Here is a 114,761-nt window from a genome sequence, read left to right on the forward strand (position 1 = left end):
CAAAAAGAATGAAATCTTGCCATTTGCAACTACGTGGATGGAACCAGAGGGTATTATGCTAAACGAAATTAGTCAGAGAAAGACAAATATCATATGACTTCACTCATATGAGGACTTTAAGAGACAAAACAGATGAACATAAGGGAAGGGAAACAAAAATAATATAAAAACAGGGAGGGGAACAAAACAGAAGAAACTCATAAATATGGAGACCAAACTGAGGGTTACGGGAGAGGTTGTGGGAGGGGGGATGGGCTAAAGGGGTAAGGGGCACTAAGGATCTACTATATGCTAGCTAATTTGGATGTAAATTAAAAAAAAATAAAAACAAAAGAAATCGTAATTTTCAGTCTTGAAGGAGAAAATTTAAAAAGAACAATATGGCATATATTTGTGGAGAAAGGGGTGTTCATGAGTGTTGTATCTGAATGAGTTACTGTAAGCAGTTCTTAGGCTCTTTGCTTTCTATAGGAGCCTTCTGTCAGTTTTCAGCCCTAGCTTGATGAACAGAGTAACTTCTTGTCCAAATCTCTGCCTCACTGAGTTTGGTGAATGTTTGTATCCCAAAGAGTTCCTATTGGTTGGATTAGGTTAAGGAGAGTACCATACTACTAAGGGGTACTTTCTTCATCTAGATGGCACAGAAAATGGAGGTAGAGTTTAACTTCAATCCAATTGCACCTAATTTGTAAATTCTTTGAAGAAAGGGCTTATGAGGGTGACAAATAGAATCTGACCAGAGAAAAATGTGCTCGTAAAGAGACACCAAAAGTAAGAGAGCATCCCTCAATCCATACTTACATACATTATTTTCTGGATAAATTGTAAACAGTAGTTCCAATGCTCACTTCATCTAAATGTGTGAGTTTTTGTTTTTTAAGTAGGCTCCACGCCCTGCATGGAACCCAACGTGGGACCTGAACTTACCACCCTTGGATCAAGACCCTGAGATCAAGAACCGAGCTGAGATCAAGCGCTGGACTCTTAACTGACTTAGCCACTTCAGGAGCCCCATCTAAACGTGTTTTGTTTTGTTTTTTAAATTGGGATTGCAACCAGGAGATCCACGTTGAGACATCAGGAATAGATACAGGCCAGATTATACTATAGTTGTAGGTGCACTGGACTGAGAGCTAGTGGATTTCACCCCTCGTCCTTCCATCCTCTGGGGCTCAAACTAATCTCTTGTCAAATATCTGGAGTTTACTAGGTGACGTCCACGATTCTTCAGCAAAAAAAAATTTTTTTTCTTTTGCTAACCACATTCTAAGTGTTGCTCCTTCCAACAAACAACTCTTCAGTATATTTAGCCTGGAGTTGAGCCGTGTGCACTGCACTTCAGTTTTCCCAGCCCTATCCTCCAGAAGCTCACAGGCTATCAGGGAGACACGAGTAATGCCCCTGAATCAGGAACAAAATGGTACAAGATCACAGATGATCAAATGTTTAAACGTACTCAAGGGCCTAAACATCTCGCCCAGCCCAAAACAGGACTGTAAAATGACAAATGAAGGGACACACAGGTCTCTAGGCCCGTCAACCACGCAGCGCGGAGCAGTGCCAGCACAGGGCGGCCGGGTCCAAGTCCCAGGACTAGGGGCCTGTGGGGCGCGGGTGCGCCGGGCAGAGGCGACTGCTCCCCAGCCGGGCCTTGCCCCGTAACTAGCAGCCACTTTAAGAAGGGGAGCCGCAGGCGACCCGGGTGGAGCTCACGTGACTCGGCTCTGTGCAATCGCTGGCGGAAGTGGTCCAGCTCCGGTGACCGGCACGGGGTCTCCAGGCGCCCCGCGGGGCGTGCAGGAGGGAGCCGCCCCGCCGGGCTGCCCCGCAGTGGGTCGCCAGGATGGTGCAGCTGTACAATCTGCACCCGTTCGGGTCGCAGCAGGTGGTGCCCTGCAAGTTGGAGCCGGAGCGGTTCTGCGGCGGCGGACGCGACGCGCTCTTCGTGGCGGCAGGCTGTAAGGTGGAGGCATTCGCAGTGGCGGGACAGGAGTTGTGCCAGCCGAGGTGCGCCTTTTCCACGCTGGGCAGGGTGCTGTGCCTGGCCTACAGCGAGGCCGGTGAGTAATGGCGAGGCCAAGGGGTGCCTGGACCCCAGCTTGGGGCCTCCTTCCTAGAGGACCGAGCGTCCTCGGCGGCACTCTGGGTGGGGAGAGGACTTCGTGCTTCCCGGAACTTGCCGGATGGTGTTGGGGGTCCGGCGGCTGATTGCTGAAGGTGCTCTGAGCTGCGCCGTAGTCCTGGCAACCGCAGGTGAGCGCCTGCTTCTAAGTGGGGGGTGGGGAGGGATTGCATCGCTGACTGCTCCTTATCTCGCATGCTCAGGAGAAAGGCCCGTGGTTGGGTGGCTGGGTTCCACTCAGCCGAGACACTTCAAAACAAACAGTAAAACTCCAAACACCCAAACTCAAAAGTATAGAAAATTTCAAACACATACCAAAGTAGGGAGAATAGTATCCTGCGCCCCAGTACTTCCAGCTTCAATAAATATGCCAACTCGTGGCCAGTCCTTTTACATCTATACCTTTATCGACTTCTTGTCGGTTTTTGAAAGCTCACATTATGTGCTGGGTTTTAAATCTATGTAAGTGGAACTCAGGCCATAGACCCCGCCCCCGACAAAATGGTGTAATAACACCCATTACCCTTTTCCCACCGAAATGTGAAGCAGCACCAAGAGATATATCAGGTACTGTGTGAGTATATTCTATTTTAGAAAAATTCAATATTTAAAAATAGGTAGTATTTAGATTACAGAAGGATTTATCATAGGATTCTTTTAACTGCCTAATAATCCACTTAAAGTTGGATTTCTGGTTTTCAAGAGTGGTGTAAATGTGTAAGTGGCAGTATTTATGGTGGAAAAGCCTATGGCTTAGGGGCTTACTAATAAAGTAGGGAGCATGAACTTGGAGGACTGGAGATCTCATTCTAATTCCTACTGTGTCTGCAACTGGTTGGGTGTGAGTTTATAGAAACTTTAGGGTCTCAGTCTCTGTTTAAAAAAAAAAAAAGTTGAATTACTAGATCAGTGATTTCCAGACATTGGGGTTTTGTGGATCAGTAAAAAACTATGGGGTATCATCCATAGTATGATGTATATGACTGGTCATTTTGTCAAGTAAAGATACATATTTTTATCTTTTATTTAAAATGAAAAGCCTGACTATTAATTGCAACCATAAGAGAAAAAACAGCCTCAAACATTGGATGTCTTTGCTTTATGAGCAACTTATTGTGCTGTTATTTTTGCTTTTTGACTAGCGAAGACAACAACAGAAGCCCCCACTGATCCACAGATATTTTTGAAAGCCACTCATTAGATCTGTGTGTTCTCTATCAGCAGAAGATTCTGATTTGGGTATTTCTACTGAAATCTTTCTTTTAATCATCTTTCAATATTGGTAGTTTTCCTCATCTGGCTCCCCTTTTAAGCATGGAGGTTCTCACCTTCAAGAGCTCTACTGAGTGGCAAACTCCCCAGTTTCAAGGTGTGGGGTGTGTGTGTGTGTGTGTGTGTGTGTGTGTGTGAGAGAGAGAGAGAGAGAGAGAGAGAGAGAGAAAGAGAAAAAGGGGCAGAGACAGAGACAGAGCAGACATATTTACATGATTTGACCTATTCTTCCAAATCGATGTTTATTCTAGAATTGAAAGCGGCAGACATTATGTAAACCTCCGGTCTTCTTGCCTGTCAGTAGTGGTGATTCTGGGGACCCTTGGATGTCACTACTTGTGCATCAGAATCACCTGGGGGAACTTGAAAAAGTGCTGATGCCTGGACCACAACCTCACAGAAACTGTCAGTTTTCGGGGGTGTGGCCCAGCACGGGGGTGGGTCCAATATTTAGCCAAGATTGAGAACCACCTAGAGCCATACTGGCTGCTGTAAGCAGCGAGTAGCATGGTAACCTGATTAATGAGGCCTTGAAAAACAAAGACGTTTTTATAATCCAGTTGGCTGTCCTAAAGAAAGTTCAGGAGTCATGTGGTATGTGCCTTAGCATGGGTCAGATAGCTCAAGGGTAACTTTCAGTCCTCAACTTGAAGATGACTGGGTACAACCCCTGGGTACAGCTTCTATTATTCTACACAAAGATGACCCCTCGCTATGCTGATATCCAGATAACTTGCCTTCCACTTTCCAGCTTTTTCCTTTTGGTTTCTTTCTTCCCATTCACAGTAATTTAGACATGGGAATTCCTGCTCTAAGTGCCTAGGGTCTTCCTCTGTAGCAAATCTCCCCCTGTCAAACACAGAATGAATTTTACATCAGCCATTTATATTTACTATAAGTGCTTTGCAGCTCTCTTACCCAAGTAGAAAACATTTTCATTTTTTAATCTCTAATTAGCGGGCTGCTCTTCTTCCTTTATAAAATTTGGGGGTGGTAGGGAGAATGTAGATAGAAATTTGAAGGACAGGGGCCCCTAACATCATTATCAGTAATGAAAACTTAACTGAGGCTTTGTGTGTGAACTGAGGAAGAGGAGATGTGAGGGGACTTATTGCTCTCAAAGGAGAAAGACCTGGTAGCCAGAGTTGAGTGTTGTGTGGGAGCTCTCATGCTGGACACTTGTTTCTGGGGTGTCTGAAGGTGGTTGGGCAGGGAGGACAAGACCACATGGCCCTCATTGCCTGTTCTTTAGCACAAGTGTATTAAACGAGTCTGTCTATTACATCCTTCCCAAGCCCTGTGGTCTTTTAACTTTTCTAAAGCCATAAAACATATTTTGATGCATTGTATATTATTTCTGCCTTCTGATGTCAATTTTGTCACAGGAGTGCTGCCTTTTCCTTAATCTTGTATTAGTGTTAACCAGGAAGTTTCTTATTTTTAAAAATCAGTGACTCTTAGCTTAAGAATAAATATGAGAGAGGCGCCTGGGTGGCTTAGTCGGTTAAGCGTCCGACTTCAGCTCAGGTCATGATCTCACGGTCTGTGGGCTCGAGCCACATGTTGGACTCAGTGCTGACAGCTCAGAGCCTGGAGCCTACTTCAGATTCTGCCTCCCTTTCTCTCGCCCCTCCCGGTTTCTGCACGCGCACGCACGCTCTCAAAAATAAACATTAAAAAAAGAATAAATATGAGAACATTTTTCTAATTTACTTAACGAAGACAGAAGCTGTTGTAAAATAAGTAGAATAAAGTCCTGACCATATAATGCTTAAAAAAGTTTATAAGTCAGAGAGGAAGACAAATCCAATATGATTTTTTATACGTAGAATCTAAAACTAGAAAGACAACAGAAGAAAAAACAAAGCTAATTGGTGGGGGCAGTGGGAGAAATAGGCGAACTGTTTCGTCTGTTTAAATAAATTAAATTGAAAAAGAGTTTAGTTTCTGTCTTTCATAAAGAGCTATTAACCTCCACAGACTCCTTTAGACTTGTATCTCTTTTTTAACATTTTGAGAAATAGTATTATTGGGGAATGAGCATCAGCTTTTGAGCTAACCAGATCCAGGTTTGAGTCCCAGTTCTATCATTTGTTGGCTGTGTTGCCTTAGGCAAGTTACCTAGTTTGTCTGAGTCCCAGATTCCTGATCTATAAAGTGGAGAATGAGATAGTTTCATGAAGGTTTGTTGTGAGGATTAACTGAGAGAACTCTAAATCCCTGATCATAATGTTCATCAGGTAAACACACTTAGCAAGTTCTAATTCATTATTATAAAACAAGTTATTAAGCTGAAAACAGTATGGGCACTATCTACAGTTTGGAGATTATATATAAGAGGTATATAGACTTTATCAGTGAAATAGGTGTATGTTTATAGATGCATGAATAAAACAATTTTATTTAACTAAACAAATATTCTTGGTTTTAAAATTCATTTACTAACTTGAATATGCAAAGCACAGGCAACAAAAGAATAAAGTAAATTGGATATCACCAAATTAAAACTTTCTTGCATCTATCAAAGACAGTAGGACACTAACAACAGATTGAAAAGGCAATCCACAGAATGGAAGAAAATACTTGCAAAGCATATATCTGACAAGGGATTAATATCCAGAATATATAAAGAACTCCTATAACTTAATGACAGCAACAAAAGCCAATTCAAAAATGGGCAAATAGGCATTTCTTCAGAGGCCAACGAGCGCATGAAAAGATGCTTACCATTATTATCACCAGGGAAGTGCAAATGAAACCCATAATGAGATACCACTTCACACCCATTAGGATGGCTGTTATTTAAAAAAAGAAAGAAAAGAGCAAGTGTTGATATGAATGTGGAGAAATTGGAACCCCTGTGCAATGCAGGAATGTAAAATGGTAGAGCTGCTGTGGAAAACAGTGTGGTGTTCCTCAAGAAATTAAATATAGGGTTACCATATGATCCAGCAATTTCACTTCTGGAAGTATAGAAACAAAGTAATTGAAAGCAGGGACTTGTCCAGATACTTGCACACCAATGTTCATAGCAGCGGTTTTTTTTTTTTTGAGAGCCAAGAAGTGGAAGCAACCCAATGTCCATCAACTGAGGAAAAGATGAACAAAATGTGGCATATGGCAGATCTATGCCTGCATGTTCATTGTAATATTATTTCTAATAGCCAAGACATGGAAACAACCTAAGTGTCCCTAAACAGATGAGGAAACATAAAATTGAATATTAATCAGCCTTAAAAGGGAAGGAAATTCTGATACATTTTACAACACAAATGAACCTTGAAGACATTATGGTAAGTGAAATGAGCCAGACACAAAAGGACAAATATTGTGCAATTCAGTTTACATGAGGTACCTGGAGTGAGCAAATTCATAGGGACAGAAGGTAGAATGGTCAGTGCCAGAGTCTGGGGCGGGGGGGCGGTGGGGAGGATGGGGAGTTATTGTTTTAGGGATAGTTTTGAGGAAGATGAAAAAGTTCTGGAGAAGGATGATGGTGATTGGTGCACAACAATGTGAATGTACTTAATACCACTGAATCGTACACCCAAAACTGGTTAAAATGGTAACGTTTACATTATGTATATTTTACCACAATAAAATAAAAAAATCACTTACTGAGGGGCTTCTGGGTGGCTCAGTCAGTTAAGCATCTGACTCTTGATTTCAGCTCAGGTCATGATCTCACGGTTTTTGGGATGGAGCCCCATGTCGGGCTCTGCACTGACAGCACAGAGCCTGCTTGAGATTCTCTCTCTCTCTCTCTCTCTCTCTCTCTCTCTCTCTCTCTTCTGCCCCTCCCCCACATTCTCTCTATCTTTCTGTCTCTCTCTGTCTGTCTCTCTCTGTCTATTTTCCTCTCAAAATAAACTTAAAAAAAATAAAAACAAAAATCATGTACTGAGGAAATTCTAGGAAGATGGAGGCTACAAGGCATCTTTGGACCCAACTCCATCCAAACTGCTTCTCTGGAATAGAGTGAGCAAATTTATGAAGCCTGCAGGGTACGTTTAGGTATTCTGCCAAGATACCCAGGGAATAAAAGGTGTAGGTTCCATTTTTGTGGTATCAGAGGAACTAGCATCAGGAGAAACCTTGCCCTTCTGGAAGGTTGGCTCATTTCGGACGAGGAGGGGACCTGGCCAGCCCAGTAAGTGTCTGCAGAAAGGGGCTGCTTGCTCACTGTGTGTCTATGGGAAGTCATTATGCTAACAACAGCGTTTCAGTTTCAGTTCATTAGAAAAGGACTTATTTACCAAATACTGTTAGTAAATAGTAGATTCTACATTTGGAAAAACCTTGATGTTTCTCCCCCTCAAAGTTCTAAAGATTAAAAATTTAAATTAAGAAGCTGCTAAACTAGAACATGTAAGAATATAACTACGTAATTTGGAGGACATAGGAGACTGTTTAAGCAAATTAGGAAACTCAGAGGCCAAGCAGGAAATGATACATATCTGACTACATACATATCTGACTATTTTTACTATGGTAAAAGATGCCATAAGTGAAGTCAAATGTCAAAGAATAGACTACCAAAAACAATTTGCTATTCATGAGCAACAAAAGATTAATATCACTTTTACCCGGAGAACTGGTATTTCTTAATAAGGAAAACAAATGAAACATCCTAATAAAGTAGATAACTTGCAGTAGAGAAATTATACATGGCTGATAAACATAGGAGAAGATGGCCAGCTTTAGAAATGGTCTGGAAAATATAACTTACAATAACCTTAAGAGTCCATGTTTCCCCATCACATTGAGTCAATACTAGTGAGGATATGGGGAAACAGGCATGTTCAAACGATGCTGCTGGCAACATGAATTCCTGTTATGTAATTGTGATAGAATCTGGCAATATCTTTTTTTTTTTTTTGAGTTGGGTTTTTTTTTTAAGTTTATTTATTTTGTGTGTCTGAGAGAGAGAGAGAGAGAGAGAGAGCACGTGCACACACAAGTGCGGGAGGGGCAGAGAGAGGGAGAGAGAGAATCCAAGCAGGCTCTGTGCAGTCAACACAGAGCCCAATACGGGTCTCAAACCCACGAACTCTGAGATCATGACCTGAGCCGAAATTGAGAGGCAGATGCTTAACTGACTGAGCCACCCAGATGCCCTGAATCTGGCAACATCTTAAAATTTAAAACGTACCTGCTCTTTGGCCCAATATTCTCACTTTTTGGAATTCATGCCATTGAAACAAACCCCTAGGAAATAAATATAGGTATAGGCCTATTTATTACAGCATGAAATAAAGTGGCAGAAAAACTGGAAAAACTTGAATGTGTATCAATAGGGCATTGTTAAATAAATTATGGCACATGTATACATCTAATATGCAGATAATTTTAATAAAAGGATGTTAGATACCCATGTATTGACCTGGAGGCCAAGATTTATTGGTAATTTTTAGAAGTAGTAGATTGTTAAATATATTCGGTGTGATTCCATTTTGGTGAAAAAAAAGAAAGACAAAACACTACTCTGTGATCTATGTGTATTTGAGAAAGCTGTGTGTGTTAACACTGGCTTCTCACAGATTGGACTGCAGGGGAGGGTTTATGCTTTTCATTTTGCATCTCTTTACCACTTTGATTTCTCACAACAGAGAATAACTACAAAATCATAATTCAAAAAATATAATAAAATCAACAGTTTAGGGAAAATCAATTGGATTTAAGTTTTATTCAATATGTTCAGCTTTATCCTATTTCTCAGAGTTGACATGAAAGTGTGACTTGTGAGAAGCGGAGTTCAACCTGCAGGAAACATTCAGAGCTAAGATAAGGAAAACTAAAATTTCTATGCAAGCAACATGAATCACTTAAGACATAATGGGGAGAGATTTATTTCAGAACCTAAATGCCTAATGTCAGTTAAAAATATACCTAAGATCCGGGGGGGCACCTAGGTGGCTCAGTTAGTTAAGCATCCGACTTTGGCTAAGGTCATGATCTCACAGTTCGTGAAATTGAGCCCCGGGTTGGGCTCTGTGCTGACAGCTCAGAGCCTGGAGCCTGCTTTGGATTCTATGCCTCCCTCTCTCTCTGATCCCCCCCCCCCCACTCGCGCTCTGTCTCTGTCTCTCAAAAATAAAACACTTAAAAACATGTTTTAAATGTATATATACGTATATATACGTACGTGTATATATACGTATATATATACGTACGTGTATATATACATGTGTATATATATGTGTATATACACACACACATATATATATATATATATATATATATATATATATATATACGTACACACACACACACACATATACCTAAGATCCTATTGATTAAGGTTTTGTTTGAGTCAACGTTTAATTCAACCATTCACATTAGAATTCACTAATAGTTCCTTTTCATGGCACAAGGTAAGTGGTTGTTTCTAATTACACATTCTAAGTGTAATCTTACTTTCTTCTCAGGAGACTATTTGGCAGCAATTGAAGAGAAAAACAAAGCTACGTTTCTACGTGCATATGTGAACTGGAGAAGTAAAAGGACTGAAAACTGTCGTGTGTGTATCCGAATGGTTGGACATAAAGTGGAGGCACCCTTCAGTGACACCTTCAGAGACCAGATGTCTATTATTGAAATGCCGCTTTCTGAGGCCCCCTTGTGCATTTCCTGTTGCCCGGTGAAAGGAGACCTTCTTGTTGGTTGCACAAATAAGTTAGTCTTATTTAGTCTGAAGTATCAGATCATTAGTGAAGAATTCTCAATATTAGACTTTGAACGGTCTTTAATTATACACATAGATAATATCGTTCCTGTTGAAATTTCATTTTGTGTTGGATATGTTGCTCTCATGTCAGACTTAGAAGTCTTAATCGTGAAACTGGAGTCAGACCCTAAAACTGGAGAGAGTGTTAACTACCAGCCACTTAAGATCAACAATCCAATGAGACAGACAGAAGGTAAATTAATTTAGCTTGCTTTCTTATTTTAGGTGTAGAGAAAACCCTTCTGGTAATATCTGAAGGGCTCTAGTATATATATATATATATATGTATATATATACATATATATATGTATATATATATATATATATACATATATATATATATATATATATATGTGTGTGTGTGTGTGTATACATACCACCAATATATATATATATGCCACCAAGCCACGTTATTTATAGATTCAGTTATTCCTAATACATGGGATTTTGGTTTATGATCTGGCTGCCCATATCTTCCTCCATAGCATGTCAGTGTGTTTCAGCATATACCTGTCAATAGAAATAATGGAAGAGCTGAGGAGGAGTTTCTAGCTCTAGGTCTCATACTTACAAGGTGAATGGCCTTGGGTTAGGAATACCATCTCTGAGCTTCAATTTCCTCATGTATAAGATTGGGATGATAATATCCTGTTGTACTTTATCAGTTGTGAGGAATACATGAAGAAATGTTAGGCTTCTCAAAACCATGGTGCCTTGTAAACATATGAGATGTCCATATGTATAAATAAAGTTACTGTATGTTTATTTAATTGATATGAGGATGTTGTGAAATTTAATTTTCACTCAAGTAGTACTTGGAGTTATTAAACTCTTTTCTTAAATTTTATTTTTTAAGGCATCAGTAATGAAACTTTGCAGCTTGACTCAGATGATTTTGTTATCTGTCAAAAGCCCATGGAACTTCTTGGTGAAAAAAGTAGCCAGTCTGGAGTATCTGTTACACTGGAGTCAACTGGATTAGATGATAAAACCATAAAATATTACCACGTTCAGCACCTGCTTTATAAGTATTAGAAAGCTTTTTATTCACCAGCATTTAATATGTATTTACGTGCTTAGAAGTACACGGAAATTAGATCTCTCCTTCTTTCTCTCTTTTTTTAAACTCACAGACGTTTTGCTCCTGATATTTCATCCCTTGTCTTATCTGATGACATCAAGTTGCACTCACTTCAGCTGCTACCCATTTACCAAACAGGTAAGTATGTCAGTGCAATGGTGTAATGAGGTGAAAAGGCTCTGGGCTGGGAGGAAAGACTGCTGCGGGTATTATGTTAGGTTCTTCTACTGAGTCTCCCTGGGACCTTACACAAGTTCTTTAGCAAATAATGCTAAGGAGTGCTCCTGTGAGCACTGAAAAGGGAAGTTGTATCTGCTAGGAGAAGCCATGGAGAAGACGTGACAGACAAAAGCCGTTTCTGGTTTTGAAATGATTACTTGGCCCAAAAAGGGAAATTGGAGCCTTTTTATAGCCGGGTTTTATTTATTTATTTATTAGCTGAGTTTTAGCTGGGTATTTGGCGGAGCTTCTTAGGATGGCTTTATGAACAAGGTGGAAAATGTGGACCGAATGGAAATTCATTCAGAGTAGTGGTTTTCAGCCTTGCTACACATGGGGTTTGCTTGGATGCTTTTAAGAATACTGATGCCCAGGCTCCACATGCTGGAGATTCTGACTTAATTGGTCAACTATGGCACCTGGGCATCAGTAGTTTTTAAAAGCTCCCTGGAACCTAATGGGGAGCCAAGACTGAGAATTGCCATTGGGTTTTGTGCTTAGTTCTGGCCTGCTTAGCATCTTTAGATCTTGCCTAGAGAACGAACGATATAAATATTATTCTGATTAAACGTGTTCATAACCTTCCTTTAGTTTTTTCTTTCTTTTAGTAAACATGTATTGATTACCTATTGTGTTGGGTATTGGGCTGAGTACTAGGGAACAGTAATGAACAGTACTAGGCAAAGTACTTGCACTCGTGGAGCTTATTGTCTTGGGAGTGGGGGGAAGCAGATGTTAACTGAATAATCACAAAAAGGAGTATACAGTTACACACTGAAATGAATGCTCTGTGGGAAAAGAACCCTGCCTTGAGAGCCTATAATAAAGATATTAATCTCATCTAGGGGTCAGGGAAGGCTTCCTGAGAAAGAGGATCTGAAGAATGAATCAAGGCTGATTTGGGGATAGGGTTGGTGCAGAGGAAGCAACAAAGGTGTTGTGGTAGAGGGAAAATCTTATATTTGAGGAACTGAGAGAAGCAAGGGAGGAGAGCAAGGGAGAGGGGGTTGTTAGACAAAGCTGGAGACCAGACAGGGCCCATAGCCTTGCTAGAGGGTCAACTTCTCCCTTTTCCTCTCTTTTCTTTGCAGTCGATTTAGCAAGAAGTTGGATTAATACCACAGAATTTCCCATAATCTGAATTTTGCTGATTGACTCCCCACAGTGTCATTTAACATGTTCCTGTATCTCCTATATTTCCTTGTGATTTGGTAGTTAGATATAAAACTATACTGTTCAGTATGGTAGCCGTTAGCCACCTGCTGCTGTTGGGCACTGAAATGTGACTATTCTAAATTGAGATATAGTGTTAGGTGTAAAATTCATGCCATATCTTGAAGACTTAGTACAGAAATATATATATATATATATATATATATAATATCTCATTGATTTTTTTGTTGACTACTCATTGAAATGGTAATATGGATATGATGGGTGAATACAATATATTATTAAAATTTTGCCTGTTTATTTTTACTTTTTAAAATGTGATTACTAGAAAACTTTAAATTACATATGTGGCTCATGTTATATTTCTTTTGACAATGCTGGTCTAGACCTAGTCTTGATTAGATGATGATGATGGTGATGTTTATGAAGATGATGATTGGGTAGCACAAGTCATGCTGACTTCTGTTGGAAGGTACCTGGTATCTGATTGACTCTTTTTGTGATGTTAATAGCACTGATAACTATTACCTAGATCTGTGGATTTATTAGGGGTTGCAAAATGGTGATATTTTAATTCTATCACTCCCTCTTCATTTCTTACTGGCATTCCCTAAACAACTCTTTGGTTATCCACTGATAGACTTTTTTACTTAGAAAAGTGAAGATATTGATTCCCTTTATTTACTGGTTTCGTGGTATTTCTCCCCCATTTTTTTCATGCAGGTTCTCCTACTTCTGATAGAAAAAAATTGTCTCAGGAAAAAGAATTGCTGAGTCTCTTTTGTTTTTTCTCATTACCTCATGTGGGCTATCTCTACATGGTTGTCAAATCTGTTGAATTAATGTCAGTTTACCAGTATCCTGAGAAGTCTCAGCAGGCAGTGCTCACGCCACAATTTTTGCATGTCATTACAAGGTATGTTACAGTGTTACTTGCTAGCCTTCGAGTCACTTACTCTTCTGTAAATTCCTGACATGCTTCCTAAATCTTTAAATGGGAATTGTGTGAAATTATATATAGTACTATAAATTAATGATGTGTCTCTGTCTTTTGATGGCCCACATCTACATTTTCAATGCCAAATATTTAGATTCTGGTTTTGCCTTTGTTTTATTTTCTTAGATTGGCTAGGGGTCTTTGTAAGGAAGTATACAGTTCTTTCTGAGGAAATATTTTCATAGAGAATTTCGATGAAAAGTCAGTGGAGCCAGTCAGGACATCTCTAGATTTCTTTTTAGATTTCCTATTTTTTTTTCTCTGCTGTCATATTCTTTCTGTATGAGTTGAGTTATCTCATAATGGCTTAGGACTGTGAAGGAGCTAGAAAGGCTACCTGATTCTACCCTCTGATTAGTACAAATGAGGAAATAATCCAGAGGTTGGGATGGACAAGGACATTTGGCTAATTGGTGGCAGATGCCTTTTGAGTTGCCTTACCCTAATATGATGGCATGTAACCTGGGTTCCTGAGCAGGATTTTTGTCTCATTTCTTTTAATTTCAGCAGTAACTGGTGCTTTTGGTTCTATTTCCTGTTTTTTGAGCTTAGATTATGTGCAAGCCACTGCATTGGGCCCTCTGGCCAAGCAACTGTGAATAAGGTACAGCATTTGCTTTCTAAAGCAATAGCATAAGAGAAGGCCAGAGACACATACATGGGGCACAAATACTAGGGGATTTGTGAAAAATATTTTAAGCCTTTGTGAAAGTGGTGTAGGTACTGGAAGGAGGGAAATTACTTCTGGCTGAGTCATACCGGAAGTTTTTTGTGTTTGAAGTGAGAGAAGCTAGTTGGAATTTGACAGATGTAGATTAGAAGAGAAAGGCATTATAGATAGTGGGAAGACTATAAACAAAGGCTACGGCTAGCTTTGCGGGAGCATCCACTAATTAATTGCATAGGACAGTGATTTTTAATTATTTTTTCAACTGAGTGGTAGTATCAGTAGCCACAGGAAGTATATTCTGACAGCATAGAACTCACCTGGAGATTCTGCTACTCACCCGTATTGTGGTTGCTGCCTTCTCCTCTCGTTGTCTGGTGTAAGGAGAAATGCTGTTGTGTGTTTCCTAAGTGAACATCCTGGAGGTAGCTAGTCTCCATTTCCAACGTGTTGTGCATAGTGATGTCCTTTAACTGTGAAGAAGCTGAAATGCAGAGAAGTGTTACAAATAATGCTTGAGAGAGAGCTCAGGGGTTTGAAAATTAAGGAAATTTTTTAGGGTTTTGATCAAGAAAGTGATATAGTAAGAGCATTGTTTTAGGAAAATTAGTGGTGGCTGTTATGGGGGATGGATTGAACATAGATGAATCAGCTATTGAAATGGTTCAGGCAGGATAATGAGGGGCTGTATTTGGGCAGGGCAGTAGCAGTGAGAGGACAAGGAAGAATGGATGGGAGAGGCCTTGGTAAGAGAATGACAAGACTTGGTGTCTGATGGGATGGTGGGAATGGAGAGCCATGGAAAACCCCGCCGGAGTCTGCTTTTATGAAAGAATGGAGGCTGGTGTAAGGTGGGGCAAAAGAGAAGCTTAATTTAGGCATTTGAGTTGGAGGCACTTAGGGAATATTAAGGGGAAATGTTAAGTAGGCTTTTGGACACAGGACCAAAGATTAGAAAAGAGAGGAAAATGTATGTTTTATTACCATCAAAACAGAGCTGATTATCAAAGCAGTCAGCATGGCCCCCAAGAGTGTGTAGAAGAGAAAAGTAGTTGGAAAACTAAACTCTGGTGAAGGTCATGCTTAGAAAGTGAGAGAAGGAATAGAAGGATCTTCAAGGATGCAAAAGAACCTAGGAAACAATACCATCTTAGAAACTAAAGAAAAACTAGAGGGAGAAAGAAGAAATAAAATATTAATTTCTGTCCCAAAAAATTGATACAAAAACACTATCATCTTTATCTGATTACGTAGATGTAAAGTCATACTTAACCAAACTGAGCCACCCAGATGCCCCTAAATTCACATTAGGTGCCCCTAAATAGGATCCCCACACCTATTTTTAAAATCCTATATTGTTGAACTCATTTTTACATACTGCTTTATCCAATAGGTATGTATTTTAGAAATATCTTGACCCATAAGTTTGTCTTGAAAAGTTTCTTGAAGACTGGTATATTTAAAAAAAAAAAGCAATAGAAATTTTTTTTTAAAAGAACCTAAGAACATGGGGTGCCTGGTAGCTCAGTCGGTTAAGCATCCAACTTTGGCTCAGGTCATGAACTTGCCATTGGTGAGTTCGAGCCTGATGTCGGGCTCTGTGCTGACAGCTCAGAGCATTGAGTTTGCTGCAGATTCTGTATCTACCTCTCTCTTCTGCTTCTTCCCAACTTGTGCTCTCTCTCTCTCTCTCTCTCTCTCTCTCTTCCACAAATAAATAAACATTTTAAAAAATTAAAAAAAAAGAAACTAAGAACAATAAAATCATGTAAAATGTCATCCTTATATAAAGGGGAAAGCCCCTCCCCCCCCATCCTACTCCTTAAAGTCAACCATGTCAACAACTGGTGTATATTCATCCAACTTTTAAAAAAAAAAAAACAGTACGTTTAGTACTATGATTTGTTTTTTATGGAAGTGGATCATATGATGTCCACCATGCAGCACCTTGCTGCTTCACTTAGGAGCATACCCTGGATGTCTTTCCATGCCAACACTCTTCAGTTCACTTCATTCTTCTCTTCTACTGCTGCTTAGTATTCCAGCAATAGCCAACAGCGGGATTACTGTAGGTGGAGGTGAGTCAGAGGACCAGCCTTTTTAATTTCTGGACCCTAACAGCCATTTATCTTTATGGTCATAGCTACTCTCACCTGTCATTCTGGCCCTACCACAGGTGCTTGTTTGCTTCTCACTGTCTCAAAGTCCTAATTCATTTTACTTCCTGGTGCTAACTCTCTATTCCTGATTTCTAAGTGGTGGTGCTACTGTTCCAGCTATTGTCATGACTCCAGAGTTCATGTCCTAGAACTTTGTGGAAATAGAGATGGCAGTGGCCTGAGGCTGTAGTAGAAGCCCCCCCCCACCCCCACCAAAACAGAGGGAGAGTGCCCTGATTGATGTACAGTCTCCCAACTGTGAAAATATCAGAAATGCCTTCCATATTGAAGAAGTATTTCTTCTATTAGAAGATCAATGCTAGGTTTGCTTTAGTGCTTTATTTTTTTATTTCAACACAGTTCATTTTTAATTCTCCTACTTTTTAATTTGTTTCTAAAAATTATTTCTGTGAACCCACTACAAGATGGGTTTTGTAGCAGGGCGCCTGGGTGGCTCAGTTGGTTAAGCATCCAACTTCAGCTCAGGTTATGATCTCGTGGTTCATGAGTTTGAGCCCCTTTTCGGGCTCTGTGCTGACAGCTCAGAGCCTGAAGCCTGCTTTGGATTCTGTGTCTCCCTCTCTCTCTGCCCCTTCCCCACTCATGCTCTGTCTGTCTCTCTCTCAAAAATAAATAATTTTTTTAAAAGGACTATAAAATAGGGGTTTTGTAGCAGTTTCTAAGTGAACTCTTAACGGTTTTTAATGTCAGTATTGGAGGGTTGACTTATTCACCAGTCACCAGGCATCTATTATGTGCTGACTGTGGGGTCCCTGGGTCGTTTTACTGTGCAGAAGCAGCCTGGGCTTGTGGAAAGAGCTAGAGGAGTGTGAGGAGTAGGGAGAACTGGGATCTAATTTGGCTCTGTCCTTCAGAGATGTCTTGGACCAGTCATGAACCTTCCGTGCCTTCATCTTTAAAACAACCTCCTGGAGTGATTAATTCCAAAGATTCCCTCAGAGAGTCTATGATTTTCAGTTCTACCATTGGATATGTATTTGCATAATCTAAGTGTGTTGTATAGCCCAATCCAGGCTCAATTTCTTCCTGAGATGAGTAGGATAGAGGTAGTAGTCAGGAAACTGGAGTTCTAATTTTGGCTTTGATAGTCATCTCTTTGTACCTTGGGCAGATCCTGAGGGCATGATTTTTTTCTGTAAAATGAGATATTGAGCCAGATCCATGGTTCTTAACTAGGAGCGCACAGCAGAGCCACACATGGAGCTTTGTAGATATGTACATGTTTAGATTCAGCTCTTAGAGATTATGATTTCTAGATGAGAGGTGGGAACCAGTTGTATATTTTTAAAAGCACCCAACGGTATTCTGAGGTTCTTAAGAAGTAGGTTAATAATCAACTTTGACGAACACTTGAGTCTTCCCTCACCCTCACTGTTGCTCTGTTCGCCTCTGTGATATCTTCCAAAGTACGGGCATGTTGGTTATTGGCCTCTGCTTTGCTCAGTGGTGTCTCTCCTCTTCCTTAGCAACAACCTGCAGTGTTTCACAGTGCGGTGCAGTGCGGCAGCAGCTCGTGAGGAAGACCCATACGTGGATACCACCCTGAAGGTTAGAATTGGTTTGTGACCACAGCAAAACCTGAAGGTCAAAAAGGAATATATAAATGTTTGCAGATTTGCTCTTGGGTCAAAGTCAGTGAACATCCAAGGTCTTAAGCTACTTTTGCACATCAAATAATAAGCATTTTGTGATTCATGGTTTAAATGGCAATTTTTGAGATTACTTTGAAAACATTTCCTCAGAATTTAGGTATAGCGCATAGTTTTTAAGGTTGGGTAAAGAACATGTATCATGTAACTTCAGAGGTAGTACTTCACAACTATGGTATACTACAATTTTATTCTTCTGTAATGGAAATATTGGTGGCAGTCATACATAGCTATTAACAGAACAGTACGGGAATCAGTGTGTTTCAGAACACAAATGCATGAAAATGACTTACTTACACTGTTATCAGATATGCCTATAATGTAATTATGTAGTCTTAATCTAAGAGTTAATAGATATGCTAGATCATTAACCTCATTTTTAGTGAGAAGTAATATGCTTAGTCTCTGAAAAGGTCTTTTTAGTGAGAAGTCATATGCTTAGTCTCTGAAAAGGTCTTGACTACAAAATAAATGTAGGCAGTTTTATGATAAAATTCTACATTTTCTGTTTTTGTTCCCCCAAGTTTATTGATTTATTTTGAGAGAGAGGGAGTGGGGGAGGAGCAGAGAGAGAGGGAGGGAGAGGATCTCAAGCAGGCTCCATGCTGTCAGCGCAGAGCCTGAGGTGGGGCTTGATCTTATGAACCGTGAGATCATGACCTGAGCCAAGATCAAGAGTCAGACGCTTAACCAACTGAGCCACCCAGGTGCCCCCAAATTCTATATTTTCTGACCTTGAATTTCTGTTGTCAGAAATATACTGATCATTTGTGTGATATCGTCACATTCTCTTTCACCTGAGGTATAAGGTACTTGAATGGCTATTTGTTATGAAGCTACATGCTTCAGGAAACCCCCAAATTATGATGGCTTATATTTCATAAGTCAGTTTATGTCTCTCTGGCACCTGGACCACCTTTTCCTGGAAAAATAAGTATTCAGTCATGATGGTTATGTTGACAAGCCAGCACTTTGTAGTGCTTAATGTGTCTGAGGTTCTCTACTCCTATCACTGTCTCCCAAATTCTGATTTGTGATAGCGTTTTATATGATCTGAGTTCTCAGTAACTCTTTCACGCCATGGCCTGCCTGTAGCTTTCTGCTGCTGACCAGGCATGCTACCTCCCTTCAGCCTCTTAAGAAACCAGAATCACAGCTTTCCCATGCCTTTCTGCCTGTGTTTAAGATACACACATAGCCTTTTTAATAGCATATTTTAGAAGTAAAGTTTATTTCCCTAGTAAAAATGGAAAGCCGACAGATTCTTTGTCCCATTCTACTTCTCCCCACACCTTGCTTTGCTTTTTTGTTTTCTGTTTTTCGAACTTCAGAAAGACATAGGCTTACATAGGTGGTGATGCTGGAGTGAGGGGTACATAATAGATTGAGGTAGGATCAATCTGCATTTGAAATTAAATCATGTTCCAGGTCTTCTCAGAGTCTCCTAAAACGATAGGGAAGGAACAAGGAAGAGAAGGAGGGAGATAAGAAGAGGGATGGGCGGGGGCGCCTGGATGGCTCAGTTGGTTAAGCATCCGACTCTTGATTTCGGCTCAGGTCATGATCTTACAGGTCCTGAGTTTGAGCCCAGCATCTGGCTCTGTGCTGACAGCACAGAACCTGCTTGGGATTCTCTCATTCCTTCTCTGTCTGCCCCTACCCCTCTCGACTTGCTTTCTCTTTCTCTTTCTCAAAATAAATAAATAAGTGATTTTAATAAAAAAAGAAGAGAAACAGGCAGCTAGCTGGTTGGGGATGTTGCCCTTGAGGCCAGAAGGTGGCAGAGGGAAGGACAGTGATTGTTGCACCCCATGGCTCCCCACTTCCTGCGACACTACCATTCTGAGATCATAGATACCATCCGAAAGAGCACACACTCTTGCTAACTCAGACTTAGGGATCTCTGGTGTCTGGGAAAGATTTCACAACCTCAGAATCTGGTCCCAAGTGTACATCTTAACCTCCCTTTCCTCTGAGATTCCTGCTCCTCAGCACTAGCTAAGGCCATCTTATCTATTCTTAGAAATGAAAAAAATAGATGGAGGTGTTTCCCGAATCACTTTGTACAAAAGGACAATGGAAATGAGCTCAGAATCAAAACAGTGTTAATGCAAGAGAGAGCACAGGTCTGGCAGCATCACTTTCTGAGCTCACAGAAGCAGCTCTTTTATTATCTCATCCATTCTACTTGAACTAATGTTCCCTTACAGTGACAGGAGCCTTGTGGCTCCTGGTCCAGGATTTCCTCCAGTTTACCTGACACACCAGCCTGTCATCCATTCCAGGCAATGTTCACACCTAAGGAGTTAACAGTCAGGGGCCATCTGAACATGCAAGCATTTCTCTTGTACACACCCATCCACTAAGAAACCATTTATGTTCTGTCTGTACTGTAGAATGACGTTTTATAGTGTCTGATTTTTCCTAGAAGCCACCTTTGGGCATTTCCCCAAATCAGCCCACTGTTAGTGGGGATTTCTCCAGGTGGCAGGTTACCAGCCCACAGCTGTACTCCTGGAGCCACACGGTAAGCCACACAGGAGTTTTCACAGCTATGAGGGGCTCAGGTACACCGCTGTCTGCCTTCACTCAGTCAGCAAATACTGAGTAGCTCTTTGACAGGTACATATGGAATAGGTAGTTGGTTACATAACTTTACACAGGGATAATCTCCTGCCCTGATAAGAATAGGAATTTGGATTTTTTTTTTTTTTTGGAGGGGTTGGTGAGGGGAACAGGATTTTATCAAATAAACAGACTGATTTTTGAAGATTAAAGTTGATGTAATACCTTTTATTCCTTGGTTAAAGTTGTGATTTTTTTTTCTTTACTAGGCTTGCCCACCTGTCAGTATGGATGTCTGTGCTTTAAGAATACAGCTTTTCATAGGCTTGAAAGCCATCTGTCACTTTAAAAACCATATCATACTTTTGACCAAGGCAGACCCTGAGGCCATTCCAGAGAGAAGAGAACCACCCAAGAGGCTCCTGTAAGCATCCCCTCACTTCCATACATTCCTGCCAAAGTTTCTGGAGTGAATTGTTACTGGTATATTTTGTGTCCTAGTTTATCTTTTTTTAAAATCAAAACTTTGAATGATTAGATGGTTTGTCTATGGTGTTTTTTTTTCCAGAGAAAGAAAAGAAGGTTCTAATGATTTCCATACTATCCTTTATAATTGACCTTGGAATTTTAGAAGAAAATGAATTATAAAATAGTTTTAATAAAAATCTATGGTATTTTAGATAAGTTAAAGAACATGCTTTCTGGTGTAATTAATAGAAAAGACAGAGTCTCGAATGCTAATCCAAGCTACAAGGCTCTTATTACTTTTTTCTTTGACCTTTTGGTGTTTACATTTTTATCCAAATATTATTTTCTGGTATTTAAATTCAAAAGAAATTAATAACATATCTCTTACCTTAAAACTCATTCATGATGTATAGGTATGTGCTGATCTACCTTAAAATTAAATTGCATTTTGATAACACTAATCTCTGGTTGACTCTTGGGTCTCCTGTTTTTACATTCTTTGGAATAGAATGTTTAATTCCAGACTAGTTATGTTTCTGTTCAACGTTATCTATTCTGTGAACTTAGCAGTAGGGATGAGGTTATTACTGTTATTTTTTGCATCTTCCCCTATGCATAATTTAATTAGGAAAGAAATTTGTCTGCAGGGAGAGAAGCAGATAGTGTACAGATGGTCCCAGACTTATGATAGTTTGACTTACAATTTTTCTGACTTTGTGATGGTATTGCATGCAATACCCATTCAGTAGAAGCTGTACTTCAAATTTTGATTTTTTGGATTTTTGATTTGGATTTTTTCTGCCTAGCAACATGTGGTGTGATATTCTTTCATGATGCTGGGCAGTGGCAGCAGTTACTCCCAGGCAGCCATGTGATCATGAGGGTGAACACCCAATACGCTTATATCCATTCTTACCCATATGACCATTCTGTTTTTCACTTTAAGTCCAGTATTCAATAAATTACATGATATATTCAACACTTCATTATAAAATACACTTTGTGTTAGATGATAGCTGTTAGATAGGTGTACTGAGCAAGTTTAAAATAGGCTAGGCTAAGCTATGCTGTTCAGGAGGTTAAGTGTATTTGACTTACGATATTTTCAAGTTATGTGGGTTTATTGAGATATAGCCTCATTGTAAGTCAAGGAAGAGCTGTATTTCCACCCAAATGCCAATTTTTGTTTTTAACCTAAGTTTTTGCTTTTTCGAATTTTTTCATGTGTGCTTTGTCCCACCAACAGGAGTAATCAGAGGTTGATTTGGGTAATGAGTCACTTAGAGTGTACACAGAATGGTCTGAGACTGACTGATTCTAAAAGCTTTCTGGCAAGAGGAAGAACAACTTGTAGTCTTGCACATTTGACATTTTTAAAATATTCCATCTTTAAATTATTTTTTTAATTCTGATTTATTTGGAAGTTGATTAGCTCAGAGGTTTACATTTTAAAAAGACTGTATACTAAAGAATAAAAATTAAAAAAAAAAAATAAAAAGACTGTATACTAAAGAAAATGCATCACATGGTGAAAGCAAGAGATAAGATAGTGTTTGAAGCAGACCCATGGTTATATGTGTCTCTGGCCTTTTCCTAGCAGCCCTGGGTATTTGGCCTATTGTTCTGTTGGAGCTTCTGCTTAGATTTGTGGCACAAGGCATGCTGGACTCATGAAGGCCATGTGCAGGAGAGGTACTGGTAGATTTTCATAGCCAAGTCTCTCTTCCTCTTGAGGGGTCTTGCCTATTCTTTAACCTTATTGCCCATTTAAGAGTTTTTGTGGAGTAAATTAGAAGCAATTGGCTTGTCAATACATGAGAGCTATAGAATATTAAATGCTGTAGGCCTGTGTAGCATTGTGAACTACATATAGAACTAATGTTCTATAAAAATCAACTGTACAGCTAATCACTGAAGAAAATAGTAAATGAAAATGGTTTCATAGTTATTTCATTTCAGGTATCTCATATTTACCATTTAAAATTGCCATTTATTAATACTGTGTCTTATCTTTCAATTCTTGTCCTTTGTTTTGCTTTCAGTTCTAGGAAAGGAACCAATGTTAAGTTTAAAACACCTCCTGTAGCTGAGGCTGGGTGGAATTTGTATATTGTGGATACGATCTCACCAGTACAACTGTACAAGGAAATGGTACTCCTTTCAGACTTCCAATTCTTACTTGTAGAAATTTAGAGTGGAATCCATGACCAGATACAGATTCTAATTATCACGCATTCAGAATGCCACAGCCAACCAGCTTTCAAGTTCTGTCTGACAGTAGAGTGTGTATCTTTCTTCACCTTCTCACTTTCATGGCTCCTGACATTTGAGGAGCAGTAGAAATTCCCTTTACTAAAATAAGACTTCCTTATGCATACCCACCCTCCTAAGAGGATCGATTAACCAGTATAAACATAAATAGCCTTTGACCTTTACTTTGAACCCTAGCAGAGGACCAGGAAATGGAGCTGAAAGATACCTTAGATCATTTATCCCTGTCTCACTCTTCTTTGAAATATTAGCAGATTGTCCTGGGGTCCTGCAGCATCTGCAGCATTGTCCTGTGGGTAGGAGCCCAGAGAGAGTATCTTATTCCTTTTTTTAAGAGTGACAGCTGCCTACTCATCCCGGGCAATGTTTTTAACTCTTTATTTTGAAACAATTTCAAACTTACAGAGAAGTTGCAAGGATAAGAATAGCAGAAATAACACCCTGTATATTCTCCACACGGATTCATCCATAGTCAACATTTTACCCCTTTGCTTCTCTCTCTCTTTTTTTATACTCTTGCACTTTCTAAACACACACACGCACACACACACACACGCACACACACGCACACACACTCCACCCCCCACCATCCATTGGAAGGTAGATTGCATGCGTCATAGCCTAATGCCCCTAAATACTTCATGGTATGTTTCCTAAGAATCAGGACATTTGTTTGTACCACCACAGTACAGTCATATGCTTTATTAAATTTAACGTGATACATATTCTAATTGTGTCAGTTTGACTCAGTAATGACCTCATAACATTTCCCTTCCTCAGTACAGAGTCCAGTCTATCAGGTAGTACGTTTAGTTGTCATGTCTCTTTAGCTTCCTTTAAGCCAGAATAATTTAATAGTCTTTGTTTTTTTATGGCATAGGTATTTTCGAAAATAAATTTTTGACCCTCTACCTTTAAAGTTTTTTTATTATTATTTCTTGATTAGATTCAGGCTATGTATTCTCATTCACATCCAGAATGAGTGGCAGGTAATGTATCTTTCTCAGGGTGTTACATCAGGAGGCACATGATATCCGTGCCCTTCCCTGGTGATGTTAATTTTGATTTTGCCTGATTTATCCCTGGCATTTTAATGCTGATAATTATATCAGCTTTGCCCTGTCCTTTTAATCTTGCTTAACTGAAAGTCTTAGACTTCATTTAGGTGATTTGCTTACTGGAGTCTGAAAATACTGATTGATTCAGATCAGCCAGCAATAATTTTAATCAGCCCACTGTGAGCTATAGAAATAGATGTAGAACCTAAATTTACCAACTGAAATTACAATAAAGGAAGTATACTCAGTCTGAACTGGAGAAAGATTTAAATCACAGAACTTAAAAAAAGTTAACTGTTTCACATATGTTTGTTGGCCTTATCAAACTGTGATCAAATCACTGCCAAGTTAACAGTTTTATTAGTATTACAATATTATTTGTACCTTCTCTAATGATTAGCACTGTTTAACAGAGGAGTATTTCCAGTCCTGTATGTATTAAACTGGCTCGTGGATTGTGAGGGAAAAGAACACTTCAGCTAGGCCCTATCAGAATGATAAATAACCATTCTTTAGCTTTTGGGATTTAATGTGTCCAAATATTAACTTTACTAACAAAATCTATAGGTATTCTTAAGAACCAGGAAACTTTTAGGTGTCTTTCTACAGTAACATCAGCCATTGCCGTTTTTTGTTTCAGGTAGACTACAGTAATACCTACAAGACTGCAAAGACCCAGAGCTGCATCCACCTTCTTAGTGAGGCTCATCTGTTAGTGAGGGCCGCCCTGATGGATGCCAGTCAGTTGGAACCTGGAGAAAAAGCAGAGCTTTTGGAAGCATTTAAGGAAAGCTGTGGGCACCTTGGAGACTGCTATAGCAGGTCAGTGATGCCTCTTGGAAACTTGTTAAAGAAGCCATCTTGAGCTTTGGGTGTACTTACTAGTTTTTCCATCTCTGGTACTTACCTGATGAATGGGAGAAGGCATGAAGAGAGGTCATTCATTTATTCATTTATTTCACAAGCATTTCTTGAGCATACTCTGTGCCAGATACTGTGCTAAGCTTAGGGTTCCAAGATGAACATAACTGTTTCCTGCCTTCAAGGAATTACAAATTGTTTTAAGTTTATTTATTTAAAAAAATAATAAAGAAAATAAAGTTTATTTTGAGAGAGAGAGAGAGAGAGAGAGAGAGAGAACAGCGTGTGTGGGGGAGAGGCAGAGAGAGAGGAAGAGAGAGAATCCCAAGCAGGCACAGAGCCCGATGCAGGGCTCAAACTCACGAACCATGAGTTCATGACCTGAGCCAAAATCAAGAGTTGGACACTTAACCCACTGAGCCACCTGGCACCCCTAGGAATTACAGTTTATTAGACGAACAGTGAATCTTGAGTTCACGAGTCTCCCTCTGCTTAATTTAGGAATTAAATTTCTTTCAGGCTTTCTGGGCACAGTCATGGCCATGAAAATCCCTCAGACAGCTGTTATTACTACTTTATTGCCTGTTAGCCTTCAGAGAGAGATACTGGTTGGTCTGTGACTTTAATCTTAGTAGTCAGTGCTTTTATGATTTCAGGAAGGGACTGGGATGAATAGCGGTTTTTATTTTTGAGAATTATCTTTATAGATGTTTTGTATATGATCATTTCAAAGGCTTACTTGATGCACGGAATGAGTATAAATTAACAAAATAGATGTTTCCTGTCTATCAACACCATTAGAGCCACACTATAAATATTAAAATTCACTTACTGAATTCTTTTTCTATTTTTATTATGAGCATGCAAAAGGAAACTATATTAATTAGAATGATTTTGTGGAATAAAGCTTAGGAACTTCTTCCAACTACTAATGGCAGTAGAAGAGTATTTTGAAATTTATGTCATCTGGAAAGCATTATCTGTTTTATTATCAAGTATGTTAGACGTCCAGGCTTAAAAATGACAGATTTGAGGGTTTTTTTGCTTCCTTCCCTTTTAGGCTTGACACCCAGTATTCCCACCTTGCCTTGCCGTACTATAAGATGTCTGGTTTGTCTATGGCTGAAGTTTTAACCCGAGCAGACTGGCCACTAGAGGATGGATCGCAGAAATATGAGAGGGGATTAATCTTTTACATTAATCATTCACTTGATGAAAACCTGGATGAAGAATTAAGTGAAGTGAATAGTTTTCTACTTAGTTATATCGAACATTCCTAACTTTTCATTTTAGCAATTTATTTTATGTTACACTGTTCAGAAGTCAAGTTCCAAATATTTTTCTTTGGTATTATATTCTTCTTTTCCTAAAAAGGTAACGAATGTGTCCTTGTCTTCATTAATAATCCTAGAATTATAGCTTGGAAAAGAGCTTATAATCACCTTCCCCTACTTTCTCATTACACAGGTGGGGGAATGTGATGCATTGTAGTTGAGCGACCTGCCCAGTGTGACAGGGGCGTGTCTTTAGAAGAATGACACAGGCCCAGGGACTCACCCTCCTTCTCATCTGCAGCCCTTTGCACAACCTACTTTCCCCACACTCCCACATGTCCGAAGCTTCACTTAGGAAATCCTGGCCCAGTAACCTGAAGACATTATTAAGGCTTATTATTATTTTTTAATTTTTTTCAATGTTATTTATTATTGAGTCAGAGGGAGACACAGCATGAGTTGGGAGGGGCGGAGAGAGAGGGAGACACAGAATTTGAAGCAGGCTCCAAGCTCTGAGCTGTCAGCACAGAGCCCAACACAGGGCTCGAACCCACGAACCGTGAGATCATGACCTGAGCCAAAGTTGGACACTTAACCGACTGAGCCACCCATGCAATCCCCATTAAGGCTTATTTTTAGCCCCTCACGAATTTTTAAAAAGAATTGAATACAGATATGCAAAGCTGGACATAATGATACTAAATGCTTTAAGGTTTTGAAATAAATGAAATTTTATCATATAAGTTACTTCATTAAGTATATTTTGTACTTAGCTGCAATCTTTTATAATGGACTTTTAAGCATAATGTAATCAAATATTTATTTTCTTCTTTTGACCTCTTGTTAAAATTTGAAATGCTAGCCACAACTTGGTACATATTTCCTTTTTAAAAAAAATTTTTTTAACGTTTATTTATTTTTGAGAGAGAGTGACAGAGCATGAGCAGGGGTGGGGCAGACAGAGAGGGAGACACAGAATCTGAAGCAGGCTCCAGGCTCTGAGCTGTCAGCACAGAGCCCAACGCGGGGCTCGAACACACAAACTGTGAGATCATGGCCTGAGCCGAAGCCGGATGCTTAACCAACTGAGCCACCCAGGCACCCCATCTTGGTACATATTTTCGTTGCTTTTTCTTCATTATAACTCAGCAAAGAGATCACTTCAGGTCATTTCAAGTCTCCCACGTTATCACCATGCACCTTGTCTTTTTTTTTAATCCAAACGTAATACTTATAATTTTATCTTATTTGGAATGTTTCTATCTTGGCTTTTTATCTCTGTTTTGTTTTGGGTTTTTTTGCTGATTTTTTTGTTCTCTATTGGTTAACTGACCTTTTATTTCTTATTCATGCTCACCAAAGGAGTTAGCAGCAAAAGTGGTTCAGATGTTCCATATGGCTGAGCCAAAACAACTGCCCCATATTCTCTGTAGTCCTTCTATGAAGAATATTAATCCAGTAACTGCCATGAACTATCTAAGCAAGCTGGATACTTCTGGGTTCTCGTCGATCTTAGTGACGTTGACTAAAGCAGCAATGGCTCTGAAAATGGGAGATCTTGACAGGCACAGAAATGAAATGAAAAGCCGCCCAGAGGTATGGTTCCCTGATACAGGACCTGGTAGTCCTGAGGTGTTTAACTTTCTTCTGGCTTCTGTCTAGTTCATTTTTTTCTCAGTCATAAAGGAAAATAGACTTAATGTTAGAAAAGAAGTGACCCAAAGTGGGAATGCTTGGGCTTTGGGTCTGGCAAATAAAAAAGAAATAAGAACAGTAAATGGTAGCAATGGGTACCCAAAGATCTTTCAACATTGTGTCAGCTATGTTCAAAGCACAGCACTTGGTACTAAAGAATATACAAACTCTGCCCCGAGCTAACAGTCTGATCTAGTGTGAGGGATATGGTATGTCCAGTGACACAGAACAGAGTGATGTGTATTCTAGTACAGCAAGTGGGATGTTATCCATAAGCCTTGGGAGTCTAGTAGTAGCCCATTGCATATGTTATCTTATTTAGTTCTTGCAACAATGCCCTAAGTTAGATGTTATTATTACACCTATTATACAGATGAGGGAACTAAGACAAAGAGAGGTTGAGTAAATTGTCCAAGATCACGTAGCTGGTGAGTGCTTGAGCCAGGATTTGAAGCAGGCAATATGGCTTCTGATCCTGTGCTCCTGTCCTGTCGTTGTGTTGCCTGTGGTCAGACGCGCACAGTATGACTTAATTTCCGAAACAAGAGAGCAGAAGTGCTTTTTCACTGCACAAATGACATGTTGTTTGTGATGATGAAGAGAGTGAGTCAACGTTGAGGTAACCTCTCTGCTTTGAAGAGTAGAGTTTTAGAAAGATGAATCTTCTTTCCATAATTTTGAAAAAACTTAAGGTATGTTATTTTTAAATTAGGTAGATAAATATACAGCTCTCTACAAAAATAGGATATCCTGATGGTGAATTAAATATTAATAACTTCTTTAAAGGTACTTAACAATGATGCTCTTCTTAGAGTGAGAACTTTGTAGTTAAAGAAAAAATTGAGACTGAAGTATTAATAGCTTAACCATGAACCTTGAATGTACTGGCAAATATTTTCAAGATGAATGCAGTGTACATTTTGATCCTAAATCTCTTGCTTATCTGAAGATGAAGTTGGTATGTGGCTTCATCCTGGAACCTCGGCTATTGATTCAACAGAGAAGGGGACAGATCATTCCAACTGAACTTGCAGTACAGTTGAAGGACACTCAGCCCGGACTGCTTGTGGCTTCAGTTCTGGGCTTACAGAAGAACAACAAAATTGGAATTGAAGAAGCAGATTCCTTCTTTAAGGTTTGTTGCTCTGAAAATGTAATGGCTCTGGATATAGCCTGGTAAAACTGGTGGCAGACGGGAAGCTGAATAAGAGACTGGGGTTCCCTTTGTTTATTGAAAAAACAGACTTACACATAACAAATTTATACGAGTACAGATTAAAAGAACGTATGTAGAAAAATTCCATTCATGCAACCTAGAATCGGTTTTCTGTTCAAATGTCTCAATCTACTCTGCCATCGCACTAATGCTAATGATAAATTATTAAATGCCTGGCCCACGTGATAGAGTGTTATTCAGACTAGCTGTAACTTATCAATACTATATTGATCTGGGATGTGGGGGCTTATCTCACTGTTTTCAAGGTGCTTTGTGGTAAGGATAAAGATACGATTCCTCAGCTCTTGATAGACCTCTGGGAAGCTCAGCTGGCGGCAGGTCTCCCAGATGTGGTTCTCCAGGAACTCTTTTTCAAGCTCACATCACAATACATCTGGAGATTATCCAAGATGCAGCCCCCTGACACCATACCATTGCGAACATCAGAGGATCTGGTGAGAGAATAATATGTTAAATTAAACTTGTACATTACACATTATAGTAGTATACCTTGTTATTTTTAATGGCTTAGAATCAAACCTAATTTATAGTACCAGATATCTTTTTTTAAGCAGGCATTAAAAATACCCTTAAAACTTGTCCATGAGTAACATTGCTTGCAGGGTTGTTGTTTTTTAATGTTTTTTGTTTTAATATTTATTTTTGAGAGCGGGGTGCAGGGGCAGAGAGAGAAGGAGACACAGAAACTGAAGCAAGCTCCAGGGTCTGAGCTGTCAGCACAGAGCCTAATGCAGGGCTTGAACTCACAAACCTTGAGATCATGACCTGAGCAAAAGTCGCTCAACCAACTGAGCTACCCAAGTGCCCCTAACATTGCTTACATTTTAAATAATTTTATATTATAAAGAATGCCCCCTACTGCTCCTATATTACTCACTTGCAGTGGTGCCTCAGTAGATAAAGCAGAGGGGAGGGCTTCCCCCCAAACACTTCTATACTCCCTGGGGGGATAGTTACAGAGCAGAACTTGAGAAAAGACACATCTGCAGACCTCCCTGACGGGAGAGGAACTACAGAAGGCTTGTAGGAGGGAGACCTGTACTGGAGTCATTTCCTGTCAGCTGTGCACTCAAGAGCTATACTGTAGGCCTTGCAGGAGCCCTAACTACTCTGCTTTACCACTTCCTGCCCCTCCCCTCCTCTTGTCCTTTTTGCCTCTCATGGATGCCATCGCTAATGTGGGTTCATTGGAAAAGTCACCAACTTCTTGAATAAGGGGGCTTTATGGGAATTGTCTTGAGAACTTACGGAAGAGCTTTTGCCTACCACAGAAAGTAGTAGAAATAAAAATTCCACTATTACTGTTAACTTTTTTTTGAGTAAAATTAGCTTAAAAGCAGTATTGCTTTTTTTTGCTAGAAAGTGTTTCTTAGGAATATTTTAAAATGTAAAATATAAGGAAATATTTAGTGCATTTTTTTTTTTCATTTTTGGTGCAGTTTTATTCAGTGAGAAGCAGCAAGGCTGAAGCTTTCCTAGGGGAATAAAATCTTTTAGGATAAGAGACTTTCATTCCCATTCCCAGGCAATTGTACACCTAATTCTGTGACGTGACAGAAGATTAGCAACTGCTTGCTCTTTGTGGAATGGATGAAGAGAATCTTGTTTTGTTCTATTTTGTTTATGATCGGTTTCTTTTACATTTTAGATAAATGCCTGTAGTCATTATGGCTTAATCTATCCATGGGTTAATGTCTTAATATCATCTGATTCCTTAGCGGATAAAAGTTATACAGAAGACCTTTCTAAATTACAGGTAAATAAAAATGCCTCTTTTTTTTTATTAATATGCAGATTACAACATAGTATCATATTTAAATTTGGTGAGACCTCGTGTGGGCTGTTAATCTAGAACATATACTTTTTGGGGGACAAAAATCCATCCTTAGGTATACTTGGGAGTGCTGGAGGACATTCCTGCCTCTGCCTGAGCCCACTGAGAGGAGGGCTCCTGAAGGCTGGTTTTGTTGCCTGTAAAGAATGAGAGTGAGGTCACCAGGTCACCTGACTGTCTTGCCTCATTTTCAGGGTGTGCTTGGAAATACTTTGTGAAAGGAAAGTATGGCAAATGTGTAGCGGTGTTTTTATTGATGGAATTCATTTTTTTGTATAGCGTTCATTCATATGTTTGGCTTCTAGCCCAAGCCTCCCACTACTATCTGTCTTACAGAAAGTAGGTTAAAGTGGCCAGTTTGGCTGCTGAAACGGAGTTTTATTTTAAAAAAAATTTTTTTTTAACGTTTATTTATTTTTGAGACAGAGAGAGACAGAGCATGAACGGGGGAGGGGCAGAGAGAGAGGGAGACACAGAATCGGAAACAGGCTCCAGGCTCTGAGCCATCAGCCCAGAGCCTGACGTGGGCTCGAACTCACGGACCGCGAGATCGTGACCTGAGCCAAAGTCGGGCGCTTAACCGACTGAGCCACCCAGGCGCCCCTGAAACGGAGTTTTAAAAAGATAAGTATGATCAGGAAATGTAGACCATCCTGCAGGAATTCTGACTGTGGCAGTGTTTTGACTGCAAATGAGAAATAAAGTCCACCTTTGCCTTGGTGGATCAAGCTGGGCTAGATGTGGATGTGATTTTATTTAATGTAGTTCAGTGGCCCAAGGACTGAACATAACCCCCACGTCTGCTTTGTTTGGTCTGCCCAATGTAGTGCCAACATATAAAAACTGAAATTTCAAATGAAGAGTTCTGAGTTTCAGTCTTTTCTCGGAAAGTTCAGCAGAGCCAGTAACCCTGGGCTTCACTGCCTCTGAGACCTGAGAGTTGGAGCCAACTAGTGGCTCCCCTCCATGGTCAGTGAATGTGTTGTCCTGTCTGCCTCAATTCTCATCTCCATGTCTTCCCGGTCCAGATACAGCATCTGGTGTCCATTTTCCTTATACCCAGCTGACTTCATGCATTTTCCTCACCTCTTTCGGCCTCTTTAAGCTTTTGAGTTTACAGCCCCTTATTTATACTGGGAACTGGCATGAGTGTGGTTACTGTCTATAGAAACCAAAATGTCAAGTTGGGGATTGGGTCAGGGATGGAAGCACAAGAGCCCATTATTGCTTAGACTCAGCCTCTGGACAGGCCTGTGTTATCTCCAGAGATGCAGTGCCTTACATTCATAAAAAATTGCCAGAGAAAAATCTTGTTGGTTCCTATCTCTAGTACCCTTATGTTACAGAGGCTCCTTAAGTGTTAGCCTCAGATATGCTCCTTGAACAAATATTCCTCAAGCAGGTACCATAAATGTGGTCTGTGGCAGTAGATAAGCCAGGCAGGGAGGGCCTTGCCCTCCCAGAATATATGTATTAATTGCGTATTTAAAATCACAATTGTAACAAGTGCTATTAAATCTCACCTGATAAAGCTTCAAGGCATATTTATAATCACTGCTTGAAAAAGTGTAATTGAGTGATCTTTTAAAATTTATCTTAAAGTATTTAAAAAGAATACATTCTTTCTGGGAATCTTTGCTGTTAAAGCATAGAAATGTAGTAAGCCTATACTCTTAAAAATCCTTTTCCTAATTATATCTCCTTCTAGATTATCTTGGTTATTCTTAGTCATTAAGAAAAAAATAACCATCCAGAAACAAAAAGATGTCATTTGTTTTCACCTAGAAGAATAGGAGGTTCAGAATCACCTGGAAAGCGTTTTCAGAATTGCATGATTTCTCTCTTCCCCACGTCCCCACCCTCACACACAGATTTGATAGGAGTTTCTGTCTCTTGTCCTCAATCACTGTAATAGTATATTTGTGGAAAACCTAAAATAAAAATACTCTACAAATCATCTACATGTCAAAAAGCCACTGTTTGGAATCACACAGTAACTAGTAAATGCCCTGCCTTTTGCCATAATTGTCACGGTCCCCTCCCCACTCCCCCACTTCCTTGCCAACCACCACTCCTTAGATTGTGTAGGGAGAGAAGACAGAGTCTGTGGGTTCCAGCCCTGCAGAGTTCGCTGCAGGTGAAGGATCTAGATCAGAGAAGGCAATAAATAGTACATGTGTCGGGTATGGAAAGGAATCCATTCCCAGTACGTAAAACAAGGAGCATTCTGCTAAGGAGCAGACAACATTAAGAGTATTTTAAAAAAGTAGTAGTAACCTTTAGAGCATTTTTGATTCAGTAATATATGTGTTGTCTGGTGTTTCTTATTTTTAAACTTCTTGATAAAACTAAGTAAAAGTTCATGCGTAATTAATTTTGTATCAAGCTTTGACTAGTTTCGTTTTAACCATGGTTTGGGTTACCCCTGCCTCGCTCCTTCTTACCCTGCCCATTATCCCAATGAATCAAAAGTTGAATATAGAAATAATCTGTGTTTTCTTTCATGTTGGGAGATCCTACAAGTGGCAGATTATCATGTTTGCTATCCTTTTGTCCAGAAATTATTCAGAGTAAGGTGATTATTAAACTTGCAGGAAGGAAAGAGACCAACCTTATATGCCTAGCCATTCCTTGGTAGATATTTGGAATAACATAATCGCGATGACTATAAACGAATAGTTCACATTCCATATCATCTTGTATGTCAGAGAAGACGCTGTAGTAAAAAAGGATACAGAAAGAAGAAAATCAAGATATTACCATCTCATCTTTATCCAGAAGAAAGGCAAAGAGGAGATTATTTTGGTGGTAGCATCAAAAATAGTATTTATAGTTTAAATGCTTAAAAAGTAAAATAATGGCAAAGTTCTGAATACTCAAATAGTACCTACTCTATGTCTATGAGCTTGTGGTAAATAGTATAGACACAAATTGTTAGGTTATTAACAATTTCTTTAGTTATCTTAAATGTTAAATTTTATTTTTGGCTATTACGTAGTGCATGTGTATTCTGGAAAATTTGGAAGATAGAGGAAAATGTGAAAAAATAAAAAGTGGGCTTTGTCATTCCATCAAGCTGATCTCTGTTTCAAATTTCAGTGCTCTTCCAAAGGCATTTCTGTATGTGCATGTACCTGTGTAGATTTTACAAAACTGATCATGCTCTGAATATAATTTTGTATTGACATTTTTTACTCATCATTCTGTTATGAGCATTTTCTCATTAATCAGCCTTTGGAAATAACTTTGATGGCTATATAATATTCCATCATATGGATGTACCATAATTTTCCTTTTCCTTATTTAACCTAGATTCTAGCTGCTCAATATTATAATAATTCTTGAAATGAACATCGTTGGACATAAATCTTTGATCACAGTGTTGATTATTTCCTTAGGATAGGCTCCTCAAACATTCGCATTAGTTTTAATTTGCAGTATATCCAAAGGAGCTAAAATCATGTTAGTTTAGATATGATTACTATTAAACAGACTTTCTATTTAAACTAGAGGTGTTCATGATTATTTAATACTTCAGGACATTTAGACTTATATTGTATGCATGAACTCCAAAACTGCATTCTTTATGTTTCCTTTTTTTTTTGGCAATAAGGCTTGGTCTTCTTTAAAAAAGAATTGTATTCTGTATGTTGTACTTTATCTTTTGGGTGCCTCATTCCATAACATTTCATTTTTCTGTTCATAGTCTCTTATATGTGGTCCTTCATTTGACATAGCTTCCATTATCCCATTCCTGGAGCCACTCTCAGAAGACACTATTGCTGGCCTCAGTGTCCATGTTCTGTGTCGTACACGTTTGAAAGAGTATGAACAGTGTATAGACACACTGTTAGAAAGATGCCCAGAGGCGATCATTCCATATGCTAATCACGAACTGAAAGAAGAGAATCGGGTATGCTTTTCAGCTTATGTCTTTGAGGCTTGATTAGTGATAATCAGATTTGATAATCTCGTTGCCTTATCTGCAAAATGGGGACAAATTATATAAGTCCAACCTCACAGGTCTGTGTGGGTCGGAGGAGCATATATGTTTAATATGTTATATGTTTTGAGTACTGTTAGAGGCTATTAAACTGTATGGTGATTGTATGTGATCACAGTAAAAATCTCTTGTTTGGAAATGAAGTAGGCTATTACCTGAAGATTTGGAAGACAGAAAATATTTTCTGGGCTATATGTGGTCTTTACCTTCAAAATTAGAAGAGTTTTAAACTTTAGTACTCCTGCCTTCCTTCCTCCTCCCCCCCCCCCTTTTTTTCCTCTTATTACCTAAGAGATGATAACAGGACACGTCTGTGTTTCTTCTCGAAAATAGCTAACGTGTACAACATACATATCATTAGATTTTCAAGTTACAAACCTGATTTATGTTATAGTTTATTTATTTAAAAAAATGTTTAATGTTTATTTATTTTGAGAGATACAGATAGAGAAAGAACAGGGGAGGGGAAGAGAGAGAGGGAGACAGGATCCCAAGCAAGCTCCACACTGTCAACACTGTCTGATGCGGGGCTCAAACCCCCAAACCATGAGATCATGACCTGAGCGGAAATCAAGAGTTGGACACTCAACTGACTAAGCCACCCAGGTGCCCATGTTATAGTTTAAACAGAAGACTGGCTGCTCATATAACTTCTGTTGTAACAAAGTTTGTCACCTTAACCAAAATTATGTGTTTTTGCCCTGTGCTTTCTTGCACCATCTTATTTTTGTTGGACATCTGAATGTAAAATGCATCAAACTTAAAATTTATTCATTTTTTTCTAAGATAGACTTTGTGGTGGAAAAAACTGCTGCCTGAACTTTGTCACAGAGTAAAATGTGGGGGAGAGAAAGGTCAACTTTACCTGTCATCATTAAAAGGTAAAATGATCGTTTATGCTTAATTATAAATTTAGTTGAATCTTAATTTTAATTTCTATAACTTGAAGCCTTGCTTTCTCTGTTCTTTTTTTTTCATGTGATTCTCAAATGAGGTGAAGAGTATCTTAGCAGAATCATCTTAAGAGCTTATATCAGCATGTATACGCTCCCCATCACATTTGATATTTACTTACAGCTATGGAGCTGATGCTTTTAAGTTAATCTTTTCAAACACTTAACATTGTGATAGTCACAGAAACTCACAATCTCAGTATTTTAAAAATTTGAATATCCATTAAGACAATTACATTTTTTATTAATGATCTGAGTACTTAATTTACTTCTTGTAGGAAATTAAGATTATTATTATTAATTATAATTGTAAGCAAGTATTGAGGAATAACAAGGTTCTCAAGGATTTAAAAATTGAATATCTATAAATCATGCAGTGTTTTACAGAATAGGTAGTTATTGTTTGAATTTTCATAGTTCATAGTCACTTATAAATCTTGATAGATATATGGTTATCAATTTTTCTAGTCTTATGTATTACACTAGATAATTGTTGGCCTGATGACAAAGGGTATGGTTATATTGACTTCAGTGTGCATAAAAGATTAGAAACTGACACTGGGTTCTACTCCTAAAACCAAGACTACACTGTATGTTAACTAACTTGAGAATAAAAAAGTAAAAAAAAAAAAAAAAAAATATATATATATATATGTAAATAATAAATCAAGAAAGAAAGAAGAAATTGACAGTGTGGGAATTGTAGTTTTCCAGCTGACACCATTGATTTTTAAAAGTGATCTTTAAAAATAAGTTATGATTTTTAAGTGTTAGGCAGAGCCTGTGGCCATTGGAGGGGGTTTTTCTGAAGAGGCCCATTTAAGTAAAGTTGTACGTTTATGACCGGGAAGATTTGGTGACTTTCATCCCACCTATCTTCCTGAGTGATTGTTGGTTTTTAGGAGGTGGACATGTCAGATATATGATTGCCTTGTCCCACTTGGGTAACATTTATCACATAACTTTGAGTAATGATTTGTGTTTATGGATCACTTTCCAGTGCAAGCTATCCCACATCTTCATACGTCGGCAGCATCATTATCTTAGTCAAAAGACTTCATCCTTTCTTGATTCGCATTACATACTCTCTACCCCTGACTTACCCATAATCATTCCTCCAAATGTTCCATTTTTCTATATAATGCATATTTCTATAATATATGTTAGTGTGTGTGTATGCATGTACATGTGTGGCTCATGGGACTAAGTGCTGTGTGTGATTTACCTTTAGTAGACTCTAATACCTCAAGAGCTGGTGTAGCATTTTATTCATTTTTCGTGTTGCACCCTCCTCACCAGCACTTTGCCTCTCCGTAGGAAACATTCTATACTTATTTGAAGGGAGACACCTGAATAACTTCAGGTCCATTGCCAAAGGAGGTCTTTTTGTCAGCAGCTGCAGTACGCTAGAAGAGACCAGGACTGGAGTCTGGAGACCGGAACTGAGTTCCAGATCTGCTACTTACTGAGTGACCTGAAGCAAGCCAATTGTCTAGTATCTCGAGACTAGTGAGAAGCTCAGGACTGACTCTAGAATAAGTGTTAGGCAAAACCGTAAGATGTTAACTTTGGAGATGGAGGTCAGGAATCTATACAATATGTTTAAGAGCTTGTATTTCTTCTCTCTCTAATGCAGCATTTCTCAACCTTGGCACTATTTACATTTGGACCGATAATTCTCTGGTGTATGTGTAGGTGTCCCCTATGCATTTTAGGATGTTTGGCAGCATCCGTGGCACTAAATACCAGTAGCTCTGCCCCAGTTATGATAAACAAAAATGTCTCCAGACATTTCCAAATGTCTGAGGGCGGGGGCGCAAAAATCATACTGGGTGAGAACCATTGCACTAATGCAGAGCCGTTGAAACCGGGATTAGTGATTGATTGGCTTGTTTTCAGGAAATGTTTGTTACTGTTTTTTGGTAATGAACTGTGCTTATTAAAAATTTTACTACTGGGGGCACCTGGGTGGCTCAGTCGGTTGGGCAGCCGACTTCGGCTCAGGTCATGATCTCGCGGTCCGTGAGTTCAAGCCCCGCGTCGGGCTCTGTGCTGACAGCTCAGAGCCTGGAGCCTGTTTCAGATTCTGTGTTTCCCTCTCTCTGACCCTCCCCTGTTCATGCTCTGTCTCAACCTGTCTCAAAAAAAAAAAAATTTTACTACTGTTTAAATTATAAAATTGAAGATGAAAAAGTCATTTAAAGTCTCATCAGCCAGAAGTAACTATCTTCTGCATCTGATAATATTTTCTAGACACACCGGAGGACTTAAAGTACTCTACAGATTTAAGATATTGACCTTATTCTTGGAATTATAACCCGTATCAGCCCCTCATTGGTTGGCAGAAGTGGAGAATTGGGCAGTGGCAATTTTTATTGGCTTTATAACATCTAGACTCGCCCCCAACTCAGTTTTTTAAACCTAGGATACTACTCCACATTTAAGCTAAATAAACCGGTTTGATAGGAAGGTGTTGATAAGTCATGTTTTTCATATGCATTTTGCAAACTAGTAGTCATTGTTTATAAAGTTTCTACTAACATCTTAGATACACATCATTGTATTTTAATTCTCAAAGGACTCTAGAAGCTAGCAGATGATACCACTCAGTAAGTTAATTAAGGGACTTTCCTAAAGTCACAGACAGTAGGTGGAAGAGTCTGATCCCTTCCAAAGGCCGTCTGATTCCAGAGCTTGTGATCTTTCCCATCCATCACTGCTGATCCATTCATTAACTTTTTAGCAACATTGGCATGTGTAAAGGGAATGATTTAGGTAAGGGATGTTGTGTAAGGGATGATTTAAGTTGCTGAATATTAGAGAGATGACTTTAGATGGATGCACATACATCTGAGCAGGAGATTTTATATTTCAGTCACTTTGCAAATAGTGTCATTGGAGGGCAGGTGAGGATGACAGGGAATGGCATTGGTGTTTATTGCTAACACTGTTCTTAAGTGTTACCCCCTTCTCTTCCCAGCAGAGGGCAGCATGTATCACGAAGGAGAATTATAAACTTGCATAGTTCTATTTACAAAAATGTTTACTAAATCCCTTCATAATTAAAGATGTACTCTAGAGCAAATTATTTTACAGTTTGGAAAAAAATAGTCAAAGACAGATTTGTGCTTATTAAAACATGAAAATCTCATAATAGAGAGCAACTGATTTAGGAATATGACATCCAACAATTAATAGTATTTCCTGTCCTAGCACTCTTTGTAAGTTAGCTGCAATATAGCCCTAACATTAAAGACAATATTCAAATGATTGTATTTTCTTTAGAGGCTAATACAAGTATACTGAAAAATAATGTAATAATCCAGCAATGAAATAGTAAATCAAAATAACATGGAACTAACATAACAAACTTGAGAGCATTCTAGAAAGAATGAAGAAGTTGTTAAAACCATAAGTAGTCTGTGGATTTAAAAAACTGATTTTGTTTTCCCTTTGTAGTTATAACATTTTGTTACCTGAACTAGCTTCTAACTGGCTGAGTGATAAGAAAATCGGATGAAAGATAGACTTTCAGTTCTAACTCAGGTATTCTGTCCTCTACCAACAGAAACGTTGTCAGTTGTTGCTGTGGAACTAGAACTAAGGGATTTCTTGAATGTCCTCCCAGAAGATGGCACTGCAGCATTTTTCTTGCCGTATCTTCTTTATTGCAGTCGAAAGAAATCATTGACTTGAAGGTATCATTGAAAAAGTACCATAATGCCATAGGAGACTGACTTTTTGAAAAATTGAATGTCAGGTAAAAATGTAAATAAAGGATTTTCATATTGAACATGGACATTTATTGCAGATGCTTTCAGGCTGCTTACCTTACCAGGTAGTAGTATTTCCTTAATTTATGACCTGAATCCATTTAATTGTCCAGAATGTAAAAGCTACAAGACTTCAGAATTTCCTCGAAGAAAGCATATGTTTTTAAAGCTGGAGACTGACTTTTATTACAAGGAACAGCAAATCAGTGTTGTTGGAGACATGACAATCTTTTTCATCCCAGAAACACAAAGAAACATTTTGTAGGTATGTTTGAAAGCATGTCACTCCCAGGTGGTCCAGAATTTAATCTTGATTTTTCCAGATTTCTTTATTAGGTCACTTCATTTTTTTGTTTTGTTTTGAATAATTTTTGTTGAGAAAGATGTTAATATTTTCCCACAGTAAAAGATTTCAAACTTTACTTTTTTGTTACTTTTTAAAACTCATGCTGTGGTTTCTCTTTGAATCAAATGAAGTAGAAATTTACGAAGCTAACTTTCTTATTGTCTGGGTATTAACATATTTTGTTGAATGCATGTTTTTCAGCCAAAGCCTTGTTTCTATTTTTTGTTGACGTGTACTTTTGCTCTTTTGGCTAAAGTGTATGTGAAAATAAAGAAATATATCATTGTATTCACAACTGTGTCTACTTTTTAAATCTCTTATTAAACAATTTAGAGTCCAAGTTCAGCTTATTGATAGCGTGCTTTGACTTTAGTTAAGGCTAGAAAAATGCTACTCACCCAGCATCTGCCACAACTCTGTATTGAAACTTTTCTCCTGATGTCAGTGTTCATCTTTACCAGGATTTAGTTTATAGAATTGTTTCTCAGTTCTGCCTTTCTCCTATTCCACATTACTATCCTTTTGACCATCTCTTCAAGGGTTCACAAAATCCAAATAGATTGGCATTATTTTTATTTTTTGTCTTGTTTCATTTTTAAATTTTAAAAATTTTGAGCTGTTTATTTTTATTTTTAAAATATACTTTTTAAAATATTTAATTTTGAGAGAGAGAGAGAGCACAAGCAGGGATGGGGGGAGAGAGAGAGAGAGGAAGACACAAAATCCAAAGCAGGCTCCATGCTCCATGCTTTCAGCACAGAGCCCAATGCAGGGCTTGAACTCATGAACCATGGGATCATAACCTGAGCTGAAGCCAGACACTTAACCGACTGAGTCACCCAGGCACCCCTAAAATTTAATTTTTTATTTTACTTTCTCTACACCTATGCCCTCATGTCCACGGATTCATTAGGAATGATGTCAGCATCATATTAGAGGGATTGATGGAAAGCCAATGGTTGGAAACATTTCAATGAATCTTAACAGTGATCCTTTGAGAACCATCAAGGATAACATTTGGACATAGATTTTGGGGGGTGGGGGTGAGGAAAACAGTTTTGTAAAGTTCTTCTGATGGTTGTATGAAGGGCCTATGTAAATCAGTTATAAGTGTATTAGAGTTAGTCGGATGTCTGTTGATCTTTTCATATGAAATGCAGGAAAGTGTGTTTTCAGTCTTTTTTTAAATGCTCATAGCCATTCCAAAGTAAACTTTTTCTTCAGCACTTTCACGTACATAGTTATGAATCATTGGTTTTTTTTTCTTTTCTTTTTTTTTTTTTTCACTTATCACCAATTTATTTCTTTCAGCCAGACTTGGTCTCTATAGGAAGAGAAATTTTAAGACCATTATTAAAAACAGTATAGTAGTCCCCCCTTATCCATGGCTCCAGTGATCCATGGTCAGCTGCAGTCCAGAAGCAGGTGTTCCTCAGAAGGTAATAGCTTAACACTATGTCACAATGCCTACGTCACTTCACCTCATCACAAGAACAAGAAGGATCAGTAAAGTATGTTTTGTGTTTGTGTGTGTGTGTGTGTGTGTGTGTGTGTGAGAGAGAGAGAGAGAGAGAGAGAGACCACATTCATATAACATTACAGTATATTAGAACCATTCTATTTTATTATTGTTGTTGTTAATCTCTTACTCTGCCTAATTTATAAATTAGACTTTATCATAGGTATGTATGTATAGGAAAAAAATAATATATACAGAGTATAGTACTATCTGTCATTTCAGATGTCCCCTGGGAGGATGGATAAGGGTCGGGGAACTATTGTATTTATCATATGGTTTAAATGTATTCTAATTTTTTGATGTTAGTTATTTTGTTTAATTCTTGATTCATTTCTATTTTTCCATTTTTTAATATTTTTAAAAACACATGTCTCATTTTAGTACTGCTTTAAAGAAAAATGTCTCCTCCCTGCAAGATCTTCATTAATCATAAAGGGAAAAATAACAACTTTACAATAATGAAACCTGGCAGACATCTCCTTAATCAAATGCTCAACGTTAACATAATCACTAAGAGAAAAAAATCAACATCAGGTGCGTCTTGACATGTGTCCTGAGAAAAACAGTATCACTTCTGTGAGAATCCTGCCCCCCAAAAAATGCATAACCTGAATCTAATCATGAGGAAACATTAGACAAACCCAAATTGAAGGATGTTCTGCAAAGTCACTGCCCTGTATCCTTTAAAAATGTCAAAGTTGTAAAAGACATACTGCTTCAGACTAAGAAGACATGCCAGCTGAACACAATGTATGACTGGGAGTTTCTTTTTCTGTGAAGAACGTGATGAGAATAATTTGTGAAATTTGAAAAGGGTCTGTAGCATTGAATCATTTTTAACTTCCTCATTTTGAGAAGTGTATTGTGTTTATATATAATAACCTTGTTTTTAAGGAAATAGATGTATGTATGTTTACTATTGTGTGTGTGTTAGGGTGGGGGGGCAGGTAGAATGGGGAAGCAAAAGCACAGGTGGCTGTGTAAAATGTTAACATTTGGGGAATTTCGGTGAAGGGTACATGGGAATTTTTTGTATTGCTCTTGCAGCTTTTCTCTAAATCTGACATTATGGCCAAAAAAAGTTTTAAAAAGTTCCTTTTCATTGAACAGATTCAGATATTTTTACCAAGCAGAATATTGGATTTGGGTACTTAGTAGAAATACAGAATATATAATCCCTGCCTGTAAGTAACTAAAAGCTAAGCAAGCTTTTTTTCCCCCACAGACTCCTCCAGAAGGTTATCTTATTGTCATAGAAATGTCACAGTCTAAAAAAAAAGTACCTTTTATATTTGTCAGAGGAGATCTTGGTTATGCTTCTTGTGGTAGGGGAAATGAAGCACTATATTAAGTGTAATGGGATAGCCACAATTCTTTTCTAGTGTTTTTTTTTTTTTCCTTGTGGAGGAAATTGCCTGTCTCCCAGCGCATAATATTGGAACGTTTTACTCTAACTTCATGTGCTCTCTTTTCTGTGTCAGGTAAGCAGAAGAATTTCCAAGATTCAGAATTCATGTAGACTTGTCCAGAGCTTTATCAAACTTTTATTTAAAGATAATTCAGACTGGTAAACGTGGCTCTCCATTTTTTTGTTTAGAGTTCAAAGTATCGTTTTTGTTCATTACTGCTTCTTCCAGGCCACGCAATACCTTATCTTTTTGTAAAAGCCTGTTTCCTTCATCTTTTCCCCACTGTGTGTTCTCTCTTCACATTTGCTCTTTGTTCTACAGTTTTCCCTATGGCTTTTAAAACAGTCTCCCCTTTCTTAAGCAAGCAATCATCTCCCTCTCCTTCCAGGCTATTTCTACAGGAGGACTTTCCAGTGCCTGGGTGTGGGGTTAGCCTGTAGCAACATCCTCTGCACATCAGGCATTTGCACACACAAATTTCCAGAATGCCTGCCTCAGTGTCCCCTCACTCTTGGGGGTGTTTTTCTCTGAGCAGGACCATGCTTTTGTGTGCTGGTTTGCATGTGTGCTGATATTCTCCAAACACTACTTATAAAGTTTTCTTTCTCATCTTTGACTCTTCACCTTCTTCAGTAGGTGGCGTCAATCCCAGTGGTTTATTTGCCTGTTCCCCTCTTTGGTGTTGTGATGCTCTCAGTACCACTCTTTGTAATAAAGGGTTTTAATAGAATAGTTTCTCATGTTATGACGTGTTTGTGTAAAACCCAGGAGCAGAAATTAAAACTTGTCATTTGCACTAATCGTTGATCTTTCAGTGACTTTTAGCTTTTAAGAAATTTATTTCTATATTTTCTTCCATCTATATGTCCCCTTCTATGCCCATTTGGAAGAGGAAACACAAGGAGGTGTTTTCTCTACATCATTTCTCCCCATTGGATTTGCCATTGCCAATTCTAATAGTTCTGAACCCAGAAGACCCAAGAAACACAAAGCCTGCAGCCACACAGTGGGAATTTCACTCTATAGAACACATTTTGTGAATATCCACTAAAGGGCTGTTCATTTTCTTGTGCTTCCTGTGCTTATGTGTATGCACATAGGAGGGAGTATTATTGCTGGGGTGGGAAAAACAGGGAATTTAGATTCAATTTTTTTTCCCTGGATCTTTGCTATGGTCTAAATGTTTGTGTCCCCCCCCCCCCCCCAAATTCCTATGTTGAAAACCGAATGCCCATGGTGACAGTATTACCTGGTAGGGCCTTTGGGAAGTGATTAGGCTGTGAGGGTGGAACCCTCATGAATGAGATTAGTGCCCTTATCAAAGAGGTCCCAAAGAGCTAGTTAATCTCTTCCACCATGTAAAGATATAATAAGAAGTCTGCAACCCAGAAAAGGACTCTCATCCAACCATGCTGTCACCCTGATCTCAGATTAACAGCGTCCAGAATCGTGAAAATAAATATACACTGTTTATAAACTACCTAGTCTGGTATTTTGTTATAGCAGCCTGAATGGACTAAGACAATCTCGACAAACAATAATCAGTAATGCTTCTCTTCACCCTAGAAGTGCAGAAAGGCATCATTTCTGCCTGATTGACTATTTGAAATTATATTGATGGGGCGGAGGGGCAGGAGGGGGTAGCTTTCTTGTGTACCAGGTACTACCTAGAAAAAGAAGTTAAATGTTTTCTATTAAGAAAGGAATTAAATTTAAACGTGTCTTTTGTAAGTCACAGTTAGTGTTTTGGCAAATAATATGACCACTCCCTTATATCAGTTTTAGGAATAATTACCCTGCCTCACATTGGTGTCAGTTTGTGTTAGCTCAGAGACTACTGGTGCTATGATCAGTACTTGCCGACAGAAGATAAGCAGTATCCCATAGCATTTAGCAGTAAAAAAAAGAAAAAATTTAAAAAAAAATTCCTGTTTGGAGGTAGAGGAGGATGAAATCAGGGCAGCAAATTCAAAAATGCTTCCTGTTGGGGGAAGTATTTAGGCAAAGTAATGCATCTTAATTATACTGGTGATATATGACTTCTTCAATTACTAACTCAATATTCACCTTCATTTGGTAGAACCGTGTAAGTAGTTTCCATTCCAGCATGAATGTGGTCAGTCACATGGCAGTGGAGTAACCAGATTCCAGGTGTTTGTGGAAACATTTCTAGAGTTTGGAAGGTCCCAGGGAAAATGTCGAAGACATCAGACCTATAGATGCCCCTGTGCTTAATTAGAAAAATGACAAATATTATATAATGTTTATTATATGTGAGAGTTCATTCAAGTGATCTTCCATGGACCATTTCAAGGATATTAGAAAAATGGATGAATCCATAAAAAAAAAAAAAAAAAAGAATGAGACCCTGTGCATTTGACCCTGTGCATTTCTATGTCTAATACAAACAGTGAGATATGTGGTCTTTGTACTCCTGCTAAATGCCTGGGGGGATGGTCCATTTGGTGGGTGTGAAGGGAAAATGTGATGAGAGTGAACTCATCCATTAGGACCACCTGGCATCTCTTACACTTCAACTCTGGTTTGCCTTTTTATCAGAGCACTTGAGTGACAAAAGGGAATTTAGCTCTGGCCTTACTTCAGTCCTAATCTCACATTTGCTGGACCTATTCTAGATTAGCTGGTCTGTGAAACTTTATGACAAGGAGGGTAATGCAGGGAGCAAAAAAAAAGGAGGCCAGTGGAGAAGCCAGAACCAGGGGAAGTTCAGGTAGAGTCTAGATTAGACACAGATACTTGGAGGGTATTTCTGTAGGGACAGAATTGAAAGTCCAATAGGAATATATCATCTATGTAAACCAAAGTACATATAACAAAATGGCCTTTTCTGCAATGGGCTTTGTGGTAGCTTCTGACTTTTCTACATTAACTCAAAAGTAAGAAAAAGGAGCTATTGACTCCTGCTGAAATCAGCGCCAGGTGAGAAGTAGAAGTAGCATTGAGACCTAGGGACCTAATCATTTGCATGACACCAAAATGATCTTCTCGTTTACTTCAGGCCATTTAGGATTCAGAAATTAGAATAAGTAAAGGTTACAATAAAGTCTTGTCTCCACTTTCTGATTCATCATTATATGAACATTCCTAACCTCTCTGCCAACAATTCTATTTGAATGCCTTGCCCAGGAATATGTGAGCAGAACTCCATGAAAACCCACTAAAAACTGTAAATCCAAGGAGAAGCCCAATGTGTCACAAAGGGTGGTAACAGCAATTGAAATTGCTGTGTGCCACACTCCTTGAAAATAATTTAGTTGTCTCCTGAAACCTCTAACTTTTCATTAGTCTTCCTGAGGATATATTTTCTTTATTTGTATTCAAACATTTTCCAAAAGAGCAAGAATAAAGACCGTGGATCACTCCTACCTTGTATTCAAAGCTGTGGCCGTGAAAATGTACAGAATGCAAGTCTATTTCATTGCCCATTCCCATCAGATACCAATTGACTTCATCTCCCACATGCATTGTGAGGCCTTGTAGGTTCCCGAACATTCTTCCATTAATAGCTGAGGAAAGCACATGACTTTTTTTACCTTTCAGGATTTTTTATTTAAAACATTTTTTTTAAGTTTATTTATTTATTTTGAAAGAGAGAATATGAGTGGGGGAAGTGCAGAGAGAGAGGGGAACTGGGGACCTGAAATGGGCTCAGTGTGCACAGCAGAAAGCACGATGCAGCGCTTGAACTCATGGACCACGAGATCATGACCTGAGCCAAAGTCAGATGTTTAACCGACTGAGCCACGCAGGTGCCCCTACCTTTTGGGATATTTTAAATCAACAGTTATTTCACTGAAAATATGATTACTAGGTTAATGTATGGGATCTTTTTGAGGTAATGGGAATTACTTCACTACAGATGGGGAAATGAATACTTAAAGGTCAGTAATGTCGCACTGCTCTTCTAGTCACTTAGTGCCAAAAGCCTTTATCCTAATTGTGAATTTAAAAGGGAATGACACTTTGGAATTGGGAGAGAAGTTAATAGATGGTTTTGCAGAGAGTCCCCTTTTTGCTTTGAACAGAATTCTACCTCACAGAGTGAGGCAGAATTGGTTTATTATAAAATGAAACAAATGATTGGGACACCTGGGCGGCTCAGTCAGTTAGGGGTCCGACTTTGGATTAGGTCATGATCTCACGGTCCCTAAGTTGGAGCCCCGCGTCCGGCTCTGGGCTGACAGCGCAGAGCCTGGAGCCTGCTTCGGATTCTGTGTCTCCCCCTCTCTCTGCCGCTCCCCCATTCATGTTCTGTCTCTGTCTCAAAAATAAATAAACGTTAAAAAATTTTTTTTATAAATAAAAAAAATAAAATGAAACAAATGAATAGTCTCCAAACTAATTTTATTTGAAAGAAAAAAAGGGAAAAATGGGGTTTAAAACAATGTATCATACCGTGCATCTTATTGCTTTCTATGAATTCCTCATCATCTTTGTTTACTTTCTCAGGGTGCTCAGAGTATGTTTTGATGTTGTCATCTATATACCAGGATTCATTTTCATCAAAAACAAAAAACAGAAGAGAAAATTCCAGTTTCGTTATAGGATTGAATATTTTCATGTAATGTGTCCGACAAACAATCAGTGGGCCAATTAATCCACTATAAAGATCCTGCAAACAAGCAAAAACTTCAGTCATCTTTGTGATGTAGGTCAGCATTTCAGAGAACTGGGACCTCAGGAATTTAGAAGGACTGATTTAAGTAGTAGACGTGGACTAATGTGGTGCTGTCAGGCCAGTCACTTCCCACTTGTAGTTAAACTGGATGAATGGTGAGTAGTAGGCAGGTCGGATGGGTGATGCTGAAGTAACAGAAATGTGTGCAGAGGCCAAATATTGGCTCAGCTAATGAGCAGTATGTACGTATGTGGCAATTTAAAAGAACCCCAAATAAACAGTGCTTGTCTGCCTATTCCATCTGGCAAGCACCGTGCCAGTATTTAAATAACCAGAGATAATCAAACAAAGCCCCTGCCGTCCAGGAGCTCAGTCAGTAGGGAAAATAGAGGGTAGAAGAAATGGATCACTTGTTGTGATGGAGGTACATGAAGTGCTAATGAACATGGAGGAAGAAGACCATGATTGACTTTAGTCTATGGGAAGTTTGATTTGCCTGGGTGTCAGGAATGGCCTGTGAGGTCTGGAAGGGCCTTTGAGCTGTATCGTGTTCAGGAATTTTAGATTTTATCTCAAGGGTCATAGGTAGCCATTGAACATTGAACATGGAATGGCAATATATTTGCATTTTAGGCCAGTCATCCTAGTGGTGGAGTGAAGGAAGGATTGAAGGAGGAAGAGGCTGGAGCCTGGGAGACCACTGCAGTAGTCAAACGAATGACAAGGACATGATCTATGGAGACAGAAGGAATAGACTGAACTACATGTAGGTGGGTGAATCACCTGGGTGAGCCAGGTGGAAGAATCAGACACTTCCTGCCCAACATTCTAGCTTGAACAAATGAGTAGATTTGTAACTCATGGTAATACTTATTGCAACAGGAAACACAAGAAGAGGTGGAGAAGAATCTCAATTCCGTTTTAGAGTTGCTGTGTTTCCAGTGCCTGCGGGACATGCTGGTAACGTTCAGTAGGCTGGTGTATGGGCAGGTCTGGAACTCAGGAGAGAGATTTGGACTCGAGATTTAATTCTACGAAAGAATCTTGGAACAAGTTCTGTTTTGCAGTTGTTGAGCGGTTTGTTGGCTTTGAAATATTTAATCACATAGCCTTAATTGTGCTGGAATGACTCCTGAGATCAACATTTTTATTACCAGGCAGTAATAGAGCTCTGAAATCACGTACCTCAGTTCTTTGAGCTTAATGTGTTCTTATATCAGAAGGAAAATAAAATACTGTATTGATTAGTATTTGATTCTGCATTACCCATAACCAGCAGTCATAGTGTTGATACAGCTATAACTGTATCCTTAAAAAGAAACAACCCAAAAAATGAAACCAAAGTAAATTGTAGAGAGCAGCTTACTTACTTTCCTGGGACTTTAAGATGGAATTGGGTCATAGGAAAACTGTAATCTCATCTTCCTTCAACTGTGTGTCTATTTGGGGGATTTGTACAAAACACAGAGGATCTAAATTTTACCTTAACTTGATCCACCGTTGAATAGTAAGCCCATGGAATACAAGCAGAATCCTCTGTTCCAGCTCCAGATCTTTCTGGGATTTTCCATATGTACGTGTGAGTTTCACCTAAATTAATCAAATGTTAATGTATCTGGTTTTTTTGGCTATATATATATATATATATATATATATATATATACACACACACACACACACACACACACACTAAGTCTTGAGAACGAGTGACCTAGAAACTGGAAATGTCAAGGTAAGTAGTTTTAAAAAGCAATGGCACTCAATTATTTTCAGGAATTTAGTTTAAAGACAAACTGTAAGACATAGACTTACATAGACTTACTGACATGACTTTTAGACTTTCTTTGTCAATTATGAATTAACTAGCCATGACACACATGTACTGCCAAGCCAGGAGGTGGCAATACCAATATCACAATTTGGGGGAACTTTGGAACAGATCTTTTTTTAGCTTGAACTATGTTTCTGTAAAACACCGTTTTCAACTCTCAAGTGATCTCCCGCAGTGTAAGACCCTTCCCCAAGACGTCTCTGTGTTTGTATCTGGACTGCCCTGAGTAATTCCCTTGGCTTCACCCTGGCCTTCCTTTTCTCCTTTTTCACTATCATCCCTAGCAATTCCACAGTTTCTGGTGAGGAGCCATTAGATTTCGTGACCTCGTCTCTGGTCTGTCTCATTCTGTCGTACAATACGCTGCTCTGTCACGTCTCTGTCACATACAGGACACCACCACACCTTGGACCTTGACACTTTGGAGATAGCCAGTTACTCTACCCTTCCTGTTGCCAAGACCTTTACCTTCTTCCATTTGCACTGGGCTCTTTTCCAGCCTGATGTCAGCTTCTAGTCACCTCAGGGATTGCTGTCTCACTGCTCACCAGACCCTGACTTTCAGCTGTGGCCACCCACTGTCCACTCCATTTATACAGACCTCACCATTACATATTCATGCTGGCAGACTTTAGTTAGCCAGAGTCTGACAAGCCTTTTCTAGGGAATCAAGCGGGACAGGAGGGATGGTCTCAAGGGATGCAGTAGACTCTTTCCGTCTTCCTCAAGTCCCGCATCCTACCTGCCCCTACCTCCTCACCCTTTTTCTAAGCAGAACATTTCACTGACAATATGGCATACATTCACCACCTGAACATATTGTCTCTTCATCTATGCTCTTATTCTCATAAGCCCCAAAATAATATTTCCTCCTCTTCTCCATTCCCCAACCTGCTCTGCCACTCATGGTAGATGCCCAAAACCTTGGTACAGTCCTTGATTCCTCCTTCCCTAACCTGCCCTAATGCCCAATCTTTCAGCAGGGGCTGTTAGCACCACCTTTAAAATAGAGCCGAATATGACAATTCACCACTTCAGCTGCTTCCACCCTGGTCCAAGCCTTATTATTATTATTATTTTTTTAACCCAGATTATGGCAATAGCCCTCTAATTGCTCCTTGATTCCGCCCTTTTCCTCTGTAGTCACTTACCTACACTTCAGCCACAAGAGGCCTTTACAAAGTGTTCATCAGATCATCATTCTCTGACTCAAATCTTCACATGGTTAATAGTATAAAATCTAAGGTCCTAACCTTGGCCTCTGAGGTTCCCCTTCTTCCTACTGCATCTGGCCCCTGCCTTCCCTGGATCTCATCATGTCACATTCTGTCCCCCCGTTTGCTCTGCTCTGGCCTCTGGCCTCCTTGCTGTTTCTCAGACAAACCAAGCCCTTTACCATCTCACAACCTGGGGTGCTCTTCCCCTATAAGTAAGTCCCTGTGGCTCATTACTTACCATTTAGGTATCTTCACCACTGGCGCTTCCTCAAAGAGGGGACTTCCTGACCACCCTACCTAAAATAGCACCCTTGTTACTCTCTCTCATCCGCTGTAATCTTTAGCACTTTTCACAGCTTGGTATTATGTATACATTTTATTGTTTATTTCTTTTGGAAGAATGTGACACTCACAGGGAAGGGCTTTTTATCTCCATTCCCCTAAACTGACCTGAGCAACTTCATAGAGTAATTTATTTTTTCTCACTCATTTTTTTTCTCACTCATTTGACATATTTGGGAACTGTTAGATTACTAAGAAATGGCACTTTCCAAGAAAGCCAACTTTACAACTAATAGAAGAAAAATATACTTTTTCATTAAAGTAAAAACACACATGTATTTCATCTGTTCTGGCTTTTACACTGTGTTAAAGTTATTGAGTTCCTAGTACATGCCAGATATGGGGCTAGAACTGAAGGCTTTAAAATGTCACATGGCAGTCTCTGCCCTTAGGATCCTGCCTTCAGATACAAGGCATGGAAGCATTCAACCACACACAAGTGTAGTAAATGCTGTCTTGGTGTGGAGGGATCATTTCTGCTGACTCAGCCTTGAGTATTTGTAGATGCCCAGTATCCTCAGATCTTTTCCTCACATTTCTCCTGTGGATCTTTCTCTTCTTCTCTCCTTCCCTCCCTCCTTCCTCCCTCTCTCCCTTCTTTCACTCCTCCCCTCCTCTCTTCCCTCCCCTCATCTCCCCTCCCCTCTCATGTGCATGGAGACATACACACAGATACGCATCTCTGTATACTCTCTTAACCACCTCCTTCACTTTCTCAAGACACTCATTTGGAAGGAATACCTCTCTGATAACAGTCATTTGTGGAAAGCCTGTAAGGTCTACTAAAATGCATGAAATGCAACACCCCCCCCCCCCCCCCCCAATGAGTACCTGGTAAAGTTGGAGTAACTATAGAATTCTCTGTTTTCACCCCATGGGCATGTATTGAGTAAGGCCTTGTGGCCATGTTTTTAAAGATAATTACAACTTCTTCTCCAACATTTGCATGAAGTTGTGGACCTGGAAAGAGCAAAAAAGAAGAGTGGTTTATATGCTTGTCAGATTGGAGGTTCTAACTCGGTAATAGAAGCAAAGACCAGGTAGCTTTCTTAGCATGAAGGCCAGAGTCTGTGTCCCCCACCCCCTCCATTGTGGCTTCATACTTTACTGTTAGGTTTATATCTGGCCTCAGAGGATTCAGAATAAAAACACTAGTAATGATTGCCGCTACAGATGGAAACCAGGGATGCATCTCTCATCAAGAGTGCTACTGGAGGTTTTGGCCTGAAAGTCCCCTGCAGGACAGTGGCCTAACCCTGGTGAGCCAGCTGTGACCCTACCCTGGCCAGAAGTCATTGTGCAGCACTTGCTCTCATTTCTCAGCAGTTGGGCTTCCAGAACTTCCTGAGTGTGAATTGATGGCAGTACTGCATTTAGAAGGGTGAGTGGGTCTACCCCTCCAATTTCCACCCCCTCTCTAGCCAATCTTAGCTTGTCTGCTGCTTAGAGAATTTCTGTGACCCAGCAACAATGCCATTCCCCTTGGGTGTCTTATTCCAGGGGCTAAGGGTAATCAAATCCCAGGGTACTCTGTTAGTATGGACATAGAGTGGGGTTGGGAGTGATGTCCCCTGCCCTTGATGATTTTCAAGAAACTTCCCAAGAGCAGTGTTGGTCAAACTCTTCGACATTCTCTTTTAAAATGGTTCCTGAGGGGCGCCTGGGTGGCTCAGTCTGTTAAGCGTCTGACTTCAGCTCAGGTCATGATCTCATGGTTCGTGGGTTCAAGCCCCACATTGAGCTCTGTGCTGACAGCTTGGATCCTGGCACCTGCTTTGGATTCTGCATCTCCCTCTCTCTCTGTTCCTCCCCTGCTCTCACTCTGTCTCTTTCTCAAAAATATATAAAGATTTTTAAAAAATTTAAAATGGTTCCTGAAAAATGGAAGGCAACTTTTCCCATGCCTTGTGCACAGTAACACTTTTTCCTATATTTCCTGGTCTACATCTACATTTCTTTTTCTTGGCATTACTCACATGGCAATTTTAAAGCAAATAGCGATGACTTGGGAGTGGGATGAGGGGTGGAATAAGAGGGAGAAATTTTCTTTTCTCAATGTCTAATAATAAATTGTTCATGAGAGAAACAAGCAATATTTTTATTATGCCATATTCTTTAGTGCGTATAGGCTCCTTGTTTTTATTGCATAAATTTTACTTTCATTTGAATACCTTTGATCTATGAACTGGGAAATTAAACCCAGGGACATGTATTTTAATGTACATAGCACCACATCGTTACCCCACCCCTGATGATTAGAGTACCTAGAATTCCCAGGTGTTCTTCGTTAGCCTTTCTTTCCACTGGAACTCTGAACGTGCTGTCGGTGTATTGCCGATACACAACTTTCTTGTACTTCGAGCCTATGTAAAATTCTTCCTTATCTAAAAATGCATTTGAAACACTTAAACAAAACACACACACATCTGAGGTTAGTATCTGTCTTAATGAAAGTGGAAGTTGAGTTTTAAATCTTGAATATAGTTTTTATTTAAGTAATTATGCTAATTTTTAATATCACTCTCACATTCCAGCAATAAAGAATAATTTAGAAATACATAGGGGTGCACTATAAAGGAGAACTACAGACAAATTTCCCTGATGAACATGGATGCAAAAATCCTCAACAAGTTACTAGCCAACCAGATCCAACGCTACATTAAAAAAACTTATTCACCATGACCAAATAGGATTTATACCTGGGATTCAGGGCTGGTTCAATATCCATAAAACAATCAACGTGATACATCAGATCAATAAAAGAAAGCACAAGAACCACGTGATCCTCTCAATAGATGCAGAGAAAGCATTTGACAAAATACAGCATCCTTTCTTGATAAAAACCCTCAAGAAAGTAGGGATAGAAGGGTCATACCTTGAGATCATAAAAGCCATATATGAATGACCCAACACTAATATCTCCTTAATGGGGAAAAACTGAGAGCTTTCCCCCTAAGGTCAGGAACAAGACAGGGATGTCCACTCTCGCCACTGTTATTCAACATAGTATTGTAAGTCTTAGTCTCAGCAGTCAGACAACACATAGGAATAAAAGGCATCTAAATCATCCAGGAGGAAGTCAAACATTCATTCTTCGCAGATAACATGATACTATATACGGAAAACCCAAAAGATTCCACCAAAAAACTGCTAGAACTGATCCATGAATTCAGCAAAGTCACAGGATATAAAATCAATGCACAGCAATCAGTTGCATTCCTGTATACCAATAATGAAGCAACAGAAAGAGAAATCAAGGAATCAATCCCATTTATAATTGCGCCAACAAACATAAAATACCTAGGAATAAACATAAGTGGAGAAGTGAAAAATCTATACACTGTAAACTATAGAAAGCTTATGAAAGAAATTTAAGAAGACACACAAAAAAAGAAAGATAATCCATGCTCCTGGATTGGAAGAACAAATATTGTTAAAATGTCAATACTCCCCAAAGCAATCTACATATTCAATGCAATCCCTATCAAAGTAACACCAGCATTCTTCACAGAGCTAGAACAAACAATCTTAAAATTTGTATGGAACCAGAAAAGAACCTGAATAGCCAAAGCAATCCTGAAAAAGAAAACCAAAGTGGAGAAATCACACTCCTGTCTTCAAGATGTATTACAAAGCTGTAATCAAGACAGTATGGTACTGGCACAAAAACAGACACTCAGATCAATGGAACAGAATAGAGAACCCAGAAATGGACCCACAAACATATGGCCAACTAATCTTTGACAAAGCAGGAAGGGATATCCAATGGAATAAAGACAATCTCTTTAGCAAATGGACAGTGACATGCAGAAAAATAAACCTGGACCACTTTCTTACACCAGACACAAAAATAAACTCAAAATGGATGAAAGACCTAAATGTAAGATAGGAAGCCATCAAATTCCTAGAGGAGAAAGCAGGCAAAAACTTCTTTGACCTTGGCTGCAGCAACTTCTTACTCAACATGTCTCCAGAGGCAAGGGAAGCCAAAGCAAAAATGCACTATTGGGACCTCATCAAAATAAAAACTTCTGCACAGCAAAGGAAACAATCAGAAAAACTAAAAGGTAACCGACGGAATAGGAGAAGATATGTGCAAATGACATATCAGAAAACAGGATAGTATCCAAAAATCTATAAACTTCTCAAACTCAACACCCAAAAAAAATAATCCAGCGAAGAAATGGGCAAAAGACAGGAATAGACACTTCTCCAAAAAAGACATACAGATGGCTACCAGACCCATGAGAAAATGTTCAACATCACTTTTCATCAGGGAAATACAAATCAAAACCACAATGACATATCACCTCACACCTGTCAGAATGGCTAACATTAACAACTCAGGCAACAACAGATGTTGGCAAGGATGCAGAGAAAGAGGATCTCTTTTTCCCTGCTGGTGGGAATGAAAACTGGGGCAGCTACTCTGGAAAACAGTATGGATGTCCCTCAAACAATTAAAAATAGAACTACCCTGCAACCAAGCAATTGCACTACTAGGTAATTTACCCAAGGGATACAGGTATGCTGTTCTGAAGGGGCACATGCACCCCAATGTTTATAGCAGCACTATTAACAATAGCCAAAGTATGGAAAGAGCCCAAATGCCATCGATGGATGAATGGATAAAGAGGAGGTGGTATGCATATACAATGGAGTATTACTCAGTGATCAAAAAGAATGAAATCTTGCCATTTGCAACCACGTGGATGGTAACTGGAGGGTATTATGCTAAGTGAAATTAGTCAGAGAAAGACAAATATCATATGAATTCACTCATATGAGGAATTTAAGATACCAAACAGATAAACATAAGGGAAGGGAAGCAATATATATAATATAAAAAGAGGGAGGGGGAAAAACATAAGAGACTCTTAAATATAGAGAACAGAGGGTTGCTGGAGGGGTTGTGGGAGGAGGGATGGCCTAAATGGGTAAGGGGCATTAAGGAAGACACTTGTTGGAATCAGCACTGGGTGTTATACATAGGGGTTGAATCACTGGAATCTACTCCTGAAATCATTGTTGCACTAACTTAGATGTAAATTAAAAAATAAAAGATTAATTAAAAAAACTGGAATGTACTCCTGAAATCATTGTTGCACTATATGCTAACTAACTTAGATGTAAATTAAAAACATAAAAGATTAATTAATTTAAAAAAAAGAAATAGATAGGGGTGGCAAAAAGGGAGTGGAGCCATCTGAGTGCTGGCCTTGAGTCTTCCATTAGATAATGACCTCCAGCTAGTTATTGCCGGTTGCAGCCTCAGTTTCCTCATCCCTAAAATGAGGTATGAGATGAGATGATATCTAAGGTGTCTCTACAGTTCTAAAATTCTGCACCCGTATTTCATCAGTGAAGTGTTCTCTCATTACTTTTGTCTGGTTTATAAGAACTGAAGTGGCCCAGTGTTCCCAGCCACTCCCTTTATCTAACGTTTTCATTGACTCTTCATGGCTCCTTCAGCCTTTTGACTATTTCACCATCACTTGAAGTAACCTTTTACTACTTTACACTGCAGTCAAACTAACCAGCTAACCTTTGCTTAGCTATAGGCTACCAGTCATTTTGTACACCCCAGATCTGAACACATGCCCGTCCCCATCTCTCAAATCCTTTCCAGGAAAGGTTAGTACATGGCGTATGAGGTGATAGAGGGAAAAGTGGTTAGAAAAGTCTAAAAGAAGTGTCAGGTGATACTGTTTTAAATGTAGTTTCTGAAGCTCTAATAATGATCATTTACTTACATTTATTCACAATGAACATACTTTTTACATCCATCATGTACATGTTATTGGCGGTTTTGAACCATATTTTCCCTATAAATTCTTGGAGGACAGAGATCATGTCTACTATACTGCCCTCAAGAATTTAAAATATTCTTAAAATAGTTTTAAGAATGTAAAATAACTGGGGCACCTAGGTGGTTCAGTCAGTTAAGCATCTGACTTCGGCTTAGGTCATAATCTCCATGGTTTGTGAGTTCGAGCCCACATTGGGCTCCGTGCTCCAGCTCAGAGCCTGGAGCCTGCTTCGGATTCTGTCTCATTCTCTCTCTGCCCCCTCCCCCCACTTATGCTCTGACTCTCAAAAATAAATGAATGTAAAAAAAATCTTTTAAAGAATGTAAAATAACTGATTACTAGAGTGATAAGGAAATCTTTGAAGGAAAGATAAGATACGCAGCAAATGGCTGATAAGGAAAATAACATTTTAGCTTTGAATTTAGGCATTGATTTTTGTTTAAGTTTAAAAGTCAATAGCAAGATATGGGCACATGAATATAAAAAGACAATCCAACAGAAAAGAAAGTGAGATGAATGACTATAAAGAATCAAATAAGGTGGAGATTTTCCTGTGATAAAATTGCAAGAACAGAAATTAATGAGGAAAGGATCAGGGGAAGCATTTTGTTACTGCTCTGTTGTTATTTAATGCAACTATTTGTTTTTCTACAATTGAGTGTAATTCTTAATTCTCTGAAAGAGAAAACTAAAAAAAAGAAAAACTTAGGAATCAAAATCTGGAGAATTACTTTTGTTCTTGTAAGTGATGCAGCTCCTTTTCCCACTCCCTGCTTGGGGAATAATCCCACTCCACCTCCACTGCCGCGATGTAGTAGGTCCGCCGTCCCTGGGAGGACCATGGTTGCTCAGCCTGTTGCCTGCATGTGTTCACAGTGTATTTTTGCTTCATGCCTCCTGTATAGTGATCGGTTGTTAAGCACTCAACGTCAAATGTCCCTGAAATGGTATATAAGAGAGCATGTCACTCCTTTGTTCAGCACCTCTATGGCTCCTCAGCTCACCCAGAATCAACGCCAAAGTCCTCAATGTGGCCTCAGTTAGATGATCACATCACCTACCACTCACTCTGCTCTAGTCACAGAGGCCTCTTTGCTATTCTCAGAAGAAGTCAAGTATGTGCCTGCCTCAGGGCCTTTGTACTTGTACAAAGTGTACTTTGTACACTCCTCCCCCAATTATCCACATAGTCCATGTTCTCAATTCATTCAAGCTTCCCTTTAATCGTCAGAAAATGTTTACTCACCTTCCCCCATCAGTCAGCCCCTTTTTCTGCCCTATTTGCTCAAACCACTTAGTTTTATATACATATGTGTGTATATATATGTGTGTGTGTGTATGTATATGTGTGTGTGTATACATGTGTGTGTGTATACACACACACACATACACACACATATTAAATCGCTTGTTGTCTGTCTCCCTGCATTAGAATTTCCACTTCACAAGGACACTTTTACATCTTTTCTTCACTGTTGTATTTATACTTGTCTAATGAATAAAGAAAGAGGTGACATTGGACTTGTCTTATGTTATAATGGCATATAATGAACCAAATAAAGCCTGAAGCAAGTTAGTGTGTTTCACATTTTGGTTAAAGTGCTTTCTTTTTGTTTTTGTTTGTTTTGCTCATTCATAACCAGACCTGCAGGTATCTCTGAATTCGCATGGCTATAGTTCTAGTAGAGGACACTCAACTGCAAACAACCAACAAGCCAACACGACATGTAGGCTACAAAGAGATGACAAAAAGTTTAACTGCAGAGCTGTTATGGAAGTCATTCCCTTTTTAGTCTGATTTTTCAGCCATCTTTAAAAGGATCATAACTTAAAAAAAGACATCTCGAGGATTCTACTGTGTGGAAGTGGGAGAAACCACAATCTACTCTTCATTTGTCACACCCCCACCCTCAACAAGCAGGAAATGGACCTGTCTGGCCCATACTTAGCTAATAGTGGCCCAGACATACTCTTCAAGGGAAGGAAGGGAACTTGGGAGGCTTAGAGAAGGAATGAGTTCATCACCCAACATAGGGTTGAAAACCAAAATGACTGACATGAATCGATTCCATAGAGACTTGTCTTGACTTTAAAGAAATTCACCTTGAGCATCAGGCTTCATGAAGAGTGTAAGACTTGTTTGAGGGAAGAGGTTTCCTGTGTCTCTTCTTTCTCCTTTTGACAGATATGTGTTTCCTGTAAAGTAAATCCCGTGTACATCAGCCTCATTTCCAGCGCTGAATAAGTACCACACGACTGACTTTTCTTTGCACATACTGAGACCAGGCTGATTCCCATACATGAATCCATTCATAGCTGTAAAATTTGGGAAATAATATTTGGAAAGTGGTTTATCTGATGTCCCACTACATGGTGATCTCCCAGATTTTCCAGAGCCAACTCTGTTTATTTAATTTTTGAAAGACCCATTCATGCCTGCCCACCTCTTTATGTGTCTGGAGTGTCTCTGAGACTTCTTGTTAGATGCAGCACTCCCTGAGTAGTCCCTGGCTGGAAGGAGAAGAGCTGAACACAGAGTCCTTGAAGTTTTGCACTGCTCTTCCCCACTAACTACTTCTTAGTCCTCTCAAGAGTCATATGTGTGAGCTCTCAAATGTATGAATAATTACAGCCGTTCCTGGGCACGGTAGACTGAGAATGTGGTTGCTGCTCTAGGATGGAAAAGTCCCTGATTCATCTTGAATAACAGGGGAGAGTAAATGCAGGAGGTTTTCTCTCACTGCTATTACTAATAGATGATACTCTCAACTCCTCCAAAATGTAAAATTGCAAACTCAAAAGGAATATCTTAATGAGTATAGATAGTACTGACTCAAAAAAAAAAAAAAATCACCAGTATCAGTTTGTAACGCAACTTTACATTTGTTTCTTCTGACTACAGTGATTTTCACATGTAGTCCGTTAGCAGTGTGGGCATTCTGAATAATTAACTCACTATCTAAACCTCTAGAATTACACTGGGAGCTAAAAAGAAAATGTGATGCTAGGTTTCAATTAAATAAAAATTTATGGAGGTTGCCCTGAGCATTAAAAAGATGGTTTTAACAATTTTGAAAAACTCCCAGGGAATTCTAATTTATAGTCATTGGTAAGAATCATTAAAGTTCATTTTCAAGAGAGGTTGTATCTTTCTTCATATTGAATAATAAAATGAGGCTGTCATTATGAAGCCACAGATGAGAAAAGCATCTAATCCAGTAGTTCTCAAGTTTAAGCAAATATCATAATGATGGAGAGGGTTTGTTAAATAGGTTGCTGGCCCCACCCATAAAGTTTCTGTCAGTAGGTAGGAGTTGGGGCCCAAGAATTTGCATTTCTAACACGTCCGTGGGTGATGCTGAAGCTGCTGATCCAAGGGCTACATTTTAAGAACCATGCATCTAATTGATATATTTTGCAGGTTTCATTATTCTAAATTAAGCAAAATGAGGAATAACTGATAACTTAAATATCAATATTACCCTCAGAGTTGTATATAATCATTTATTTAAAATTAACCAATGGGCAAAGCTATTAGCATTTTGGTTTAATTAAAAGCACTACATGGGCAGTACTGAAATAACTTAATATTGATGGATGATGTATACTTACAGTGCATCTTATTAGATTCCTGAAAGTCTTCATCTTCCTTATCTACCAGGTGAGGTGAAGTTGTAAACATTCTAATATTATCATCTAGGAGTAAACTTTCATTCTCATCAAACACTGTGGGAAATAAATAGAACTCCTTGTCTACACCTTTCTGTAAATTGAAACAAGAACAAGGAAGTGAAAATAGGATAAGCGAAGCAGAGAGACTTGCATGTACACAATACTATTTCTACACAAATTCACCCAAGGAAGGATAAGAAGTTCCCATTCTTCTTTGTAGATGGGGCTCATGAAAGACTCCAGCTGACCACCAGAATTTTCATCAGCATCTATGCAGATTTTTGGTTCAACATGATCTAAGCCTCTCTCGGCGCATAAGAGTTCTGACTCTTCCTGCCCATACCAGGTAAACACACCAAAAACAATTATTAAAATAGGGGGAATATGAGCCTGTGCCAGAAATTAGGGAAGTGCCATCCGCATACATGAGAACTTGAAGAATTTCTGTAAGGCAGAGCAGGGGAAGCAGGTAGAGGGAGGAACCGTCTGAAGTGAAGAAACAGAGTGCCAAATGAGCTGGAACAGGAATTCAATCTCAGTCATCTGGACAAACATTCTCACTTCCTTTCACCTTGTCCCTGGTGAAAAATAAGCAAGCAGAAATGCTATCTGGTCTATGAAATGTTCCAATAGTTAAGAAGAAGGTAATTAGTCTAAGAAATCAAAGCATACAAGCCCCTGAAAACAGGATACTCCCTCAAAGAAGAGAAACTTTAGAGATTATTACATGTCTCTTTTCTGAGATAGTTTTTTTTTTCCAGATAAAAAACATGATTATAAAAATTTTAAAATCCAACTAAAGCAGAGACCTGAAGGTTAGATCCTACAGAAAACTGAATCAATGATGGAGATAATGTTAAGAAAGCTCCCATGAATCAGAACAAAAAGATTCAAAGGTATACACAGTAATGATTTCAGAAAGAGAGACATTATAAAGGGGAAAAACATAATGATAATAAACAATAGTAGAAATGTTTACCACCATAAAAAGAAAAGACTAGAATATTCAGATTCAAAATCTTCACTGAAAACAAGGCAAAAGCAGTTATAGAGATCTATGCTTTAAAATATTCTGGCAAAATTTTTGAATTTCAGGCATAGACAATTTCTACAGTAATTCATTTTAAAAGTGTTATCACAAACACTGGACGTCTCTAGTACAATAAATGTCAGAAGAAGATGGAGTAGCATTTATATTTTTGAGGGAAAAAGATTATGATATGAAAGTTCTATATTTGGCAAAGAACAACAAAAATACATTCTTGAGTCTTGGTTGAGCAACCAATCCTTGATTTTGCATAGGATTATGATCCCAGGGTCCTGGGATCTAGCTCTGCTTTGGGCTCCATGCTGAGCATGGAGTCTGCTTGAGATTTCTCTCTCTCTCTCTCTCTCTCTCTCTCTGTGTCTCCCCTGCTCTTTCTTACTAAAACAAAATTTAAAAAAATATTAAAAACACATTCTCAGATATGTAGGGATTCCAGATGAGGACTTCTATGATCACTTGAATTCTGATCTACAGAAAAAACTTCAGGGGCACCTGAGGGGCTTAGTTGGTTAGGTGTCTGACTTCAGCTCAGGTCATGATCTCATGGTTCATGTGCTGACAGCTAAGAGCCTGGAGCCTGCTTCAGATTCTGTGTCTCCCTCTGTCTCTGCCCCTTTCCTGCTTGTGCTTTCTCTCTCTCTGTCTCTCAAAAATAAATAAACATTAAAAAAAGAAAAAGAAAAAGAAAAAACTTCAGTGAGAAGTTTACAGGTCATGTTTTCTGGTCATGATGAAACAAAACTAAAAAATACTAATAAAAGGACAAAAAGTTAACAAAATTAAAAAGATGATATTTGATCCAAATTACTCTTAGATAAAAGAGGAAGAAAAAATGAATTACTAAATATTTAGTAAGCAATGTCCATGAGAACAAGGCATAATGTATGGAATATAAATAAATACGCAAACTGAAAGTCTGAAATGCTTTTTAAGTAAAACCAAATAAAAATAAATGTTTATGAATATCTGAAAATTTTAGAGAAATAAAATGGGGAAAGAAAATAGGAATTAATAAAGGCAAACGCAGAACTGTTTAATAAATTAGAGCACAAATTAAAATGGTTAAACCTAAAAATGTATTCTTTGAAAAGACTAATAAAACACACAAACCTCTGGCAAGTCTAATAAAAAAATTGGGAGACAACCCAAATATACCACATTAGTAATGAGAAAGGACTATAACCATATATATGGGGGAAGGAAAAAAGATCATTACGTACAATAAATGTGATAAGTTGATTTAGAACAAGGTAACTGAATGGACCAATATCCGTGGGTCAAATAAAAATGTGATTAAAACATAAACAAACAAAAAAACAAAAAAGAAAATCCTAACTACTTCTTTTTAAAAGCCACATACTCGAAAAAATTTTACAGGAAATTTCTTTCAAATCTAAGGATCAGGTAATTCCTATTTATTTAAACAGTTGCAAAATACTAAAAACATGGAAATATTCCCAATTTATTTAATTAAGATAGTATAAACATGATATAATAACTAAAAAAGCAAACAAAATGCAAAATATTGTCACTTATCATTTAGGAGAGAAATTGAAAATAAATTACTACCAATTTACTACAGAAATATACTGAAAAAAAATTTAAAAACCACAGTGCTCAATAATGTTTCTCCCAAGAAATGCAAGACTGGTTCAATATTAGGAAATCTTTAATGTAGTTGGTCAGGCTTATAGGTCAAAGGAGAAAAGATACATAATAATTTCAAAGAAATCTAAAAAAAATTTTAATAAAATTTGATATTTTGACCCTAGCTATTCCCTCTGCTTTCCCTCAGATCCTTGCAAGTCTATCTCCTTGAAATTTAGATCTCCTACCTCAAATATTACATCCACCTTATCTAAACTCAGATTCCTGTTCACTATCACATTACCCTAAATAGAAATTCCATGTTCATGGATAGGAAGACTCAACACTGCCAAGTTGCCAGTTCTTCCCAATTTGATCTATAGAGTCAATGCAATTCCAATAAAAATACCAAAAAATTATTTGTAGGTATCAACAAAGTGATTCTAAAGTTTATATGGAGAGGCAAAAGACCCAAAATAGCCAACACAATATTGAAGAATAAGACTGAAAGACTGACATTGTCCAACTTCAAAAATGTCTACAATACTATAGCAATCAAGACAGTGTGGCACTGGGGCACCTGGGTGGTTCAGTTGGTTAAGTGTCTAACTCTTGATTTTGGCTCAGGTCATGATCTCATGGTTCATGAGATCAAGCCTCAAATCAAGCCCCATGTTGAGCCTCACTTTATGCTATGCACTGACAGTGTAGATCTTGCTTGGGATTTCTCTCTCCTTCTCTCTCTTCCCCTCCCTGGCTTGCATATGCGCTCTCTCTCTCTCTCTCTCTCCCAAAACAAATAAATAAACATTTAAAAAAAAGACAGTGTGGCAATTGGCAAAAGAATAGAACAATAAATCAGACTAGAAGTAAACTCACAGTCAACTGATCTTTGACAAAAGAGCAAAGGCAATACAAACAAAGATAGTCTTTGGAACAAATGGTGATATAACAACTGGACATCTACATGCTACAAAATAAACTGAGACACAGATCTTATGCTCTTCACAAAAATGAACTCAAAATGGATCACAGACCTAAATATAAAAGGCAAAATCATAAAGCTCCTAGACAATAGCATGAGAGAAAATCTAGATGACCTTGGTTGTAACTTTTTAGATACAACACCAAAGGCACAATCTATAAAAGAAATAATTGATAAACTGGACTTCATTAAAATTATAATTTATGCTCTATAGAAGATAATTTCAATAAAATCAAGAAAACAAGCCACAGACTGGGAGATAATATTTGCAAAAGACACATCTGATAAAGAACTGTTATGAAAAATATCAAGGAACTTTTAAAACTTCAACATTAAGAAAACAAACAACCCAATTAACCAATAGGCAAAACACCTTAACAGACACCTCACCAAAGAAGATACACAGATGGAAAATAAGCATATGAAAAGATGCTCTACTTCACATATCATTAAGGAAATGCAAATTAAAACAACAATGGGGTATCACCACACACCTATCAGAATGACCAAAATCTGGAACATTGGCAACACCAAATACTGGCAAATATGTGAAACAACAGGAACTTCCATTCATTTCCACCAGGAATACAAAATGGGATAGCCATTTTGGAAGACATTTTGTGATCTCTTATAAAACTAAATACACTTTTACCATATGATCCAGCAACTAGGCTCTTTGATATTTACCCAAAGGGGCTGAAAACTTATGTCTACACAAAAACCTGCAAGTGAGTGTTTATGGCATCTTTGTGCAAAATTGCCAAAACTTGGAAGTAACCAAGATGTTCTTCAGTAGGTGAGTGGATAAATAATCTGTGGTACATCCACACAGTGGAATATTATTTAGCACTAAAAAGAAATGAGCTATTAAGCCATGAAAAGACTTGGAAGAAACTAAAATGTCTTTTACCAAGTGAAAGAGGTCAATCTGAAAAACCATATACTGTATGATTCCAACTAAATAACATTCTGGAAAAAGGTAAAACTATAAAGACATTAAAAAGAACAGTGGTTACCAGGGGTTGGGATTGGCATTAAGGGATAAATAGGTAGAACACATGGTTTTTAGGGCAGTGAAAATAGTCTACATGATATCATAATGGTGGATACTTGTCATTATCCATTTGTCTACACTCATGGAATGTAAACACCAAGAGTGAACCCTAAAGTAAACTATGGACTTTGGATGATAACAATGTGTCAGTGTAGGTTCATCAATTGTAACACATGCACCGCTCTGTTGGAAATGTTGGTATTGGAGGAGGGTGTGGGGGATGGGTAGGGAATATGTGGGAAATCTCTGCACTATTATTACTTTTTATTTTATTTTATTTTATTTTATTTTATTTTATTTTATTTGAGAGAGAGAGAGAGAGAGTGTGTGTGTGTGTGTGTGTGTGTGTGAGCAGGGAAGAGAGGCAGAGGGAGAGAGAGAGAAAATCTTAAGTAGGCTGGGATCACGACCTGTGCCAAAATCAAGAGTAAGACCCTCAACTGACTGAGCCAACAAGATGCCCTTCTGTACTTTATTTTTAATTTTGCTATTAACCTTAAAGTGTTCTAAAAATTGATTTTAAAAGCAAGATGGCAGAATAGCATGAATGTTCTTTTTGCGTCTCTCACCCCTGAAATGTAGCCAGATCAATACTAAACCATCCTGCACACCTAGAAAACTGATTTGAGGATTAACACAACAATCTGCACAACCAGAACCACAGAACTCAGCAGGTATGCAGTGCAGAGAGGTGAACTGGGGGAGAAAGAAGCTGCAGAGGGCAGGGAGCTGTTTTTGCTTGCAGAGAAAGGACAGATGGGGGGAGAATACAAGAAAAGCACCCCCCCTCCAAAAGCAGCTTGAGAGAAAGTGGAAATGTGAAAACATCTTCAGGGACTGAACTAAAAAGGGAGAAAGGAGATAGCAGAGGGTTTAAATTCCATTAAGACTATACACAAGGGGAGCACAGAGTCTGAACCTCTGAAGCTTGATACCTGGTGGATCTCTGGTGGGAAGGGCAAATCTCCAGAAGCAGAGAGTGAGGTCTTTGGGGTCCTCAGGCCACATGGGGGGGTGGGGGGAGAGGGTGGTTCCGTTGCTGGGAGGACATTTGGTAGAGACTGTGTGACCTCCTCACAGGCAAAGGGCTCAGAGGACCCCTGAGAACAACCACATTCACTGGTGTTGGAACAAGGATGTTAAGGGGGAAGCATGGCACCAGATATGTGTTATGATTTTCCATAATATCTGAAATACTGCTGCTACAAGATCGCAGAAACGTTTTCTGGGGTGGGCTGGTACCTAGCCACATGCAGTCTAGGCATCAGCAGCAGCAGCAGCAGCAGCAGCAGCAAGGTCTTGGGAACATTCCTGGGTGTGGGCAGGCATCCAGCCACTGCTCAGTGAGACCCTCCCCCAGAGGGTCTGAGTGGGTCAAAGCCACAGTCCCTCAGAAGTGAGGGGTTGGAAAAGACAGCCCCAAATGATATAAAACTTAGGAGGGAGTTGCTGCCTGGCAGCATAACGACTTGGTCACAAATAAGTGTAGAAGCAGGGAGTAGATGGAAGAAGCAGAAGACAAAGGAGGGGTGCTTGACTGCAAGTCAGTGAGAGCACAGAGTTCTGATACTAGAGACTGGGTACATGGGTGACACCATTTTCACTGCTCCTGCGCATGTGTATACACGCCTACACTAACCACAACAATCCACCCCAGTAGGCTAAGCAGCGCCATCTAGTGGAAAATGGAGCCATTACACTAAACCCCGCCCAACTGGGCCAACAGCTCTTTTGACAAACACAAGTCTCTCCACCTGCTTAGAGTATAAAGTGTTTCCTGGCTTGACTTCTATGTTCCCATAGAATGTAATTTACATCCCCCAGATGTAATTTCAATTGTATTTCATTCTGCTCACTGGTCCTTTTATTCAATAATTTTTTTCTTTTTCTTTTCTTTTCTTTTCTTATTCTTGAATACAGAAGGAAAAATTTTTTTATTTTCCATTGTTATTAAAATTTGTTTCAATTTTTTTCTACTATATTTTTTACTTTTTGTAAATTTTTAAAATTCAATTTACTTTCAACATTTCATTTTATTCTATTTTGTTGTATTCATTTTTCAAATTTTCAAATGTTTTCCTTTTTTTCTTCTTTCCTTTTTTCCCTCTAATCTATCAAGCTTCTTTCAACAACCAGATCAAAACACACATAGGATGTAGCATAATTTATTTGATTTGTGTTGTTTTTAATTTTTAATTTTAGTATGTTTAACTTTATTAATTTATTTTCTTCCTTCAAAAAGAGGAAATGAAGGAATTCACCCCAAAATAAACAACAGGAAGAAATGACAGCCAGGGACTTAACCAACACAGATACAAGAAAGATGTCTGAACCAGAATTTAGAATCATGATAATAAGAATACTAGCTGGGGTTGAAAATAGATTAGAGTCCCTTTCTGCAGAGATAAAAGAAGTAAAAGCTAGTCAGGATGAAATAAAAAATGCTATAACTGACCTGCAATCTCAAATGGATGCTACAGTGGCAAGAATTGATGAAGCAGGGCAGGGAATCAGTGATACAGGGGACAAACTTATGGAGAATAATGAGGCAGAAAAAAAGATGGAGACTAAGGCAAAAGAGCACAAAATAATAATTAGAGAACTCAGTGACTCATTAAAAAGAAATAACATCAGAATCAGAGGGGTACCAGAAGATGAAGAGAGACAAAAAGGGGTAGAAATTTCATGTGAGCAAATCATAGCAGAAAACTTTCCTAACCTGGGGAAAGACAAAGACATCAAAATCCAGGAAGCACAGAGGACTTCCCTAAGATACAACAAAAACGACCATCAGCAGGCATATCATAGTCACATTCACAAAAGACTCAGGCATGGAAAGAATGATGAAAGTAGCAAGGGAAAAAAAGTCCTTAACCTACAAGGGAAGGCAGATCAGGTTTGCAGCAGGACTATCCACAGAAACTTGGCAGGGCAGAAAGGAACGGTAGAATATATTCAATGTACTGAACCAGAAAAATATGCAGCCAAGAATTCTTTCTCCAGAAAGGCTGTCATTCCAAATAGGAGGAGAGATTAAAAGTTTCCCAGACAAATAAAACTTAAAGGAGTTCATGACCACTAAACTAGCCCTGCAAGAAATTATAAGGGGGACTCTCTGAGGGGACAAAAGACAAAACAAAACAAAAACAAAACAAAACAACCCCCCCCAAAAAAACCCCAAAAAAGCCTGAAGAGACCAAAAGCAACAAAGACTACAAAGGACCAGAGAACACCACCAGAAACTCCAACTCTACAAGAAACATAATGGCAATAAATTCATATCTTCAGTACTCACTCTAAATGTCAATGATCTAAATGCTCCAGTCAAAAGACATAGGGTAACAGAATGGACAAGAAAACAAGATCCATCTATATGCTGTTTACAAGAGACCCATTTTAGACCTAAAGTCACCTTCATATTGAAAATAAGGGGATGGAAAACCATCTATCATGCTAATGGTCGACAAAAGAAAGCTGGAGTAGCCATATTTTATCAGACAATCTAGACTTTAAAATAAAGACTGTAACAAGAGATGAAGAAGGGCATTATATCATAGTTAAGGGGTCTATCCACCAAGAAGACCTAACAATTGTAAACATTTATGCTCCAAATGTGGCACACCCAAATACATACATCAATTAATCACAAACATGAAGAAACTCACTGATAATAATACCATAATAGTAGAAGACTTCAACATCCCATGTACAACACTGAACAGACCATCTAAACAGAAAATCAACAAGGAAACAATGGCTTTGAATGACACACTGGACCAGATGGACTGAACAGATATATTCGGAACATTTCATCCTAAAGCAGCAGAATACACATTCTTCTCCAGTGCACATGGAACATTCTCCAGAATAGATCACATACTGGGACACAAATCAGCCTTCAACAGGTACAAAAAGATCAAGATCATACTGTGCATATTTTCAGACCACAATGCTATGAAACTCGAAATCAACCACAAGAAAAAATTTGGAAAGGTAACAAATAGTTGGAGACTAAGGAACATCCTACTAAAAAATGAATGGGCTAACCAAGAAGTTAATGAGGAACTAAAAAGTACATGGAAGCCAATGAAAATGATAACACCACAGCCCAAACCTCTGAGGTGCAGCAAAGGCGGTCATAAGAGGGAAGTATTTAGCAACCCAGGGCTTCCTAAAGAAGGAAGAAAGGTCTCAGATATACAACCTAACCTTACACCTTAAAGAGCTGGAAAAAGAACAGAAAATAAAGCCCTAAACAAGAAGAAGGCAAGAAATAATAAAGATTAGAGCCGAAATCAATGCCATTGAAACCAAAAATACAGAACAGATCAATGAAATCAGGAGCTGGTTATTTGAAAGAATTAACAAAATTGACAAACTCCTACCCAGTTTGATCAAAAAGAAAAAGGAAAGGACCCAAATAAATAAAATCAAGAATGAGAGAGGAGAGATCACAACCAACACTGTAGAAATACATACAATAATAACAGAATATTATGAGCAATTATATGCCAATAAAATGGGCAATCTGGAATAAATGAACAAATTCCTAGAAACATATAAACTTCCAAAACTGAAACAGGAAAAAATAGAAAATTTGAACAAACCCATAACCAGGAAAGAAATTTAATTAGTAATCAAAAATCTCACAAAAAACAAGAGTCCAGGGCCAGATGGCTTTCCAGGGGAATTCCAGCAAGCATTTATTTTTTTATTTATTTATTTAAAAAAAATTTTTTTTAACATTTATTTATTTTTGAGACAGAGAGAGACAGAGCATGAGCAGGGGAGGAGCAGAGAGAGAGGGAGACACAGAATCTGAAACAGGCTCCAGGCTCTGAGCGGTCAGCACAGAGCCCGACGCGGGGCTAGAACTCACAGACCGCGAGATCATGACCTGAGCCGAAGTCGGACGCTTAACCGACCGAGCCACCCAGGCGCCCCTCCAGCAAGCATTTAAAGAAGACTTAACACCTATTCTTTTGAAGCTGTTCCAAAAAACAGAAATGGAAGGAAAACTTCCAAAGTCTTTCTATGAAGCCAGCATTACCTTGATTGCAAAACCAGACAAAGACCCCACTAAAAAGGAGAACTACATGTCACAAAAACAGACACTCAGATCAATGGAACAGCATAGAGAACCCAGAAAAGGATCCACAAACATATGGCTAACTAATCTTTGACAAAGCAGGAAAGAATATCTAATGGAATAAAGACAGTCTCTTTAGCAAATGGTGTTGGGAAAACTGGACAACGACATGCAGAAAAATAAACCTGGACCACTTTCTTACACCAGACACAAAAATAAACTCAAAATAGATGAAAGACCTAAAGGTAAGACAGGAAGCCATCAAAATCCTCAAAGAGAAAGCAAGCAAACACCTCTCTGATCTTAGCTGCAGCCACTTCTTACTCAGCATGTCTCCAGAGGCAAGGGAAACAAAAGCAAAATGAACTACTGGGACCTCATCAAAATAAAAAGTTTCTGCACAGCAAAGGAAACAATCAGCAAAACTAAAAGGCAACCGACGGAATGGGAGAAGATATGTGCAAATGACATATCAGAAAACAGGTTAGTATCTAAAATCTGTAAAGAACTTCTCAAACTCAACACCCAAAAACAAATAATCCAGTGAAGAAATGGGCAAAAGATATGAATAGACACTTCTCCCAAGAAGATATCCAGATGGCTACCAGACCCATGAAAAAATGTTCAACATCACTCTTCATCAGGGAAATACAAATCAAAACCACACTATCACCTCACACCTAATGTCAGAACGGCTAACATTAACAGCTCAGGCAACAACAGATGTTGGTGAGGATGCAGAGAAAGAGGATCTCTTTTGCCCTGCTGGTGGGAATGAAAACTGGGGCAGCCACTCTGGAAAACAGTATGGATGTTCCTCAAAAAATTAAAACTAGAACTACCCTACGACCCAGCAATTGCACTACTAGGTATTTAACTAAGGGATACAGGTATGCTGTTTTGAAAGGGCACATGCACCCCAATGTTTATGGCAGCACTATCAACAATAGCTAAAGTATGGAAAGAACCCAAATGTCCATCAATGTATATGTATGTATATGTATATATATGTGTGTGTATAGATAGATAGATAGATAGATACAGTGGAGTATTACTCGGCAATGAAAAAGAATGAAATCTTGCCATTTGCAACTATGTGGATAGAACTAGAGGGTATTATGCTAAGCAAAATTAGTCAGAGAAAAACAAATATCATATGACTTCACTCATATGAGGACTTTAAGACACAGAACAGATGAACACAAGGGAAGGCAAGCAAAAATAATATAAAAACATGGAGGGGGACAAAACATAAAAGACTCTTAAATACAGAGAACAGAGCATTACTGGAAGGGTTGTGGAAGGTGGGATAGGCTAAATGGGTAAGGGAAATTAAGGAATCTAGTCCTGAAATCATTGTTGCACTATATGCTAACTAACTTGGATGTAAATTACACAATAAATAAATTTTAAAAAAAGAAAAAAATGTTCTAAAAGATCAAGCTGACAAAAGAATAATGGAAAACAAATGGTTTCCATTATGGTTTATTAACCATAAGGTAAAAACCATAAAGCTAAAACCATAAAGCTAAAAAATAAGAGGAAAGGGAATAGATGAGAGGGGAGAAAGGATAGGCTAGACTTTGTTGAATATGCATCTTTTTGTAGATCTGATGTTGGAACCAGGTGAATATGTTACATAATTATAAAATAATACTGTGATTATTATTCCTAAAAGACAATTCCTAAAAGAAATAGAAGTAAAATAAATTAAATAAACCTGTTTATCTGGTGGGTGGCAAAACTATGCAGAGAAGAACTATTTCAAGCAACTTTAACTCTGTCATTTGACTGAACATTTCCAGTGGGATCTATTCGAAGGACAAAAAAGGGCAGCATATAAATCTTAAATTGTTTTCAGTAATTATATTGTTGGTTCTGGTATTGTAACTGTGATTCTGAGGCTGTGGTAGGTATATTGTGCGAAGAATTGAGTGAATATTTATCTTGGTATCATTGAGAACTAAGATTTTTCGGTGCAGCTAAAGGGAGATACACATGTAAGATTAATAAGGTTAAGTGAAAAAAAAAAAACACACACAAAAAGAATCTTTAGACCTGAATTTGAATAAAAAGTATTAGTATAAACTCATGATGAATTTTATCTTAAACTTTCCCCCCAGTTCTGCCCATTGAAAAGGCCTTTAGAAACAATGATTAGGCCAATGGAAATTAGCACCCATAAGTGTTCAGATTATGGTTCAAAAAATAATTTCTTACCCAAAGAACTTAGGGCTTTTTGGGAGAAATGGCTGATCACAGGTCTGGCTCAGAAAATGTGCAATATGAACCTTAAATAGCCTTTTATGCTAGAAATCAAGGAAGCTGCAAAGACTATGAAGTTCATGTAAAAATCAAGGAGTCAACCTGAACAAATCCCCTCAGGGGCAAAAAATAGGATACTTTGGGCATCAGTAGGGATAATGGCAATGAATTCAAACACACCAAATATACTTAAATATGTGAGTTCACAATAGTACTCAAAAAGAAAAGAGGGGCACCTGGGGTGGCTCAGTCGTTTAAGTGTCTGACTTCAGCTCAGGTCATGATGTCGTGGTTCATGAGTTCTAGCCCTGCATCAGGCTCTATGCTGACCACTCAGGCCTGGAGCCTGCTTCAGATTCTGTGTCTACCTCTCTCTGTGCCCCTCCCCTGCTCATGCTCGCTCACTCTCTCTCTCTCTCTCTCTCTCTCTCTCAAATAAATAAGCATCAAAAACATTTTTAAAAAAAAAAAAAGAAAAGGAATTATGAAGACTCTTTGAAGTATGCTAGTGGAGAACTATTACTTTGAAAACTTGTAAATAAAGGGAAAGAATCAAACATTGGTCATTCCTTGCTTATATGATATGAACCTCAGGCTAACCAAACAATCCATTAAGGGAAGTTCCCACTTATGGAGGTATACCGGCTAATAAATAAAGAAGAATGATGGGTGGGTGGCACCCACCATAGAATAGTAAAATAGAATTTTACTATTGCGCAACCCCTGTTGGCTTATGAATCTAGGAAATGGTTGTCAGTGGCTGACAATATTCCCAACTGAGAGACAATTATATATTATATACCCCCTGATGGAAGTACACAGTACCACACTTGAAGTTGTATTGAAAAAAAAAATCTAACCTGAATCTGATCAAGCCTGTTGACCTAGCCACTGATTTATAGGAAATTGAGAGAAAGAGAAACAAACATGCTACAGGAATGCAATCAGTAAAATCTAGGCATGAGAAACTGCCATAAGATAAATACCCTTGCAACAGAAAAAATGCAAGGAAATAATCTTGAGAAACATAACAACTGATTGCAATGTGCGTAATTATTTGGGTACTGATTCAGACAACAAAATTGAAATAATTAAGAGGCACCTGGGGAAATATGAATACATTGATTGGAAATTTGATAAAATTTGATAAAAAATTGATAATACTAAGAGATTATTACGATGATGTTTTTAAGGTATGACAATTATATTGAAGGCATTTTTAAGAGGGTACTTATCTTTTAAAGGTTCATAGTAAAATAGTTGAGAGATAGAAATATACCTCCATCATATTTTTATTTCCTGGTCAAATGGCCATTTCCTTCTTTCTAAAAAATGTTTTAAGCAATATTTTCTTCAGTGAATGTTGAGTGACCTGTTACCATTTTTTAAATTTGTGTGTTGAAGTCTAAATATATCATAAAAGACCTTGGATTCCAAAGAAAGTTTGTTTCCAGCTCTTCTTGAAATAATCACGTTAGCCAGAGAAACTGCGCATAGTACAGCTCTCATGAGCCTGAGAAAAATTTAAACTGAACATCATATGTAAAATCCTTACTGCCTCAAAACTCAGAATTTTCCCTTTAATAATGATAGTTCAAAGGGATTGGGAAATCATTTTTATTTTCCCTGATTGGACTTACCTGTCTCCCATTTTCATGTAAACTTCCTTTCCTGCATATTTTCATTGGCCCAATAAGCCCAGTGAATATATCTTTAGTGGGATCCACAGCAGAGTAATACATCTTAGATAGACAGACAGGGTCTTTGTAAGTGGGTCCCACTTCTTTGGGCACAGTCCATTCATAGGTAAATGTTTGTTGAGGTGCCACATGGGAGGCTGAAGGAGGCACACCTGTGAGAAGTGTCAAAATGGAGAGGTTAAATATGCTTTCTAATGTGGCCATTTGAGCCACAAAGTAGACTGGGTTTAGACTAAGACAACCCACTTCTCAGTTCCTTATTATGAATTAGAATGAAATCCTCCTTGAATGGAGTCCCACTTGTGCTCCTGTGCCAGGTCACGGATGGGTGTGATTTCCTTCAGGAAGCCTCCTCTTAACCAGTCTGCGATTGGTGCCTCTATGGTCTGAATGTTTGTGTCCTCCCAGAATTCACATATTGCAACCCTAACACCCATGTGATAGTGTTAGAAGGTGGTACCTTTGGAGGGTGATCAAGGTAATCCTAAATGGGATTAGTGCCCTTATAATAGAGATCCCACATAGCTCCCTGATCCCTGCCACCTTGTGAAAATACAATGAGAAGTCTGAGATCCAGAAAAGGGTCTTCATCCAACCATGCTGGCTCCCTGATCTTGGATTTTCAGCATCCCGAAATGTGAAAGATAAATTTCTGTTGTTTATAAGCCATTCAGTCTGTGGTATTTAGTTATAGCAGCCTGAAGAGACTAGGAGAGCCCCTGAGAATGTCCCCAGCACATTTAATGTTAGATTGTGTGTATTTCCCTGCCCCCAACCCAGCACCCAAAGGAACTTAACCTTCCTGAAAGGCAAGCATTGTCTCTATATTTCTATTGGCTAGAACAACACCTGAAAATAGGAGGTAATCCATACATTTTCTATTGAATGATACTGAACTGAAAATAATTTCAGAACTGAAAGGAAACTGCAGATGATCCGGTTCAAATCTCCTGATTGTATACTTGGGGAAAGTGAGGCCAGAAAGACTTAATAACTTGCCCACAGTCATACTGCAAGTGGTGACAAAGGCACTAGTCTTCTTCAGCCAGCCCTGACATATACAAATACCAAAATATGTGCATAAAATGGAATAGTTTGTGTTATTAAAATGATATCAACATGCTTATGATGCTAAAGAAACAAGTTCAGTACAAAATTACAATGATAAGTATATTTATATAACTGTGATCTCAACCACATTTAAAATATATAGGTACCCAGATAAAAGAGTAGAGGAACTATACAAGAATATAATACGGTTGTCTGTAGAACTATAGATAATATTGTTGGCTACACCTTTTTATATTTTTCAAATATTCAAGTATTCATCTAATCTTATAATTGCAAGAACATTTTCAAATTTAAAAATCACCCAAGGAGTACTCCAGAAATGTATAACTGATGTAATCCTAATTAGTTACTAACAGCACTGTTAAAAATCATCCAATTAAGACAGAACAAAATTCCATACGCCAATTGGAAATGGAAGGAGACGAGGTTAACTTGCTTCCTGCCATGATGCCTAAAAATGATATATGAGCAGTTTCCTTGGAAGATCCTGCCTTCAGTTTTTGCAGGACAGTTTTCCCTGGTGACCAGCACAGTGGGTTATTAAATATTATTTGGTTACAGAATGTTGTACTCACTTCCACTTGAAGGGTTGTGATGTGAGGCATAGTAGGAGCCCTCGTTGTCCTTACTGACTCTCACCCCAATGGCCTCAATACTGAGGGGATATGTTCCTTTGTTATGGAAAGTGACTCTGATGGTGTCTCCCACCTCTGCCCAAATGACAGGACCTAGGGACAAAGAGAACATTATTACCCTCCCTTGGTATATAACATACAGAGTACATAAGACAGTTGTTCTTTGGCTTATCCTCTGGCAGAAACCACTGGAAGCAACATTTTATTTGTGGGAAATGGAAAACCTAGTTTTTTAAAACTCCATTGTCAATTTGACATGGCGAGGCTCAAAAGAGATGAGAAGGGCTTTTTGATTCGACTTTAGGTTAAGAAAATTTATTATTGTTTTTATCCAAGTCAGTTCACCGGCTTTATACATCTACAAGAAACTATTCAGTGTGTAGATACTCTTTTCATCTTCGTCTTCGGTTGGCCAGATGGGTGACATTTGTCCCAAGAGTCAGGGGTGTTCTATAAACCTTGATCACCCTAAGAGGGTAAGTTAAATTGTCTTGGATGTGAAGAGTAACACTTTTGTGGATTTTTCTTCACCAAAATTAATATTATTACCAAATATAGAATAAAAACATAGATACATAGTGCATATTTTATGTAATATATAAGATGATATTGAGAGCTTCCCATGTGCTTTTCTGAGTTTTTATGTGTATTAACTCCTTTAATCTTTACAACACTTTTATGAGGTAAGGACTGTTATCATTATTATTGTTTCCATTTTACAGAAAGAAGGCAGAGCAAGCTGAGTACTTTCAAAGGTCACATGGTTAATAGGTGAGGCGTGAGGATAGTCTGAATCTAGACTTTGTGTGCTCACCCATTATATTCTGCCTGAAAGCCTGAGCAAGAACAGGTCTCTGGGCTGTGGACAAGGCTCTATGACAGAGGCAGCCTCTTTCATTAATAGCCTGGATTTTATTTCTAAGGAAGTGTACCTTCAGCTAAGAACAGAGGCTAACAGCTTTGTTGTCAATTTAAACCAAGTCATAAATACACAATTCTCCTTACCTCTTGAAGAAAAAAAAATCATTATTTGAAGCTAGCATACTTTTTAATGATGAAGATTTACTATTGGTAATTTACATTGGAAAATTAATTAGCTGCTACATTTAATAGTTGAATGACCTTCCACAACTCTAGTTTATACATAGAAATCATACTGCAGTTCTTGAAGCTTCTATTCTTTCTGAGGTTGGGTAGCCCAGGAGAAGAGTATAATAGTCATCGATACTCTGCATGGACTCACCCAGGATGCCAAGATGTTCCTCTTCAGGGCCCCTCTTCTTTTGATTTGTGAAGGAGGCATCTGTGTACTCACGATAAACCAGTTTTTTATAAGATCCTCCAATTCTTGTAGGACCTTGTTCAAAAAATACCTCTGAAGCACTGCCAAGAGAAAAAGGGTTGAACAGTGGAGTTGAAAACAAAACAGAAAGCAGGCATTCATATAGGATACTAACTGAAGAGAAAAATGATGACCAGTGCTCAGAGGTAATTATTATTCATTATTTATCAAATATCTAAAAAGAAGCAGATGGTACTAGGCACTTCACAGAAGGACGTTCAACTAAAGAGTGGAGAATCATGGTGTAGAGGTTTCACTTTTTCAAGTGAAGTGAAACAATTTTAAGATGGCTCGCATCAACCCCTGATAGTTGTTAGCTATTCTACGATAGTATCTTTTTAACAAATTATAAAAGGTTTAAAAATACAATAGCTAGTTTATTGCATATGAGCACCTGCCAGGTACTTAGGAGCTTTCATTTATTATTTGAAACTCCCATAATAAGGCGGCAAAGTTGGCATTATTCTCCCCAGTTTACAAATGGAGAAATTATATCTCAGAGAGGTGTTTGACTTGCCAAAGTCATCCCATTCATCTCTTCTTCCATTTAATAAATGTAGAGGACACATGCTTTTGGCCAGGAACCTTGGTATGTGCTGATGGTGTAACCATAAGTAAGCTGGACCCATCCCTGTCCACATGGACTTGACAGAGAAGACAGACTGTGAGCCAATCAATGTAATAACATTGATATTAATATCAATATTATTAATTGCATGTACAATTAACATGCAATAAGCACAGGGTGTTATGCAGCAGTTTTCCTGGGGTTGGGGGAAGTGGTAGGAAGAGGCTCCAAAGGCTTTCCAAAGAAAATGATTTTTAAAAACTATCTAGAAGAGAAGTAGAGTTAAAAAGATGAAGTATAGGGGCACCTGGGTGGCTCAGTCTGTTAAGCAACTGACTTGGCTCAGGTCAGGATCTCGCAGTTCAGTTCGAGCCCTGCTGTGCTGACAGCTCAGAGCCTGGAGCCTGCTTCAGATTCTGTGTCTCCCTCTCTCTCTGCGCCCCCCTTCTCTCTCTCTCTTTCTCAAAAATAATAAATAAACATTTGAAAAAAAGATGAAGTATAGGTGGTGGGGGGAGAATGAGGTGGGTGTTTACAAAGAGGAAATAGCCTATGGGAAGACTCAGAGGAAAGAGTGAATATGTCATGTTTTACAAAATATGGCAGGAGCACAGTGTGCAGGGCAGGGCAAAAGAGAGAGAATGGGAGAGAAGAGAGAGAATGAGGCTTGGAAAGATGGGGGGTGGACAGCAGGACCTTGCTAAAATTTCAGTACTCCATCCCAGAGCAGTGGGAAAGCTTTGAAATATGTAAACATTTAGGATTAGTGTTTTAAAAGGATCCCTCAGGTGAGGAAAAAATAGACACTTTTTGGAGATGTTTAGGATATAGTGAGATAGTACTTGATGAGGAGAGAAGGAGGGAGTGGGAAGTGTGGAGTCAATGACGGTACTCAGGTTTGGGGCTTCACTGATGGATGGATAATGATAGTATTCACAGAGAGGAGGAAATTCAGGTATATGGAGAAAACAATGGTTCAGATGTGGACATGCTGATTTGGAGGAACCTCATCTAAGCAGGGTGTTTTTAAGCAATTAAAAATGCAAATCTGCAATTTACAAGAGCCTTCTGGGCTGGTGATACAGCTTTGGAGTCATTGCCTCTGGATGTCAGTGTAGATTGGGACTTAAATTTCTGCTTCAGGAATCAGAGACCTGGGTAGAGCCAGGCCCAGCTATTGACCTGTCATGCATCATTGAGTAAGTTACTTAACCTTTCCAAGTAGATAGGTGGCAAAGAAGGCATCTCTTAGGAGGTGATATTTGAGCAGAGACTTGAAACAGGGATGTGGCATAATTTCATCAACACTTTTAAAAGATCACTTTGGGTGCTTTATGGTTAATGGACAGTAGGAAAGGAAGACTGAGCAGGGAAGAATGGCTGGGAGGCTGTGGAACTCACTAGACATATACAGGAGTAGCTGCTGTACCCCAGGGGACGCTATTAAGAAAGTGAAAAGAAAACCTAATGAATGGGAGAAAACATTTGCAAACAATGTATCTGATAAGAGATTAATATCCAGAATATATAAAGAAGTCATATACTTTAACAACCACCACCACCAACAAAAACAAAGAACCCAACTCAACAAGAGGAAAAGGACTTGAACAGACTTCTCCAAACACCAACAAGAACATGAAAAGATACTCAACATCACTAGTCATCAGGACAATGCAAATCAAAATCACAATAAGATAGAGCTCCACACCCAAGAAGATGTCTATTATTTTACAAATGGAAAATAAATATTGGTAAGTAGGTAGAGAAATTGGAACCCTTGCACATTACTGGTAAGAATGTAAAATGGAACAGCCACTGTGGAAAACAGTACGGCTCTTCCTCAAAAAATTAAAAATAGGATTGTCATAGGATTGAGCAATTCCATTCCTAAGTATGTACACAAAACAACTGAAAGCAGGGATGTAAACAATACTTGTACTTTCAACATTAATAGTTGCATTATTCACAATAGCCAAAAAGTAGAAGCAACCCAAATGTTCATCAACAGATTGATGGATAAATAAAATGTGGTATATGCATACAGTGGAATATTATTCAGTCTTAAAGAGGAATGAGATTCTCATAGATGTTACAACATGGATGAGCCTTAAAAACATGCTAAGTGGAATAAGCCAGACAAAAAGGGACAAATATTGTTATTCCACTTGTAGTAAGTGCCTAGAAGAGGCAAATTCATGGAGACAGAAAGTAGAAGTTATCAGGGATTAGAGAGCTACTGTTTAATGGATACAGACTTTCTATTTAGAACAATGAGAGTTCTGGAAACAGATAGTGTTGATTGTACAACCTTGTGAATGTACTTAATGCTGCTGGATTGCACAATGTTGTGTTTTCATGAAGGAAAAGTAAATAAATTAATTAGTCTAATTATGTTCAGTATTTTCTGAGGATTTTGTCGACTATCTGATAACTTTTTTATATCCATTTTTTCGTGGACTCAAAAGTCATATTTCTCAAACTTGGACTCATACCAAACACCTTAGTAAATATTTAGCAGTCTATTTACTCAGTTTCAGGTACCAATTAAAATGTTAATTGCTGAATCAGTTTTTTATGCTTTCTTCCTTCCTTCCTTTCTTTCTTTTCTTTCTTTTCTTAGGGAGGCATACTTTGAAATAATAGCCCTTCTTCTGAATTACCTTCCAGGTGCTGTTAAATTTTCTTGGGTGAAGGTGTCTATTCCAGAGGGTGCGTAGTTCCAGATGATTTCCTCAGCAGCGATGTAGTAATGCCTGACATTTTTCCCAAGGATACTGTCCTCTGGTGAAGGCTTGTTACAGTCTTGTACCTGGAAAAAGGCCTGCAGACCAGCTGAAAATCACATGGAAGGAGACATTGGTTAATGGAGCCAATGTTTCTCCCTCCTATTGCCTTGTAAACACCGCTGATGAAATGACAGATGGAAACTGAAGAAATAGACAGCTAGAAACAATATAAAAATGATAGTAAACAGTTGTAAATAAATTACTGATGGAAAATCTGAGCAGTAAAACTTCTCCTTATGGCACAGAGAAGAGATATTAAGCACTAGTATTTTTCAAAAAATATTGTACCAATCTTTGTGGGGTTTCACTTGGGATGTCTTTCGATGAGAAAAAAAAAGGACACATTAAAAGACAAGTAATAAAGAGAGACTTTGCCATATTTTAAGGGACGGGGTGGAGTGGAGGAGGAGGAATAGAATGAGCATATATTATTACTGTTCTTGGACAAAACAAAATGGTTATGTACCTGCTGTGCTGGGTCTTCGGAGACCAAGGTGACATTTAATAGTGAGATTATATTTGAAGGTCAGAGTAACATGCCAAAAGACCCAGATTAAAGCTAGTTTCTTCAGGAGATCAATATTACAAACTAGTATTTTTCAAGAACAAGGAATGTTCTTATGTTGAAGAGATGAAGGAGGTATTTAGCAAGTTGAACCAAGGAGTAGCTGGACTCAAAGAACAAAGTTGGTTGTGTTTGATAAAACCAAATTAAAACAAACAAACAAACTACTTTTCAGCACAGTATATAAATCTTCTGGTGTTTACAATATTGTGTATTTTACAAAGTGAAGAAGTTGTATATACTTCTCAGTGTGTACCTATACTTTTAGGACAAAAGAGTAATTCAGGGCCAGTTATGCTTTTTCTCAAATTAATATATTTTCATATTTCATTACTTTGTAAAATTCTAGTCTTTCAGTTTTTTTTTATTATATTATGATGCATACCATCATAGGAATAAAATTAAGTTACCAGTTCAAAGCTCAGATTATTCTAAAGATATTTAACTTTTAGATTCTTTTTTAAAAAATTTTATTTACTTTTAGATTCTGATTCCCAGTTATCACCCCATTAGTAGTGTAACAGATACATGACTCTTTTTTTGGCCGAAAGCTCATTTCAGATAAAGATGCCTTACCTTTCAGGTGGTTTAGATTCTGACAGCTAAGCATCCATTCTCCAGGACTCTGGGCCACCATAAAAGCTTCAAAGAGGGTAGCAGGAAAGAGATTGACTGTATCAATACGGTAGTCCTTATTAGTCAACACTTGGCCGTGGAAGAAAGCTGAGTGCACATCAATTTCATTACCCATGCCAAAAAGATACCATTTTACTTTGTCTTCTGCACACATGGAGAGTCCTGGGAGACTTCCAAAAGTATATCCATTCACAGCTGTAAGTCAAGATTGTGATTAAAAACATTGGTGCCTGGGATGGTAATAGTCATCTCTTTAGAAATAGATATCAATTTGGACTGGAAAATACCTGGCACATGTACTGCTATTCCTTCCTCCGTACCTACATCAGACATTGCTAATCAATCATAGCACTCTTATTTTGGACCTGAATTCAGTCTCAGAATTTTTGTCAACACATTAGCAGATGAACACAACAATGAAGATGAAACCTATTTTTTCTCTGTTATAAGCTATACACATTAGCTGTGTATTAGTATGTATATATGGGTATTTGTAAATATAATGAATGCATATATATGTGCATATATACAAAATGTACACACATAGAGTAAATTTTAGAAAGACTGAATGTTATTTCATAATCAATCACATATCATGTTGATAGTGGTAATATTAATTTCGATTTTTTCTTTTTGCATGTTAGGACTTTGCTGATTCTCTACAGTGAACATGAATTCCTTGTGTCATAAGAACACAAGGAAAGCTTTTTTTTTTTTTTTTTTTTTTTTAGAGATTATAAGTCAAAATTGGAAGAGATGTGACGGCAAAAAGAAGAAATCCAGGGGAAGGATAGTAAGGACCAGTACAGGAGCCACAAAGACCTAAAAATTCGAAGGCAGAATGGCCCAAGACCCTTTAAAGAAACCTAGGGGGACTTTAATACTCCACTTACAACAGTGGATAGATCATCCAGACACAGCATCAATAAAGAAACAAGGGCTCTGGATGATACATTGGATCAGATGGACTTGACAGATATATTTAGAACTCTGCATCCCAAAGCAAAAGAATATACTTTCTTCTCAAGTGCACATGGAACATTCTCCAAGATAGATCACATACTGGGTCACAAAACAGCCCTTCATAAGTATACAAGAATTGAGATCATACCATGCACACTTTCAGACCACAATGCTATGAAGCTTGAAATCAACCACAGGAAAAAGTCTGGAAAACCTCCAAAAGCATGGAGGTTAAAGAACATCCTACTAAAGAATGAGTGGGTCAACCAGGCAATTAGAGAAGAAATTTAAAAAATATATGGAAACAAATGAAAATGAAAATACAACAACCCAAATGCTTTGGGATGCAGCAAAGACAGTCCTGAGAGGAAAATACATTGCAATCCAGGCCTATCTCAAGAAACAAGAAAAATCTCAAATACAAAATCTAACAGCACACCTAAAGGAAATAGAAGCAGAGCAGCAAAGACACCCCAAACCCAGCAGAATAAGAGAAATAATAAATATCAGAGCAGAAACAAACAATATAGAATCTAAAAAAACAGTAGAGAAGCTCAATGAAGCCAAGAGTTGGTTTTTCGAAAAAATAAACAAAATTGATAAACCTCTAGCCAGGCTTCTCAAAAAGAGAAGGGGGAGGACCCAAATAGATAAAATCATGAATGAAAATGGAATTATTACAGCCAATCCCTCAGAAATACAAGCAATTACCAGGGAATGCTATGAAAAATTATATGCCAAAATGTTGGGAAGATGGCGGTGTAGGAGGATGCTAGGCTCACGGCGTCCTGCGGATCACTTAGATTCCACCCACACCTGCCTAAATAACCCAGAAAACTGCCAGAAGACTAGTAGAATGGATTTTCCAGAGCCAAGCATAGATGAGAGGCCCACGGAAGAGAGTAGGAAAGGTGGAGAGGCGGTGTGTGCTACACAGACTGCTGGGAGGGAGCCGGGGTGGAGGGGCAGCCCGCCGGCAAAGCAGAGCCCCCGAGTCTTGCTTGCAAAAGCAGAGGGGCCAGACGGAGTGTGTTCTGACAGCAAGCGGGACTTAACATCTGGAAGGTTATAAGTTAACAGCTCTGCTCAGAGAGCGGGAGGGCTGGAGGACAACAGGAGGGTGAGTTGTTGAGCCCCGGACGACAGAGCTCAGCTTGGCGGGGAACAAAGGCGCTCACCAGTGCCATCTCCCTCGCCCATCCCCCAGCCAAAATCCCAAAGGGAACCAGTTCCTGTCAGGGAACTTGCTTGCACCGCGCAAACACCCAACGCTGTGCTTCTGTGGATCCATCCCTCCGAAAGGTCTGACTCTCTCCTGGTGCCGCAGGGCCCCTCCCGAAGCAGATCACCAAAGGAAAAGCTAGCTGAGCCTACGCCTCCCGCCCCTGTGCATGCTGCCAATTCACACCAGCTAATACGCCAAATCCCCAGCACCACAAGCCTAGCTGTGTGCAAGCAGCCCAGACAGGGGCCACGCCACCCCACAGTGAATCCCGCCCTTAGGAGAGGGGAAGAGAAGGTACACACCAGTCTGACCATGGCCCCAGCAATGGGCTGGGGGCAGACATCAGGTCTGACTGCGGCCCCGCCCACCAATGCAAGTTATTCAAGACAGCACAGGGGAAGTGCCTTGCAGTTCCCCACCACTCCAGGGACTATCCAAAATGACAAAATGGAAGAATTCCCCTCAAAAGAAACTCCAGGAAATAGCGACAGCTAACAAACTGATCAAAAATGATTTAAACAATATAACAGAAAGTGAATTTAAAATAATAGTCATAAAATTAACTGCTGGGCTTGAAAACAGTATAGAGGACAGCAGAGAATCTATTGCTACAGAAATCAAGGGACTAAGGAACAGCCAGGAGGAGATAAAAAATGCTATTAAAGAGTTGCAAAATAAAATGGAGACTAGCACAGCTTGGATTGAAGAGGCAGAGGAGAGAATAGGTGAACTAGAAGATAAAATTATGGAAAAAGAAGAAGCTGAGAAAAAGAGAGACAAAAAAATCCAGGTGTATGAGGGGAAAATTAGAGAACTAAGTGATGCACTAAAGAGAAATAATCTACGTATAATTGGTATTCCAGAGGAGGAAGAGAGAGGGAAAGGTGCTGAAGGTGTACTTGAAGAAATCATAGCTGAGAACTTTCCTGATCTGGGGAAGGAAAAAGGCATTGAAATCCAAGAGGCACATTGAACTCCCTTCAGACGTAACTTGAATCGATCTTCTGCACGACATATCATAGTGAAACTGGCAAAATACAACGATAAAGAGAAAATTCTGAAAGCAGCTAGGGATAAATGTGCTCTAACATATAAAGGGAGACTGATAAGACTCGTGACGGATCTCACTACTGAAACTTGGCAGGCCAGAAAGGAATGGCAGGAAGTCTTCAATGTAATGAACAGAAAAAAATATGCAGCCAAGAATCCTTTATCCAGCAAATCTGTCATTTAGAATAGAAGGAGAGATAAAGGTCTTCCCAAACGAAAACTGAAGGAATTCATCACCACTAAACCAGCCCTACAAGAGATCCTAAGGGGGATCATGTGAGACAAAGTACTAGAGACATCGCTACAAGCATGAAACCTACATACATCACAATGACTCTAAACCCGTATCTTTCTATAATAACACTGAATGTAAATGGACTAAATGCGCCAACCAAAAGACATAGGGTATCAGAATGGATAAAAAAAACAAGACCCATCTATTTGCTGTCTATAAGAGACTCATTTTAGACCTGAGGACACTTTCAGATTGAAAGTGAGGGGATGGAGAACTATCTATCATGCTACTGGAAGTCAAAAGAAAGCTGGAGTAGCCATACTTCTATCAGACAAACTAGACTTTAAATTAAAGGCTGTAACAAGAGATGAAGAAGGGCATTATATAATCATTACAGGGTCTATCCTCCAAGAAGAACTAACAATTATAAATGTCTATCACTGAATACAGGAGCCCCCAAATATATAAAACAATTACTCACAAACATAAGCAACCTTATTGACAAAAATGTGGTAATTGCAGGGGACTTTAATACTCCACTAACAGCAATGGATAGATCATCTAGACACATGGTCAATAAAGAAACAAGGACCCTGAATGATTATTGGATCAGATGGACTTGACAGATATATTTACAACTCTGAATCCCAAAGCAACAGAATATATTATTGGATCAGATGGACTTGACAGATATATTTACAACTCTGCATCCCAAAGCAAAAGAATATACTTTCTTCTCGAGTACACATGGAACATTCTCCAAGATAGATCACATACTGGGTCACAAAACAGCCCTTCATAAGTATACAAGAATTGAGATCATACCATGCACACTTTCAGACCACAATGCTATGAAGCTTGAAATCAACCACAGGAAAAAGTCTGGAAAACCTCCAAAAGCATGGAGGTTAAAGAACACCCTACTAAAGAAGAGTGGGTCAACCAGACAATTAGAGAAGAAATTTAAAAATATATGGAAACAAATGAACATGAAAATACAACAATCCAAACGCTTTGGGACGCAGCGAAGGCAGTCCTGAGAGGAAAATACATTGCAATCCAGGCCTATCTCAAGAAACAAGAAAAATCTCAAATACAAAATCTAACAGTACACCTAAAGGAAATAGAAGCAGAACAGCAAAGACACCCCAAACCCAGCAGAATAAGAGAAATAATAAATATCAGAGCAGAAACAAACAATATAGAATCTAAAAAGCTGTAGAGCAGATCAATGAAACCAAGAGTTGGTTTTTTGAAAAAATAAACAAAATTGATAAACCTCTAGCCAGGCTTCTCAAAAAGAAAAGGGAGATGACCCAAACAGATAAAATCATGAATGAAAATGGAATTATTACAACCAATCCCTCAGAAATACAAGCAATTGTCAGGGAATAACATTAAATATTATATGCCAACAAACTGGACAACCTGGAAGAAATGGACAAATTCCTAAGCACCCACACACTTCCAAAACTCAAACAGGAAGAAATAGAAAATTTGAACAGACCCATAACCAGCGAAGAAATTGAATCAGTTATCAAAAATCTCCCAACAAATAAGAGTCCAGGACCAGATGGTTTCCCAGGGGAATTCTACCAGACATTTAAAGCAGAGATAATACCTATCCTTCTCCAGCTGTTCCAAAAATAGAAAGAGAAGGAAAACTTCCAGACTCATTCTATGAAGCCAGAATTACTTTGATTCCCAAACCAGACAGAGACCCAGCAGAAAAAGAGAACTACAGACCAATATCCCTGATGAACATGGATGCAAAAATTCTCAATAAGATACTAGCAAATTGAATTCAACAGCATATAAAAAGAATTATTCACCATGATCTAGTGGAATTCATTCCTGGGCTGCTGGGCTGGTTTAATATTCACAAATCCATCAATGTGATACATCACATTAATAAAAGAAAAGATAAGAACCATATGATCCTGTCAATCGATGCAGAAAAAGCATTTGACAAAATTCAGAATTCTTTCTTAATAAAGACCCTTGAGAAAGTCGGGATAGAAGGAACATACTTAAACATCATAAAAGCCATTTATGAAAAGCCCACAGCTAATATCATCCTCAATGGGGAAAAACTGAGAGCTTTCCCCCTGAGATCAGGAACACGACAGGGATGTCCACTCTCACCACTGTTGTTTAACATAGTGTTGGAAGTGCTAGCATCAGCAATCAGACAAAAAAAGGAAATCAAAGGCATCAAAATTGGCAAAGATGAAGTCAAGCTTTCACTTTTTGCATGATATTCCATGTAGATGACATGGAAAACCCGATAGACTCCACCAAAAGTCTGCTAGAACTGATACATGAATTCAGCAAAGTCGCAGGATATAAAATCAATGTGCAGAAATCAGTTGCATTCTTATACACGAATAACAGAGCAACAGAAAGATAAAGAAACTGATCCCATTCACAATTGCACCAAGAAGCATAAAATACCTAGCAATAAACCTAACCAAAGATGTAAAAGATCTGTATGCTGAAAACTATAGAAAGCTTATGAAGGAAACTGAAGAAGATACAAAGAAATGGAACAATATTCCATGCTCATGGGTTGGAAGAATAAATATTGTTGAAATGTCAATACTACCCAAAGCTATCTACACATTCAATGTAATCCCAATCAAAATTGCACCAGCATTTTTCTTGAAGCTAGAACAAGCAATCCTAAAATTCATATGGAACCACAAAAGGCCCCGAATAGCCAAAGTAATTTTGAAGAAGAAGACCAAAGCAGGAGGCATCACAATCCCAGACTTTAGCCTCTACTACAAAGCTGTAATCATCAAGACAGCATGGTATTGGCACAAAAACAGACACATAGACCAATGGAATAGAGACTCCAGAATTGGACCCACAAAAGTATGGCCAACTAGTCTTTGACAAAGCAGGAAAGAATATCCAATGGAAAAAAGACAGTCTCTTTAACAAATGGTGCTGGGAGAACTGGACAGCAACATGCAGAAGACCATTCACCATTCACAAAAATAAACTCAAAATGGATAAAGGACCTGAATGTGAGACAGAAAACCATCAAATCTAGAGGAAAAAGCAGGAAAAAACCTCTCTGACATCAGCCACAGCAATTTCTTACTTGACACATCCCCAAAGGCAAGGGAATTAAAAGCAAAAGTGAACTATTGGTACCTCATGAAGATAAAAAGCTTCTGCACAGCAAAGGAAACAATCAACAAAACTAAAAGGCAACCAACGGAATGGGAAAAGATATTTGCAAATGACATATTGGACAAAGGGTTAGTATCCAAAATCTATGAACAACTCACCAAACTCCATACCCAAAAAAACAAATAATCCAGTGAAGAAATGGACAGAAGACATGAATAGACACTTCTCTAAAGAAGACATCCAGATGGCCAACAGGCACATGAAAAGATGCTCAATGTCACTCCTCATCAGGGAAATACAAACCAAAACCACACTGAGATACCACCTCACGCCGGTCAGAGTGGCTAAAATGAACAATTCAGGAGACTATAGATGCTGGAGAGGATGTGGAAAAACGGGAACCCTCTTGCACTGTTGGTGGGAATGTAGACTGGTGCAGCCACTCTGGAAAACAGTGTGGAGGTTCCTCAAAAAATTAAGAATAGATCTACCCTATGACCCAACAATAGCACTTCTAGGAATTTACCCACGGGATACAGGAGTGCTGATGCATAGGACCACTTGTACCCCAATGTTTATAGCAGCACTCTCAACAATAGCCAAATTCTGGAAAGAGCCTAAATGTCCACCAACTGATGAATGGATAAAGAAATTGTGGTTTGTATATACAATGGAATACTACATGGCAATGAGAAAGAATTAAATATGGCCTTTTGTAGCAACGTGGATGGAACTGGAGAGTGTGATGCTAAGTGAAATAAGCCATACAGAGAAAGACAGATACCATATCTTTTCACTCTTATGTTGATACTGACAAACTTAACAGAAGACCATGGGGGAGGGGAAGGGGGAAAAAAAGTTACAGAGAGGGAAGGAAGCAAACCATCAGAGACTCTTAAAAACTGAGAATAAACTGAGGGTTGATGGGGGGTAGGAGGGAGGGGAAAGTGTGTGATGGGCATTGAGGAGGGCACCTGTTGGGATGAGTGCTGGGTGTTGTATGGAAACCAATTTGACAATAAATTTCATATAAAAAAATAAAAATAAAATAAAGAAACCTAGGATCACTATTCAAACTGGGTGGTCCTAGAGATAAGACAGAAATTGGTTCTGGGAAGCACCATGAATGTATGTGATACAACAGAGGTACAACCGGACCTATCCAGACTAGACCTTGAGTATCTTTTTCTAACATCTATTTTGTTAGTGCATAACAAAGGCAGGATTGAAGTATAGAAAGAGAACCTTCCAGCCGGAAATAAAAGTTGGGGGGAAAAATCTGTACTTTGTTAATTAGTTTGTCTTTCTGCTTTGGTAGTTATTTTTGTATTCTCAGTTTCTGAGTAAAGGTAATTTTGAAGAAGCTGAATACAAACAAACAAAAAGCCATACTTATTGGTCTAGTTGGTGTTAAGAGATTTAATTTCTTATGCAAATTCTGAGTGATAGACAACCTTACTAAGCTCATTATTTTGAGTCTGAGAATTAAGGAGGAGCCTAGGCAGTAAAGAAAGCATTTCTAGAAGAAATAAAGTGAATTAAAAGATAGAAAAAAAATGATGCAGAGGGACAATGTATATATAAAAGAAATACCTTTTAGAACTGTAGTTTGAGCTATTTTAAGTGTAGTTCAATGCTTTATGATATAAAGATAATTTTCAGCATTTAGTTTAATAATTGTAGGCGGCCTCAAATAAATTTTAGAATGAGTTTGGAGAATAAACAAACATATAAATAAATATAACATAGGTATACATTAAACCAAAATTGATGATGTTTTCTCCTTATTAGTTTGGGAACAATTTGGTGTATCCAGTTTTACCTGGCACAGAGTTTTGATTTGATCTGTTTAGCTAAATATGAAGTTGCAGGTTTAATATGCTTTCTTATCAGGGCCAGAGATTAGAAACACACTACTTATTCATGTGAAGGAATAGATCTAGCAGACTTAATGGATCAAGAAAAATAAGATTAAGTTAACACGCTTTCTGTAATCTTACAATACATCCTGTTACTCTCTTGGAAATCTTCGTTATCTTCCTCAACTTTCTCTGGTTCAGAGCAGTAGGTTTTAATGTTGTCATATAGGTACCAGCTGAGATTTTCATCCACCACAGAAAACATCAGCACAAATTCTTGGTCAATATTTTTTTCTTTTTCTTGATCCAGAGAATCTGAAGTGAAAATTACTATTTTAGTAGAAGTTACTCTTTACATGTATTTTTAGCAGGTGATTTATAGCTTTAAAATTTTACTTTTCTAATACACCCCCAATCTGGATTTGTCACTTGTTTTACAGATGGAAACACCAGGAAACTTTATGTTCAGTATCCTGAGCTTGCAGATACTCATTTATCTGGGTGCCCATTGACCACGTAACTATTCAATGCTTTTTTGGCAAATGAGAAGGTTGGAATTCAAAGTTGTGTGTATATCTTCTGGTGCATACATCCACAAACTAAGACAATAAGTCTTTGAAGGTAACTCATTATTGTTCAAGTGAGAATTAGCTTTCAAGCTCTTTTTTTTTTTTTTTTTTTTTTAAGTAGGCTTCATGCCTAGTGTGGAGCCCAATGTGTGGCTTGAACTCATGACTGTGAGATCAAGACCTGAGCTGATGCTTAACTGACTGAGACACTCAGATGCCCCTGGATTTCAAGCTCTTGAGCTGCATTGTCTTTTTCATGATGTTGGAAATAGTTACTGTGATATTATATTTACCAACGCAATGCAGATAACTACAGATCTAGCACCATGGAGTGCCACTAAGGGAGCCACTTCTGGTAAAGTCACACATCTCTTCAACACCACTGTTGGAAACTGGATACAGCAAACCTATCTTCCAGGAGAGCATGTTTCTTGCAGCGTGGTAATGGGTGTGAATACTTGTTCCATTTATTTCTTCTTCTTCTCCTGCCCTGTTCTTTTCCCCTTTTTAATCTAGATTTACTCCTTCTCAACCTTACCTACTCAGTCATAACACAGAAGATTTGACTTCTATGTTAAAAAACAAACTCCTCTGTCTCTTGCCTGTTGGTCATACACTGTGAGCAACAATGAAAAAATTTACCTTTTTTACAGAATATTAAAGGTCCGATGAGTCCTGAGGCGATATCTTTTGGAGCATCAATGTGGGAATGGTAAATCCTGGTCACACAATTGCTATCTTCCTCACCAGGACTTTGCTCTTGGGTGGCGTTCATTACATATGTGTACTGCTCACCAGGATGCACTTTGTCATCTGCTTTGTGAAAATCTGTGGTGTTATCAGGATAGATGGCCCCTAAAAAGCAATACGCAGTGAAGTTACAAAGTGAATGTATTTGAACTTAAAAGAGAGAATAGATGATCCATTAATTTATTTGGCAAACGTGTATTCAACTTGTAGTATGTGCCCCTTTGGGAGTGTAGTGATGTCCTATTTGAACACACAAGTGTGACAGGCTAATGACTAGGGGGTCTGGAAGCTTCACCAAAAATTTGGTTGTTATTTTTTAACTTACTGAATACTTACTGAATCTTAAGGGAGTAGTAATAGAGCATAGTGACTTCTGGTTTGCAGTGTAAAGAACCACTTTTGCTCTGGGGTCATGGTATGGAAGTATGAACAAAATGGCTACTCTCTCTTATCATTTGAGACATCTTATAGGATGCCAAATTTCCGCCCATCAACTAACTATGGATTTTTAAAAATTCTGTACTTTTACTTTTGGAAATTTCCAAAAATACGTAAAAGTTGAGGAAATAATATGATGAACTTTCATTTACCCATCAACCAAGCTTTAATAATGATAAACCCAAAACCAATCCTGTTTCATCTACACCCCCACCCACTCTTAACCCCATCACCATCAAATTAATTGTAAAGCAAATCCCAGGCATCATATCATTTCACTAATAAATACTTGAATATATACCTCTAAAGGATAAGAACTGTTTTTTTCCTTTAGCATGAAGACAATATAACTACCATGCCTTAAAAATGATTAATACCCTACTATGCCATGAATTTGTAAAAAAGAAATAAGATAGCAGTCAGCCTCTAAGCTATGAATGTAACTATTTGTTTCAGAAAAACAAATAAAAATATATGGTCAAAACATTCACCTTCTAAAGCAAAGCCTCTGTAAAAAAGAAAACTAATAATTTTAAAGCTCTAATTTTATCTTAATTTCCAAACTTAATCCTTATAATTTCAATTAACATGGTCTCCGCATTTTTGCTTATGATAATGCCTGACATTCATTGAGCTATTACCATGTATATCATTGTCCCTATTTTATATATGAGGAAACTGAAGCACAGAGAATTTAAGTAACTTAGCTGAGATCATTATTCAGCCAGTGAAAGACAAGGCTGCACTTGAAGCTTTGTCTATTACTTTCAAAGTCCTCGCTCTTATCCATAACAAAACCCCACCTCTTTTTATCATTATCATCAACAAGTACTAAAAATGATATCACAGACACCAAAGCTATTCTTTGTTCTTCCTGTACCATCTTTAAGGTTTCTAAGTCCTACATTCAAATGACCTTTCCGTTAATTGTATCTCAGATGCCACTCGGGTCATCCAGCCATGTGTACCATTTGACTGATGCAAGAGGCTACTCAGACTGCCTTAGGTAGGACAGAGTTAATCCAGAGTTAGGATGCTACGTGACAATGACCACAGTATGGTCACATGTAGGAACTTTAGAGTTAAGACAACCCCTATCTTGAGTCCTGTTTCTTCCCTCTGGATGTTTGCCTTTTCTAGGCCTTCATGCACATTGCCTAGTCCTCTCATTCTCTTTGGCTGGCGAGTTGCCAGGCACTGGTAGGGAAGTCCCAGCTCTCGCTGCCTCTCACTGTATAGTCTACCCAAGAGTTCTTTCACACAAGCAAGTGCAACCAAGGGAAACACAGCATAGTAACACACTTACACATCTTCTCCAGGAGGGGAGGCCATAATCTTAGATGTTTAAAAAAAAAAAAAAAAAAAAAAAAAAGTGCTCCTACTGAAAATTACGAGGAAATTCCAGCTAGAATATGAGCTGAACTTACCCTCATGTTCCTTATGGTAAGTTACTCCATGTGGATGGAAAGTGTAGGGCCTAGAGGCAAAGTTTTTTAGGTGAACATAAACTTGATCTCCAGTTTCAGCTTTGATAACAGGGCCTAAAAACCCCAGCCAGACAGGTTTTTCTATAATTGTGCTAAAAGTTCTGTCTGTGTACTGAACATAAAGGGCCTTCTTATACAACCTTCCAATTCTATCTGGGCCATTTTGAAGATAGATATCTGAATGTTCCCTGCAAAAGAAAAGAAGACAACTCTATCAGAAGCCATCATTTCTGGGGATAACATTATAACATCTCATGTAATTAAAGAGAAATTAATGACCACATCACATCAAATGTTTGCCTGTTATTGTAGGGGTGCTTCCAAAAATGAAGAGGTGAGCTGGCACTTACCCTCCTATTTTAAGTAAGTGAGGCGTCCCGCATCAGGTGTGATAGCAGCAAATCATGTGTGAAGCCACCATTAATATATGGTGTATCTCACCAGACTATTTTTCTACAGGATTTTTATGTTACAATACAGAAACATTATGAAGTCGAATACAAAGTGAAAGTAAAATGTTAGAGTAAAGCAGTTAAGACCTTACCTACCTATTACTCTTTCAGCTACCGGAAGAAAATGAGTTTATAAGCAGTGAGTCCTGATATTTGAGACTTCAGAGTGTGTATATATTTTGTTTTCCTAAATACATAAAATTAATGATGCTATACTAATCCTACATTTTTTATTTCCTTTAGCAGCACTAAATCAAGATCGGAATTGATGTGTGCAGTGTATGTGGGTTTTAAAATTACCTTTGGCTGCAAATTACCCTTATGTTCTTTTAATCCCTTGCTACCGAAAATGTTTGACTAGTGAATGTTTATATTCTGCTTTGTGGCTGATTAGTAGTTGCTCGAAACTTTTCTAAAAATGTTAGCAAAGTAAATTGTAGTGCGGGGCGGGGGTGGGTGGAAAAAGGAAGAAAAGAAAAGGGAAGAAAGAAAGTGGGTTTGGTGATCACACTTTTAAAGTGATTCTTAGGCTGTCCTTAACAAAAGGCTCTAAGTAGCTCATTGGGATCTGTTGGTGAGTAACACCATCTACCCATTTAGGAGGACTCACCGAAAACCTGGACTTTGGCAAGCCCCTCCACAAATGGGATCTCCTCCGATAGAATAAAAAATGCTAACACTCAGGCTGATGATCTGGGGGTTGTGCTTCTTCGTGTGAGTGTGTGTGCTGCGGACTTTCACCTCAGGGATCTTTGATGCCTCACCATTTCTTCTTAACTCCTGTGGAGCCGGCTGATCTGACTGAAGAATAAACTTTGTGTCCTCAGCTGTAAGCTCCTCGGAAAGAGTGAGAAATACTTCTCCTTCTTTTCTTCAAGATGAGAGGAGGGCTTGTCTGGAAGCTCTGGACTTCCCTTGCTGCAAAGTTTAAAGGCCCAGTTTTTCAAAACTCTAGAGCTGTAGCTCCTAAGTTTTGATGCGCGTAGGAATCTACTGAGCCCCTTGAGGAAATGCAAGCTCCTGAGCCCCAGCCCCATTTATTCTGATTGCTTGCCTCTGGGGCAGGGCCCAGACATTCATAGTTTCTAACAAACACACAGCTGTGTTCTATTGCAGGCAGGCCGCTCTGGGCTCATGGGTAACCTGAGTGGGAGGCTCCGAAGTGAAGGAAAAGAGAGCTGCCTAATCCCAAAGGCAGTGGGATTTCTTGGGACTGTGAGACAGAAGGGTGGCAGGATCTGTTTCCAGGCCATACCCTGGTGGCGGCCAGACCTCTGTTGGTATAGTTGCATGAGGACATCTGATTAAGCCTGAGTGCCGGAGGCAGTGGTGGTCCTGGAGGCTGAGTTTGAGTGGCAGCAGGTGTTGGAAACAGCAGAGCACCACGCACTGGACTGACCAGAGGACATCGACCATGAGGATCTCATCGTTGGCACCACATACCAAAGACCCCACTTTTCCTGGATTGTGTTAACTCCAGGATTCCAGATTGTTCACCGAAAAATGAACCCTTTTGATGGGAAGGGAGCCAAGCTGGAAGTTAGAAAAACAAAGAAGAGGCATCCTTTGTTTTATTTCTCTCAGTTGGTTCCACTTTCTAATTGTTGTGGTTTCCATTTTGTTAGAATGAAATAGAAAAATGGATTCAGGAAGGCTCAGAGAGACTTCAAGGGCATCCAAATGCACGGGAAAATAGGACAGGGGTGTGAATTCTTTAAAGCTGCAGCATTCGTATTAACAGAAATGGTCTTAACAAGTGGATGTTCTAACAACAGCAAAATTCTGAGGCACTGAAGACCATTGAGATTGAAAGCAGATTCCTGCAGTACTCAGTGGTGCAAGGAGGTTAGCAAGAGTACAGTGTTAGTCTGGCATATGGCTGTAGCAAAGCTCACAGTGCAAAGACAGAATTCCTCTCTTGTCACCAGACGACCCTGGCCCGCTCAGTCTTAGGCCCATTCACATCTGAGGGTGACTTTTCTCCAGCATCTCTTATTGCTAGGAGATGAGTCCTGGTGATTTTTTTTTAAATTTAAATTTGTTTTAACGTTTATTTTTGAGAGAGAGGGAGAGAGACAGAATGTGAGTGGGGCAGGGGCAGAGAGAGAGAGAGTGAGACACAGACCCTGAAGCAGGCTCCAGGCTCTGAGCTGTCAGCACAGGTCTGACAAAGGGTGAGAGGCCACAAACCGTGAGATCATGACCTGAGCCAAAGTTAGATGCTTAACTGACTGAGCCACCCAGGTGCCTCTCCTGGTGATATTTAAATAGAGATTCTAATCTTTGTTCTAAAATGCCCTGTTGATACACATTTTACATAGGTCAAAGTTTTAAAATAGCCCTCAAATTCTTTTTTATTGAATTTTTAAAAGTGTATTTATTTATTTTTGAGAGAGAGAGAGAGTATGTGTACAAGCGGGGGAGGGACAGAGAGAGGAAGAGAGAGAGAATTCCAAGCAGACACTGCACTGTAAGTGCAGAGCCTAAGGTGGGGCTTGAACTCATGAACCGTGAGATCATGACCTGAACCGAAGTCAGAGGTTCAACCGAATAAGCCTCCCAGGCGCCCAGCCCTCAAATTCTTAAGGCTTCATTCAATACAGTGTGTATAGATAGTTTCTGAACATGACTCTGAAACATTTGGGAATATGTCACGTCCTGTTCCAATAAAATTCAGGGGGCTTTGCCAGAATGCCTTCACTGCACATTTATCCCATATTAATCACCTCCTGAAACAGGACAAGCATTGCCCAATCTTCAGGGCTCACTCTTTGTACACAGAGATTTGGGGGAGGCAAGAATTGCTTTTAAAGTAGTTGATCTGAAGTTATATTCAGAGTTTTTAACATTTGGAATTGCTTTTATATACACGGCAGTATGCAAAATGTTTCCCATCTTGTTTTTTTTTTTTTTAAACAAAATGAACTCTTGACAAAATTGGGAAATATTTCACATCATGTGATACTTTGGGGGAGGTCTATTTGATTATGTGCTGTCTACAAAGGAACATCAAAAGGTCATTAGGAGGTGTCTATTTAATTTCAAGGGCACCTGGGTGACTCAGTCAGTTGAGTGTCAGACTTCAACTCAAGTCATTAGCTCACAGTTTGTGAGTTCAAGCCCCACATCAGGCTCACTGTTCTCAGCGCAGAACCCCTCTGTCCTCCTTGCTCTCTGCCCCTCCCCCACTTGCGCTCTCCGTCTCTCAAAATAAACATTAATTTCAAGAACATAGTGTGGGGACTAGGGTCAGTTACTGGAAGTTTGCGGTAAGTTTGCCAGTTATTCAGTCAAAAGAATCTATTATAGTTGTTCTTTGAATCAAGCAAATCATTCACGTTAATTGTAGATCCTTCTGTTGACAATTGTAACATGCTCTTTTCTATTCATTACAAAGATATTGTCTCCTTCTCAGTAATCATATCCCACCTTTTTATCCCCCCATCTTCTAGAATCCTATAGCCAACTCTTATAATTTCTGGCAGATTCAGACTCAGAAGTGAGTTTTTAATGGTAGTGGAATTAAAAAAAAATTTTACTGACTCAGTAAGATGATAATAAAGTTACATCTTCCCATAAATTCAGAATGTACTTGAATGGTCTTGGCTTATGTTTAGACTTGATTACTGAAATGTCGGTAATGGGAAAAGTTTCTGGATTCTTATCTTCATCGGTTGAGACACAGGACATTAGTTTTCCATTGCCAAATAACAAATTGTCACATAGTAGCTTAAAAGAACACCCACTGATTGTTTCACAGCTCAGTGGGTCAGAAGTCTGGCATGGCATGACTATCTTCTCCCCTCAGGTTATCACAAGGCTGACATCAAGGTGTTGGCTGGTCTGAGCACTCATCTGAGGAGCTGGAGAAATCTGCTTCCAAGCTCATTCAGGTTATTGGCAGAATTCAGCTCACTGTGATAGTAGGATTGAAATCCCCACTTCCTGGCCAGCTGTAAGCCAAGGACCTCACCCGCCTCCTCAGGGCCACCTGTATTCCTTCTCAAGTGGCGTCTTCTGTCTTCAAGTTAGCAGCAGTTTGTTGAATCACCTCAAATCTCTTTTCTTCTTTCTCTCCTTCTTCTAGAGAATTCTTTGGTTTAGATTAGGCCCACCCAGATCATCTCCCTATTTTAAAGTCAACTACACCACTGAATATAACACAGATCACAGAGTATTCGCTCACCATACAGACAGGTTCTGGAGGTTTAGGGCCACCTCTAACATGGTGGATTAGGAGATGGGGCCTTTGGGATGCACTTAGGTCATAAACATGGAGCCCTCATACATGGGATTAGGGCCTTATAAAACATGCTCCAGAGAGATTTGTAGCTTCTACTACCATGTGAGGACACAGTGAATAGGCTACTATAACCAGGACTAACCAAGAAGAGAGCTCTTACTAGAACATGGCCATGCTGGTACCTTGACTTTGAATTTCTCAGCCTCTAAAACTGCAAAATACATTTCTGTATTCTTCTGTGGTATTTTGCTATAGCAGCCCGAAGAAACTAAAACCTCTGGACATGCTGGTAATCAGACACAAAGAATGGAGAAACAAGTTGCTACCTAAACTCATGTATACAAAAAGTTTAGCATAGTGTTGGCGAAATTGCTGAATCTGTGTTCAACAGTCACAGTTAGATGTAATTGAAAAAAAAAAAAAAAATCACAGGCAGAGTGAGCAGCGCCATCTAGAGTCCAAAGATTCTAGGCTGTCCTTGAAGCCACGGATGATCAAACCAATGTTGCAAAACCTCCCTAAACACACACAAGACACAAGAATATTTAAAACCAAAGGAATCCTCTGACCCCATTCTTTTAAAAAAATTTTTTTATGTTTATTTATTTTTAAGAGAGAAAGACAGAGAGCGACCACAAGTAGGGGAGGGGCAGAGAGAGAGACACAGAATGTGAAGCTGGCTCCACGTTCTGTACTATCAGCGCAGAGCCCGACACGAGGCTGGAACTCACTCAGGACCCCAACTCACAAACTGTGAGATCATGACCTGAGCCAAAGCCGGATGCTTAACCGACTGAACCACTGAGGCGTCCCTCCTGGCCCCGTTCTTTTTTTTTTTTTTTTAATTTTTTTTCAACGTTTTTAATTTATTTTTGGGACAGAGAGAGACAGAGCATGAACGGGGGAGGGGCAGAGAGAGAGGGAGACACAGAATCGGAAACAGGCTCCAGGCTCCGAGCCATCAGCCCAGAGCCTGACGCGGGGCTCGAACTCACGGACCGCGAGATCGTGACTGAAGTCGGACGCTTAACCGACTGCGCCACCCAGGCGCCCCTCTCCTGGCCCCGTTCTTAATAAACTCCCTCTCTCTTCTGTCTTCTCTAGCTTCTGGTATTACAGACTTCTTCATTAAAGCATGCTTGGAGCAATGTCTTGCACTTCGCTTATGCTCAGTAAAGCTGATTTGATTTTTAATCATGAGTAATAGCAGAAGAATGGTGGATGGGGGCTTGGAGTAAAGCAGACTTTTTTTTTTTTTAATGTGTCTCGTTTCCCTATAGAAACCATGTATAATTTACATTGTATTTAATCAGGGAAAATCTTGCATTCATACAAAATAATTTGGTGAAGTCATGAAAATAGATCCTATTCCTAAGAAGAGAATACTACCTCTCAAGCACAGGTTTAGAAAAAAATTATTGTAGGATGTATTAGTTTTGTTTACAATCAGTTATTTTTAGGTCAGAAACTTTGCTTACTGTATATTACTAAATTAATAATTTAACAGATATTATTAGCAGCTATGTATTTATTTTTTTACTGTGAAAAATGTCAAAAATACATAAAATGAATGAGAATAGCATATACCCATCAATAGAACCAACAATTATGAAGATTGGCATACTTGTTTAGCTGTTTTTAAAGATACAATCTTAGCAGCTGATTGTCATTGGGTTCATTTATGCTTTATCAGCATTAAAATGCATTTTAAAAATTTTTGTAATGTTTTTATTTATTTTTCAGAGAGAGAGAGACAGAGCATGAGCTGGGGAGGGGCAGAGAGAGAGGGAGACACAGAATCTGAAGCAGGTTCCAGGCTCTGAGCTGTCAGTACAGAGCCTGATGCAGGGCTGGAACTCATGAACCACGAGATCACCACCTGGGCTGAAGTTGAATGCTCAACTGACTGATCCACCTAGGCAACCCTAAAATGCATTTTTAAAAGTAGTAAACATGGGGTTTGGTGATAAATGTTTAATTGGCATTAAGACTGATGACCTCAGTATAAACTTCATTATAAAAACATCAAGAGCTATACTCATGCTTTTCTATATTGTATGCTGACTATTGCTTGAAATAAGAGGGCTTTCACCTGAAACACGAAAACATTTAAGTTACAGAGTTTTTTTTGACGGGGGTGGGGGGCATCACAATAGCTATCTCACATATTTTGTGCATGTCTGATGTACTTCGCACTGTACTAAGAGCTTTACGTGCACCCACTCTTCAAAGAACCTGATGAGGTAGTTTTGTGATCTCCATTTTCCAGATTAGCATGCTAACGCTGAGAGAGAGAAACTTAATTAACTGCGAGTCAACTAACAAGTCTCAAGCACAGTCATGGTTATTAAAATTGTATTTGATTTCTATAAATGATGTTTTAAAGGATTAAAAATCATTTTAGTCTTACCTGCTAATAATCAATAAGTGGTATAATCAACATAACATTTTGTACTGTTGTTATTTAAATTAAAGTACTTCTGCACAAACAGACAAGAAGACTGAACCCTGATGAAAGATGCAATATCGACCGGAGGAGGTAATAAGCCCACACAGATCCCCCAGGACCAAGGGGAAATCAGTCGAGCAGCCTTCCCACCCCGCCCCTACCAAAACGCGCCCAGGAATTTAGAGGAGTTTTATTAGTTTCCCGGATTTCAAGCCCACATTTTGCAGTTTCCATATACAACAAATTAATAAAACATTTTATCTTCTTCCCTTTATTTTTTAATTGATAACTTATAAATTTGGTCTGTACACAATAAAAATAGTGACTTACCTGTCAACTGAAATTAGTCTCTTTTCCCCATTGTCAGGCGCATAGTTCCAAGTTGTTTCGATAATCCCAATGTAGTAATGTTTCTCTTTCGCCCAGGCTGAGTTACTATATAAAAGTAGAAAAAGACCCAGCAGCAAAATCTTCATTTTTTTTTTTTTTTCCCTCGTGGAGCCTGAGAAGCAACAAAGTGAAATCAGAAGCAGGCAATTTTATAAATAAGGCTTTCTTCCTTTATTTGCTTGATTGACACATCTTCAGGTTGCACAAAAGTAAATTGTTTCGTAAAAGCAAATAACGTTTCCCACTTCGGCTCAGTTCTCGTAAGCCCAGGGGGAAAAAAAAAAGGTTTCTGTTGCCAGGCTTCTCTGATTACAAATAAAAAAGCCAACAGTTATTGTTGGAGCCGCTAGAGTGTGCATAACTCTGCTTTCCTCCATTTGTTGTGTAAATTCCAGGAGGGCAAAAATCATCTCTAAATGCTCCCTTTGTTCCTCGAACAATATGCCACAGTACAGCGCCCTGCTCGCAGTGAACTGTTAATAAATCATGAGGAAATTAGGCAAAATGGATTAAAATGTGTCACTCTTTACTTTTGAAATGGCTAACAATACTTGATTGCAACTTGATGAGATGAAGTATGATATTTAGCATGCCAAATTTAAGTATCCCACAATAAGAATCTTATTGTGAAGGATTTATCTATTTTGTATGCTCTTAACACATATGCATAGAAAGTTTGCCAAATTATTCTGCATTACTATATGCAAAATAACTAGCAGAGCATAACAGGGGGTGATAATTCTGTTTTATCATTAAAGAAAGCAGACATAAGTAGATCTGTTTTCAAAGGCAAAGGTTGGTCTTAGTAAATAGGGGTTTATTACCCTAAGTGAATACAAGTTTATTAACAGAAAATCCTGGTTGTAACACTGCACATTTTGTGTTAATATAATCCTTCAATGCATTTTATGTATTTGTCCCAAGTTATTTATAGAAATAGATTGGCATAGGAGAAAGAACCCTGATGTTTGCATAATTCATTAATTTAATAAGTATTAGTGAGTGAGCCCACTGTGTGCCAGACCCTGTTCCAAGTGCTGCAGATACAGCAGTGAATAAAGCAGATGTGAAACCCTACCTTCATCAGCTTATGTTCTGCTTGCAAGAGACTGGTAATGTACAAATGAAGAGAGAAACAGCTAGTATTAGCAACAAGTGCTATGGAAAAAAAAAATCAGAAAAGGACAATAGTAAGTACCAGGGAAGACAGCAGGATGAAGACCAAAATCTGATGGCACCACGTCATATCAGGCAAGAAACTTAACCTCAGTTTCCTCACCTGTAAAACCTCAGTCTGGGAGGACTATTGTCCGAATGGTAATTGAAATGATCTACTAAGTTAAGGCATAGAGATACTTCTCCCACCAGCTTATAATAATCTTAACTAATTGCCCTGATACAGAAAACTGAGTTCCAATGCTCGGTATGCCCCAAGACCTCCTTCTAGAGCCACCTTTAACTATTGTGCCCTCATGTCCACTGAGAGGAACACTGGCCAAAATCTGTGCCTTGCAAGATGCTGTTCCTTTTAAACATTGGTGTCCAGAGGGACTCCTATTCCCAAATGTTCTGCTTGGAGGGGACATCATTTAGCAGTTCATACTCCCAAAGGGAGAATGGCACAAAGCCACTGTATGAGCCAATAGCTTTCCGAGCATTTCCTTCTTTCTCATTCTCTACTCCATGCTCAAACTCAGCCCTGAGAGATGGGAGGACAGTGACCAGATCACAGCAATAATCCCTGAAGTCACTTTTTTCAGTAAGTCTACCCCATTCCCACCAAATTAATTAATTAATTAATTAACACACACACACACACACACACACACACACACGCGCGCGCGCGCGCAGCTCAGGTAGTCCAGAATGTATACTTTTAGCACCACTTATATTGGTGGTGAAATGAAATGGTTAAACAGTAATACTCCTGGCCAGTGGGAGTAAATATTTTATGTTGCAATGCAGAGAAGGTCAGGAAGTCCACATTTCTGTCCTGTTTTGTGACAGTTACCCTTCCCATAAAGCTGCTGAGTGGCAGGAAGTAGGGAGAATGCGCTGAGCCTCAGGACTGTCTAAATAAGCACTGTGGGCTAATAAGCAACCAGCCATTGACAGGGTCATTTAACACTGCAAATCTTATAGTGATTCCAGAGCTGGTACTCAAAAGTGAACTTTGAATAATGCTGCAATTGAGAATTTCTGCACTCCAGAAATGTGTCACAGCAGCACAAACTAGGGTGACACAAGAAGAGCAGAGGGCCCACCAGGAGAGGCTTAGCTGACTTGGAGCATTGCAAGAAAGAAGAGAAGAATCTAGATGGGACCAAGTAGCTTATCCACTTGGCTGTGTCTGTCAGAAGGTTGTTATCTCAGAACCCTGGGGTGTATCTCTGTAGTTTGTTATAAATAATCACTGCATACTTAGAGTTACATCGCACAAATTTTAATCATTTTCCACAATTTCTTTCTTTCTTCTTTCTTTCTTTCTTTCTTTCTTTCTTTCTTTCTTTCTTTCTTTCTTTCTTTCTTTCCTTCTTTCTTTGTTGTTGTCTGAAGATTTCTGGATTGGGTGAGTCTTATGTGCTTTTAGCAGTTAAGGTCCTGGGGCTGATAATGGCTAAAATCAAGGAAGCTTTTGTTTTATTTCTGTTCTGGCAAGATTTCCTGCTTATACCCCCCAGATTCTTTTTGGTTGATCCATGAAGCTTTTAACATGATAAATCAGAATTATTGAGAAACAAACTGCCAAGGACAGTCTTTCACTCTGTGACAGCAGGAAACACTCACTATAAAATAGCAGTCTGTTCATGACCAGTCAGACCACCATGATGTTATCTTTTTACAGGAAATTGTGCAACTCTGGAATGTTATCGGCGAGTGGGGTCACATGAAGAACTCTGATAACAAGCCCCCTGACTTGAACTAGTATAGCACCGGCTTGGCTGATCTTCTCCTCTACTGCTCAGTTCATGACTATTTAGGGAGTGTCACATAGATGGGGCTCTGTTGCTCCATCCCCTTTGGCTGCCCATTAGTGGGTCAAGGTTAGGCTCATCACCTTCTGGCAGGTAGAGGGGTCACAGGCGGGGGAAGAGAAAGCCTAGATTCTAATCCCACAAAAGCCTTGCTGGTGTCGATGTGTACATTACAATGGAGGAGATTTGTTTTTTAATGGCATTATATTTTAATGGCCATTCTTGTTTTCTTACTACCATGAACAATGTAGAAATCAAAGCATATGATTTGTTAGCAATGGAAGAGAACCAAAATAGTAGAATCACTTTGTAATTATTTTTTTAATGTTTATTTACCTGCGAGAGCGAGAGCAAGAGAGAGAGAGTGCACGAGAGTGGGACAGAAAGAGAGAGAGGGAGACACAGAATCTGAAGCAGGCTCCAAGCTCTGAGCTGTCAGCACAGAGCCTGATGTGGGGCTCCAACTCACATACCACAAGATCATGACCTGAGCCGAAGTCCAAGGCTTAACTGACTGAGCCACTCAGGCTCCTCTAGAATTACTTTTATAAAAGATTAAAGAATAACTTATTCACAAGGCTTAATTACATACAACTTCAAATATGTGACTTTCCTCCTCTCTTGCCATGTTTGACCCCATTCCCTCTTGCTTCTATTCCATGCTGGGGTAATACATTCTGTATAGCTCTTAACACTTTGAAATCTGCCTGGGTCTTAATTTACAAAAGATGATGACAGTCTTTTCCCAACTAGCATGATCCCCCAAAGATGTCAAAGCATCATAAAATATTGAAAATTAAAAACATGATGAAAGCATATTTCTTTTTTTTTTAATTTTTTTTTTCAACATTTTTAATTTATTTTTGGGACAGAGAGAGACAGAGCATGAACGGGGGAGGGGCAGAGAGAGAGGGAGACACAGAATCGGAAACAGGCTCCAGGCTCCGAGCCATCAGCCCAGAGCCTGACGCGGGGCTCGAACTCACGGACCGCGAGATCGTGACCTGGCTGAAGTCGGACGCTTAACCGACTGCGCCACCCAGGCGCCCCTGAAAGCATATTTCTTATTGGAATTATCTGTTTATGTGACTGTCTCCTCAATTAGACTGGGCTTTCTTGGGGGACCAATGACTATGCCTTGTTTTGTGTTGAATCCTAGGCATTTAGCATCATGGTTGACACACAACTTAATAAAAATTGAAAGAATGAATAAATGTTAACTATAATAACAGTCAATAACATTTATTAGATGATGACTGTGTGCCAGCACAGTGCTTTATACATTTTATTTCATTTCATCCTCAAAACAACCAATTAGATAGATATATTAGTTTTTTTATTGCTTCTTTAATGAATCACCACAAACTCAATGGCTTAAAACAACATAAATTTAATATCTTACAGGCCTATATGTCAGAAACCAGATGTCTGTATCATCAGGCTAAAATGAAGGGGTCAGTGGGGCTGCATTCCTTTGTGGAGTCTCTAGGGGAGAACCTTTTCCTGGCCTGCTCCAGTTTTCAGGGGTTGCTCACATTCCTTGTCTCAGAGCCCCTTTCCATTTTCAGAGCCAACAATGGCAGGATGAGTCCTTACATTGCATCACTCCAACCTTCTCTTCTGTCTCCCTCTTCTACTATTAAGGACCCACCTGATAACCTTGAATAATTTCTCTATCTTAAGTTTAGTTGATTAGCAACCTTAATTCACCTTTATCATGTAAAATAACATACTTATAGGTTCCGGGGATTAGGATGAGGACATCTTTGGGAGGCCATTATTTTGCTTACAGTATACCACAAATAGATATTATTATTATTATCTTCATTTTACAGACAAGGAAACTACAGATAAGAGAGATTTTATCCCTTGTTGAAGACCCCATATCTAGCAAGTGGAATAGATGGAATTCAAATATAAGCCTGCCTGACCCAGAGATGCACTGTGATCCTCTGGGCATTAGAGAATGGTTCCAGACTATGGGCTGGGCCTCTCAGTCTCTCTGTGTTGTGGAAGGATTCTGGCCAGGGTTTGGTTGGCAGCTGGCAAATTTAGAACCTTCATTTTGTCAGTTGACAAAAAGATGACTAGATTTAGAGGGCTCACTGATTACAAACAAACTTGGAGAATAAATCAATGTGGTAATGTATTCATTTAAAAGTAAAGGAGGATGTGTATATATTATTATTATTATTATTATTATTTTGTAATCTCTGCACTCAACATGGAGCTTGAACTCACCACCCTGAGATCAAGAGTCACATGTTTTACTGACTGAGCCAGCCAGGTGGTTCATATATTATTGGGGTTTTTAAATTTTTGTTTATAAGTCTACTTAAAAAATCAAACTATGGGAAAAAAATTTCTTGGTAAGTATAGAATTTGACCAAAAGAATGTATATTCTTAAGGCATATTCCTTTCTTTTTTTCTTTTTTTTCTTTTATTTTTTGCACTAACAATATTTCTGTTGAAATAATGAGTACTCATCATTAAAATGAGAGCAGAAAGTTGTGCTGGAGACACATCCCACTGATGCATTCTTAGTCTTTGACTCTTCCTGTTAAGAATGCATGCAGTTGAGGACTTTTCCATTCAACTCCATTCACCAAGTCACACTTCACGTATCCATTAAAATAGAGTTTATTTTACTAGACTATGACTCCTGTCCATCTCTGAATCTCAAAGTCTAGGATTGTGCTCTTAAGTGAACGAGTAGATGAATTAAGCATTGTTTTTGGTGAATTTGGGGCAACATCTTCAAAAATTAAAGAGTAGTGTAGTTTTGTCAGCAATTCTTTTACAATTTTCAAACTTGGATGTTTCTTGTGGGAAAGGTAGGGATGGCTATTTGCATCCATATTTCATAGGTTCTCATTGGTGTCAACAACAGAGAGTGAAGTAGTATTATTACTTTTATCCAATGTTATAGTAGCATTATTAGCATATTAATTTTTAAAAGTACACTTCCGGGGACACAAGCTAGAGTATTTTGGGGTAAAATGATATGATTGATAAGACTCCAGGTATTTATATATTACTTATGAATTTATGAAGTTAAAAAGTAAAAGGAATGAAAAGTCTGGCTTTGGTTTCAAATCCCATGCTGAACCCTTTTATTTCACCAATTCCTGATTTCAAATATTCTTAGTTATTGTCTAAGGCATGAGCTGTTAGCCAATGCACAAGACATGTCTAGTCCCTACTTCCTGTTCCCTCTAAGGCTACAAAGGCTCTTTCCCAGCCTTAATCAGTTAGGAGTAGCCAGATAACAGGGGTTTGACCAATGACACATTGGAAGAAGTTAGCTGGGTCTCTTCAGAAGACTTTACTTTCCTGATAAAAGGAGATGCTGCAGTCAGTTATTACTCTTTTTTTCTTCTTCTCTGCCTTCAATGTGGATGCAAGATTTAGAGTTGCAGCACCCATCTTGCAACTGCAAGGCAACAGTCATGAGGGAAAGGCCAAGGGCATTAAAGACACTGGCCTTTTATCATCAAGTTGCTCAACCAACCCTAGCAGCCACCTATCTCCTTTCTTAAAATTTTGAAAGAAACACCGCTGATAATCCCCTCTTAGCTGGGTCTCCTGTTACTTGCAGCAGAACACATCTCAAATGTTAATATTGCTAGATACAAGGTGAGAGCATGACTCCTCATTCTTGGTTCTGGAAATCTGGTACTTATACATTCTGTAACCTGCCACTTCCAATAATATATGGAGTTGTATTTTAAAGACTGACTCAAATTCTCACCCATACTATGAGAACTTCATTTTTTTGATGTTTGCAGTTTAGTCCTGTCTTCTTCTTCTTTTTTTTTTTTTATTGAGCTAGACTTCAGTTTGTAGCCACTGTCTTTGTTCCTCTTGACCAAGCCCACTTCTATGTGTTGAAAGCCTTGTTACACCACTGCAGACTCTACTCCAGTGGTACAGCTTACAGAAAGAGGAAGCAGGTGGAACCAAGATGACAGAACAGCATGGAATTTTTTTTGCATCTTGCATCTATGAAATACAGCCAGATCAACACTAAACCATCCTGTACACCTAGAAAACTGATTTGAGGATTAACACAACAATCTGCACAACCTGAACCACAGAACTCAACAGGTACATGTCTCGGAGAGGTGAACTTGGGGAGAGAGTAGCTGCAGAGAGCAGGGAGTTGTTTTTGCTTGCAGAGAGAGGACGGAGATGGGGGTGGGGGGAGAGTATGGGACCCTCCCCCACCACCACCCAAAACAGCTGGAGACAAAGTGGAAAAGTGGAAAAAGCCGCAGGGATTGAACTAAAAAGGGAGAAAGGAGAAAGGAGAGGGTTTAAATTCCATTAAGACTCTATGAACAGGGGAGCGCAGAGTCTGAAACTACAGCTCAATACCTGGCAGTCCTCTGGTGGGAAGGGCGAATCCGCAGGAACAGAGTGGGTCCAGGAGGTTCTCGGGCCACATGGGGAGAAGCAGTTCCCCTGCTGGAAGGACATTTGGTAGAGGTTGTGTGGCCACCTGGTCCCAGCAGACCCCAGAGAACAACCACATTCGCTGGTGCTGGAACAAGGTCATTAGGGGGAAGCCTGGCACCAGATGTGTGTTGTGATTTTCATAATCTCTGAAACACTGCTGCTACATGATCATGTGAATTTTTTCTGTAGTGGGCTGGCACCCAACCACAGTCTCTGGGCATCGGCAACAGCATGGTCCCACCAGCATTCCTGGATGGAGCCAGCACCCGGGCATTGCTCAGTGAGACCCTCCCCCAGAAGGTCTGAGCAGGTCAAAGCCACAGTCCCTCAGAAGTGAGGGGTTGGGAAACAGCCGCATCTGAGATAAAACTCAGGAGAGAGGTGCCACCTGGCAACCTGACAGCTTGGTCACAGATAGTGTAAAAGTGGGAAGTGGACAGAAGCCGGAGACAAAGGACAGGTGCATGATTGCTGGTCTGGGAGAGCACACAGTTCCCATACTAGAGACTGGGTAGCTGGGTGACACCACTTTCACCCCTCCCCCACATGCACAAACATACATTCAAGTCCCACAACAATCCACCCCAGTAAGCTAAGCACCACCATCTAGTGGAGTACAGAGCCGTTACACTAAGCTCCGCCCAAGTGGGCCAACCTCGCTCTTCAGGAACACCAAAAATCTCTCTGCCTGCTTAGTTTACAGACTATAAAGTTTGACTTCAAGGGGAAACCAATGTAATTTCAATCGTATTTCAGTCTGTTTGCTGGCCCATCTATTCAATTCTCTTTTCTTTTGTTTCTTTTCTTCTTAAATACAGAAAGAAAAAAATTATTTTTATTTTAAATTTTTATTAAAAACATTGTTCTTTATTTTTTCTACTATATTTTTTACCTTGTTGTAAATTTTTCAAATTCTATTTTACTTCCATCTTTTCATTTTATCCTATTTCACTGTATTCATTTTCTCAAATTTCCAAACACTTTCCTCCCCCCCCTTTTTTCTGTAATCTATCAAACTCCTTTCAATAACCAGAACAAAACATACCTAAAATTTAGCATCATTTATTTGATTATTGTGTGTGTTGTTTTTAATTTATTGATTTTATTTTTTTTTTTACCTCATCAATTCCTTTTCTCCCTTCAAAATGATGAAACGAAGGAATTCACCCCAAAAGAAAGAGCAGGAAAAAATGACAGCCAGGGACTTAATCAACACAGACACAAGAAATATGTCTGAACCAGAATTTAGAATCAAGATAATAAGAATACTAGCTGGGGTTGAAAATAGATTAGAATTCCTCTCTGCAGAGATAAAAGAAGTAAAAACTAGTCAGAATGAAATAATAAGTTCTATAACTGAGCCTCCATCTCAAATGTATGCCAAGGTGGCAAGGATGCATGAGGCAGAACAGCAAAACAGTGATATAGAGGACAAAATTATGGAGAATAATGAAGCAGAAAAAAAGAGGGAAACTAAGGCAAAAGAGCACGATTTAACAATTAGAGAAATCAGTGACTCATTAGAAAGGAACCACATCAGAATCATAGGGGTACCAGAAGATGAAGAGAGACAAAAAGGGGTAGAACATTTATGTGAGCAAATCATAGCAGAAAACTTTCCTAACCTGGGGAAAGACAAAGACATCAAAATCCAGGAAGCACAGAGGACTTCCATAAGATTCAACAAAAACCAACCATCAGCAAGGCATATCATAAGTCAAATTCACAAAAGACTCAGGCAAGGAAAGAATCATGAAAGCAGCAAGGGGAAAAAAGTCTGTAACCTACAAGGGAAGACACATCAGGTTAGCAGCAGACCTATCCACAGAAACTTGGCAGGCCAGAAAGGAATGGCAGGATATATTCAATGTGCTGAACTGGAAAAATATGCAGCCAAGAATTCTTTCTCCAACAGGTCTGTCATTCCAAATAGGAGGAGAGATTAAAAGTTTCCCAGACAAATAAAATTGAAAGGAGTTCATGACCACTAAACCAGCCCTGCAAGAAATTTTAAGGGGGACTCTGAAAGGAGAAAACACACACACACACACACACACACACAAAGACCAAAAGCCACAAAGACTAAAAAGAGCCAGAGAACACATCAGAAACTCCAACTCTACAAGAAACATAATGGCAATAAACTCCTATCTTTCAGTACTGACTCTAAACATCAATGGACTAAATGCTCCAATCAAAAGACAAGGGTAACAGAATGGATAAGAAAACAAGATCCATTTATATGCTGTTTACAAGAGACCCACCTTAGACCTAAAGACACCTTCAGACTGAAAGTAAAGGATGGAGAGCCATCTCTCATGCTAATGGTCGACAAAAGAAAGCTGGAGTAGCCATACTTATATCAGACAATCTAGACTTTAAAATAAAGACAGTAACAAGAGATGAAGAAGGACATTATATCATAATTAAGGGGTCTATCCACCAAGAAAACCTAAAAATTGTAAACATTTATGCTCCAAATGTGGCACACCCAAATACATACATCAATTAATCAGAAACATAAAGAAATTCATTAATAATAATAACATAATAGGGGACTTCAACACCCTGCTTACAACAATGAACAGATCATCTAAACAGGAAATCAACAAGGAAACAATGGCTTTGAATGACACACTGGACCAGATGAACTTAACAGATATATTCAGATCATTTCATCCTAAAGCAGCAGAATACACATTCTTCTCCAGTGCACATGGAACATTCTCCAGAATAGATCACATACTGGGACACAAATCAGCCCTCAACAGGTACAAAAAGATCGAGATCATACCATGCATATTTTCAGACCACAACACTACGAAACTAGAAAGCAACCACAAGAAAAATTTTAGAAATATAGCAAATAATTGGAGACTAAAGAACAATCTACTAAAGAATGAATGGGCTAACCAAGAAGTTAAAGAGGAAATTAAAAGTACATGGAAGCCAATGAAAATGATAACACCAAAGCCCAAAACCTCTGGGACGCAGCAAAGGCGGTCATAGAGGGAAGTATATAGCAATCCAGGCCTTCCTAAAGAAGGAAGAAAGGTCACAGATATACAACCTAACCTTACACCTTAAAGAGCTGGAAAAAGAACAGCATATAAACCCCAAACCAGCAGAAGACAGGAAATAATAGATTAGAGCAGAAATCAATGCTATCAAAACAAACAAACAAACAAAAAAACCGAACAAACCCAGAACAGATTAATGAAACCAGGAGCTCGTTCTTTGAAAGAATTAACAAAACTGATAAACCACTAGCCAGTTTGATCAAAAAGAGAAAAGAAAGGACCCAAACAAATAAAATCAAGAATGAAAGAGGAAAGATCACAACCAACACAGCAGAAATAAAAATAATAATAAGAGAATACTATGAGCAGTTATATGCCAATAAACGGGCAATCTGGAAGAAATGGACAAATTCCTAGAAACATATACACTACCAAAAATGAAACAGGAGGAAATAGAAAATTTGACCAGACCCATAACCAGTAAAGAAATCGATTAGTAATCAAAAATCTCCCATAAAACAAGAGTCCAGGACCAGATGGCTTTCCAGGGGGAATTCTACTAAATATTTAAGGAAGAGTTAACACCTATTCTCTTGAAGCTGTTCCAAAAAATAGAAATGGAAGGAAAACTTCCAAACTCTTTCTATGAAGCCACCATTACCTTGATTCCAAAACCAGACACAGATCCCACTAAAAAGGAGAACTATAGACCAATTTCCCTGATGAACATGGATGCAAAATCCTCAACAAGATATTAGCTAACCGGCTCCAACAATACATTAAAAAAAGCCCACAACCAAGTGGAATTTATACCTGGGATGCAGGGCTGGTTCAATATCCGCAAAAACAATCAATGTGATTCATCACATCAATAAAAGAAAGGACAAGAAACACATGATCCTCTCAATAGATGCAGAGAAAGCATTTAACAAATTACAGCATCCTTTCTTGATAAAAACTTTTAAGAAAGAAGGGGTAAAAGGATCATACCTCAAGATCATAAAAGCCATACATGAAAGACCCAATGCTAATATCATCCTCAATGGGGAAAAACTGAGAGCTTTCCCCCTAACGTCAAGAACAAGACAGGGATATTCACTCTCACCATTGTTATTCAACATAGTATTGGAAGTCTTACCTCAGCAATCAGAAAACACAAAGAAATAAAAAGCATCTAAATCGGCCAGGAGGAGGTCAAACTTTCACCCTTCCCAGATGACATGATACTCTAATATAGAAAATCCAAAAAATACTACCAAAAAGCTACTAGACCTGATCCATGAATTCAGCAAAGTTTCAGGATATAAAATCAATGTACAGAAATTGGTTGCATTTCTATACACCAATAATGAAGTTACAGAAAGAGAAATCAAGGAATCGATCCCATTTACAGTTGCACCAAAACCCATAAAATACCTAGGAATAAATCTAACCAAAGAGGTGGAAAATCTATACACTGAAAACTATAGAAAGCTTATGAAAGAAATTGAAGAAGACACACAAAAAAAATGGAAAAATATTCTATGCCCCTGGATAGGAAGAACAAATATTGTTAAAATGTCAATACTACCCAAAGCAATCTACATATTCAATGCAATCCCTATCAAAATAACACCAGCATTCTTCACAGAGCTAGAACAAACAATCCTAAAATTTGTATGGAACCAGAAAAGACCCAAATAGCCAAAACAATCTTGAAAAAGGAAACCAAGGCAGGAGGCATCACAATCCCAGGCTTCAAGCTATACTACAAAGCTGTAATCATCAAGACAATATGGTACTGGCACAAAAACAGACACTGAGATCAATGGAACAGAATAGAGAACCCAGAAATGGACCCACAAGCATATGGCCAACTAATCTTTGACAAAGCAGGTAAGAATATCCAATGGAATAAAGACAATCTTTTCAGCAAGTGGTGCAATTTTCTGAGATATGCAGAAAAATAAACCTGGACCACTTTCTTACACCTTACACAAAAAGAAACTCAAAATGGATGAAAGACCTAAGTGGAAGACACGAAGCCATCAAATCCTCAAGGAGAAAGCAGGCAAAAACCTCTTTGATCTTGGCCGCAGCAACTTCTTACTCAGCACGTCTCTGGAGGCAAGGGAAACATAAGCAAAAATGAACTACTGGGACCTCATCAAAATAAAAACCTTCTGCACAGCGAAGGAAACAATCGGCAAAACTAAAAGGCAACTGACAAAATGGGAGAAGATATTTGCAAATGACACATCAGATAAAGGGTTAGTATCCAAAATCTATAAAGAACATGTCAAACTCAACACTCAAAAAACAAATAATCCAGTGAAGAAATGGGCAAAAGACAGGAATAGACACTTCTCCAAAGAAGACATCCAGATGGCCAACCAACACATGAGAAAATGCTCCACATCACTCATCATCAGGGAAATACAAATCAACACCACAACGAGATACCACCTCACACCTGTCAGAATGGCTAACATTAACAATGCAGGCAACAACAGATGTTGGCAAGGATGCAGAGAAAGAGCATCTCTTTTGCCCTTCTGGTGGGAATAAAAACTGGGGCAGCCACTCTGGAAAACAGTATGGAGGTTCCTTGAAAAATTAAAACTAGAATTACCCTACGACCCAGCAATTGCTCTACTAGGTATTTATCCAAGAGATACAGGTATGCTGTTTTGAAGGGGTACATGCACCCCAATATTTATAGCAGCACTATCAACAATAGCCAAAGTATGGAAAGAGCCCAAATGTCCATCAATGGATGAATGGATAAAGAAGATATGGTATGTATATACAATGAAGTATTACTCAGCAATCAAAAAGAATGAAATCTTGCCATTTGCAACTATGTGGATGGAACTAGAGGG

General features: G+C 38.8%; 2 protein-coding genes across 13 annotated transcripts; one reads left to right on the top strand and one right to left on the bottom strand.

Annotated features, from left to right (window-relative positions):
* Nucleotides 1-1,725: 1,725 nt before the first annotated feature.
* Nucleotides 1,726-40,720, top strand: HPS3 (HPS3 biogenesis of lysosomal organelles complex 2 subunit 1). Of its 8 annotated transcripts, XM_058730177.1 has the most exons (18): nt 1,956-2,060; nt 6,449-6,687; nt 9,823-10,314; nt 10,978-11,149; nt 11,255-11,340; nt 13,318-13,510; nt 17,905-17,986; nt 20,922-21,076; nt 23,163-23,271; nt 25,090-25,271; nt 26,371-26,551; nt 27,947-28,180; nt 29,229-29,414; nt 29,762-29,950; nt 31,165-31,272; nt 35,057-35,263; nt 36,144-36,234; nt 39,875-40,720. In XM_058730177.1, exons 3-18 carry the CDS (start codon nt 9,927-9,929, stop codon nt 40,000-40,002), a joined length of 2,691 nt encoding a protein of 896 aa, XP_058586160.1. In that variant the 5' UTR covers nt 1,956-2,060; nt 6,449-6,687; nt 9,823-9,926; the 3' UTR covers nt 40,003-40,720. The 8 variants fall into 8 exon arrangements, 4 of the variants coding, with proteins under 4 accessions (XP_058586157.1, XP_058586159.1, XP_058586158.1 ...); XR_009261858.1 differs by lacking the exon at nt 6,449-6,687 and having other exon boundaries at nt 1,726-2,060; nt 36,140-36,234; nt 39,875-40,004; XM_058730174.1 differs by lacking the exon at nt 6,449-6,687 and having other exon boundaries at nt 1,726-2,060.
* Nucleotides 29,485-101,725, bottom strand: CP (ceruloplasmin). Of its 5 annotated transcripts, XM_058730163.1 has the most exons (20): nt 101,387-101,725; nt 93,853-94,100; nt 91,880-92,092; nt 90,810-90,983; nt 82,136-82,390; nt 80,869-81,040; nt 77,542-77,681; nt 76,239-76,391; nt 74,533-74,744; nt 60,805-60,955; nt 59,296-59,508; nt 57,924-58,131; nt 53,647-53,786; nt 52,214-52,342; nt 49,476-49,582; nt 47,770-47,986; nt 46,741-46,880; nt 45,421-45,583; nt 33,962-34,066; nt 29,485-29,947 (listed from the first exon to the last, which is right to left on the bottom strand). In XM_058730163.1, the coding sequence occupies exons 1-19, from the start codon at nt 101,530-101,532 to the stop codon at nt 33,963-33,965; spliced, it is 3,285 nt and encodes a 1,094-aa protein (XP_058586146.1). In that variant the 5' UTR covers nt 101,533-101,725; the 3' UTR covers nt 29,485-29,947; nt 33,962. The 5 variants fall into 5 exon arrangements, with proteins under 5 accessions (XP_058586146.1, XP_058586148.1, XP_058586145.1 ...); XM_058730165.1 differs by lacking the exons at nt 29,485-29,947; nt 33,962-34,066 and adding an exon at nt 41,276-41,749 and having other exon boundaries at nt 101,387-101,724; XM_058730162.1 differs by lacking the exons at nt 29,485-29,947; nt 33,962-34,066 and adding an exon at nt 42,028-43,416.
* Nucleotides 101,726-114,761: the final 13,036 nt, after the last annotated feature.

The sequence above is a fragment of the Neofelis nebulosa genome, chromosome 5, assembly GCF_028018385.1.
Source record: "Neofelis nebulosa isolate mNeoNeb1 chromosome 5, mNeoNeb1.pri, whole genome shotgun sequence".
NCBI classification, from domain to species: Eukaryota; Metazoa; Chordata; class Mammalia; order Carnivora; family Felidae; genus Neofelis; species Neofelis nebulosa.

What these genes read in the sequence shown, in the direction of transcription:
- CP (XM_058730162.1), bottom strand. Translation starts at nt 101,532, where the DNA reads ATGAAGATTTTGCTGCTGGGTCTTTTTCTACTTTTATATAGTAACTCA. An exon ending in CATGAAGCCTGATGCTCAAG is followed by an intron (nt 58,132 to 59,295) that starts GTGAATTTCTTT and finishes ATACCATTTCAG; the next exon opens with GGACATTTGACGTTGAGTGC. An exon ending in CATCACTTACAAGAACAAAA is followed by an intron (nt 53,787 to 57,923) that starts GTAATTCTCCAG and finishes GTTTTGTTTAAG; the next exon opens with TGTTTCAAATGCATTTTTAG.
- HPS3 (XM_058730174.1), top strand. Translation starts at nt 1,844, where the DNA reads ATGGTGCAGCTGTACAATCTGCACCCGTTCGGGTCGCAGCAGGTGGTG. An exon ending in CTTGGAGACTGCTATAGCAG is followed by an intron (nt 25,272 to 26,370) that starts GTCAGTGATGCC and finishes CTTCCCTTTTAG; the next exon opens with GCTTGACACCCAGTATTCCC. An exon ending in AACTGAAAGAAGAGAATCGG is followed by an intron (nt 35,264 to 36,143) that starts GTATGCTTTTCA and finishes TTTCTAAGATAG; the next exon opens with ACTTTGTGGTGGAAAAAACT.